This window comes from Erithacus rubecula (genome assembly GCF_903797595.1).
Source record: "Erithacus rubecula genome assembly, chromosome: 5".
Lineage (NCBI taxonomy): Eukaryota > Metazoa > Chordata > Aves > Passeriformes > Muscicapidae > Erithacus > Erithacus rubecula.
In genome coordinates, this window is record NC_136687.1 from 63,280,765 (window position 1) to 63,424,943 (window position 144,179).

At 42.8% G+C, this 144,179-nt stretch overlaps 1 protein-coding gene across 1 annotated transcript; it reads right to left on the reverse strand.

The window, feature by feature from the left end:
• Positions 1–5,800: 5,800 nt before the first annotated feature.
• Positions 5,801–121,507, reverse strand: FAT4 (FAT atypical cadherin 4). Its single transcript, XM_079305970.1, has 17 exons — positions 116,096–121,507; positions 62,845–62,976; positions 60,263–60,524; positions 58,505–58,855; positions 53,711–54,633; positions 53,270–53,444; positions 39,740–39,920; positions 36,215–36,465; positions 29,546–33,895; positions 24,506–24,610; positions 22,637–22,944; positions 18,633–18,718; positions 17,517–17,696; positions 16,403–16,527; positions 15,101–15,297; positions 10,664–10,925; positions 5,801–8,319 (listed from the first exon to the last, which is right to left on the reverse strand). Exons 1-17 carry the CDS (start codon positions 121,376–121,378, stop codon positions 6,470–6,472), a joined length of 15,021 nt encoding a protein of 5,006 aa, XP_079162096.1. The 5' UTR covers positions 121,379–121,507; the 3' UTR covers positions 5,801–6,469.
• Between the last annotated feature and the right edge of the window lie 22,672 nt (positions 121,508–144,179).

Genomic DNA, 144,179 nt, shown 5'->3' on the forward strand with positions numbered 1-144,179 from the left:
GAAAAGGGTCAAGGTGAACAGAATTTAACATAATATCCCTCATAATAAACTCCCACCTCATTGTAATTAAAAACTTCAGTCAAAAATCAAATTTCTTAACTCTTTCACATGACTAAAGCTGCAAACTACTTTGGGGAAAAAAAGAAATGGATGAAATTCCTAGATATAACAGGATTAGAAAAGCTCCAAGTGACACCCATACCTAGTGCATGATTTGCCCCAGCTGGAACAGAATTTCCTAATCAAACTAAGGCTACAAGTTTCAAGCCTCACTGGCACTTACCAGGAATGACCTCCCTCAGGAGCAGTAGAGAGCAATTGTCATCCTCAGGGACCTATTTGTTCCATCAGGATCTCTTTTCTACTTGGTGTGCCTTGAGTGATTGGATGGTGCTGTAAATCCAGCCAGGGCACTGGAGACTCTGTGGGTAATTTTAATAGAAGTGTGTTTGACATGGATAAAATAATCTGGTTCTTTGGATTTTCTGTGGCATTTCTGGGAAGCCAGAGTTTAATGCAATCCCACAAAACAATTGTTGAAGTGTTGGGGTGCTCCAGTAGATGAGATACACTGATTTTTGGCTTTCAAAGGATTGCATTCTTACACACTGTTACCTTTGAGTGCTTTCAGCCTTGATTAAAGCTCCAAAAAGCCCACTCAGTTTCAGTGTATGCTGCCTGTATATACACTCTAATTCAAAACCAGAGCAGGAGTCAGATGAAACCACACAGGGGTGATGCTGTGGATGTCCCAACCCCAGGTTGGTTTGGGCCAGGAGCAACCTGGTCTGCTGGAAAGTGTCCCTGCCCATGGCAGGGGCTGGAACTGGGTGATTTTTAGGGCCCCTCCTAGACTAAAGCTTTTGCCTGTCCTTTTTTCTGGTGACAGTAAATGGGCTCAGACTGAAATACCAATCAATTTCCCCTCACAAAAGCATTTTGTCCCTTGTAAAAGAGCGTTTAGGCAGAAATTCACAGGCAGTCAGGAATGTTGTCCTGGCAATATCAAAAGCCAGGGCTGCCTTGGGACACCAGCCTGGTGCAAGAATTCGGGGGCTGAGGGTGGGTTTTCTTTATCAGAACCCACTGTTCTTTCTCAAAACTAGCAGCTGCCTCTGGTAGCAGCTCAGGGTAACATGTCATGCTGATCACAGCCCCTCCTGCATAGCAGGGACGTGTCACCATCACAGCAAAGGCATCCCCTGCCACATATCTCTGCCTGCTCTGATGATTGTGATAAATTCTACAGCTGTAAAATAAAACCAAACCAAACCAAAACAAAAAAACCCATTATTAATTTTCCTTTTTAATATGCCTAACATTAGTTGTTTTAAGAGAGACAAACCATTCCAGCTCTGACATAGCTTTCTATGAACTGCAAGGAATTCTTGTAAAACGATGCTGTCACTTAGTTTTTCTTTGCCAAGGTTTAACAAATTGTTTTAATAAAGACTTGCATTATTGAACGAGAGTTGTATTTTAAAGGAAATTACAATGCTTATTTGTAAGGATTCTAGATTATTGCACCAAAATGTGCTTTTTGAATGATTCATCAATATCCATTTCTCATCCCCTCTGTTCTTCTACATTAATGTTTGTTTTCTGTATTAACGTTTATTTCTTATTCCCTAATTTACTGTTCTAGCTAATTGCACAAGATATGCAAGGAGAAACACTAATTACTAAATCAGACTCTGACTTTTAAAAGGCTCAGGGGAAATAAACCAACAAATGGGAAGACAGGGACCTGTTTATTTTCCCTGCTCCTTGTCTGAGGGGCTACACAAAGAGTCACAGGGATTTGAGGGAACACACAAAATCACACACAACAGCAGCTCAGGATTTTATGACTGGGGGGAGGCAGGATGCTGATCTCTTTTCCAAACCTGGAGCCCTGACAGGGAATTTGCAGTGTATTAATTGCCACGTGGAATGGATGTCCACGGGTGTGTGCCACAGAATCATCAAACTGGAAAAGACTTCCAGGGTCATGAGTCCAACCATTAACCCAGCACTGCCAAGCCCACCACTAAACCATCTCCCCAAGTGACACATCCTTTTCTGGAATGTTTCCAGGGATGATGATTCCAGCACTTCCCTGGAAAGCCTGTTCCAATGTCTGCTCCACTTTTTTCTCCTGACTGATGACACAACGTGTGAGTTATCTGAGATACCACACGTCATCCTTGGGACTCTGGAAAGACTGAAATGTTTTTAACCCCTTTGCTGTTGATTTATCCCTACTGGCACAAATTTTCTGATGTGTGGCTTCCATCCTTTTTTTCTTCCAGCTGACACTGTTTGGTTTGTCCCTGAAAATGCTTCCTGTGAGAGGACATAAATTAAAGTTAAATCCAGCCATATTGCATTGCTGGAAAAAGCTCTTGTGAGATGGCTGAATGGAAGGTGAGGTTCATGTAAAACTCAGAAAAGGTCAGTTGAGAGCAAATATCTAAACTTTAAAAAAAGACAGGTGGTGTTAAACCTAACCTAAACACAAGTCAGACATCCTGCCAGTCATCCTCATTAAGTGCTCTTCATAGAAAATCAAACTGAGCACACTGGGATGGACAAAGCACTAATTTCATAGAGCAGAGGAAAGGATGGTGGAATTAATACACAGATGGTCACGGAAAAGGATAAAATGGTCAACAGTAAAATGCTAGGAGGATAAAGCAGAGAGATCAACATTTTCACTTTCTTTCCTCAGTCCTACTTCATAAAATAGCAACTTTTTCTAGTAATTGTCCTTCCCAATTTCAAAGCATCCATAATTACAAAGTCTCTTGTAGAATTCAGTTAAGAAAATACCACTTACACATCCTAATGCTGAAGAATAATACTATCACTTGAATTCTGTGCTACAATAAAAACCACAGAGTGCTCTCAAGGAGATTCCACCACATCTCATTTACCTTATGAACACTGGCAGCTCGAGTCCTTTGGCTGCCTCCATCTCCTTTTGAAGACATCAGTGAGATCCCCCTTCCAGCCCCAAGCCCTCTCATTCCCAGACTGCAGTAATGTGGCTCCAGCTGGATTTTGCACTGCTAACTGATACTCCCTTGCACAGGTTGTGGTCTGCAGCACAGACTCACAGTCTGATCCTTGACGGGAGATGTTTTCACCAAAATGTGGGACTTTATGTTACTTTTCTATGTAACTCATTTTACTATTAATTTCCTGGTTTTAAAGTTACAAAACTGTGATGAAAAAAGACTGAAAAGTTTTCAATCAGATAAATCTAAATTTCACCCCTTTTATTCCTTTTTTCATCTACCACAAATGGCAGTATTCTTGTTTTCCTTTTCATATTTCCATTCTCTAAACAAGAGCCTGCCAAGTAAATCTGCCATTTTCTCTGTCCATTTTCATCTAATTAGTAACCTCATCAGGAGAAAACATCTCTACCTGAGCTGGCAAAGACCATTCAGCTCTCTACCAGCAGAATGACAAATTGCTGACGTGAGATGTGTTTGGAGGCTCCTGTGCACCACAGAGAGAGGTGCAGACTGCTTTTCTTTCCACATATTTATCACTTATAATGCATCCCAGATCTTGAAACAGGACTGTGTGGCTGTGATGATGAACCAGGGGAATTGTGCAGCTCACTCCCTTCACAATTGGTAACTTCAGATGATTGCTCTGCATGATTCACTTGGAACCCTTTGCTGATCCTCATCATGAAGGAATTATAAAAAAAAGGGCAGGAATGGATCGTGTGTTTAAGTGTCAGAAACATCTCCACGCTTTTCAGAAACAGGGAAACAAGGAAACCAGTAAAATATACATTTGTCTACCATAAAGTGTCAAAATTTAGAGGAACACACTACCACTTGATAAATTGTAACTGTGCTGAAGTTATGGCATGTATTTTGTGTGAGTCCACACTGCATATTATTCCCCTTCAGCAAAACTTTTTGATAATTTCAGAATGCTTAACTGGCATAACACAGCCCTCAATATGTTTGGTGTTACATTTAAAAGCTTTCATTTGTTAAAGTTTTCATGTGTTATTAAAATCATTGCTTGGATGTGGTACAGTTTGTATTAAAGGATATATTCAAACTAAACATACAGCTTTTTAACAGATGTTTAATTACAGCAGCTCCTCAAACTCTGAAATCACTTGTGGAACTCATGTTATTTCAGATGAAACTACTTACATACCAATATGGGCTACTTTGGCCCATTATCTTTTCACTTTTTTGGGGCATCATGAAGTTGGGAGCACTTTTAGCCAAAAAAGAGCTGGTTCCTAATTGCCAGTTTTGAGACAGAATAAACTCTAAACCCAGCAAGAACACACAACCCCCCCCCCCTTGAATTGTTATCCTTTTTCTAAGTTCTTTACACTTACCACTAATTCCAAGTGTAACCTCAGAACTCACCTCTTGCCTGCAGCCTTAACTTTTTCACTCTCTGCACTCTCCAAAAACTTGTCCAAGTCTGATTTATCCCTTTGTAAGCATAAAAGAATGCAGTTATTTATTGTTCAACTGCTGCTTTATGACAGAAAACTCTTGTTCTCACACTCCTCACTGCCTGTGTACTGGAAAGCTCCAGTTTGAAGCAGAGGTGGAAATTGTGGTTAACAAATGCAAAACCAGTCGCTGCTAATAAACCCCTATGGGCTAAAATATATTTTAATAGTTTTATTAGAAATATGAAAGGAGATTTGCTACTTTTTGACATCTTAGGCTCAACAACCTTATGATAGTCTTCCTCATATTCCTGAGACACATACTTGCTTCTTAAAGTCTGTTTTCTGACTTAAAGGTTTATATAGCTTAAAAATCTTATAACTTAAACCCCAAAAGTGAAGATCGAGGAATGGAAATTAGAGAGAAAAGACAAAAGGTTTCCAATAACACACACTAAAGATTTTAAATAAATATTTTAATTCTATTATTGGCATTTACAGGTAGAAAGCATACAGTATGTTACAATTTTATCAAAATGTGAAAAATATGGATGTTACATAAGTAACAAATGTAAAAAAAGTATTTTTCTTACCTTCCCTGAAAGTAAGAAAACTATTCAGCATAGGAAAATATTGATATAAAAACACAGCTTAGGTTAAAAAAAAAAATAAAAAGAAGTTTTTACACAGTACAATAGGTTCATCAGATCTGCATGAAGGTGTAAGGACTTTGTGAGATTCTATTCCACCTACAACTTTAGGGAATTGGGGGCAACTGGTAAGCTACATTAATGAATCTACAAGTAGTTTTCCCTCATATCCTCTCCAAAATGCTAGAGTGCAGTAATTTTCTATACAATAAATAATTCTTCAAAGTTTCCATCATAGAAAATCATAGAATGCAGAAAATGCCACTCCACGGTCACAGAGGCTAGGCAGTGCTTTAATAGTAATTATGATAATAATTATTATAGTGCTTTATAATGTTGAAGCACTTCAGACCAGTTAACTAATTAGCCCTCACAGCACCCCTGTGAGAAGGGAACCAAGTGTTTTTCCTACCTTTCCATGGTACAGATGGGAAAATGGAATCAGGGGGCAAGCACAGGCTGCAGCAGCAGCACAGCCAAGCTGAGAGGCCAAGAGATGTGGGAATGGACATGTTTGTCCCTTGCTGCTGTGAGCCAGGGGAATGGGCTGGGCTGACAAATTGTCATCAGGAACCACTGGGGGGGGGGGGGGGGGGGGGCAGGAAAGGACCAGGATTAAGTAAGCATCCCCAAAAATATTTCCTAGAGATTCAGAAGCTCTCACACAACTTTGTCAAAAAGAAACCCTAAACCAAACAAATGAAACAAAACAAAACAAAACAAAAACCAAAAAAAAAAAGATGGAGAAACCTGAAATGAACAAATAGACAAACCGAAAAGAAAGGAAAAAAAAACTCCTAAAGTGCTGACTGGCTTGAGCTGCTTCTAGCACCTCTTGTATGGATAAGACTTACAGCAAGCACTGTTGCCAGCAATTATTCAAGCTGATTTCATCCATAAAGTCACATATGAGCAACTGCAGGATATGGTAACTACATTTTCTGAGACACCTCACTACTGGAATTCCTTCATTCACCATCTTACTCCCATGCACTTCTTCAGGAAAATGGAATCTCAGTACTCTTGCATCGTAAAACATGTTAGTAGCTGGAGACAATATGCACATCCTTCACAATTGAAACAGAAAATTAGTTCATTTTCAGAACAAAGCATTATTAATTTAAGAATCACGAACCGAACAATGGTAAATAGGAAAACCCTTTCCAAAGGCTGCATGCCGAATATCTGGTTTGCAAATACAATGCATGCAGGAGAAATAAATTCATCCAAGCATAATTAAATTAAAAATGTCTTGTGTCTCTTTCAGCAGCATAATGGTTATTATTTTTAAAGTCTCCTCCAACCAGACTGGCCTGGGGATCAGACGCTGACCTTGGCTTTTGTACAACCATATAATGGTTCGAGCAGTCCCTGTGGCAACACCGGGAGACAAAGCCTATACGTACTGTTCTGCCTCCCCCTCCTTGCTAACAGGCTTGGCTGTACCACCTTTGCTGTCCTCACTCGCTGCTGCTGCTGCTGCTGCTGCTTTCTCAGGAAGCGATGCCAAATCCTTGAAAACATCCACGTAATGCCCGAAGCCCGGGCCCCAGTTCAAGAGGCTGTCCCAGTTGAAGGTGGCCGCCGGCGGGCCCAGCTTGCCGGGCAGGGAGCCCTCGGGCTGGCCGCCCTCGCCGCGCCGCCCCGGGTAGCGCCGCGCCTTCAGCCTGCCGCCGTAGTTGTCCTCGTCGTCCGCGTCCGACTCGTTCACCTGCGACAGCTTGGGCATCCTGGAGGTGTAGGCGGCGGGCTTGTCGCGGTCGTACTCCATCTCGGAGCAGGTGAAGGACTCGTGCGAGTCGCTGTCGGAGGAGGACTCGGGCGCGGGGATGCCGTCGGCCGGGTTCCTGGTGCGGGACAGGGGCCGCCTGCAGTCCTCCTCCGACGAGGAGCGCCCGTGGTCCGCGCTGCAGATGCTGGGGTTCCTGGGCCGGGGCGTGTTCAGTCTCTCCACCTCTTCGATGGACAGCCCCACCGGGGGCGCCGTCTCCAGCGGGATCTGCCCGATGGGCTGCTTGAGGCGGCTGCCCGGCCGGGAGCCGTGGCTGGCCACGGCCTGCGGGCTCTTGCTCCTCCTGCCCAGCCGCGTGGCGTAGTTGAAGATGCCGGGCTGGCAGACGTCGCCGTGCATCTCCAGCGGGCTGCCCTCCCTGATGGCCAGGTGCAGCTCCCGGGCCGGGCTGTGCCTGTAGAACGTCGAGGACTTGGAGAAGGGTGCGGGGCTGTGCCGAGACAGCGGGTTGGGAGTGGGGCAGGCCGAGTGGCTCAGGGAGGTTGTCCTCAGGCCCTGCCCGTAGGCGGGTTGGTAGGTCAGGCTGCTGGCGCCCAGCGGCATGGGGGACTGCCGGGCGAAGCCCAGAGGGCTGTGCCTCTGGATGGAGAACTTGGGAGCGTGGCTGCGGAACTGCTTGTAGTGCTGGATGATGTCGGCGTCGGAGGGGGCGATGCTGCTGGCGTTGTCGATGTCGTAGTGCTCGATCTCGGGCTCGGGGGAGGCCAGCGGGGCGCTGGGGATGGTCTCCGCGGCGTGCGGGATGTCCGTCTCGTCGTAGATCAGGTAAGGGTTTTCCCTCTCGATGATGTCGGGTTTCGGGTTCCCTTCGGGCTGCTTCCTCACCGTCATGTCGTCACCGTAGGGCGGGATGTTGTCGGGGTCGTCAAACGCCACGTTCTCGCTGCCTTTTTTCTTCTTCTGCTTGGTTTTCTTCTCCTCCTTGGGCGCCTTCGCCTTCCTGCCGCGGCACTGGTTGCAGAGGACGATGCCGAGCGCCAGCAGCGCCAGCGCGGTGGCGCAGCCGCCCACGATGGCGGGCACGGCCCAGAGCGGCAGCGCCAGCTCGGCGGGCGGCGGCAGCGGCAGGCACGCGTGGCCGCCCGGGCCGCCCGGCGCGCAGCGGTGCCCGGGGGCGCACAGCACGCCCAGGCACGCCGCCGCCGTCTCGCAGGTGCGGCCCGCAAAGGCCTCGGGGCAGCTGCAGGTGAAGGCGGCCCGCGGGCCCGGCTCGCAGCTGCCCCCGTTGAGGCAGGGCGCCGAGGCGCAGGCTCCCGGCGGCACGCACTGGTAGGCGAACCAGCGGTTCACGCACAGCAGCTCGGCCCGGCACGGGCTGCTGGCGCACACGTCGGGGCCGCGGCAGCCCGTCCGCACCGAGCCGTCCGTCCGCGACAGCGCGCCCAGGCTGTGCCTGCCGGAGAAGGGAAGGCTCTCCCCGCCGTACTTGAGGTAGGAGATGCACCCGTTGAAGCCTGAGAAAAAGGGGGAAAAAGGGAAAAAGATTGAGTATGCACCGTCAACAACGCAGTTCACAAAATAAGAATATGCATGGTTACCATAGGGAAACATTCTATTCTATTCTATTCTATTCTATTCTATTCTATTCTATTCTATTCTATTCTATTCTATTCTATTCTATTCTATTCTATTCTATTCTATTCTATTCTATTCTATTCCATTCCACTCCACTCCACTCCACTCCACTCCACTCCACTCCACTCCACTCCACTCCACTCCACTCCACTCCACTCCATTCTATTCTATTCCATTCCATTCCACTCTATTCTATTCTATTCTATTCTATTCTATTCTATTCTATTCTATTCTATTCTATTCTATTCTATTCTATTCTATTCTATTCTATTCCATTCCATTCCATTCCATTCCATTCCATTCCATTCCATTCCATTCCATTCCATTCCATTCCATTCCATTCTATTTTCTGTTGTATTCCATTCCATTCCATTCCATCTATTCTAACAGGACTTAATGTCTTTAAATTGAATTTGAGCAAATATGCCCTCTAATGTCTTCATTCAATACACTGAAATGCTTTTGTCTCCAGATTTTCCTGTATTTCTACAACTTCTTATCATTTCCCATGGAGAATCCTGTGACAGCTGGCTTGGCTAGCACCAAACATTATTTGAGTTTGCCTACTGTGCTTCAGCTGTCTCCTGTCCCCTAAATTCATGGCAAGGCTTTGTATCTCTGAATCTTGAGTGGCCTTTTCCCAAACTGCTCATTCCTTGGTTGCAGTGCTACCCTAAACCAAGTTTCATTGCTGTGAGAGCCCAGGGAGATGGAATTATCCCCAGGCTCTGTGCAGTGTTGAATGAGGTTACAGGAAAATCCAGTCTTTTGCCAGCCTAATAATTCTCTGTTTTTCCCCAGCTAAATCTTTTCTGGAAGGGTTTTGAGGTAGTGCAACCTTACAGTGATCTCTGCTTGGAGCTGTGGCAAAATGGTACACAGAGATGGACACCACTCTGTCATGAAACAGCAAATATACTTGAGCTGTATGAGATGATATTAAAGGTTTATAATCCTCAAGGCTGAACATTTAAGTTCAGTTGGGAGCCCAAGCAAAAGTGACAATCACCTTGCTGCATACATGGTGGTTCCTTGTACTACTGATGTGATATGATAAACAGCAATTTGTCACATTTACCTGGATTTGGAAATTTTACTGGACACAGCACCTTCACTTTGTGTGTTGTCTGCCTTTAACAGCACTGCAGATACTTTTGACTCTGAGTTCATGCAGAGTTTTATACCAGCGCCTTGTAAATCCTTGGTATGTCATACCCAGTGTAATCCAATATTAAAATAAAATCAAATCATATGAATAAGGGATTTTGGACTATGTGTGCTTAATAGAAGCCAGACATTCCTAATTTGTCTGTCACAGCACTGGGCAGTGGTAAGAGGTTAGTGTCCTCAATTTTCCTTGATCCAGCTTTCCTACAAGCCTCTGCTCTTTCCATGCACATGCTGCTGATAAAACTTACATGCAAAAAGGACAAAGGTCAGCACAGCATCCACACGATTTTGTACCACATTTCATACATATTCACAATACACAAGTGTAAAGTGTGAATTTGTTCCGCTCAAAAATACTTTGTCTGGTCACAATTCACGAAGCCAGGAAGATTTTTCAATATAGAAATATGTGAAAAACACATCTGTATTGTCTGGAGTATCTCATGTTTTGTAGCTAAAAATCACTTCCATCTTTACCTAGCACTTGGGAAATGGTATCAAAAATGTGTTATCTACTTCTTTTGCCAGGGTTTGAGACAGTTGCTTTAACTCTTAGGGGAGACTGATTTGCTCCTTAATAGCTAGACATCAGTCAGAGGGTGGTTCCTCATTGTCCTTGCTCAGAAATAAATCCTATTCTTCATTTGACAGCAGGATAAAGCAGGAGTACCTTGGAGCTGCAGAAAACATTTCAATCATATTAATAACCAGGTAAATCCTGCAGTACTTGCCAAATCCCTACAAATTTTTGCCCATATGAAAGATTTGCCTTGATTTTCCAGATTATGACTCAGGTAAAGAATACATCCTTTCTTCTCCAGTGGGATGACAAAAACATAGCAATTGATGTACAGACAAGAAACTCCTCTGTCTCAAAAAAGCCCTGCAGATGGAGTGCCTGCTTTTGAAAACAAGAAGCCTGCAGTGTGTACGAAAGGAGCAAGTTCTGTAATCCTTACTCATTCAATTTGCATTTTTTCTGGCAAAGGATGGACGTACACTAGTTACTGATAAAGACTTACATAGTACTTGGGGGAAAAAAAGGAAAAATACCTGCAACTGTGTTTTTGAAAGGCTGGCTGGATGGAATTCCTCCCAGAGAAATGGTGAGGACGTTGAGCCCCCCAAAGTCCTGCGTGGCATGGAGAATGTCCCGGCTGTGAGCCCTGTCCACTGACAGGATGGTGGCAGAGCCATTCTTCTCCAGGAGGACTGAGTGCCACTGGCCATCTGCAGCATACACCTCAGGGATGTTCCTTTCCACCTTCCCAGCAACTCCAGCATCAGATATGTAGTGCACCTTCCCACCTTTAATCTGGTAAGGAGAACACATGGCATGTCATTTTAAAATGGTGTCACACAACCCTATGCACACCAGTGGGATGCCTGCTCAGTACAGCTACAGCTTTGGTGTAATAGAAAGCTGGGGTGGGTATTTTTTCTCCCAAATAATTGCTTTGTACTAAAAAGGCATTAATTATTTAGTATGAAAAATTTGGCCAGAACTAAATGCATCACACTGTAGAAACCTCAGCAGAAAATTTGCATCTTATAGCTGCCACCTATTCAATCCCTGGCTAATCCTAGTAAGGAGCCAGTTATAGGTTATGCACATGACAACACATTTTAACCAGAGAAAAAATAACTCTTTCTCCTTCTTCAAGGCAAGCTTTGCAGAGTGAACAGATGTTGTCCTTGCCCAAGAAAACTGCATCCAGTTTTTATTATGACACAGTAGGAATGTGCAAGGCATGGCAGGGCTTGAGCAAGAGCCCCATTTCATATCTGCTTTTTCTGCTAATTGGTATTTTGCAGAAAACTTTTGTTGTATTTCAGAAAACCTTCTGAAGAGTTGCAAAGTGCATGATTTTGTGAGAATTTTCAACTAGCACTTTCTTGAGCAAACTGCTTTAAAACTTGTGAACAGCAAGGGGAAAAAAAAGGAAGAATATTTTGCCTTTTTCTCTTAAGAATGATACCCCAAAATTCTACTGAATCATGAGATGTGGGTTTTCAAACTTCTTCTTATGATCCCAAAATGAGATCAGTGCAAATTTTGACCTTAAGATGTAGGAGCTTAAAAAGAATCCCCAACATCCAACCCTGCCAGTTTCTCAAATATTGCATAAATCTGGGTATGTTGGCTGACCTCCTAAGAGTGTACAGAACTGTGTAAACTATGCAGGATGGCTCTGAAACTTGCTGCAATCTCCCTGGGTGCTCTGCATGTTTGGCCACACCTATTCCTGCATGTTTGGTCCCATATATTAAATGGAACAACTCTCCATCCTGCCTTCCCCTCTCTGGCTCAGTCACTGAGTGTGCAGGACGTGCACAGGCAGAGTCCAGGAAAGGTCACAGCCCCAGGTTTGCTGAAAGCTCTCAAAGCCTTGCATCCTTCGCTCCAGGAAAAATAAGGTTCACCTGGGAAGAACTGTGAGGTGACACACTGGCTACAAGAATGCTGCTCTCGTTTCCAGAACTGTTAAACGTCCTGGATTTGCTTCTCCAGTGATGCAAGCTGAGGACTCTGCTCAGACACTCCAGCTTTAATAAGGCTGTAAGACCATGTTCATGCCTTGGCAGCTGCCTGAATGAATGCATCTAGCACGTATTCCATTTGGATGGAGGTTAAGATGTGCATCCACTTCATTTATGAAGGTATTAATTCAGACTATTTGAAAATGTATTGTTTGACAAAGCTCTCCTCGGAGACAGCATGCTTTTGTTACTGATAAAACACAAGTGGCATGTGTCTACACTAGGAAAATCCCACATTTACAAATGCAGCCCACAGACTATTAAAACATATTAAACACCATTTCCCACAATCACTTATAAAAAGGTTGACTGAGCTGAATATGTGCATATATTTATGTCTGCAGCCTGTAATTGGTTTGTTGTGTCTTATTCTATTCTGCCCCATAAAAATACTTCCTTGTATTTTAGTCTTTATGTAAACAGAAAGGAATACACCATGCCAGACAATACTCTCCAAGCTTAAGGGAAGACTGAGCATAGAAGCAAAATTTTAATTTCACCTTAGAAAAGACCTGCAGAAATTTTTATCTGTCACAACTGATATTTCCATAGTAATTAATTATTCTTTAACCCTAATCTTTAAAATTGCATGTGACTAATGCTAACAGGCTCATAAATAACATACTAGGGGCATTTGGAAAAGAAAATTTCCAGAGACAAGACTGGTCCATGACTGCTTCAACCAGGAGAAGATATGGAATGTTCTTCTTGGTGCCTTGAAGCAGAACATGTTTCTAAATTTGAAACAAAGGCTGAAGTTGACAGTATTGAGCAACATGAATTTCTGGGTTTTATTTAAATGGCTGAGCAACTGACAAGTAGAATATAATGAAAAGAATGAACCACTAAAGCAAACATATTCCTAACTACAGGGCTGATTCAACTTCACTAATATTCCAAGTCTCATTTGCTGAACAAATTGGGTTTTGTCTTAAAATTAGCCATTGAACAGGATGTCATTTAAAAGGGTTATGTTCTGATTAATTCCTACAACTTGATACATGCATAGAACCATGGAATGGTTTGTGTTGAAGTGACCTTAAAGATCATCCTCACTCAGGAGAATGTTAGCTAATAGAGGTAAAATGTCCACATCCTCTACCTGTACAATTCAGAGATCTCAGAGCTCCATTTATTTATTTATTTTAATGCTAATTTAATCTGACTGCAGATGAGATTTCTAGATAAAGCAAGACAGGCAATTTCACCTTTAACCTGCTGTATTTATTCCATTACTCCTAACTGAATTACTTGCAATGTGCAAGTCTTACCCCAACCTCAGCCACACCAAAACCAATTAGCTGCAAGAGGTAAAATGGGAAGGCATGGAAGCAGCCACAGGGCTCATAGCTTTTCCCCAGCATGGTTCAACAAAAACACATGGCAGGTTTTCTCAATGCCAATACTTTGGATAACAGGCATATTAAAAGACCCAAAAATCAAGTTATAAAATTGTCTGTTTTGAAGACTGACAAGAATTGTAAAGACAGGTCCCTAAAGCCCAACTTCTGCACCAGGAATGGATGGAGATGATGTGGAGACTTTTTCTGGGTTGGCTTCATTGGCATCTGGGGCCACCACTGAGGGCAATACTCATGGTGATAGCTACTCTGGGAATGAGGAGCAGTGCAGAGGCCATACTGCACTAGCTACAGTTAAATTACTACAGTTTTACTAACTAGCATCACATGGGAACTGCTTGGCAACACCAGCACAGCTCTCCTTCCTCAAACTTCTGCATCTGGTACTAGCCAAACCTCTGCTCTCTTCCCTTGCACAGCTGGGGCTGGGACTTGACAGCCTCTGCTTGCTTGTATAACTTCACCAATATTAACAATAACAAGAGTGTTTGCATAAACACAGCACCAGTGCTTTTAGTCAGGGAAGGCAAAGTCTCTTTTTTTTTTTTCTCAATAGTGCTTGGAGAGCTCACCTAGCAAATTCTACCGGAGGGACAAAAAGGTTTTTCTCTCCAGAAGTCAAAATAATGAGATCTTATCTGCTAATATGAGCAAGGCAGAAACTTCCTATGAAATGATGTGGTAAAAGCATATGCCAGGGAAGTAGTGCAGACTTGCTTCTTAAATGCAGCCGGTGTGTCAGGAAAGCTTTGTAACTCTGACCAGGCAGGTGGAGGATATCCATGGGGCTGAAAAGCTTAGAAAGTGTGAATTTCTGTATGAGTATCTCTAAGTCAGGGAAGAACAAATTGGAAAGCCTTGCAGCAGTCAAGGAAACTTGGAGCTTACACCAACCCAATAAAGGGGCTTGCCAACATCACTGCTGTACTCATTTAGAGTTATGAGTAAATGGACTGAGTCATCGCCAGGAGCCAAACCATCCCTTTCTCTTGAGAAAGGTAACTTCTGCAGCAATAAGCTCTTTGAGGAAAGAAAAAACAACCAAAAACCCCAAAACACTGTGGCATTTGAAGCATTAATTCAGCTACGTTGCCAAAAGAATTTGATATTGACATTGGTCTGTGAGTAACCTCATTCAGGTTATCCCTTGCTTCCTAGTTTGATAAGCTTGAGCCATGTTGGTAGGAATTAATGAAAACTTTTTGGCAACCACTTGCTAGCTTAAGGAGGGTCTGGGTTCAAGGCTCAAAAAATCAGAAGATAAAAGGCCAATAACAAAATGATTTGCTCTGTAAAGTGTAATGATGATAATAACCATGGCAATGAGCACCGTTCTCGTCGCCTTAAAGCAGTCACTATTTGGAGTCTAGACAAAACTGATTAGATATAAAACCATCAAGATCTTCTGATACCTTGGCAAATAGGAAGGGAATTGTTGAGAAGATGAATGACACTGGAGCAGTGCCTAGTCTCGGTTAAAGACCTGATATCTTACAAAGGAAACAGAAAGAGTAATGGAAAACCACGATTTTGATCTCTGCACACGGGCAGTGCCACCAAACCCAAGGTGCATTAGCTGCAGCCCTACCTGCAGGGTGGTGAAGTTGCTGCTTTCCTGCACGTGCAGCAGAACGCCGTTCTCGCTCCTGGTCATGAACTTCACCTCCAGCCGCTCCGCGCCCCGCGCCCCCAGCCGCAGCAGGTAATCCCGCTTCTTCTTGGGGCTCACCTGGTAGTCCAGCCTGCCCTTGCCTTCCAGTGACAAGGCTGTGTCAGCAGTGACATCTGGGACAAGCACAGGGAAACACTGAGCTCATTATGGCCTCATCATTTGCCTCATCGCGACCGCCTTCCCTCGGAGCAGGGGTGGAGTTCAGAGCAGGTCAGGGGGGCAGAGGGAGTGAATGGCAAAGCAGCCCCTCTATTCTTTGGCTTCCACTAGAATGAGTGCCTGAGAGTGGGAGTGTGCGAGTAATTTACTGCTGCTATCAGTCAATAGTAAATTAAAACTCGCCAGGGAACAAGTGAGGGAGGAGGGAAAAAAATTTGGCTCACAGAACTGCAATTCCTTCCCAGGGATGTTACTGTTTCCATTACTGCAAGCAGGGTTTCATGATATATTGAACTCTAAGCTCTTCAGGGCAGAGATAATGACTTTCTATTTGTTATGGTATTAAAAAAAAAAGTGAATAAAAAAGGCAGAGCATTGACTACCAAATGCTGCTAAAATTATGGCTAAATTCTTTTGTAAACCGGCGCAATAAAAGCATATAAATCAGCTAAACAATAATGGGACATGTAAAAAAACAAAGCCCAGTCATTAGACTACAACTGCACAGAAATAAATCACTTTGCTCTCCTGGACAATCCCATATTGATTTACAGGGCTACTCCTATGAGAGTTAATCAGCCCCGAGCGTAAATGCCTTGTTTTCATTTACATTTACAATATTTTCTTGCATATAATCCACAGTCAATTTGATGAAAAGGCTTTAGTTTGGAAAAAGCTGTAAGCACATGAACTCAGTGTTTACATGAAGGGGTTTTCACTTACCCTCTTACCTCCCCCATAGCAGACAAATCCCTCCTATGGGATACCTTTATTTTAGTTACAGATTATATGTTATTGGGAAGCTGGACTTTTAAATGAGTGCAAGTTACCTGAAATGTGATATACAGACCTGAAAACACTATGTATTCAAGTTGTTGCCATTTTTAGCTCTTGAAAGGACAGCAGTCCATTGTGGACTTTTAAACCATTTAAGAGGCAACATGCTGCTTGTTTTCATTATTTTGTAAAATTCATTATCCCGTGGCCCTGAAAAGAAACTCTTAAAGGCCTTTGGTTGAGCCCCAGTTAGGTGTAAAGAGAATGAAACCTCCTCCTCACATTTTTCACAGTGCTTTCCTGTCAGTCCATCCTTGCAGACACACTGCTGCCACGACCACTGATCAACACAAGTGCCACCATGCTGGCAGGGGCTGGTTGTGCAAGCACCTTCCAGTCTGGGACACCTGAAAGAAATCAGAAAGGTAGATGCTGAAAAAAGTGCACACAAATAAGCAGAGCAAATGTGCTGGGAAGTGTTCTTTGTGTAAATGGTACTCCCTTTCTTCCCCTCAGAGATGCAAAAAGGTTCTTCTCCCCATCCCTGGAAGTGTCCAAAGCCAGGTTGGATGGGGCTCTGAGCAACCTGGTCTGGTAGAAGGTGTCCCTGCTCATGGCAGGGGGGTTGTACTGTAATTCTAAGCATCTCTGCAGACAGCTCAAGTTTCTAAGCAGATCCCAATTTTGAGCATCAATTTATAGCAGTCTTACAAAAGAGGAAGGAATTCAGAGACAGCCTAACTCCTACTATCTGTTATGCAAGAGAGAAGAAACTTTTTTATGCATTTTTTATGCTGCAGACTGCCAGAGCCTTTGTATTACAATGACCAGCACAAACATGGGGGTTTAGAGAGGAAGTGTGAACAAGGAAATCTGGATGGAAGACTGACATTATTGCTACAACTGTGACTTCAAATATGACATGGAAAAAACAATAGAATTGGATAGTTCATCATTTCTGAACGACCACTCAGAGGATATGAGGGAAATTCAGTGATACTTGAGAGGCAAAGTGAGAGAACAGACATGCTGGATTAAGAGGAAATAAAAGGGAGCAGAGGGTTAGCAAACAGTATGAGTGCAGTCAAAACCAGGTGGAATTTATAAAGAAACAAGAATAGGGGCTACTCAATTTCAGCTTGCAAAGCAACTTGAATAATCACTGACAATAGAAATGTAATGATGCTGCTCTTTTTTTTTTCTTAAGATTCTCTAAGTTTTAGTGAACAATTAATCTAAATTCACATTCTTCCTACATTTTTCACATTTTACAGTAGGTTCTACAGCTGTTTTTTTCTAACATGAAATATCTCTTGGTGTGTGAATGGAATAGCATTTATGACAGGTTCCTTTTATTGCAAATGGGGTCTCTTTATCCCACATATAGCAGACGTACTGATCTAAGATTCCTTGGGCTGCCAAAGCCTGGCTGGGCTCCAGGGGACGTCCATTGACTGCAAACTCCATGATGCAGCCCACAAAATCATGGCTTTCCACCTGTCCTCTCCTCTGAAGGATGGGCTCTATGGACCTAATGCCACCAACAGTAACTCGATTTGGTTGTACATCCAGGGTCCTGCAAAAGAGAAAAAATAACTAATCACTACCAGACATCAGGAGAGTGATGACAGCAGAGGAACTGCGCCATCAGCTACAGCCTGCAGCTAAAATTCCTCTTCCCAGATTGGTATTTTACATTTAGAAGGGGAGACAGAAAGATCAATAGCACTTGAACTAACAGTTGTAGTGGGTATCACTCTAAATTCACACTCAATTTGCATGTCAAAATTTCTATTCACTTGACTGAGCAGTGTTCTTGAGATCACAACAAATAAGGACTGTAATTGAGATTGTAGATGACACTTAAATAGCAGGAAGATGGACCCATTGTTTTACAAAGATGTAACACCTCTGCTAGCAGGGAAACCCTGCAGCAAACAAGGCTGTGATTGTTGCAAGAAATTAACCAAAGCGATTTGGATTAAAGTTACTGTTACCTCCAAAGATACAACCCAAAGGTTACTGAGTTAGTTACAGTAAACACCAGAAATAACATTTGCTTTCTTTACTGGACACTGTTTATGAACTTGAAACTGTAACAGACAACCTGAAAACAATGTCAAAGTCATTACTCTTAATATATATATATATTTAAGACTGCAGTAATCAGATGATTTTATTTCCTAAGTCTTTATGAGCAATGACAGGTGATGGTTAAATAAATACATTAGGCAATAGATCTTATCCTCATTTACACCACAGTGCAGACTACTAATGGCCATGCATTTCCTGACTCCACCAGAGCCTGGGGACAGAGATGGTGTAGAGAACTGGGATTTCTGAGCAAACTCCTTGTTATGATCCAGTTCCATGCAGAAACTCCAACTTTCTCTGGCTTTACAGAGAGATTTCTTCTTAACTTTGCTTTTAATTTACTTTAAAAAACCCCCAAAAAACAAAAAAACCCCAAATCCCACCCAAACCCCAAACTAACTCAAAAAGAAGTATTTACCAGTCAGTTGAAACAGCAACATTGCTAACAGTGCAGTAGCCTGGCTCCTGGTCCTCTGAGCAGGAATCTACTGTCAGGGATGCTGCCTGCAAAAGGCACACACACAAATATGCTGAATATTACAAGGTTTAGTCCCCAGCCACATGAACTACTTTTGCTTAAGTGTATTCTATCAAGGACTTGGCTAGAGAGGAGCACTTGTGTATCAGGATGTCACTCGGGATCGGATACAAACAGAGAGGGAGCTAATTGTCTGCTTCACACAGAGAAGCAGTTAAACACCAATTTTTCATATTTGGGCAGGGTTTCTCTCTATTTGTTTGCTTTACTCCTTGAAACTAAAGTCCTTTTGGCTCATACAATATCCTACTGCTGATATGGTTCAGATAATCTGAGCAAAAAGCCTCTGATCACAAAGGACATTCCTTCAGGGGCTTTACCATGACATTAAACATACTGAACTTGATAAAAAGCATGTTACAAAACCTGGGAGTACAAACATTGAGATTAAAATTTAAAAAAAATAAAAATTATGACCCTGGGAGTAGAAACACTGAGATTACTAGTTAAAAATAATAACCAGCTACTCAATAAAACTCAAAAATGAACATTGACTAAGAGGTCATGAGGGATCTCAACTTTGATAATGAAGAAGCATCTGGACACCTAGAGTGGGACTGAGCTGATGTTTAGAGAAATACCAGGCATTAACAGTACTTACAGCAGTCTTCCTCTTTTATTATTATTATTATTATTACTGTTTTTATCCCCAAGCCATCAAGTCCCAGACAATGAGGTTGCCTCAACCTGGTCTTGTGGAAGGGCACCAGATGCTCTTTAAGGTTCTTTTCAACCCAAACCATTCTGTGATTCTGAGACTACCCATCCAACTTATTGACACTAAAGCTACTCATGGCACTTCTGTTTGCAATCTATAAAAGTCTAACCAAAGCTGTCACTAAAATCATGAAATAACTCCTGCTGATTTAAAAAGCAGTTTTTATTTTATTCCTTATTTAGCAAAGAATTGTCCCCACAGTGATTTATTAATAACAGATGCACTGAAAAAAAAAAAGAAACCCCAACCAACCCTGAAGGTTAGTTATTCCTTAAAACAAATTTTCAGAAAAATAAACATAGTCTCCACATTGTACATCTCCTCATGTTTCAGCTAGATGTGTGGTACAGTTTTACAGCAAATTTAAATCAAACGCCACCTTTAAAAATGCCTGGCTTTATATTTTGATTTAGCCTGCTCTATGGGGGCTGAGCAAGCAGCACTGGCTATCAGTACATCATTACTCTTCAGAGGTTTTTTTCTGCTGCCTGCAAATAAGTTTGGTAACAACAGCCTGTTGAAATCCCCACAGATTGTCCATGCTAGCTCCATACACACTGCAAGCTGACACACTGTATTGACCAAATAAATTCAGAGCTCTTAGCCCTAAATCATGCCCTACAGTACGATTAAATTGTTCAATCTGCTATTTTTAATGGAAGCTTATCTTGAATTTCTTTCCATACAAATGAGCAGAGTGCTTCTCCCAAGAAATGTCAGTCTGCAGTTCCAAAGCAGATTATAGCCCTGTGTAAATGAAACAATTCGGAGAAAGAATAATAAGCTGGCTGCTCTGTATGCCACCACATGCATACATATTTTCCTTCAGAACATCAACAACAAAAACTGAAATGAGTTTTTTGTTCTTAGCTCAATCAGCATAATCTCCCTAACTTACATTGCTATGTGCTCTGCAAGCCAAGCTCCAACCCCAGCTGAAGGGCTGGATATTTGAGAATATATTTTACTTGGACCAGAGTTCATACAATTTATTTTCTAATGTTAGTCAAATGTTCCTGCTTGTTACTTAAGCATTACTCCACAGTTACCTTGCCACATTATGAGCCTTTCTATCCTGTCACTTTGCAATAGCTCAGGACTGACAACTTAATGATTTTACCAGTTTCCGATAAAATCCCACTGTGCTGTAGGAAATGACAGATTTGGAATCCTGAAGGGGGCCTATTTTATACAGTTTTGGACACCTGGGAGACATTTTTTCTGTAGCAGAAATATCCAAGACAAAGGTGATTCTCTTCACATGCTGTTTGTAAACAGCTGACATTACTGAATAGGTTTAAATATTAAAAACAAACAAACAAACAAATCACACGAAGGTATAGGTAGTTTTAAATGCTTGCTCTTAGTCTGAAGCATTCATAGCTGAAATTTCTATAAATAGCCCTTTTAATGTTCTCTTTTCTTCTATAGTTCTCTGGCACTGTGACAAGTAAAACATTTTCTTTCTCTTGGTTTTTTTTTTTTTTTTCAATGTACTTCATTTATTTGTTGCAACTTTTACTCTGTGCCCCTATACTTAGTGATTTACATCTTATTTATAGAAGTAACATTCTACTCTAGTTACTGAAATGGGAACCTGGTGCATGTCAAGATTAAAGTGCACCTCTGGGCTTTACCATTAGGAAGCTGTGATGTTAATTATTAAATTTGCAAGATGCAAATTGATATCTGATAACAAAGCACGTTAAACTAAAGTCATTGCTCAACATCACAATTATCCTTCATGTTATCTGGCTATATAAAGTCCTAAAAACACACACAAATTGGATTTGCAAATCCATCTGAAGACTGGATTTCACAGAACCATAGAAATGTCATAGAATGTCAGAACAGATCTGCACGAGTCCAACCACTAAACCAGCACTGTCAAGGCCACTACTAAACCATGTCCCCAGGTGCCACATCTACACATTTTTTAATGCCTCCAGGGATGGTGACCCAATGACTCCCTGGGCAGCCTGTTCCAGGCACTGACAACCCTTTTGGGGAAGAACTCTTCACTGATATTCAATCTAAACCTCCCCTGCTGCAACTTGAGGCCATTTTCTCTTTTTGCTTGTAACTTGGGAGGAGAGACCAACACCCAGAATAAATGGAGACATGAGGTCTTGCACTGTGAACTGAAATGGAGTTTCAGGCTCAAGACTCTGCAAGGACTAGAGTGGATGCACACTGGGTAGAACAGTTATTGCTTTAATTCCCTTCATCACTTCTAGCTTGAAATACACAAAACAAAATGGGGAACCCCACCATTACTCTGTGATTTAAATTCCAAACATTGGAAGAATATGGAATTTCATGTATGCTGGCCATTTCTGCCTGAGAAGAGAATTGTTGGGTAATAGGTCCTGATTATGGATGGCAAATAGATTTGGTTTAATTTCTAACTCAAACACTGTGGAGTCAAAAACCTTGGCTCGGATTCCAAGAGCATTTGGTTTATGTTCTGCTTTGGAAATATTATTAAAAAATGAGAGAAGAGAAATAGAAAACATTTACTGGAGAAAAAATGAAGGCAGGAGAAGGGTCAGAGTGCCAGGCATATGGCAATCAGTTGTCCTAGTTTTTGGCAGAGTTCCTCACCTCAGATGCATTCTGGGGGACAAAGCAGTAACTTCTCTCCCTCCCCTCAAAAATTCTCTTAATGTAGCACCTTTTAACTCTTTACATGTATGCTACAGAGGAAAACCAGGCTCCTAGTCTGATGAGATTGGTGAAATCTCTGGATTAGCTCAAGGAGGTCATGGATGCCTAGAATTTTAAGTTTGTCCACTTCTATTTTCCAAATGTTGAGAAAAATTATTATGAGGGCTTTTTGCAATTACTGTGGTTAATTAGCATTCCCTGATAATCATCCCTGTAATCTACACCAGCTAATTAGCCCCGTGCGTAGTCATCTATGTCATTAATTATTCCTGGCTCTCATTTTTCACACTGAGAGTATGGGGGCATTTTGCACATGTTTTTTTCATTACACTTTATCATCATCATACTGAACAAACCACCACGGGGCTTTGAGTCAGCTGGAATAATGGAGAAACCAAGGAGGTTTTTCCCAAAGTTGGAGTTTCTGCTAGCAAACCAAATGTCACTAATTTCACCTTCCTCTGAGCTCGCCTTAAAATCCTCATTTTGCATTTCTTACCATGCCAGCCCGGCGGGCAATGACGGTGTGGAAGTGCCCATCAGACACTTTCCTGGCTGTGGTGAGCTTGTAGGTGCCACTGCCCAGGTTGTAGGAGAACCTCAGCCTGCCCTCCACGATTTCCAGAGCCAGGAATTCCGCCCGCTCCCCGGTCTGGTTGTCGTAGTTGTACAGCAGCAGGGCGTGGCTCTTGATGGTGGCAAACTTGATGTAGATGTAATTGTTGTTGGGATCCATGCTGGGGAACTCCATGTAGGACAACTCTTCAAACCCATAACTGTTGAGCTCACAGTGATTGCCAAAAACACCTGAAAAATGAGGAGCCAAGTCTGGAATTAGGGAGGTTTTTCCTCACCGTGCATCCTCTCAGGAGCAAAGGAGGGATGTACTCCTGACAAGGCTGTGGAGCCCCCAATGTGCAATTAAATCACACAACCAACAGAAGAATGCTACCACCCACAGCTGGGTGCTGAGGTGCATTGTGTTTAAACTCAAAAATCGAGTTACAAAGCACTGGTGCATCTATTGAAAAGCATTTTGTCGAGCTCTGTGGCTTCCTTGGAAAACACCAACCAAGCCAGTTTGACAGCTCTGTCAAGACATGGTTGTTAGTTATCATCAGGCATCTATTATCCAGCTATGGAAATAAATGTGCAAGTTGAGTTTATTTTTCACTCTGTGGCTGTTATCTGAACTGGTTCTTACTGGGTGGTTCATTTTTTATACTTATGAAATAAGCATATATGTGATTAAAATATTATGTCTTCTCAAGTTTTTGCTGATATGAATATTTTGGTGCATTTTACATACTTCTTTTCAGACCTCTGTCACAAAATTTTCCTTGATTTTTCTTTTACTGGAGCAACAAAGGGGAAAAAACCCTGATTTAATTTATGAATATTAGTTACATTTGCAATGGGAAATTAATATACCCTGAGGAAATGTACAATAAAAGAAATAAAAGAGAATAGAGAAATTATCCCACATGTCAGTAGAAAAACTTATTCAACATGAGTTACAAATGCATATTGAAAACCATACTTTTGTGAGAGGGTTTTCAGCAACCTTAAAACACTGTAGATGATTTCTGTACATTTCTGGTTTTTTTTATTAATCTCTTACATTTAATTTCATACTTTTCCATATGAACAATGGCAATTCTGGATTAATCTGCATTCAGAATCAATCTTGCTGCAATTGTGTCATGATGCCTTAAAATATCCATGTTGTTCTATGTTTTTATTGGGTTCGTTCCACAAACCAAATCTGGGATAATTAAATTCTAAAAATTATGAAACTATTTTGGCACTACTATATGCTTCTCTGATGTAAAATACTGATGTTATTTACAGTGGTCTTATTCTTCAGCTCCATTAGAAGTGCCTGTTATTCATCAGGAGAGCTTTGTTATCATCATACCCCCTCCTCCAGACTGAACTTTGGATATTCTTGGTGGTGAAGGCACTTTAGCCCTGATCCAGCTGTGGTTGAGCTAAGTTTCTTCTTTAGGAAGTCAGTGGTCTTGATTTAAGTATTTCAAGCATCCATTCCTAGTTTTGGACAGTTATCTGTATCTATCTAATCAGATATATTCTTTCTAATTTTTAGGCACTGAGTTGTTTGGCTTGGTCTTATATTTTGTGTGACAGAGAAAGGACCTGCTGCTAGGAATGACAAATATGTATCTGTAGTGACCACATGACATTTTAATTTTCTTTTAAAGAAAAATAAGTTAATTGAACCTCTAAATAAATGCAGCTTTTACGGACCTTGAGTAATTTTCAAACAAGAAATAATTTATGCTGGTAAAGATAAATATAAATAGGAATAGAGAAAGGGGGAGATGGAGAAGAGGAGAAGGGTACTCACCAAAGGGACAGTGGCAGAAATACCCCTCCAGCCCACTCTGGCAGGACCCACCATTGAAACAGGGGTTGCACTCACAGTAGTTGACAGTGGACTCACATGTCTTCCCTGTGATGAGGGAAACAAAAGCAATTTCCAGGTCAGACTATTCAGGGAAACAGGAAAGTGTCTCATTGTGATTACAGGTACTGGTGGACTGTAGTTTCAATTGCATTGAATTTTATAATTTATTTTATTAACTGGCTCCTATAAAAGAGAGATCATGCAATTTAAGGCAATGCTGAAATAAAGAACTGTAAAAATGCATCTTTTTTTCTCCCTGTTGAGTGCAATATACTCATGAGTGCAAAGGAGATACAGACAGCCCTTGCTGGACCCTGCACAAGCAGGTCATGCTGAACAGAGGCTGCTATTGTACATTATATGATTTTTTTGTATTTTTCCTCATCAATTACAACCTCCTTCCTGACTTGGAGAGACCACAGTCCTCTGGAGCTAAAACAAGCTACCCTGGATACAGTCCTTTCCTAAGCAGACATTGTACATGTGGTAAATATTATTCCCCAGAGAACAAACTGAAATCACATAATTCATTTCAGCAAGGAAGGGAACCAAGAGAAAAAGTGAAGATTTTAGCAGACACCAAATACGGACACACGCATTCTTTGTATGAAACTAAAATTTTCTTTGTATGGAAACATTAACTACAAAAATATTGGACTTCATTTCTAAGTTTTTTCATTGCTTGGCTTTGATGAGTTTAGCAACACTTCTACTACATGCCACTCCTGGAACCTGTCTTCCTGTGGCCAGCAGTGCCAGCCTCCACTGCCTGTGCTCAACAAACACTTCATACTATTGATATGTTTGTCCTCCCTGTTTCACTGCAAAAATTCACCAAAACAGCCATGGTCTCCCAGACTTCTGAACTCCATCTCAGCCAGGCTAATGCACAAAGCAAGGGCTAAGATTGTCTTAATGCTTCTTTTTGCACTGACAATTAATTATTTTATTTCTTACACCATATGCATATGCTTAAGTTAAAAGCACAACATGAGCTTGCACAGAGGGTGTCCATTCTTGTGTGTCACACAGATTTTGTAATTTTACATCTCCCATGACAGGAATGCACAATAGGCAGTTCTTAGAGGCTGCTGGTGCTCCAAACTGTAGAAAACCAGGATTGTGCTTTATAAACTCTGCTGCTTTTTCCAGTGTTTTACAACTTGAGTCACCAAATGAAGAAAACCTCTTGTTTTCTGCCCCCTCTTCTTCTTTTCTGTTTAACCTAGAGTCTGCAAGCAGCTCTTCCATGTGAGCAGCAGCTCTCCATGTGTGACTGCAAGCAGGATGGAAATGGAGCGCTGGAGGATTCCTGCGGTTAATACGTCACTTGTAGATGCACCATAAATCCAGGAAACTTTTCCAGTGTCTGAATCTAATTATGCTTTGGGGGTATTTATTTATGTTTTATTCTCTAATGGGCATGACTGAAGGATGAGCTAACTTTTTATGTGAGATTTTGCTGTTTTCTTTGTTTTCAATTTATGGCCCGTGGTAGAGATCTTTGACTTATGGAAGGGAGCACATTGCAAGAGTGAGACAGACATGCTTAAAATAGCTCACTGATGTTGCTTAGTTTTCACAAAAATCAAGTGTAGCTAAAAAGGCTTACTCAGATTTTTGCAGCTCAATCTAACTAAATACTCTTATTTTTCTCAGTTAAAGCTGGCCCATTTGCTGAGTCAGCAAGAGAATATGGGTATTTATTTCAGCTGCACTTACTTTAACCAATGAATATCAGCATCCTCCTTATGCCTAACTATTGTTTGAAGAGTTCTTGAAACCAACAGAAATGTGTTTAGAATAACAGAATTATGGAATCATAGAACGGTTTAGGTTGGAAAGAACCTTAAAAACCATCTTGTTCCAGCCCCCTACCATGGGCAGGGACATCTTCCACAAGACCAAGCTGCTCAAAATCCCATCCAAATTGGCCTAGATGAAAATTGAAGCTAGCAGAGTTTATAGTCAGCTGAAATTCTGAAACATGCAAAGTATTCATTTCTTCATCAGAAAGATCTTTTTCTGAAGACCATGAAAATTAGGAGAATGCTGGATAATTGGTAACAGACAGCACGCAACATTTATCATTCATCACCTCCAGCTGATGCTATCACAGGCAGGGGCTTATGCAAAAATATAAGTTCCTCAGACTTTTTTTTTTTTTTAATTGAAAAATGTAACAGGAACAGATACCAGCTGAATGCTCTTGAGTTAAGATTTCAGCTGATTTGAGAGTTTTAGTTTTTGTGGTTCTCTGTGTCCATCTTTTAAAGTGGTTGTTCGCATATTCTAATCTTGCATTTGAAACAACTTCACAAACCTACATTCCTTCATCTTAATGAATCCTGGAAAACAGGAAATGAAGGGTTCAAAGGAAGGGCAGGCAACTACTGTAAATCACCAAGCATATTCCCTCCAGAAAGTGATTATTTTAAAAACAAAACCTGTTCATCATTAAGAGATATAATTATAACAGATTGTTCAAACCTTAATGACGTTGCTCTGAGGTAATCAGTCTTTATAATCTTATCCAGTCAAAAGAATGACATTACCTTTTGCAGTATGATGAAGTGAAATGCAGCTGACAAAACATAGTAAATCAAGGAAAAATAAGACTCTCAGTTTTCAGGTACACCATTATAAAAAGTCTACAGCTCATGTACTCTAATTTACAGTGAACAGAGAGTCTGTCCCAGAAAATACTAATTTCTACTTGCATGCACTACCATGTAAATGTTATCTTTTTTACCAAGCATGCAAATTCAATTATGAGACTGTATTTTCATTCCAACAGAAGCAGCACAGCTATGTATATGGGGAACTGAATTAGAAATCCACTATTTTGGATGCCACTTTTTTGTTGTTATTGAGGCACTCAAGGCTTATATTCGTGAACAAACAGTTTGAGGCTTTATTTTTACATCCACTGTGGCTATCTTTAATCACATGTGAATGCAAATTAAGAGCCCAAGCAGCTGTGTTCTCTTTCTGTTGGCAGTATAATAATGACATAATAGCCTCTATGTCAAGCATTCTCAAACAATCAGTACACTGACATTTGTTTGCAGAACTCATTGAATATTTAATTTGCAGAATTTCAAATATGCTTTTGCAGACATAAAATGTCTAAATATACTGTGTGTTAATCACGATCTTATCTAATAAGCTCTGTTGATATTAAACTCCAAAGATATTTGGTCTTTTAATTACACTGGTGCCATTTGTTTTCTGTCTTGATCAATTAAGCTCAGGACACTTTAATAACTCTTGATTCTGCAATGGCCAACTGATTAAACAACATCTGACTCCCAAATAGAAACGTCTGCCTCGGTGGCAGTCTATTTTAAGGTTATTTGTGTTGACAAGGAGTTTAAGAAAGCTCCTATCAGATGCCACATTTAATTCGTGGCATGAAAGAAATACAACACTTCAAACTCTAAGAGTCTCTCATCACATTCTCTTGGTAAAAATACTCATCTTTTTTTTTTCAACTTATCACATGCAGTGCTTGGTTTTCAGATGACATAATGGCTGAGCGTTAAGGCACAAGCTTTAATACCAGAAGGAATCAGCTGGATGCTTCATAAATGTTTCAAATTACAGTCTAGAGGCATAGACTGTAGTTTGCTGCTAGAGGTAACGAAGTGTTTTGCTTCACTGCAACAGCAAACTCACGCCCATGTACTCTGTGCTGCTAATGACACCAAGAGTTACAGGACATAGGTGCCCTAGAATTATTTTGCCATGATGCTCCTGGCAAAATAATTCGATGTGCTAACACAACATGAAATAAAATCCTAGATTGGCAACTTAATTAGAACTGCTTGTCAATTAAGAACAAATTGCTGCTGGCCTGAGGCTCAGGAGCATATTTGTGAGGTTCACGCAGAAGATCTCATCAACATTCTTGATATTTCACTGAGTATGTATCCACTGCTGCAGCTGTGATTTAAATTACAGAGCTAAACCTTTACTTTGAAATTAATTAATTTTCTCTTCCATTCTGTCCTACACAGATCTGCTTTAATTAAAAAACCCGAAGGAACAGTGGATCCCCTGATCCCTCCGTGGGTTACAGGCGAGTTATGGTGGTGGTAGCAAGTCCCACACCAGAATGGACACAGCTGTGCTGAGCTGGGGCTTCAGCAATACAGAAAAACCCCATAGAACAGGCACTGAAAGCCTTGCCTAATCTCCTCTGGTTAGATTTTTTTTTTTTTTCTGATTTCTATAAAAAGTGGTTATAAGCACTGGTTAAAATTGTTCAGACCTTCCTTAAATACCCTACTCGTGGCAGAAGCAAAGACCAGCCTGCTTTTCTAGGGTTACAATGCTGCTGTGTTTGAATGTGTAATAAATATCAGACAAAAAGCACTCAGAAGGGGTAGGAATGCTGCAGACACTTCTGCCCTTAATGAAAAAAATAAGTGACAAAGGGACAAAATACAGAACAGAGAGGTTGACCATTTTGCCTTAATTCTGATTTTTCCCATATCCTTCATCTGTTTTCTGTCCTGCAAGTAATTTGGGGCAGAGGCTGATTTTCTTGCTTGGCACACTTCTAGCAGACTTGAAATGCTCCCGCAATATTATGCATAACAATAACATGTACAGAAAAATCATACTTGAGCATTGGAAATGGTTTCCACACATTCAAACGGCTCGCGCAAAAAATCCTTCTGTTCTAATGGAAATCAGGTAAGTGAGATTTTCCTTGGGAGAGAGCTAAAATAAAATAATATCGCGGGCACCTGGTTGTTGTATTTGACTTATGTGGTTATGTAGCACTGAGAATGGTTTCTCCCTCATAGTTTAATACCTGGTCTTCTGAGCTTTCACACTGTTAATACCTCATTTTGCACGAGCTCTTCATCCACTGGGGATGCTCGTGCTCGGACAATCTTGGGCTAAGCAGGCACATCTCCACACTCTGGCCACGTTTGGTGGCCCGTAAGGTAGAGAGGAGCAAAGGCGTACCTGTGTAGCCGGTCTTACAGACGCAGTTGAAGCTCCCCGGGAAGTTCTGGCAGGCAGCCCCGTTCTTGCAGGGGTTGGACAGGCACTCGTTGACGTCCCTCTCGCAGGCCATGCCGGTGAAGCCCTCGGGGCAGCTGCAGGAGAAGCCGCCCAGCAGGTTGTGGCAGGTGCCGTGGTTGTGGCAGGGGGCGGGCAGGCACTCATCGATGTCGCTCTGGCACAGGCCGCCCTCGTAGCCCGGCGGGCAGCGGCACACGAAGGGCGGCAGCGGCTCGTTGCCCACCGCGATGACGGGCACGCTCTCGTGCGTGCGCAGCGCCGGGCCCACCGCCAGCCTCCTCAGGCAGCTGGCCCCGTTCTGGCACGGGCTCTGCAGGCACCAGTCGTGGTCCACGGCCTCCAGGCGCACCCCGCTCTGGCGGAGCAGCACCTCCCTGATGCTCTCGAAGAAGGTGGCCGCGCCGCTGGGGCTCACGTACTGGCCGCTGGCGCGCCTGATGGCCGCCAGCAGGAAGGTGTGGTTGCCGTCCTGGTGCAGCCCGTAGAGCTGCACGGCCGTGCCCAGCCCCGTCAGCTGGGAGCTGGCGACGCGCAGGAAGGGCAGGTAGTGGTTGCTCAGGAAGTCCCGCACGCCGGGCGCGCTCAGGCGCAGCAGCACGCTGCTGTCGATGGTGGCGTTGCTGAAGCCCGTGAAGAAAACGCGGACGCTGCTGGTGACGGCGCCGTGCAGCCCGTCGCTGCTGAGCACCGCCAGGTCGAAGGTGCCGTCCGTGGACCTCGCCTGCGAGTGCAGCTCGCAGCTGCCCGCGGGAATGCTGAACAGGCTGGTGACTCCTGAGGTCAGGGAGCACTGGAAGCTGTCCAGCACGTCCGGATCCTGAGGCTTTACGTTGCCCAAAATTCCACCTGGGAAGAGGTTGCCGTAATAATGAACGAAGATTTCCACCGTTCTGGGCTGAGACGGGTTGTCGTTTTGATCTATTACCTTGATCTGCACAGTTCCTGTGGAAGACATCTGAGGGACGCCAGAGTCCCTCGTAATCACTGAGAGGTAGAAATCGCTGATTTGCTCCCTGTCGATCTCCCTGGTCGTCGTCAGGACTCCAGCCGTGCTGAGGCTGAAGTAGCTGGTGGCAGGGCCAGTGCTGAGCAAGTAGTACGTGAAAGGCCCTTGGTTGGGAGGGAGATCGGGATCCGCCGACTGCAGCGTCATCACCAGAGTTCCTGCACGGCTGTTCTCCAGGACCTCTCCCTGCCTGGTGGACAGGGTGGGGCCGTTGTCGTTGATGTCCTCCAAAGTCACCAGCAGAGAGGCACTTCCTGTGGCAGAGGGTGTTCCCGAATCGATGGCCAGCACTGACAGGTTGTAGACGGGCAGCGTTTCTCTGTCCAGCTCTGTCGTCACCGTCACCTGCCCCGTCTGTGGGTTGATGGAAAAGGCGCTATTCTCGTTGCCAGACCCGATGAAATAGGAAAACCTGCTCCAGCTGGGGACAGAATCGGAGTCAAAGGCACTGACAAACGTGACGTGGGTGCCTGGAGGAACACCCTCGCTGATCCGTACGTTGTAGGTTCCCAAGGTAAAAACAGGAGGATCGTTGGCATCCAGGACTGTGATATTAACAGTCACTTCATCTATGTCTGCACCACGAATGCTCCCCAGATTTTTTGCAAGGACTTTCAAAGAGATTCGTTCTTCTTTTTCTCTGTCGAGAGGTCCTGAAACAAAGATCTGGCCACTTTTCTCATCTATCTGGAAGCCCTTCTTTCTGCTGTTGCCAAAGATGAGGTAGTGGACTTCTCCATCAATTCCCATGTCACGATCACTTGCAAAAACTTCACCTACGACAGTACCTTTGGGGGCTGCCTCTGAAACCTCAAAATAATAAAGCTTGGACACAAAACGGGGCACATATTCATTTGTCCCTTGTAAGTGGATGTTGACAGTAGCAAAGCTGCACCTCTCTTCATCTGGAACATTAAAAGCCTTCACTGTTAAATGGTAACTCTGCTTCGTTTCATAGTCTAAAAACCCCTGGGTAGTGATGGTTCCCGTGTTGGGGTCAATGACAAAGAGGTCGCTGTCTGAGGACTGGATGGCATATGCAATCACAGCGTTAGACCCAGAGTCAGCATCAGTGGCATTCAAACAAATAACAGTGGTCCCACTGGGGGCATTTTCTAACACGGTGGGAAAGTACTCCTCAGGGCTGAATGCTGGGGAGTTGTCATTGACATCAATGACATTAACAGTGACACTGCAGTAGCCTGTGTGGGACACCCATCCTCCATCCGTGGCAGTAACAACCAGCTCGTGCTTTTGCTGTAACTCAAAATCAAGCGGCTTGGCCAGCGTCAGTGTACCAGTGGTTGTATTAATAGCAAAGATTCCAGCTTCATTTCCAGAGGAAATGTTGTATCTGATCAAGCCGTTCATAGCAGCATCTCTGTCTCGCGCTGAAACCGTCCTGACCACTGTTCCAACAGAGTGGCTCTCTGGAACAGTAACACTCATGCGGCTCTGGGAAAACTCTGGCGTATGGTAATTTTCTTCTGTCACTACTATTTCAACAGCTACCTCAGATGAGAGTGGGGGATTACCCTTGTCCTTGGCTTTCACTTTAAACAGGAAGTTTTTGTTCAAATCAGCCATTAGTGAAGATGACACAGAAATCCAGCCTGTACTCCTGTCCAGCCTGAATTTATTAGTTTTGCTCTCATCAGACATGAAGTACTCCACTTCAGAATTCAAGCCAAAATCCTTGTCATCCACCGCAGTAACTTTAATTAGATTTGTGCCAACCCTGACGTTCTTAGTAACAGGAGTGAAATACTTAGGGGCGAGGAAGAGCGGCGCGTTGTCATTGCTGTCTACGACGTTTATGGTGACGGTGGTCTCACTCACTAACGGGGGACTGCCCCGGTCTGATGATGTCACGATGAAGCTGTGCCTGTTGATGTTGACATTGCTGGAGCCACTGGAGTTTTGGTACCTTAAGTACTGCTTGTTGAAAATCTCTCCCGTGGTTGCGTTAATGCGGAAGAACTCGGACTGGGATTTTATGAAGTAGAAGACTTGACCGTTGAACCCTTCATCTGGATCGGTGGCTGAAACCTGGGTGACCTTCAGCCCAATCCCAGGAAGCTCGGGACACTCCAGGTAATAGGATGGCTTTGTAAACCGTGGGGCGTTGTCATTGACATCTGTGACAAATATGGTGACGTCTGTGCTCACGGTCCACCCCGAGTCATGCGCAGACACCCTGATTCTGTAGCGGTCGGTGTCCTCCCTGTTCAGGGGCCTGCTGATGGTGATGTCCCCTGTGCTGGGGTTTATGGCAAACGGGAGACTCGTGTCCCTTATGGAGTACCTGCTGACAGCGTTCACCCCAATGTCCTCATCTGATGTGGTGACTCGTGTTACTGTAAAACCCAGAGGTGCGTTTTCTGGCACAGAAGCACTGAATATCTGTGAAAACCTCGGAGCGTTGTCATTTTCATCTAAAATATTAATGATAACTTTGACAGTTGTGCTCTGGAGCGGAGTGCCTCTGTCCGAAGCTTTTATGGTTAGTGTGTACTGAGACAGCTTCTCCCTGTCCAAGGGCCGGACACTTCTGATCTCACCAGTGGCTCGATTGATACTGAAACTGTTTTCGGTATTGCCCTCAATTATTTCATAATGTAGCTGTCCATTTAGACCACTGTCTCTGTCGACAGCAGCCACCGTCAGTATTTTCCGTGGGGACAGGTTCTCTGCTATCTCTGCAATGAAGGGATCTTGCTCAAACTCAGGCGCGTTATCATTGACGTCAAGCACGGATACTTCCAATTTCTTGTATGAGGAGAAGGGGGGGAAGCCTGTGTCTCTGGCCTCAACCCACACCACGTATTTCTGTACGGCTTCAAAATCCAAAGCCCGCCCCACAGAAAGCTGTCCTGTCACCTGGTCCACCAGGAAGGTGCTGCCCAGGTTACCGCTGGCGATGTAATAGGACAAGGAGCCTCCTCTGGCTGAAGATCCAGAGACGGTGGTGACAAGTGTCCCAACTGCTTGGTTTTCAGGGAATGTGAAGGTCTCCTGCTCCGCCTGAACACGAGGAAATTCGGCTTTGTCCACAAACCTCACGGTGACAGTGGTAGAGTCCGTTTTGGGGTACCGCCCGCCGTCCCTCACGTGAACAGAAATGGTGACTTCAGACTCTCCCGCCAGTGGTTTTGCAGCCATGATTGCCCCCCTTGCTGGATCAATGTGGAATTTCTCAGAGTTCTTCCCCACGAGGGAATAATGGAGCTCGGCGTTGGAGCCGGCATCTGCGTCGGTGACAGTGACAGCAAACACGAACGAGCCTGAAAGGGAGAACAAAGCTCGGTCAGTCCTTCCATGGATGCACTGACTGAGAAACAGGATGCCAGCCTTTCCTGGAGCACCATACTCTTCTCACACTGCCCTGAACACCAACTGCTTTTTTCACAAAAAACTGACTTCAACAAGGGGCAGGTGAGTCTGTGAGTCCACAAGACACGCACGCAGCCAAAAAATGCTGAGTTGAAAACCAGGACACTGCATGAGAGAGATGGACATACAGATCTCAGTAACTGGGAAACAGACATGCAGCCTTTTGCAGGCCTGTCATACTGCTTCTAGAACATTCACACACTAAAAACTATAAAATCAGTAAGATTGAATGCTATTTTGATTTTCAATATTACCCTTAGTCTATTTCTCCACAAAAAAAAACCCCAACATCTTGGAATTCAAGGACTATTAAGGTTCCACAAGACAACAGACAGCATCCATGAACATTTACCCTACAACACTGTCCTGTGCAATCTCTCCTCTTCTTACTCCCTAGGTGCTGCTCCTTTCTCCCCACTAGCCCCTTGCTTCTAATTTTCTAAGAGTATTCCAAGGACAGTAACTAAGAGGACTGCATTTTTAAAAGCACTCTGGTAAAACAGAGTGCACACTAGGACAATAACATGATTGCACTCAGACTTTTCAGGTCTTTTGAATTTATGTTTCACAATAAGCTTGGCTGTATGGGCACCACTTGCATTATCCTCTTTTTTTGCCCACCTGCAAGAAGAACCCAGGGTGTTCCTCACCACACTTTACAGATCTAATCCATGGCATGTCCTTCAAATTTGACACTGTCCAACCAATTTGTACAACACTGTTGATGTTTTACTGTTACTAAACTTTAGACAATACCCACTTCTGTATAAAAATCATGCTGTTCTCAACCTCTTAAGGGAAAATCATTTACAGGCAGGAATGACTTTGACAGCATCCCTTAAAACTGTACTTCATGTCACTATTTGTCATGTGCAGTGATTTGTACTCCAGGGGCAGGAGTATTTAGACAAGAACAGTATTCAAACTCCATGAGAAATGAAACAGGAAGAAACGAAGATTTTTGTGCTTCAGTCATTGAAATGATAATATTAATACTATTACTAGTTCCCCTTTTTGAACTCAATTAAAAAAATACAGAAAACCCCAAAGTTGTAAATAAGAAAAGTAGATATATCCCTAGGTTTTTGCTAAGTTAAAAACAGAGTAAACATACCTTAGGTTCCTAGTTATAAGAGATTTCATACAAAAAGATAAATAAAAGATATTGCCAGAAAACATCAGGTCAACCTATGTGTACTCCTTGAGAAAAGAATTTAAAGAAACACCCCAAAAACAACCATACAAAGGCACTAGTCAAATTACATGAAGTTTTACCAATGTAATAATAAAACAATTTCATAATGTTGTTCTGGAAATGGAGAAGAATTGTAAACAAATTCATTCTTCCATAAAAAGGAGAAGTATTTGCCATTGTTTAAGAGACAAAATCCAAGACATGGAAATACATTTTTTTTTTTCTGTTAAAAAAAAATTTGTTTTTTAAACCATTTGTCATGGAATCCTCTCTGTAGGCATCACATATCCATGTATGTGAAAACATGGAACATGAACTGAACTAGAAATTAACTCCTGTGTTGAGTGAAGTAACTTTAATTTGGGTGTGGGCTCCACAAAATGAAGATTGCTGCTTGATTACTTTTATTTTATTTTACTTCATCTCTTGGCTCAAGGAAAGGCAACCTAATTAACATCTGACATAGGCACGGCATTTTTGGAAGAGGTTATCAAAATCCTGTTTAGGAATTGCTCAGAGGAGACTTTCAGAAATAAAAACAAGCCATTGTCTTCCTAACCCTTGCAAAAGAGTAACTTTTTCTGAGTGGGTGATCATTTACAGTACATTATGTAACTATAGGAACATAATTGAATTTGGAAGGGAGGAACACAAGAGAAAACACCAGCTAAATTGTGCATGGCAAATTAAGGTTTGTTATTCCTCATTCCCATGCAGCACGAAGATAATACCAGGAAAACAGCTGCAGAGGAACATCTCAGAACCGTTTCTGGTGGCACAGCTTTGCGTTTCATTGAGATGAAAATGATTCCTTGAGCCCAGAGAAGCTGTGAATGCCCATCCCTGGAAGAGCTCAGGGCCAGGCTGAGACGGGACCTTGAGCAATCTGATTTAGGGGAAGATATCCCTGCCCACAGCAGGCAGACTGCTGCTGGATGACCTTCAAGGTCCCTTCCCACCCAAAGCATTCCACGAGTGCCCGTTTATGGAAGAGCTTCCACAGCCAGCAGGTTACCTGCCGCGGCGGGCGACGGCACGTGGGTGACGTAGGGGTGGTGCTGGAATTTGGGCGGGTTGTCGTTGATGTCAGCCACGGCCACCAGCACGCTGGTGGAGCTGGAGAGGGCCCTGGGGGAGCCCCTGTCGCTGGCCACCACCACCAGGGTGTAGTTCTGCCTGGCCTCGCGGTCCAGCAGCGCGCTGGTGATGATCTGCCCCGTGGAAGGGTTGATGGTGAACTGCGAGTGGCCGCCCGTCAGCCTGTAGCTGTTTGGGAGGAAGACCAGGGGAGAAAGATCAGAGCAGTAAACAAAAGGCAGGTAATAACCATTGTCTACACTCTTCTGACCACCACCCTGCTGATGGGCATCAATACAGATTTTCTTCTGACTCTCTCCACCTGTCTTCATGGTTTCACTTTTCCAAAGTTCAAGGCCTGTCATAAATTACATTTCTGGATTTCTAATACATGAGCTGGCTGAGCCTTTGGCTATTTGAAGATACCACTGAACATTCTCTCAAAACTGCATCCTCTAGTGCTGATTGCCCTGGGCTAATGCATTAACTGTTACTCCAAAAGGCTGATGTACCTCTTCACTGAACTTGTAGAATGTAATTAGAAAAAGTACTGTTTTTCAAAATAAAACTGTGACAGTTTTGCAAAATAAAATGAACATTTAACATCTGTATTGTTGCCTTATACTGAGTTTTGCTATTCTAGATTTCAGTGTTAATTTATATTAACTGATAGCAAATTAGCAACCACAGAGGTCTGTTAACAGAGGCTAATTGGGACCAGAGTTTGACCCTCGGTGGGTGCATGTGTGTGTGCACACATCCCTGTGTGATGTGTTGAGAACTGACTGTGTGCTCACTGCAGGCACGTTGTAGGGGTCTGGCTTCCTACCACATGAGTTTATCCCTTCTCTTGGAATGCTTATCCAGCTTGTGTTCATACAGAATGAATCTCAAAGATGTATTTTTAAAGGTACTTGGGTAATATTACCCTTTTTTAATAATTCAGATAATGGATTTTTGAGAAAACGATGGAAACAAAACCTGCCTCAAATGAACAATTCTCATATCCAATATCATAACCCAGCACAGCTGTGGTTGGCATTGCTCCTCTGCTAGAGCTCAGCTTTTCTGAGGTATCATTCTATGAAGGATTCAGAATAAAGTGGCTTTAATGAAAGAGACTAATACTCCTATCTTCACCTCTTTAAGACCAGAACAGATTCTGACAGCAGTAATAACAGCCCAGAAGCTGCACTGAGAGGGTTGAGAGCCAGCCTGTGTAATAAGCTGTGGCAACTTCTCCTGCTCAGTCATTAATCTCTGCACAACGCCACGAGCACACTTTAATTGCTTAATTATGATATAATGTGATGGCCATATGCAGTTGTTCTCCAGCCATTGCAATGTGCACCTAGAATAGAAAGAATGTGCACAAAGCCTAAAGCACCACTTAAATCTCCCTAAACAGCAGCACCAGGCACATTTCATCTGTGATTTGCAGTGATTTAACCCTGAGTGGGGTATTGCAGACACAGAAACTTTCTCTTCTGTGTTTCCACGTACATAAAGTGGCTCAAATGTTAGCCCTGGAAAGATACCATGATTTTTTTTTTTAAGGAAATAATAAAGACACATTACATTTGTCATAAGATATTCTGAGTTATATCTGCATGTAAACCAACTGGACAGTGTACAAATGTCTCAACATAACTGCAAAAAAGCCAACCTCAATTCAAAGAAAACTAAACAAAAACAAAGCCAAAACCCCCTTGAAACTCTAATGGTGGCAAGTGGTGTAAAAGGAATTTGATCCAAACACTTAAAATTTGGCCTTTTGACTCTTATTCCTGCTGTCTTTAACAGGCCTGCTCAAGTGTGCATTGCCATTTACAACCCCATCACCCTCCTTTAATGACTTCACAGGTTATCACCAGAAACAGGAGAACAAGAGTTGGCACGTATGGACAGGTGACAGTTTTGCAGAAGATTAAATACTTCTTTCAAAACACAGCACATTTTTTTACTTCATGTGAAAATGTTAGCCAAGGATTTTAAATATCCCTTTTGGAAACCCAAGGTTTAATTTTGAACAGACTCTACCAAGACTGAAAAGTTGTTTCTGAGAGCTCAGCACCTCTGACAAGATGACTGTACATGTTCTGGTCCTTCTGGCTTTCACCAGTTTTGCAATACCAGTCATATTTTAAAGTCTACTTTAAATGCTGAATCTGGATGAGTTCTGTCCAAGAAAAACAAAGTCTGCTCCTGAACCTAAAGAGTGTAAAACAAAACCTGAAAACAATGTTTTAATCACTACTTATGAAGGGGAAAAATATTTTTTATCAACTAATTCTATGATGAGGTACTGAGTGAATGACAAAGACTAATGGCAGAGATACTAAAGCAATTTAACCACACTAAAGAAATCCAAGAGCACTCTGATAATTTCTGATTATTGGACACAATCATTACAGTCATTCATGCTTTGCATGGAATTCTTTTTTTTTTTTTTATAAAGGAGCTTGCCAGAAATAGTTTCTTAGACTATGAGTGAACAGAATTAAAAGTATCACTGTTTCACAATTTAATAAATGGTAATTTTGGATGATTTTCAAATATCTGAAGATGTCTAAACATCAAGCTTCTATTTCTGGCTAGTAGCTAGTTGGAAAGAAAATATTTCAGTATTTTATAGACATTGCTTTGCCATAACATAGTTGTGTTTTATTTTATTTCATTTAAAAAAAAAAGTGACACAGTGGAATTCTTATGCTCTCCGAAGAAGGAACTGAGTTGAACTAACAAAGGTAAATAAGGAAGCTACTTTTATATCCTGCTTTGTGAGTTTGGAAATAGAGATATTTGCAGCCACAATAGTTAAACTTGGTATTAAGATTAAGATCACAAATTTGCTCTATATTCCATTCACAACGTATCTCTCCTCAGTGGATAACCTCCAACTTGTCTCTGCCATTCAGTATCTTCATTACTCTTGTCTGTGGAACTGGGAACAGTGTTCAGCCCAGTGCCCAGTTAAGTTCCATCAACTGAGCTCTACAAACCCTTTGGCACGTAGTGCAAAAATGCCAAATTCCAACTTTTTACTGGTTTTCTGAATGGCATAAGCTTAATGCCTTACCTTGAGTAATTTCCATGCTAAACTGAAGACATTAATTGACCAAAGCTTTACTCACAAAGCACATTTGCTTTCAGTGAAAATTGCTCACAACATGAAAAGCTGTGAATGCAGCAGCAAGGCAGGTAGTAGGTGCAGTTGAAAATTAAATTGGTTTGTTTTTTTTTAAAATAAAGTAACTCCACAACTCTGTTTGTCCTCAATATAACTCTAAAAGCCTATAAGCAACAAAAAGACAGATTTGCCCAAGTAATTTAGTTACACACATAAAGCTGTTCTATTTTGTCTCACAGCTTTAAGGCACACTGGTGATGCACACTGGGGGAAAGGGAAATCTTCAGGCAAGATGTGAGGCAGCATTACATGGAGCAACAGTAATCGACCTACCTAATAACAGCATTTGTGGAAGCATCAGCATCCGAGGAGTTCACGAGCAAAATATCCGTCCCCGTGGGAGCATCCTCCGGAACAGTGGCCAAATACATGTCAAAGGCAAACGTGGGGACATTGTCATTGACATCATCCACTGTGACAGCAATGGTTCCAGTGCCAGTGAGGGCAGGAGATCCTGAGGGAAAGGGGGATACAAAGTGCTAGAGGTTACAAACACCAGCATGCTGATCAGAGGTCTGCCAGCCCCGATTTAGAGCCCGGTGCTTGAGTGTGTCACAGCTCACAGAGCAAGAAAGCCAGCTCGACACAGAGGACAGGGTCAGGTTTGTTTCAAAGTCATCTTGACATAAAGTACAAGTTGTGAAAGACCAAAAAAAAAAAAAATTATTATTTTTCTTGCTCCATCTAATTCCAGAAATATTTTGTAATACAAGCTCAGTGGAAAAAGATGGTCTTGGAACAGCTCAGAAAGCCTTCCTGTAACAATTAGGACCAATTTGAAGATGTGGTTGCCTTTCCTATTCCTCTGCAAGAAGACCTTCAAAGGTGGCATGCTGACAGATGTGAAGACTCCAGCCCTCAATTTATCCATCCGCAGAACAAATAGAGTGGAAACAGTGGCAAAACCAGTTTTCCATGCGGCTTTTCCACTGCCGGTCACACCCCTGACCTGGGGAGACCTTCTAGGAGGGGTGAGAAGGTTACAGAGTCTCCAGCCCTGTCCAGACTCACTCTCTCTGCAGAAGCAACATCTATAGCAGCAAATAATGCTTGCTCCAATGGGATACTGGCTGATGGGAAATCAGACTGAACTTATTTAACCCAGGGCTTTCATCCCCCTTGTTATTCTAAACTTAACTCTGGTGAGCAGAAACAAGCATGAAACAGCATGTTTATTCATGTGCAATCTCTCAGTATTTGTCCTCTTAAGCTTTTCCTTTGACAAATCCAAAAAAAAGACAATGAAGACTTTTACAAGTTCATGTTAGTTTTGTCAGTCCATTCATTACACTTCTTTCCAGCCAAGAATCAGCAAGACATCTTCTGCTAACCAAATTCTTCCCCTGGTAAAAAAGGGATCATTCCTTTCTTTGAATACATAGGAAGGAGAAGAAAAAAAGTGATAGCAGAGCATAAAGCACTTAAGTTCTGGCCCCTTTTACTCAAAAGACAGATGATGACCATGCCTGTTTCACCCAAGATTGTATTGCTTTCCCCATCTCAGGCACAACAATTCAGCACTTGCTGGACTGGGAAAAAAAGTGAGGATAATGAAATGCTTTGGGTCAGAGACTGGTGGAGTCCTTGCATATTGCAGGGAGCTGTCACTTGATGGAACACAGGCTGCCCCGTGTGTCTGCCCCAGCCCTTCCAGCCCTGCAGATGATTGGGTCACTGCTATCATCCAAGGTCCTGGCTGGAGCCTCAGGGTGGGGAGGAGGCAGGCTCTGCTCTTGGGTCTCATCTGCTCCCAGCAAAGGGCTCTAAACACAAAGCTCTCACATAAAAGGAGAAATAACAACCTATCTCCTGCATGTTAACCCTTGAAGGCTGAGGAAGCAATGTGGGGAGAAGCTGGGAGCAGCCTCAGCACGAGAAGGAGGATTTTTCACCATGAAATGCTTTGCAGTAACATGGTTTAATGCCCAAATGGGCTGAATGACAGAGCTTCCCGTTGAGAGGTGTTATAAATCTCACAAGGCTGCATTTGGAGGCTGCTGATCAGAGGGGAAGGATCAGAACACTGAGGAAAGAACGTGCAAGCCAAGGATATAGGTTTCACATCACACAATGGAGGCCTTTCTCTGCTCCAGGCTGAGGTAATTCACCCTGCCAATTAATACGCTTTCAGCCAGGAAGGTTACATTAAGGCAATAAGTCTGACTCATTTTTTAGCCTTTTTTTTTAAACTCACAGTTTTGTCATTTAGCCAACCCCATATAGATAGAAAAGCCTGCAAAAGTGTTCTTGATTGCTGAAATATTGCCTGTGAAGTGTTTATTATTACTGCATTAAACGAGAGAGAGTCCTCAGCGGCGTTGGCTGCGTGTGTCATCGAGCTCTGGCCTTCCAAACGCATTTTATTGACATTCATCTCGCAGCTAATGAAATGGAAGGTTGAAAGTTGTAAAGTTTCGCAGCTGATTAAACAATTTATATATAATTCAGAAATTAATCTCGGCTAAGTCACAATCAAAGAGCATCAGTAATGCAATTTAGCCTGGAAAAGAAAGCTAGCTCACAGCTAAAACCTGAAACTTGCTGTTCCAATTGTATTTGCCATGACAAAGCCAAGGCCAGAAAATTCACACCGTGGGTTTAGTCACAGAAATGAACAGAGGTGGCACATCTTTAGATCCTTTGCCTCATGCCCCAATCCCTTATTCTCCAATCTCCCTTCCTCCCTGGAAGTGTCTATGAGGCACCATGCAGTGTGGTATGGGCTCATTTGTGTCAGCCCCAGGGAAGGGGCTGTGCCAGCCAAGGGCTGAGCACCACAGCAACAAAATTAGTTGGGGTGATGTTAGTAACCCAGATCTCATCAGCATTAGCTTGTGGCTGCAGAGTGCTCACAGACACATCCCAGAAGTCCCATATTAATTCAGCTGTTTGTAACATCCCAAGTCACTGCTCCTCGGTTCTAAACCCCAAAACTTTCTCATCTTACTTGGATGGAAAAACTCACGTATTTACATTGGTTTCCTGTCTGTGTAGTCATCCAGATATGGTTTTTTTTCCCCTCCAAGCAAAATATCACGTCCACAAATTCACTCCTTTATTCTATTACACCGAAAGACAAAGTTGCAATTTCACAGAGAGTCCTCAAAGCTTTTACTCGGTTGCAATTAAATGACTAGCTCACATTTCTGCAGTTACTGAGAAATATAAGAAGAGGAAATTACAAATGAAGTAATTTCATATGGAAAAGAAATAGCTCGGGGCCAAATTCTACCGTCCTCAGTGAACTTGCAGTGAAAGCTGTGCTTGCATAAGGACCACAGAATTTGGCCCTTGGTAATAAGCAGGTTTCATAAAATGTACATGTCATATTTGTGGTGAGAGAAGTAGTTCCACGGTCAGGCTGAGTTCCCAGATTTCCTAGTTTTGCTTCAATAGCAAATCTTCCCCAAGTCAGTTAATTCTTATTATGGTAGAGCATCACCCCAATTCCATTCAAACTACTCTTAATATTTTGCATAAATAAGTGCAGTAAATTTAGAGTAAGTTCTGCAATATTAGCCAAATACACAAGATGACCCCAAACCATTCTTAATAAACCAGACATGTTACAACCTATCTAAAATTGCTGTACACAGCCACACAAGCCTCTGAGTACTTTTAAAAACAGCCCTGAGGGCTAAACCCACAAAGAAATATACACTTTTCCCTTAGTGAACTTGCATTAAAAATTTCTATGATTTTTCATGATAGCCTGAACTATTTTTCAGCAGAAGCAGCATGCATTTCTTTGTCAGACACTCCTCATTTAGAGCATTTCTCTGGTGTTATACAACTAGTAGGTGTTTTTTCCAAATCCCAAAATACTACGTCTCACAAAGTCTTAGAATATCCATGCTGGAAAAAAAAGTTTTCTAGAAAGATGGAGGAATGAAGGAGCCAAATGATGACAGAACATATGTGAATTAAATAGGAGAATTGGCTGTTCCCATTCAGTGAGTATCAAATCTTTAAAATTTATAAGATGGTGCCATTCATATATTATTGTCATTATAAGTGTGAATTTCCCATCTCTGTGTGCTGAGGTCTGTTTCTGTGAACTGCACAGTTTATTTTCTAGGTGGCAGCTGTACATATACACTAAGCAGACAGTCCCACAAACATCCACACACGTCATTGTTGAAATAGAGATTAACCTGGGATAGTGTCAAAATAGTAACGCTCAGTTCAGGGGGGAAAATTGCTTCCCACGGATGTTCTTCCAAAAGTCTCAGCTTTTTTTTGCTTACATCTGAAAGTAAACATGTGTCTGGGGATGAAGAGAAGGAGCAGACCTTGGGAGCCTGCTCCTTGGAGGCTGAGTTACTGAGGGAGGTTATGAGAGGCCAGCTTGGGCTGCTCCCCTCTCTGCTTGGGACACTGGAGTCTCCTGTCCCAGCAAGATGGGACTGGCAAAGAACTAGGAGCAGGTTTTCTGCTCCATTCACCCACGCTTGCTTGAGGCTGACCACCACAAAAAATATTATGATATTTGCAATTTTTTTACCTTAAAATTTGCAACAAGCATTCTCAATTTTTCCCCTCCCTGCCCAGGAGAGGTGGGATGAAAAACATTGGCTCTGTGCAATAATTCAAGTAGAAAAAAAGGAAAAAAAATGCAGGAAGGTAATGGTGGGGAGAAATATAATTTAACCTGACAATCTCTTCTTTTCAAATGCTAGATAACCAGCAGACAGAGATTAATACACCTTTCTGGATGAACTCATCACAAGGCACACATTGCCCTGATGCTTCAAAGACACAAAGTCACCCACAAGGGATGCACCTAAAGACTGCTTTAACTTTTGCCTTGGTCTATCCACACACTGCTGGAAGAAGGGAGCACCATGTCCCTTTTTGGGGAATGAGGAAGGTGAACTGTTTGGGTTCCCTGCAATCCCACACATGGCAGTGTCTGCTCTGGTGGATATTCAGCTTTCCTCACCACATCTGGGTGACTGGGGAATGATCACAGCACCCAGTGCACTGGAGCAGCAAGAAAAAGCCATGAAAGGAAACTTGCAGAGCCATTTAGGTTCTTCAAGAAAGCTCAGGAAAAGATGATGCTATTGGAAATTATCTCGGCTGTGTGGTGCTGTTTGGCTCACAGCAAAAATTAGAAATAGGAGAATGTGTCCAGCACACCATCCACATATTGTTTGAAGTCTTAATGGTTTCTAGGTCCTGTCTGTACCAAGCTTAGCACAGCAGATAGTAAAACCATCATTTCTTTCAGAAACCAGGAACTCAGAAGTTTTTGCCAGCATTAAAATACCACAATCACGTGCTAGAAAACAAACTTAAGCAAAAACCCACAGATACATTTCACTAAAATGAAAAAAAAAAAAAAAGAAGGATTAAAATTAAATAAAATTAATCTAAATGACTAATCAAGACTCATCCTGCAGGCAGTTCACCATGTTTTGTGCTAAATTAAACACATCATTATCCTGAAAATTGGAAAGCGATTTAACAGAAATGGAATTTTTGCCTCAGTGAAATGTGTTGCTTTGCAACAAAGCGGATTTCACTTCTCCAGTCAAACACTTAGTGAATGAGTCCCAGGACTAGGAGTTGTATGTGTTATCACACAGAATTAACTTTTTCACTCAAGTAAACAAGGCCTTTCTCACAATAAAGTGGCCAATCTTCCTAAATGCATTTAAATGCAGACGGAGTGTGCTGAGCCTCACTCAACTGGCGAGTTCTAAAATAAACACAGAGCTAGATTAAGTGAAAATGCAACTAGCCTGCATTATACTTTGCATTTCTAGTGCACACAAAGCTTGATTTGGAACATGGATGACTTTAACTAATTTTCCAAGAACACAGAAGAAACTGTGTCTGTAAAATGAGAAAAAGTAGTCCTTTTTACAAGATTGCACCACAAGTATTTGTCCTGGCTGGATATGTTGACTGTGCTTTGTTTTCTTCTTACTCAATTTTTCACCACAGGCTGTCATGCTAAGCCTTAAAAAAACTGGTGAACCTAGATTATTTTGAGTCAAAAGCTGAAAGAAATGGCTAATAAAAGATATTAAAAGGTTAGAAGCAATTCTCAATCAGTTCAATGGACGACTGAAAGAGACCCTGCAGGAAACTCTGATTTTCAAAATTTCTGAGTGTGTCAAACTTGAGTTTATCTCACAGTTAGGTATGAAGTAGTAGTTGATCCCATAGCTGATTCAGCAGAACTTGAACTTCAAAGACCAAGGCAATGGATAGATCACTGGGACAGATCTGTACTTTTGCAAGGATTATCTAACAAGCAAAAAAAAACCCCAAGGAACTTTCTGTACTACATCAGATATCAGAAAAGTCAATATTATCCCCCATCTGGCAGTCTAAATAATCTGGGAGCAAATAGAATTGAATTCAAAAACATAAAAAGTGAGAACAAAATTAATCACTAGACCAGAGCTCAACCTTATCCAAGCAACATGTCCACACTTAGGCTGATGCAGTGCATGAACACAGACACTCACACCTGTTTGCAAATGAAAACTTTGTCCCAAAACAGTGATGCACAATGGGATCCCTCATCTGGTTTTAACCACATGGGTTTTAAATTTGCATACTAAAATTCCTGCCTGACTGCATCCTATGAATTCATTAAGCTTTGGAGCTTCAGGACACGGGCACCATCACATTACAACGGATTTAATATGCTGTTGAAAGAACAGGCACACAGAGAGGAAATTTTAAGGCCTCTGGTGTATATACACATTTCCCTATCCCTCCTCTCTTCCTCTGATCAGGAGCAGCTTCCTGCAGCTGTTAACCCAGAGAGGTAAAAAAAAAAAAAAAGCTGGAGCACTGTTACAGATCTACAGGAACACAGAGACAGAATGAGAACAAAACACATGCAATAAAGAAAAAGTATAATGTATGTTTAGCTTCATGATGTTCAACAATCTCTCACATACATACTGCAGGTTTCTTAGCCAGACATGCATTTACTTCCAGAGTAAGAAATTGCCTTCTACCAAATGTTTCAGAACAAGAACAATTAGGGGAAATGCTGAATGTTGATAAAAAATTGTGGCATATGACAGGTTGTAAGGGAAGAAATTGTTCCCTGTGAGGGTCCTGGCACAGGGTGTCCAGGGAAGCTGTGGCTGCCCCATCCCTGGAAGTGTCCCAGGCCAGTTTGGATGGGGCTTGGTCTAATGGAAGGTGTCCTGACTGTGACAGCAGGTTGGAATCAGATGAGATCCAAGGTCCCTCCCATCCCAAACCATTTTATGCTCTCCCAGTGCCTGCAAAAAGCAAGAGGTGCTGGAAGAGTGGGCATTGCCATGTGCCCCACCCAAGGCCTCTGGTGACAGAAGCGAGATTGGAACAAAGTGGAACTGCAGCTCAGAAGAAAGGCAGAGCCATTAAAAATGTATTTTCTTAAAACCACCAAATTACTCCTCCTTATCATAAGTTACTGCTGTAAACAGAAAAAACAGAGAAGTTGGCTCCTGCAGAGACTGCTGACTAAGGCAATTTTTGACAGCTTGTGACTCCTGAATATCCCACAGTGAAATTCCTATAAATGCAGGATTTTGAATTACACATTAAAAAACACCCTGGATGGATAGAGAAGATTAACCAGCAGGCTAAGTGTTCAGGCCATATGTGCATGTTTTACTTGTTTTATCCTTGCAATTAAGTATTTCTGAAATTGTAGCTTTGTATTGGAAGATTGAGCTAGCAGACTTACAATTTATAAGGTGTAATGTTTAATTTAAAAAATGGTTTAAGATCACCAAGGCTGGAAAAGCCTTAGTATTTCTCAAAGGCTGATAAACTGCTCAACAAGTACTCTAAGTATTCTTCTGCAAAACAGATTACATTCAGAGATCTCATTAGCAGATATGAAGTAGAATTTCCCAGGTAAGTGATGTAAGCAGAAGAACAATTTAAAATTAAGTTTCGTGTAGAAGTTCCAAACTAATCAGAGCAAGGTAATAGAAGAGGTAATAGAGGAAGTGTAATGGCTTGAAAACTAAAAAACAGATAATTCCTTCTAACTTGAAAATTTTAAAATATTAAACCTTATATTTTATCTTGTTTTCCAGTTTAAATAAATGAACCTGATTATTTTTTCTTTTAAGAGATATACCTGGGTTTTTACCCCAAAACTAGTTTGAAAATGAAGTGCTATGCATTATTTTAATCTGAGTGAAAACCTTTCATTGTTTTCACAGGTATTTCAGCTGGCCAGCCTGAGCCCTTTGCCAACCTGAATATGAGTTTCCCTTGCACCCCACCCCAGAGGAACTTCTATGTTTGGATTTAGCCCAGAGACTCTTGTTGGACTATATAGAAAATAGTGACCTAATAATGAAGTTTTAAGTCCAAAAAGAGGACTAAATGCCTCAAATGGCATTTAGGGTCTGTACTGTGCATGTCTGAGGGGATGGGCTGAAGCCCTCCTCTCCTTTGGGGAGGAAACATGTCACATCCTATAGACACTGACAAGCTCTCTTCCTTGCCAATAACTCCTCAGGGGATACTGGACTGACTCTGCCACAAACATAGCTTTTGGAGCTTTTGTCTTCCAGAGAAAAATGTCAAAGTGCTAACAGTTTCTAGGCTCTGTGATAGGGCAAACTACCTTGCTATTATATTCCCACAACCACAAAATGTCACTCTCAATTCTCTTGTCTCCTGATTTTAGATGATGGTAAGACAACATCAACACTATGAACTCACTGATGAGTGTCACCATCTCAGTTCTCCCAAGGTGCCATTTAGAAATAAATTAAAAAATCATGTGGAACTACTGCATCAATAGTTTCAGTACCAGTATTAAAAGAGCAAAAATAATAAAGCAAATGAAATAGAAAACCACTAAAACTAGACAAGAGCAGACAGCATTGACACAAGGAAGAGTTTCCATGAATACAATGGAATAAATGGAGCTGGGACAGAGCCCAATATGCATTTTGAAACAGCTGTGCCATAAAACAAGAGCACAGAAGAGAGCAATCCTTCTGTCAACTGCTAAGCACCAAGGTGAGCAGACATCAGCTTCATTTAGCTCAGCAAAGCCTCAGCAATCAGTGTATTTAGACATTGCACAGAAAACCTGGCAAACAGGACATCTCTGGCTGAAACAAGAGAGTTGCTTGTTCATTTTGACAGCACCAAAATTTAAAAATAGCTAAATTTGCTCTAAAAATAATATTTGTTCTTTCCAGGCAACATCTTTTCACACTGCAGACTCTGTTAGGTAGAAATACAGTGTCTGCTAAGGAAACAGGATGAGTACAAATGTCTTTGAGCCTGGCCACTTAAATCTCACACAATGCTGAGTCTTAAAACATTCCTAGAAAATACGGCTGTCCTTTTGTTGGGAAATATCTTGAAATGTGTTAAAAAACAACACAACTGCACTGTCATCTTTCATTTGATTTTAGGATTGAAGAGAACCAAAAACCTAGGTCAGAAGAGAATTCCTGAGAAGAATATAACCTCTCTACTTGGTTGCCCTTCTACATTCTTGAAGGAAAGAATGCACAAGTTGGGGATCAACATTTTCTAAAGAAAAAACATATGGTTGTTTTTCATCCAGGCCAGGGATGTATACAAAGAACAGCTAACTAAATATATAATAACCAGTACACTGATTCATTTCTTTCAGGACTATTTATCTTAAATCAGTAAATAGATTATTTAAGAAAATAAAAAGCCCCCCCAAAACACAGGAACACAGCTTCTAATTAGAAACATCACAATTTGATTTTGGTTTTTTGTGGCAGCGTGCTGTTCTGACCAACCCAATCAAGAGATGGTGGCTGCAGTTTATTTAAACAGTAGTCCTGGGCAGTGAGCAGGTTTCCAGATGTGCTACTCCACATCCCAGCAATCAATAAATAAAAGGAGGAGGACTGTTGGAATGCTAACATTTGTCCAGAAAATTGCTCAAAGAGTTAAAGACACAGATGATAAAAGCAGCTGCACCAGTTCTTGTCATGCTGCCAGAGTTGAATGTTTACCTAGTGCCGCATCCCCACCAGATGGGGTGAAAAAAAAAATGTAGAAAGTCTCTTTTCCCAACCATTTTGCCATGAAGAAAGGTAGAGCAAAGCAGAACAGATTTATGTGGCAGAAGCAGACCTGTGAAGACACATTCAAATAGTTGTGTGTAGGTTTCTTGGCGTTTATGTTAGCAGACATTCTGGGGCAGCATCTGCAATCTAAACACTATCCTGTTATTCCACAGTCCATCACTTTGCCTGTCGCTGTATTTATAATCCATGCACTCTGCTCTCACAGCCTGTGCTGCAAGAGAGTCTCTACCTTGGGATGGCTGAGCTTTGGGGTTGAGTTGTGTTTCATTTCTCAACCAGAGCCACAGATGCACAGCTCTGGAAGATGCTGAACGCTGCCAGTGATGGATATGTCCCCATAAATCCCCCTGCCTAGAGTGGCAGCCTAGGATCCAAGAGCCAGGCACAGCAAGAGCAGGGTGCAAGTGCAGAGGTGAGGAAAGAGTGATGACAAACCAAGGCAGGAACCAAACCCCTGGTGCAGCCTGTCTTGTGGAGATTGGGCAGGAGGCAGGCTGCAGAGACACAAATCACCCAGCCGAGCACCAGGAGCCGTTCTGTCCGTGTCTCCCTGCTCTTCACTGAGCCACCATCCACCCTGAGCACGGGAGGAGGATTAGCAGCCCAGGCCAAGGAATAGTTGGGCCAGAGCCAGGACAGTGCATATATCATGACTGCCTTCTCCTGAGGGGAGCTCTTGCTTGGGAAAGCATTTCTTCAACCACCGCCCGGATTTCCACTGCTGGCTCACGCGGTCCCACCAGCAGCCAGTCCCCTGCCTGTCCCCAGTGCCGGGAGCAGCTCAGCTCTTCATCACTCCCAAGTCTTCTCATGTGCCCAGGACTGAGATCTGGGCTCTGGCAGAGCATGCCTGTGTGCAGTGGAAGCACTGCACCACATGCAGCCCTGCTGGCTCTGCACTTTACCACATCCTAATCCTTCCCTTGCTGCTGCACTCAGCCTACCTGCTGCCAAAACATGCTGTAAATCTATGAAGGTGCATTGGATGGACACCCTGAGATTAAAATAATGAAAAACTACAAGTCATCCTTCTTCCAGCAACTTCTCTTACACAGGCTAAGGTAACACAGCAGGAATCCACAGTCACAACTTGATGAAGTGAAAATAAACAAAAGAAAAGCAAGAAATCCTTGATTATGGATAAGGAGACCAGGAAGACAGCCAAAAATAAGTTGGGAATCCATTAGTTCTTATGTCAAAGGGTGCTTCTAAGTATGTATTGTGTCTGCTTCCTGGAAAGAACAGGAAGAGTTGGCACAGACTTCTATAGGAGCAGGATATCATCTCTAAATGTTTTAAACCAGCCAGTGCAACCTATAAAAATTGAGATGCAGACCCTGAGAAAAATGGGAAGAGGGCTGGACAGACAGAATTTTGGTTTTGATGGACTTTTCCAGAGTTAACTGCATCTGGATGTGTACCATGATTTTTATCTGTAAAAAAACCCCCAAAACTTAAATCAGATGCACCATATATGGCAACAGTGTTCTTTGGGCTGCTAAAGACTACTTGAAAGACTGTTCATTACAGCTAATAAAAGCCAACCTCAAAGTGCAAAGGATAATACCTTTTCCTCAATTCATTTTCATATATAATGATGTGGACAATTTTAGACCAGCCTACTTTTTTCAACACTTGGTCAGGCACAGCTTCCCTACCTGTTTTGCATGTGCATTTGTGGATGAATGGTCTGCATGCAAAACCCTTCTTACTTAGAATTATCACACAAACACAAACTAAAAGACTCAAAATAAATGGTTATGTTAGGCAAAGAGCTGGCCATGCCTGTTAGAGTTTCTTTTATAAACATTTAGTAGCTGCTCAAGAACATAAATACTCCAAATGCTTTTATTATCTGTTTCTAGATTGTGTCATTCCCTTTTTTTTTTTTTTTCTTTTTGCTAGTATGGCAAGAAAAGTATCATTTGAAGCAAGCACTGACTAGCAGTGTGGTACACCTGGATATCTACTATGCCTGTGGTTCCCATTCCACTTGCATGACATCAAATTAAGTTTTGCCATGGATTTCTACTAAAGTAGTAGTAGTCTTATACTGAAGACTTCTAGTTTTCTGTAATGTTTTCAGATAAATCATGACTAGCATAGTTTTCAATGTACTGTTTGCTGCTATCAATTCAGAACAAGTCTTCAGTGCAAGCAGAAGATGATAGCTAATGTTATTCACCAGCCTGGTTGAAAACTATCCCGAGTCACACCAGCTGTGGATTAGTCAGGTTGTAAACTGGAGCACAGTAGAGCAGTTAGATTTAGCCTAAAGTTACTACTGAACAGCTGGTTCTGAACAGACTTGCTAGTACATTTTGACACTGGCAGGAGGGCATGGGAACTTGTAGTTAGCTTTACAAGAACATAGCAAATTTAAAAAGGAAGTTTCAAACAGTGTTTAATCAGTGTGATACCTACATGTTTAAACACAGGAACTCATAAAACATGCTGCTGTTCTTGTCAGCCACTTATGGCAAAGGTCCCATGCACACTTCATGTATTAATGTCTCCCTGGATTACCTGAAACTCAGAGATCTCCCAACACAAGTAAATATTTTCATTTGGGACTGCTGGATTTAACTGTTGGTTAAACCTCCTGGATTTTGTGGGGTTTTTAGGAACCAGAGTCCAGGTAAAGCCTGTGCTCTGGTCAAACTCTTGGCTTACACACAGTGCTAGGTGTGGGGTACAGCTGAGTTCTGCTCCCCTCCCTCTTCCAAGAAGGGCAATAATTGCTGCCTGCATCACACAGCTTTTATCAGTTCAGTCTTTGGGTGTTTTGCTCTGTACATCCCCCACTGATTTCTGCCAGCTTGGACTGAGAGACCAGAGAGACATCAAGACAAATCTGGCCTCGGCTTCTGAAGGAACATAAAAACATTCAAGCCCAAGTGAATCCAGGTCACAAGTGAGCAGTTTGAGGCTACAGACTAACAGAAAGCAAGCATAAAAACCATAAAGCACACAGTTATCTCTAGCCAAAGTACAAGACAAATGATACCTCAAGCCTTACAATTGTGTTTTCCAGCTTCAGCTGTGCTCAGACTGTGGAATACCTGAGCAGTGCTGCAATAGGAAAATGTAAGCCATAGCTGTTGTCACTGGCACGAGATACTGCACACAGCATGGCAGAAAACAAAACTGTATTCACTTGTCAACAAGTCGGCTTTGGTTCTATTTTTACTGCTAAAAAGCAGGAACAAGTTCTGCAGTAAATTAAATCCATCAAACCATGGGAGATCGAAGATCAGTCCAAAGTATGATGCAGGATGTCTTTGTTAATAGTACTCACACCAAAATCTGAAACCAAAATTTTGGGCTTGGACACCTCAAGTGAAAGTGCAATTAATCTTCATAACAAGACTTCACGTCCTGTTTTAAATGAAAGAACTTGGAATACATTTGGTATTGTGGAGCGAACACATGACTGGATGCTGAGCAAACCAGAATATCAAAATATTGAAATGCAAAATCTTATTTCTTTTCAGGGCTAAGATTTCAGTAAGACTAACTGGGTAGCCCATAGCTGGCCACTGATGCAACCTCTGCACATTTGTGATGCCAACATTATACAGGGTTTTATTGCCGTTTAACTTAGTTTTTTGTAGTCATGCATGAAGTTCTACCTAATCTCCATCCACTAAATTTTCAGACCACCAGGAGAACATATATTTTCTGCCCAGAACGTGATGTTTCCCGCAGGCCCTCAGCAGGAGGGGTGCTCTGGCTGCCTCACCTGCATCAGCAGCTGTGACCAGCAGCAGGTACTGCTCCTTGGCCTCCCGGTCCAGGCTCCGCACCAGGCGCAGCTCCCCGCTGTCCGACAGGGTGAAGGCTCCCTCCTCATTGCCAGACACCAGCACGTAGCTCAGCCTGCTGTTCAGCCCTTGGTCATCGTCCCTTGCTACGACCTGCACCAGAATGCAAACAGAACAGCTGCCAAACACTGTCAGTTGTATCGGTGTGGAGGAGGCGTGCTCTGTGATAATAACACAAATTAACAGGTTGAATTTATGCAAATGCCACAAGTCTAATATTAACTTTTGGTAAAAATACAAACAACCCAAAGACTGCAAATTCAATTAAAGCCAAGAGGCAACTTTTCACTGTTTTGCCTGTCTTTAATTTTGGAGTGTGCATTAATACCACGTAGGCATGCTACCGACTGTGCACCCACCTGAAGAATAACTTTTGGGAGCGTCTCCAGATTCTCGGGGACGTTCACAGAGTATGGGGAGAGCTCAAAGGTGGGAGTGAAGTCGTTGACGTCCCTCAGCACGATGCTGACGGTGGCGGTGTCGGTCCTGGGGCTGCTCCCGCGGTCAGATGACTGCACGGTCAGCGTGTAGGAGGCCGTCCTCTCCCTGTCCAAAGGCTTGGCCACGGTTATCACCCCCGTCACAGAATCCATCCGAAACTCGCCGCCGGCATCCCCGCCCACGATGGCGTAGCGCACCTGCCCGTTGGCCCCTTCGTCTCCGTCGGCGGCCGACACCTGCACCAAATCCGTCCCCGTCAAGGTGTCTTCCGCCACCTCCACCTGGTACAGCTTCTGGGCGAAGAGCGGGTCGTTGTCGTTGATGTCCAGGACCACCACCACCACGTCGGTGGAGGAGGACAGGGGCGGCTGCCCCTTGTCGGTGGCCACCACGGTGAGGGTGTAGTTGGGCACGGCCTCCCTGTCGAGCGGCGCGGTGAGGCGCAGCTGCCCGTCCACGCCGCCCATGCTGAAGGTGCCGGCGGGCGGGCGCAGCAGCCCGTACTCGATGTAGCTGTTGGGGCCGCTGTCGGCGTCGGCGGCCTGCGCCCTGAACACCACCGTGCCCACGGGCGTGCTCTCGGGCACGTAGGTCACCCGCGGCGAGGTGAAGCTGGGCGGGCAGTCGTTGACGTCCAGCAGGATGATGGAGACCTGGGCCGTGCTGGTGAAGCGGGCGGCGGGCAGCGCGGCCATGTCGTGGGCCTGCACCACCAGGCTGTAGAAGGACTGGCTCTCGCGGTCCAGGGGCCGGCGGGTGCTCAGCACGCCACGGCCGTCGATGCCGAACTGCCCCGCGCCGTCCCCCGAGGCGATGCTGAAGGACAGCTGCGAGTTGGGGCCTGTTGGGGACAGGAACAGAGTGACTTCATCCCTATCTATCAGCATTTCCCGCCCTGTTCCCACAGGAAAATATCCTTCATTTTGAGTGTTCAGGCTCCTCACCACCATTTTGGAATCCATCTGCCAATTTCAGCAACTTTCACAGTGGAGCAGAAGCCTTTGAAATTATTCTTTTCTGACAAGATAATACTCATGAAAGAGAGGGAGGGCATTAATTCGACTGGCAGGGTTCATCCCTGCATTTCATTCAGCACGAGCTGCACGGTGGCACCACAAGTAATTTTTCCCCATCTACAAGGGTTAGGGATAAAGGGTTTGAAGGGTTTTCCTTCAGAAACCAAGACTCAGTAGTTCTGCTGCTCATTGAACATCTGGTTTCCTCCGTTCCTCCCAGTTCAACTAAGCAACGTTATTATTAATGTAATTATTTCATGAATTTTTCCACTCAATTAGAAAAAGCCACAAGCAGAAACTCCCAAGCCTAGCTGGAGCAAGCCAAGAGTGAATACTGGGGAAAGGTATGCTTCCCATATATGGCATGGTATTCCAAAATATCAGATGAACAGCCCTCACTCATCTCATGATCAAAACACAACTAGCAATTATGGTCAGGGGAGAGATTTATCATTCTGGTAAGGGAAATGCATCTTGAACAGTCTGTGTTCCTGCTTCGATTCCACAGTTCACTCTGAACAACTAATTACTGGGAACATACAAATGTGAAAAAAATTTCTCTCCTCCATCTATCTTACACCTATTTTAATTGATTTCAAAAATAATTTTGTGTATTTAAGACTGTGCTTAAGATTAGTAAATTAACCAGCCATTGGCTACTAATTTACCCCTCAAACTAGCTTGCTCATGCAAAGAAAGATGCCCACTTCACTGACTGCTGTGCATTTTGCCATTTTTACTCAGAAGCTCTTTTCTCTCTGAGTGAATTGCTTTGGTAATAAATTATCCCTGCATTAGATTTATTAATCTCTGCTATTTATTATGCTCAGACTTGAGTAATCTAGTCTTATGTGTCTTTCCCCCAGTGGCTACTGTAATTGGCATCTTTTTCCTCCTGTAGGAGTAAATTATAAAATGAACAGAACCAAACATGAAAGACAAAAATATTTGAATGCAATTAAAGAAATTAATACATTTATCAGACAGATCTTAGTGTTTCTCTATTACTTTGATCAAGTGAAGGACAGTGAAAGTTCAATGCTTCTCTGCTTTTAGTTCAGTTGGTTTTCAAATGACTAATTATATGGATGAAAGTACAGTACTTTCTGGCAATTTAAGATTTCTAGAGATGGGTAGGATTTGAATCCTACAAAAGAAAATTGCTTTTAAAAATACTCTATTTCCTCCTTCCCCCCTCCCCCAAGTGTTTTCTATGGTGTTTATTCCTAAGAAAAAATTAAGTTTGTTATTCCTTATCTCACCTCCATGAACCTTTCATTCTTTTTCCTGCATTCTCATAGGTTCCCACATTGCTAATGCTTATACAGATTAAACTATGAAAGAGAAGAGTTGCCTAAATATCAGTGGAGCCAGGAAGGACACTTAATGAACTATTCTCTTTTCTGAACACAGCATGCCAAGCTGGCATTGTGCACCTCATCCATATCACCCTTCCAAGGTTTGGAGTTGGGTTTTTCTTAGGGAGAATGGAGGGACATCCTCTTTGCTGAACCTTAGGTTTATTTAATCTGAGGGTTCATCTGATAAAACACTGAAAGGACAGACATGGAGTCACCAATTTGGTGATAACACTTTCCTAAAGGGTTTTGTTTCTATTTTTATTTATTTACTAATAAGATTAAAAAAAAACAACCATGAAAACTACTTCCCCCTTGGCACTCCATAAGTTCCTGTAGAGTTTAGCTGAGAAATTGCACCAGCTTTGCCTGGAGGAACACCTAACCAAAATTTTAACAAACTGACAAACATGCATGTGCTTTCCTCTTGAGATTTTTCCTGCTAATTCTTTGTTGAAAAAATAAAACCTGAATTCAAAATGAATGTGCTTAAGGTAACTGAGTTCTTTAGTATATATTATTATACTACTTTATTTCTAAATATCCAAGAGCTGTGGCTGATATTTGCTATGGACCTGTATATGGAACAGTCCAAGCTGAGATAAACAGCTGCTGTTTCCCAAGGGATGTGCTGAACAAGAAAATGAAAATTGGAGCAGTTTCACTATCACCATGTTTCTGTCTTTTATCAGTGTTTATCCTAAAACAACAGCCATACCTCATTATAAAACAATGCCTTTCCAGAGGTCTTTCAAACCATAGGATCATGTAACATAAATAATCAAAGAAATTACATTTGTATTGAGTGCATTATCTGTGAGCACAGGGAGAAGAGTATAATACTAGCACTAGCTATTTCTGTGCTCTAGATAAATATAAAACAACATAAGATAACAAGTTTGGGCTTGAAACAGAAACAACAATAGATCATAACATTTGCTTAAGTTACAGTCCTGTGGGAGAACTCAACCTGGCATGCTCTTGGAATGATATTTCTGCCCCATTAATTTTAAATCCAGCCTGCTAGAAAAGCAAATGTGCCAGAAAATATAAAAGGCAAGATATCTGACTTCTCATTGTGCTGCTCCTCAAATACTCATTTGCCTCCTTGATAACTGAGCATGTGATGAATGTGAATTGATATGTCAGTGCTGTGATATAGTTCCCATCCACTGTGCACAAATGGAAATTAATGTATGAGGTGCAAGAGAAAAAGGAAAACAGACTCATAATGGCAAAGTGAACCTAACTTCCAAAAGGATTTGAAATCAAGTGCTGTAGTCCTGACAGGAAAATAAGAAATAGAAGAGGAGATAGACACAAATCCATTTATCTACAAGTTTGGAGGAACAATCCCTTCCCTGGGTATGCATGATACAAGACAAGCTCCTCCTCCAACTTATGTTCAGTTTACATAAAATAAAAACCTTAACAAGCATGGTGAAAGAGAGATTCATGCAAGAACAGCCAGTATCACAAAGTTATGACTTCTGATTTGTTGGCCTATCACTTCTCCCTTCCTCAGTTTGATCTCAAAACCAGTTACACAATTTTAACCATGGAAAGTTCCATCCATCAGTGCAAAATTTATCTCCCCACAAAAATGTTGGAGTCCAACCACTCAGCATTCCCTGAGGAGAAACTGCTTTACTGAGCAATCTTGATAGGTTCAGCCAATTTAGAGGGATTCCTCAAAGCATGTAGGTGCTTTGTCCTGGAAGCACATTTCAGTGTGAGACACTTCCAGAGACTCTGCTGAGCCCCTGTCAAGTTGAGAGGACACAAGGATGCTCAACATGTCACAAAAATAACCTTCACCTGAATAGTCCCTGGGAGTGTTATGAAGAGTTTTGCACTATGTCACACTGGGTAGAGTCTGTGGACACTTCAGAAAATGCAGTACACAATGGAGTGTTGTTTATATATTTCATAGTCATATTCTATAATTATTCTTGCTTGGGCACCAACCGTATGGCAGAACGGTTAAGCAAGCTATAAAAATTGTACCTTTTACACTCAACACATTAACACCCTCTAGATGCCATAAATAATCCCAACATTAAAGCTCATTTCAATAGGGAATTTTCCTAACATCTCTTTCAATATGTGTTTTAAACTCCTATCAACACCGTGTCGATGCCAACTGCCTTCATGTCAGACTTAAAATTTATAGCAGATTTAAGACTGATAGCACCGCAACCCTCCTTACAATTCATAATAAACTTCCAGTAAAACAACTTGGTGATCTAAATGCCACTTTAAGCCCACGAGACCAGCAACTTAAGGACATCCCTTTTCCCAGTGAGCCCTCAGTAAGGCCTTTGCTGGCTATCCCTACCGTGGTCGGCGTCGGTGGCGCTGAGGTTGAGCACGGCGGATCCGGGCGGCAGGTTCTCCACCAGGGACGCGCTGTAGGCGGCGGCGCCGAACACGGGCGCGTTGTCGTTGACGTCCAGGATGTTGAAGTAGACCCTGCCGGTCGCCGCCTGGCCGCCGCCATCCTGGGCGCGCACCGTCAGGATGTAGAACTGCTGGGCCTCGTAGTCCAGCGCCCGCGTCAGGTTGAAGACGCCGGTGACGGGGTTGAGGAAGAAGGTGCCGTCCTCGTCGTCCTCGCTGATGCTGTAGGTGATCTCCCCGTTGGCGCCCGAGTCGTCGTCGGTGGCGAGGATGGCTGCCACCAGGGAACCTGCGTGGCGCGGCGGCACCTTTATCTTTGTGCAGATTAGATACCAACACACACCTCTGTCTCTTCCTCTGACCCAAAGCACCCTCCCTTTGCTGCAGGCAATCACAAGTTCTGGAACCTTCTAGATATTTCTTCCCAAACGCAGAAACCAAATGGTGAGTACGAAACGCTCTGCTTTTTGACACAGTGCCTTTGCAGGGTAACTGTGGTTAGAAAACTAGAAACCTTATAGGGGTCTGCTCTCTGCTGCTTTCTGAAATTCAACACCCTGTGAATCTGTGCCAGTGTTTTCATTACTGCATAGCTGCCCTCACATGACTGACCTATCTGACTGCAGTTTGGAAATCAAGTGTCACTTTTTAGTATTTCGAACACTAATTATAATTAAGATCAGCTCATTTCCAAGAAATTAAATCATTAAGTTCCCTTCTCCTGGAACCAGATGAACTACGTGCAGCACAGTTAACTACTTTCAAGCCTTGTGATAGTGAAAACTGCTTATATCATCAGAACAAAGAAGGGTGCTGTAACCCCCTTTAATCCAGCTGGATATGCTGGTATCTTTCACACCCATTTGATTATCTCAAGCTTTAACATTTCTTCAACTACAAGGGGAATGGGGATTACTGTCTGGGATAGAAAGTGGAACCTTGAAGGGGAAACTTCACAGTCATTCCCCTCTGGGTGTGCCTGCCAGCTGCTCCCAGGCTGCTGAAGAGCAGAGCAGAAGATGCAGTACTTTAATACAGTCTCTTTTTTCCTTCAGCATCCATCACTGAGCTGAGTATAAAGCACTAATGTACACCCTATAAGCAAATAATGAGAGAAGTCTCATTTTAACGTGGAGGGAATTAGGCTTGCCTTTTCCAGGGTTATTCCTGCTGAAACAGACTGAGACTCAAGGCTCTGAGAGAAAGAGCATGGCTAGGAATCAGCAACCAAAGCATTCTGTGCTATACAGACATCTCAATTACTTCCAGATCAGATTCCTGTGGCACATATGATTGCGCTGCAATCCTTTGAAGCAAAACACCACCAAATTTTGGGACAGAGTGCAAAAGTTGGAGGCATGGGGCTAACCTTAGTTCTCCCAAACTGACACTCCCATGCTTATGAAAACCCTGATAAAAGCCTGAAAGCTGTCACCACCTCATTTGCATCTCCTTGGTTTATCCATGTTTTAGAATAAGCTTCTAAGATGCTACTGGCAGATACTGCTTTTATATTAACAACCTGTACAAAACCTTGGGAGAAACATTCCTTTCTCACCTGGAGACACGTTGATCTAAACACATTTCAATTTACAACCCCCCTTTTAAGCACCAAAACGCTCTCGCACACAAAACCAGCAAGGAGAGGAACACAAGCACCCGAGAGGCCAGCGGTTGGATTTTCCATGAGGCTCACCTGGAGTGGCATCCTCTGGGATGTCGAAGGAGTAGACAGGCTTGGAGAAGCATGGCACGTGGTCGTTGAGGTCGCTGACGGTGATGTTGATGCGCATGTCCGAGGACTGCAGGCCGTCGTCGGCGCGCACCAGCAGCGAGTACTTGGAGCGGCGCTCGCGGTCCAGCCGCCGCGTGGCCGTCAGCTCCCCCGACTCGGGGTCCACGTGGAAGCTGTCGTCTGCCCCGCTGATGATGGTGTATGTCACCAGGGCATTGGCTCCCTAGGGGGAAACAGGGCTGCTGCTTGCCAGGAAAAGCTCGGCATAGCTCGCAGCGAGACGAGGATCGCTCCAGTAACCGCGCTTGCAGATTGTTTTTCGGGACGGTTTCCTTGAATAAACAACTTTACTGCCCAGTCCCTCCTTCAGTCCCACAAATATACACACAGCTTTTATTTATGAGATGGGAAATAACAAGATTACCCAGATACTTGTGCTCTACTCTTCATAAAAGGATTTCATCCAATCAGTACCAAAAAAACCCCGTTACCTCTTTTAGTTTCAGACCAGCATCCCCGAGCAGGGACACATCTTAATAAGGATCAATGTTCATTCCTGTTTTATCTCTGAAGGTTAAATTAAATCCCTGCCAGTGGGATCAGCTCTGCCTTTCTTGCTCTCTGGAGATGGGATGGAGGGAGCAGGAGAGGCAGGGGGGACCTGGAGCAGCCATGTGACAGCACTTCCAGCCACAGCTCATGGTCAGGAGAAACTCATGGAGGCCGTGCTTGCAGCAGCCCCTCAAAGGTCAGTTTCTGCATGCAAATATATTCACCCATGTAAATAAAAAACCCCAAAGTGACAAATCACACATCATTAAAATCACAGTTCTGATCTCTTGGGTTGTGCTGCAAGTCAAAAGCACTTGTTTTTGGGTCAAAAAAATATATTTATACTTGGAGGGGGAGAAGAAAAAAAGCATTCATGTGGACTTTGAGCATTTTGGTTGAAAGAAAAATTAAGGAAAAATAATGTTATGTAGAATCATGGCATGTACTACTTTTTCCAAGACAGGCTTAAGGATAACTGAAGGTTTGCTAGCCTCCAATATCAGATACCTAAACTCTGTGTACTGATGGTGCCTGGATTTGACAGCTGAAACCTGCTGCTGACATGCCAGTGGCACTTCTGCAACAAACAGCAGATCAAAGAGATCTGGCAGAAAGAAATTCTATGGCTTTTTCAAATATTCCTGCCTAAAAAAGCAAATAAATAGAGATAAACACCTGCTTGTATTTGTGAGAGGGCAGACAAGCATTAGTTATGTGACCTTACCAGAGTGCATCGTGCCAAACTTTCTCTCTGGGTGTTGTTTCAAAGAGTCAGACTGAGCCAACTGATAAAGGGAAATTTAGAAATCAAACAGGCTCCTGCAGGTGCCCAGCCCTGCAGGGCTGTGTGCAGTGCTTCATCTGTGTGCTCAGGTGTGCCTGGGGGATGTCACACACTTTCCTCCAATTGTGTGGCCTGGCCATCACACCTCTGGAGAATTTTCAAATTTGACCACATTCTCCTCCCATGTTTGACCAGCCAGAGTCCTGCTAATAGAGAGCAGCTAAAACCACAGCCACATTTGATATTGGTTTATACCTTGCCCTCAGCTCCAAAGACAGGGGGGAATAAAAAGTTATCTTGACCCAAAGCTGCACATCACTAGGAAAACTTGGGCTGTTTGTAAAGAGTTTGAGTTACAAAAGTTCTGGTAGGGAAATTGAATCCATTCCTTTTGATAAAAACACTGACTGATTTCTCTCCAAGGTAACAAATCACTTCCCACTGGATGGAGTGCTTCAGAATTGGCAGTAGATTAAGAGCAGTTCAGAAATGGCTAAAAAGAGGCTGAAGCATAAGATACTGGCAGAATCTTAGATATATTTGCCATACCCCACCACAGAGTGGTAGTTCAGTATTTACTGCTTCCTAAAAGAAAGACAAGCAGCTAGAACTTTTTTGCTACAGCAGTGCACCTTTCCAAAATCCTGGGTTTTTTCTGTGTATCAGGCTACTACTGGAAAATAAAGGGAAAACCAAAATATTTACAATCAGATGTGCACCATTCCCAGGAGTGTTCCCGTGGTTCCCTCTGTAGTAGCAAGATTAAGTACACCAATTAACAATCACAGGAAGACTAACCAAGCTAACACAAAAAAGGCCAGGAACAAAATTCTCTTGAGGAGATTGAATTGCCCTATCATTTGAGAGCAAGAACTGCTTGTTGTTGTCAAGTGTAACTATGTTTTAATGGCAACACAAACTTTGTGTATAATTACACTGACTTTTGTTTTCTTTGTGGAAAGAAACAGTTCAGCAAACAAAAATAACATTATTAACGTTTTTATAACTTAAGTTTCTAAAATAAATGAATGCATCAATAACATAGTTTCTTCATAGCACCTTAGTTGCAGCATTCTCAAAGTAATGAATTTAAGAGTGCAAAAATATTTTGCAAACAGATTCATGTACAGAGCACACATTTTATTGTTATTCCTTTTCTCCTCTTTTTGGTAAAAGAAAACCTTCAAAAGTGAAATCATGCTCCTACCTCATCAGCATCCATGGCTGTCAGCTGCAGTATTTTGGATCCATCCCCTATGTTCTCCTCCACAGTCAGGTCGAGCATGTCCGTGGGGAATACTGGTGGATTGTCATTGATATCCTGAAGTGTTATTTCTACCTGTAAAAAGCAAGAATAGGAAAAAAATGAAGTGAGTATTGGACACTGATTGGACCTGAATGTTATTAATAACATAATTCTGAAAGAAATCAGGTAAATTGCTCTTAATCAGATGAATTAGCACATTCCCAAATCACACCAACAATAGGAAAAGCCCATCCGGATATTAAAATTCCACGTTGTTATAAAATACTCCTAGGAAGGCCTCTAACACAAATAAAGTTAATTTGACTTGTTGATAGCAACTGATTTTAAATGGTCCTAGTCTAGTTTATATTGGAAAAGATCCACTGATAGACTGTCATGGTAATCCTCAAAGTCGGCCCCTGGAGAGAAACTGCCAAGTGCTGGGGCAGGAGATCGTTCAACCATTAAATGCTGCCTGACATAAAGATGAGGTGGTGTAAAATTCTCTCTGAAATGTTTATATATTGGCAACTCTCTGTTCTGAGAGGGGAAAAAACAGCCTTGCACTTAATATATTTTATAACAAATAATCTGCTTTTCTCTCTCTCTCAAAACTCCCCTCTAATTGCAAACATAAACGTGACTTCAGGAGCACCCACTAGCATCTACTCTTCTTGCCTACCCAAAACTCAGCAAATATTCTTTTCACATGCCACCTTTGAATGCCTTTCTAAGTAAGAATGATAGTTCCTGAAAGGTTGTTTTGTGATCTTTGTCCCTAGTTTTTCATAAGCAAGACTGCTGCCCTGCTGATGCTAATTCAAAAAGATGCAGAGCTACGTTGTCTCTTGTTGCTGGGCTTGGAATGTAATATTCCAAAATAGAAAAAGAAGACACAGCTGTTTTATATTTATCATGGAAAAAAAATAAAAAAAAGTATGGTTTTGGACCCAAAATATGAAACAGTCACCAAGACCCACTAAGGAGAAAGTGAGTAGCTGCAAGAACCACAGAGCAGAGAAAGGTAAAAGACAAAGGTACGGATGACTTCAAGAAGATACCTGGATTGACAGGTAAAATTTATGCTACTGTATCTGCTATGCCCTTATCCACAAGGATTCTCCATGCACTCACTTGAAAATACATAGATTGGGATGCTTTGGATATAACCAACACAAACATTTCTGGTGATCCAGAATCTGTGATTTCTACTCTTTCTAGTCCCCTCTCATGACATTTTCTTCTCTGTTCTGTTTCCCTAGGGACCACCAATTGCCAAGCTGCTCTCACTTGATAACCAGCATGATCCCAAACACAGAGGAAATATTATATTAATATTAGTGCAATATTAACATAATAGCTATATGTGCTGGAACCATTATTTACTTATCCCCTATTTAATCTCTTTGGCCATTCAAAAACGGTACACAAACCAATTCACAGCCTGAGCCAGATCAACCCAGAAGGTTTTATCATTACAATTATATCCCTGAGCAGAGCATCACGAGCAGTGACTGACAACCACCTCACCAGACACAAACTTTACAGAAGGAACCAGCCTGGGTTGGTTTTCAAGGAGACTGGGTGACAATTAATCACAGAAATGGGAGGGACCTGGTGGAAATGAGAGATGAGGGATGCTGCCAGGGCTCCTTGCCCATGAGCTGGCACACAGCACACTCTTCCTGCCTTCCTCCCCAAAGTGCAGCATTTCCCCAGACAGGGTTGCAGGGTAAAGCAGCTGCACAGCCCTGCAGTTCATTTATTCCTACCACACGTGTCATTCACAGCTAATGTTTCAGCTGCAGGTGACATTTCACCAGCAGAACCCATTTTCATGATGAGAGATTGCCCTTTGTGCAAATCAGATGAAAAATGTGTGACAACTTCTGGGGGGTTTGGGAGAGGAGCTGTGCATTGCCTACAGCTTGAATAATGTAAAATAGCAAGGATCCAAGAATACACATGGCTAAGGAGTGGGGGACAAATAACTTAATTATAAAGTCAGATTCAGAAGAAGTATAAAAAAGAGGAATAAAAAAGATCAGTTCACAAGTAAACAAAGAAGCTGTATTTTATACCAAAGATGTGCTTTACATGGTGGAAAAAATAAGAAATTCTCAAATAAGGATGAGAATTTTTTAGAAAATAACAACATTTTTAAAGAGTGTTTAGACCATGATTTATCACTTATCCACAGGGCTTAGATAATGTGTATTGCTTTATAATTCACCATTGGCTAAGTCTGATTAGCATCTGTGTCTAAAACTATCTCTCTACTTCTGCTAGAATTTACTATTTCAGCTAGCAAACAGAACTGCAGACCTAGGGAGTAAGATCCTTGGATGCACTCATTTGCAGAAATTTCACTGAAGTAATCAAAGAATCACAGAATGGTGTGGGCTGTAAGGAAACTAAAAGATGATGCAGCTCCACCCTGCCAGGGACAGGGAGCCACTCACTAGATCAGGTTGCTCAGGGCCCATCCAGCCTGGTCTAAGACATCTCTGAGATGGATTTGAGAAAAAAAAAAAAAATCACATTTTTTAATCAAAGATCTAAACTAAACCTTTTCCCAACTGTTTCTATCTTTCTAATCCCAATTTACATTAAGAAATCAATGTGTGTCATTTTGGGAAATACATGGTTTGATTACTATCATATGCTGCCAATTAAAAATTCAGTGTAATTCTGGCTTGGACTTTAAGAAGTCAAGATAAGGTGGTCATGGAGGTGTCACCAGCTGTTTGCACCACAGCAGTCACACCCCAAAGGGTCTTGAAACCTCAAATACACCACAGGATGGAAAACAAAGGAGCTGAAGGGATTTATCCAAACCTTGGAAGGAAGGAACCATCACATGCAGGAAGCAACATGCTCAGGCTACTTGGAAAGTGATAATTGCCACCCCCTTCTCCAAATCTATCCAAAATGAGGAATATTCTCTCCCCTGACCTCAAACTCATCATTCAGTGCAAATCTAGGATGCAAAGGCAGGTACAAACCAGCCACCTCACAGCACTCAAGGTACTGCACTATGCAACAAAACATTCTGCAACTTTCCATCTGAAAAGTCCTAATTCCTATTTGTGTCAACAGCAGCTTTAATACAGGACCCAAAAGTTCTCACTGCCACTTAGAGGACCCAAATATAATGAATCATAGAAACAGCAGAGATAGTTAAGTGTCTTTGCACCTTTTTTATTCCCCAGCTTGCCTCTCCTCTGGTCCAGGCACTGATGGGGGCTTTGCCCCTCTGAACAGCCTTGAATTTCTGCAGAAGCCACGAGAACACAAATAGTTACAGCCTCTCCTAAATCTGCTAAGACTGTGATGGAAAACTGATTAATAGATTCATATTGTCTTGCTTTTGTTGTTCAAGGAAAATGAAAAAAAGCTTTGGTCAATCCACATGCACATAAATCTCCACAAAATCACTCTATTTCTGTACAAATTCTAGTACAGTGCTTTTCCTTCACACATTTAATACATGTAGAAAAAAAGACTGAAAATCAAAGCTTTCCCTCCGAGCTTATTCTTCAGACAAATACACATTGTTTATTCACTAACCCTTGTAAAATAAACAGTAATTTTACATATCAATTTCTATGCAAACCATCTTTGGGTGGGGTTTCAAGTAGTTTTGTTTGTGTACTTGTTTAATGTTTTACTCAAGCTAAGATGCAAAACCAGAGGCATACAACAAACCACAGAGATCAGCAATATAGAAAGCCAAACAATACCACAAATTTCCCTGTGCAGGAATCAAATTTCTCCTTCACAGGCTTAATGACATTTTCACAATAATGCCCTGCCACAGTTACAGATGGCCAGCCCATCCTCATCTGTGACAATCTGATTGCTGTGAAGCCTCTTGGCACACACATTTTCAAAGCAGAGGAAGTATTAATTGCCTTGATCTTGTTAGGATTCTTATTTGCTGCTCAAATTAGCCTCTTGTGGTTTATTTTTTTTTCCCCTAAACAAATTCAGAACAGACTGAGGCAGGGCAGCACTCACCTCAAACAGTGAGTTTACAATTTACTCTGAATATGGATGTTAGAAAAATAGTTATTTCTCCATTCAGATAAACCTCAGCTGTTAACAGACATAGGAATCATATCAAGACCTCAAGTTTAAAAGCACACAGATCTATTAAAGCACTTAGGACAGAACTGAATAGTTTAAGCTTATTCAAAATAATTTGCTGAATTAAGAAACAGCTGCTAAAAGTTTTGCTTCTTAGAGCAAAAACACCAATTCCACTTCAAAAAACACTAGTACCCCAGGTAACTATTACTGAACAGGCTAGACAAGTTCCACACTCAACATAAAAAGCTTAAAATCAGAGTTTTATTCTGGAAAAAGAAATTATTTTAGTGACTGGCTTTATGAGCTACACAGGTATGTAAAATAAAACATCACCCTGCCAGGCAATGTGCCAAATTCTAACCAATCCCAACACCTTCCATAAACCCATGGGCTCACTTGGCTGCAGTAAAACAGCCAAGGGGTCTGGCCATTAACATTCAGCTTTCTTTTATTCCAAACTCAGGAGGGTTTACAGACAGAAAAGTTCTCTGAAGTTCTTCCACCCATCAAGGACAATGAGAGGAGGAAAAAGATGGCACAGGAAACATGAATGAGCTGATGTGGCAGCAGCAAACTTCCCTGAAGAGTGATTCCTGCAGGGAGCCAGGCTTCCCATGGCACACAGTGCATCAGGGATCTGGAGCTGAGAAGGGAGGAACTCCCCAAACTCAGGGCTCCATACCCCTGAAACACTACAACTATTTGATCAAAGATCAAACAGAGTGCAGAGGCAAAGCTTTTCTTCCATTTATTTGGTGTTGAGTCATTCCTCTTCCCATTCACTGCCTCTCTCAGCAGATACCATCTAACAATCCACGAGCAGCATCATCACAAATCACCCTGGAGACTTTCTTTTGTGCCTAAGTCATTAGATGATGCTTCATCTTAAAACAAAATTTCATTAGATGATCCTTCATCTTAACACAAAATTAAGGAGTTTTTTCTTCTTTGCTGGAGACCATGGCAGCACATTATCAATTTGAACTGAATAAAAGTGAAAGGATTTTTTTTCTCCCTCCCAAAGTAAATATCCAAAATAATATCACTCATGATGATAAAAGGAAAGAACACAGCTATTAATTCACCCCATCCTTGTAATTGACTGAAGAACCTGGCCAAAACTACTAATTTTTTTTCTTTCCTTCATCACTTCAGCCTCTTCCTTCATCCAGCAACCAATCATTCCCTAATCCTGGAAAACACACATGCAGGCCTGAACTCCTTTTTTTAATTGATGTGAGTAATCAGGTTGGCCACTCACAGCAGTGAGGTTGTGGTTACACTCAGTGCTTGGGGACCAGTGTATTGGTGCTCCTTCAAACTGGAGAGGCAAGAGAATGGGGAGATAAAGGATCAGAGTACAAGGCATTTCTGGAAATACAATTCAGGAAAAAAAAAAAGAAGAAAAAGAATAAGAAAAATCATCTTTAAAAGAAATAAAATTTTACATACATATATAACATACACACACACACACACACACATATATATATTTAAACCCCATGGCCCTTCTTGAACAGTTTCCCACCTTGCCCTAAATCACTTGGAAACAGCAAGTTTGAGAGTAAAAAAATAAACACTTATACTTTGAAATTACTTGAATACTCAATAACAGCAGAGCTCAGGAAGGTGAAAAACCTAAACTACTGATCATGCACTTTTACAATTTTCACAACGAGATGGAAAGCCCATTTATAAAGAAAATATCTTGGGACAAGGCAATAGCTGAGGCTGAATGAGGCATCTGAATATCCCATTTTCCAGGAGGCAAACAACCCCAGTGCAATAGCACAATAAAAATCACATTAGTCTATTGTGCTGCAGGCCAGCAAACCTGTTAAATAGAAATGTAATGTTGTTAAGAATCCCACTGTTAACAGGGGGAAGATTGCAGCTTGGGAGAAATATGGGGGGAAAAGTGTTTAAAAGGCACTGTTTGGGAAAAAAAAAAAAATTAAAAAGCTAGGTTTACAAGACTTAATTCTGATGTCTGAGGTCAAGCTTAATGAAAGACAGGATGTGAAAGCTGTCCTGGGCCCCACCACTGCCCACTCCAGTGGTCTTAAAGCAAATAAAACATCAACCCTGTACAAGACAACAGTAATTCAGAACAGGGATTATAGAAATATTTCCTTTTACTTCACAGAATCAGGAATAGCTACTGATTACCAGCCTTGAAACTGTCAGGAAACTTAGGGCTCAGTGCACTTTGGAAATGTGCTTTGCTTTGTCCATTAAACAAACATGCATGGGTCCATATAAATGTTATTATGATTAATATGAAGTGCTGGAATTTCCCAGGTAATTCTAATCTGTGGACTCCAACTCCAGTGTTTTAACACTGCAGAACCTTCCTGGAGTTAATATCCTATCATGTGAAGTTTAGTAGGATGATTTGATGTTTTTCAACCAAGACCCTTTAACAAAGCATTGCTTTAAAATGCTGGGAGATCAAAGTGATCAAAGCCACTGTGATTTAATTGACATTATCAGAAAAATCCTGGCCTCATAGAATAATTTGGGTTAGAAAGGACCCTTGAAGACCATCTAGTCCAGGCTCTCTGCAATGAGCAGAGACATTTTCACCCTGACCAGGTTGCTCAGAGCCCCATACAGCCTGGCACTTCACTACCCTCATCGTGGCAAACTTCTTCATACCTACTCTAAATCAGGTGTAAATCTGCTCTCATCACCATTCAAAATTAAAATTCAAAAAGAAGCTACTTCCTTCTGTTGTCTCTAAGAAATATGGATCCCAGTGCTGTAAAGAAAAGGTGCCATAATTGTTCCATTTTCTCTCCCTTTTTTTTTCCCCAATCTGTTAAGGTGACCACTGGGAGTTGCACTGCCTGGAGTCTTGATTAAATGTTTCACTGCATCCAGAACACTTCATCATGCAGCATAGCCAAAATCTATTATGGCTTGCAAGTGACTCATGCTTTAGCTATGAGAAAACCATAATAAAGAGCATTTTACATGAAAATGCCCAAAAGGTTGGTAATTTAATCTTGATTCTAAGTAGTGTGCAAGGTCTCTGCATCCAGCCTGTGCAGACAATAAGGCATTGTCTGGAAATGCATTACCTACTGTGGTTACATCTGACTTCTTTTGCCAAAGTCCAGATGAAAGACAAGGAAAAGAAACAACCTTGTCCCAGCAGAAGGCCACCAGCCAGGACAGGACACTGACATTTCCAAGCCAGAAGATTAAAAAAAAAAAGTTTTCCTAAAGGTAAAGTAAGCAATGCTAAAATTCTCATTCTTTCTGAAATCAGTATTTTAAGGTCATTTAAGCACTACATCATTTTCTGCTCCTTCAAAAGACACATGGTCTCACATGCAGCAGAGGAAATTAAAACTGGATTAGGGAAAGCACTACTAAACCTTGGCTAATTTCACTAAGTAACAGCACGCTGACTTTAAAGCACAAAACATACAGAATCATAAACATGGAAACCCAGTATGATCCACCTTCACAGCAAATGAGAGATAAACATCAAATTGGCAGAAGGGATAAAACTGATAAGAAATGCCACAAGCAGTTAATTATGCCCTTCCTTTACCACCAGAATCAAAATGAAATTAAGATTATTTGGTCAGTACTGGTTCATGGGTAACAGGGATAGCTCAGTCAATGTTCATCCAGGTTTAAAACCAGATTGACTTTAGGAATGAGTTACTCTGAACTCCATTTCAGCAGGATTAATTAGCACACCAGGACCTCTCCCAGGTGTGCCCAGAATCTGAAATGCAGTGGCACCAAGGCAGAGCTGGGCTGGCACTAAGGACCATGGAAATCTTATCCACCCACCCATCCTTTCCATGGGTGCTGGATATGCACACACATGGCATTTCCCCAGTAAAGGGGTGACTTTCTCAGGAAGACATTACTCCTGCATCTAGTACTACCTCGGGTTACAAACCCAATTCCAAATACCTGCCAAACCAACACAAACACTTGGCAAACACTTGCTAGTGAGGTGGTTTTTTTTTTTTTTTTCTTTTTGGATTTTTTTTTTTTCTTAAAGCAGTATACATTTGGGAACCATTTGGTTTATAACTTTGTATTTAATTAAATGAGGTCTACTGCCATGTAATAAGAAATGGATTGAATCAGTAAGAACATTTCAGCCTGTGCCAGAAAAAAAAGAAAAAAAAAAGAAGAAAAAAAGGATAAAGTCAGAAAATTCAAGCATTAGAAGTTCAAGAATGGGAATGTCACACCTCTAAATTAAATAAATCACCTAATTAAACTTACAGGTGTGACATTTAAGACATATGCAGTCATCAGGACAATGTGATAAATCCATCCCATCACTGAAGGCTGTCCAAAGAGAAAAAGAAAAGCCCTTTACTCAGAGCCACAGCAGAAAAGCACTGCTACAGACACTAAAGAAAGCACAGATTTTTTTCTATGAGTGCAAGAGAATTAAAGATACCGGACTGAATGGTGGCTGATGCTTTGCAGTTATGAGGGTTTCATATGTGGCACCTGAGATGACTCTATAAGAATATAAATAGACTTTAGCCAATAAAACACACAAGGCCAAAGTGTTACCTTGTAGTTTCATGTTTCATTTACAGAAATGCCTAAAGGGGCTTTTTTGCCCCCACAGCATCAATAGGCTGCTAGCAGGGAACTGTCGGTGCTAGAAATTCTAAATATTTCTGCATCCTCCTACAAATTTCAGGGAAATGCCTTCCTCACCATATTCCCCTTCTGCAGACTGCAGGCTTGTGCAGCAGCTGCACATCTGGTGCCAGGGAGGGCCCCTTGCCTGTGGCCACTTGAGGCCAGAAAGGCTTTTTTTTTTCCTGTGGCCATAATTGGTGCTTTTCATGTGGCTGCCCTCAGCAAAGCCAGCTGACAGCCCTGGCTGTGGTGGCAGGGTCAGGAACTTCAGCTCACTGGGCACCCAGCCCTCCTTTATCCTGCTGCTCTCCCAGAGATCAGAATTTTAGTTTAGGCAGCTGCATCTTTACCCAGTTATCTTTTTGGTCCATCACAGCTTTAGTACAATTATTAAGAAAGTCCTACATGATAACAGTAGGCTGATGAACTATGTATTAGACCCATTCCTATACCTGGATAAAAAATTAAGTCTTATATGCCTCCAAAATTTAGTTTTTCTACCCAACTAGATTCAACATGTCTACATTATCTCTTCTTGAAAAAATTGCTGTTTCTTAGATGAGGTTTTGCAATAAAGCCTTTCTTGAAGCTTAATAAAAACCTCCATATTAGTCCTTTACCAAACCATGAGGATTCAAATTTGCATACAACTACAAACTTTCATCTCCAAAAATATCCTAAATAGCTTAATAACACATTTCTTTTGGCCCAGGAATGTGAAAGGTGGCTAAAACTCCATTTACACAATTCTTCATGCCAGCCAACAGAATTACCTTTTTAATTTTCTTTTTCAGCTGTTGGACTTTGGATTTGACACAGCCAATTTAGAAAATCAAGCATTAAAGACTGATTAAAAGATCCTTAAAAAGAGCTTCACCTTTTGAAACATATAATTTCATCATATCTGTAAATGCACACATGACCTTGTGCACTGAAGAAAAATCAAGTAAAAAACCCCAGACTTTCACAGAAATAGCTGGGATAGCTGGAACAGTGTGCTTATGTGGGATTCTTACAGTCATCTTCCTTAATAAAGAATATGGAGTGTTTTATTTGAGCATAAATTCAGAGATTTGACTTTTATTGGTTCCTAAATATCCACTCCATCTTCCCTAGATGCAGAACCTACATCCAACTATGAAGTTAAGCTCTCTGGCTGCTTCAATCAATAATGAGAACTTTTAATAGCCCAGATCCTGATATTTTCCTATATTGCACCTCTCTCCCCCAGCACTGGGACTGCACCACAGCCAATCTCTCAGTGACTTGGTTTTACTGTGGATAATCCCAAGCCCAGCCCTGATCACTGGGTCAGAAATATCACCAGCAGCTGACATTGCAACAAACCAAAGCCTCCCTCCAACCAAGAAAAAAACTCTGAGTTCTGATCATCTTAGTAAACCTTTGAAGGGGGAAAAAAAATACATTGGGACTTCTGCATATCTTAATTTCAGTGTGGCAGGAAGCAGACATGCCACAAGAGGATGGTTCCCATGGTATTTCAAACACAAGAGAAACCAAAGAACCTTTTCATGCTGGGGTCCCTGTCTGGTGTCCCCACTGAAGTGACTCAGCTATTCCTTGTATTACAGCACTTGGGTTCCTCAGTTATTATCCTGATCCTTCCAGACCTTTGATCCTTTGGAACTTCACCACCACTGGTCATTACTACAAGTCTCTGGATATTTAAAATGTATGGGAGGAATTTTAGAAGATCTGAGAATCACCAGCTTCTTTCTGAGGAACGCAGAAAAAAAACCCAAAAAAACCCAAACCAAACCAAATCAGAATAAATGTTCAAGTGTAACCATGAAAGATTCAGAAATTCTTCACAAAGTTCAAGAACTCCTAAACACACAACTAAAATATATAATTCTGTCTTTTGAAGATTGAACCTAAGCTCAATTTCTTTGTGTTTTCCCCTTGTTTTGCTTCCTTTGATTTGTGTCTTCAACAGGGTGTCTATGATGTGGCATGGGAATTTATTTTTTTAAATACATTTTTTCTAAAGATCTTGTAGGTTGCAACAGTCTCAGTTTTTCTGGTTTTAACTGAATTAAGGAGTGCTGTGTACTGAATGTACAAACTGGCCCACTATCCATGTGGAACAGATTAGAAGATGATCATTCATTGTATGCTCACAATTGAAGCATTTCAATAGTTTTATAGACAATTGAGGAAAAAAAAAAAGTATTTTGAGGACAAAATTTGAATGGCTTACAGTTAAATGTATTATATTAAAGGGCAGGGAAACAGAAACAGAGCAGGCAAAATTTAATACAAAAAAATCAAAGACAGTCTCACATTAACTCTTAGTAAAAAAAATTACAGCAACAAACCTGGGCATCGTGGAGAGGTCTAAAGAACAATGCTGAGGGATTTTGTTTCCTGGTTTTTTGTACCATTTGCATCTCCCCCCTCCAAGCTTCCTACATCTCAGCCTGGTTTGCTCTTTCCATAAGGTGTCACACACTTATTTTATTTTTCTAAGCATAACACAGAAGAATGCCAGAGCATTCTGTAAAAGAAATATTTTCTAGGTACAAATGTAATAAATCTGAAATCCCTCTGAGAAAGCCATCAAGCAGCTGAAAGAAAGAAAATAAGGCAGGCAAAGACTTCTGAATAATTAAAAAAATGGCAACAACTCAAATGCCTCCAGTAGCTCATCGTGTTAATGGTGACAACAAGATAATTACCAACATAATTTCATAATGAACAGCTGGTGATAGGGCAACAGGGACAGCATTATGCCCCAAAGACATCATGGTGTGCTTTACAGGGATTTGTTTCTCTTACAAGTAATGGCATAGGAAGTAGAGATGCTGATGTTCTGTTTAAAAATGTTCTATAGCTGAAAACACCCACACTTATCTAGAAACATACTGCTTGAAATACCAGCATTTGTGAGAAATTAATAATGGTAATTTCTGCATTTATCAACAGCTGCCTTCTACAAACTTCCAACAGACTTTCTCCAACGTGACTAAAGGCATCTTTGTAGTAATAAAATATTATGGTATCTGTCTTCCAAAGGGGAAAAATAAGTGACAGAGGTGTAAGGTGATATGATTGGTACAGTGCAGTCCACAGCAGATCTGGCTGCCAGCCCAAGCCCTCACCACTCCTTACTTCAGTCAGGATGTGACATTATCCAAAAGCTGCATGGTCACTAACAACAAAGGGAGGAATGGAGCCTCTTGCAAGAAATCTCAGCCCCCAAAAAGCAAACTGAAGTCACTCTGAGTGGCTTACAGTTAAATATATTATATAATAATACAGCAGAAGCTTTTATTCACCTTTCCTTTATGGTTTATGAACCACTGACACACTCCCTGCTGTGTGCCATTTGCTGACATGTCACATCTTGTCTCAAAAGAAGATATTGCTCAAAATTATGAACTGCTGCTGTATTTAACATATCTTCTGATGACTATTAATTGTGCATTTTTCCAAACTTATTTCTTACATAGGCATCACCAAACAACACCCAGCAGCTTTCTTACTTCTTGGCTTACATCTGTGACTTACTGAAGTGACAGATGCTCTCCAACCAGGCAATGCTCTCACATGAGCTGTTATGCAAAATGCTGCATTTGTATTTGCAACATGCTTCAGGGAGAAAGTACAGGTTACCAGTAGAGGAATCCAGGTTAAAATAACAACAGCAAAAAGAAATGAAGGGGGGATATTTGTAACAATGCTAGCTGATGGCTGGATTCACATTTTGTTTTCAGTTACCCCAAAACAAATCCCAGAGAGACTCCAGCAAGGTTAATGCCTTTCTTTGCACAGCATGGACTGAGGTACTTGGCAAAACACTGCTGAGTGAATTAAAATGAGCCTGCAATACAAGAAAGTTAGAAGGGTTAATTGAAACCTCTTTGTGAAGCAATGCAAACCCCCCAAATCTGTCAAAATTAATGAGAAAAGCCAGAGAAAACACTATGGTTCTGTCTAGACTGCCAGAACCTACAGTCTGCCTTGTATTAATAAATGCTGTAGAAAAGAAGCTCTGCTGTGAGGGTGGGGAGGCCCTGGCACAGGTTCCCCAGTGAAGCTGTGGATGCTCCATCCTTGGAAGTGTTCAAGGACAGGATGGAAGGGGCTTGGGACAACCTGGTCTAGTGGAAGATGTCCTGTCCACGATCTTTACAGTCCCTTCCAACCCAAACCATTCTGTCATTCAGTTTATATCCAGCTCTGTCATCCTGGTGTGCAGGGCAACAAAAGCACAGGGAATCTTTTATTTCTCTGGGCTTGGTATCAGTGTTATGCTTGGATGGCAGAGCAGCTCCAAATGGCCTTGTTGTGATGATGGCTGAGCTCAGAGCCTCCCCTGCTCCCCAAATCCATCCTGGCTCTGACCCACAGCTGCAGGGCCCAACTTCAGACAGCAATACAATTGAGGCTTTTGATATAATGACACCCCATGTTGGCTCTGCAGCTTCTCCCATCTTAGCCCTTGGAGAAAAACAAGTAAAGGGAAAAATAAAAAAATCTTAAAAAGAAAAAGCCTCCCAACATGGCTTTGTTAGCCCAGACCAACAGCACAGCTTGGAGGGGCACAGCCAAGCAGACTCTGAATGTGCTAGATTGACCCCAAATGCTCTGGAATTTTTTCAGTGTTTTGGGGTCTCCAGGTCCCCCGGATATTCCCATACCCAGGGCACAACAGCTAATGCTGGCACCTCTGGTAAGCCCCCACCTGCTGTCTCAAACCATTTTCTTATTTTTGATGGATATGTGCCTAATAACCAGCAGAAATGCAAAAAGGACACCCAAACCAACTTTTTAGTGACCTAAAGTAGCTTGACACTTATGAAGACATCCTTCTTCCATTTATGTTACACAAAAGTCTGTTCCCCTGGTACAACACCACAGATGTCAGAACAGCATTAAAAAGCAGCTCACAAAGTACACTATCACTCCTTTCTTTGCACAGAAAGTCATTAAAAATATGCAAATAGCTTCAAAATCATATTTACTCATTGTTTCAGCACATGCATGATGAACATTAAACTTGCAGTTCTTGGGCTTAGCATATGTTGGTTTTTTATTAACTTTGTAGGTTTAGAAAGTGTGCTGCAAACCATGATCACCAGTATTTGTGGCTCTTCAATTTAATATACAGCTACAACATTATAAATAGGTTGCTGAACTAATAAAATCACCACAAAACAACAAAGAACATCAAATTCTGCTCTAATTTTTATACTACACAGTCATTGACCTTGCCAGTACTTTCTAATCAAGCTTCCTGTACCACACTTATACCATTGCAGCTCATCAAATTTTCTAATTTATGTACAAGGACAGCTCAGCTCCTCTGGTTTTTGGTACATTCATATATGCATCTTATTAAGACTAACTCAATTAACACCACTTATTTGATAATCAGTTTGACAAATAATAGCATCAGACTACACAGAAACACAGCAGCACTTTAATTTTTTAATTTTTTTTTTTTTTAAATTCTAAACTTGAGCTTATTTCCTGGTATTGAAATCATAATTAACTTACATCAAAAATCCTGCTGCTGTGAATCCTACTGACTCCAGTAACCCTGCCAGAAAAGTGGTCCATTATGTGAGTCATCTGCTACAAAACAGAAAACAGCAACCATGCAACAGAATAATGCCAACTGAAAAGATTTATGCAGCTCTCACCACACGCCCCTCTGAGTTGTGTAACTCTGCACAATGGCTTTGATACCATCTTGTTTCTCCCAAATGTGGCTAAGGAAAGGTGACTAACCATCTCAATTGATGTGTTTTTCTTCCTGTGTGCCCAAAAATCAGCTTATTTGTACAACTCAGGCACCAGAGCAAGGAAAGTTGTGTGTCTCATTTGGCTCAGGGCCAGGTAATGCTTGCTGAGTGCCAAATGCTCCAGTAACCTAGATAACTCACACAGGAGAAAAACATCAGGTTATTACTGCATTTACTACCAGATACAGCCTTAAATGTCATTGTATACAGGGCTGTGCTTCAGAGTGAGCCATGCTCAGCAGACTTTTGGAAAATACACTTGGCACTTACAGAGTACAGCTTGAAAGAGGGAGGAAGAAATAAAAGAGGCAAGTTTAAAAACAAGAATTAATGAGTACATCTGTAATTCTGTAATTATGGCATCTGGTCTTAAGCCTTTGCATCTGCTTGTGTACAGCTGCTCAGTACTGTCAACAATAACCTTAAAGCCATGGCCAGATATCATCTCACAACTTCAGGCCAAGCAAAAAAATAAATAAATAAACAAACCAAAAAACAAAACATTAAATTCACATAGTGGATATGAACACACTGATGTGACTAAGCTAGTGATCCACTGGACAAAGCTCAGTTTTAAAAGTGTGTGTGTGTGTAGGGTTTTATGTTTTTAAGCACAAAAAGGCTTGTGTGAAACTTAAGAGCTGGCTTCCAGGAATTAGCAAAAGGAATAATCTCCATGGGAGAGGCTTCATCATAAGAATTCATTGTCTAGCAACTGTCTTACAAACAAAGAGTTTAATAAAAATGTTCTGTTAAATGTATTTTAGTAAAAATCTCCTCAAAACAAAATGGTCAGGACAAGCAAAGCACCACATTCTAAACCAAAGAGAGCTGTCAGCTTCAACTCCCCCAGATATTTTAGGAATAAGGTTTCTGAAGGTGTCACACTAATACTTAATTCAGAGGAAGCCTTGACCAGTTCCCTAGGGATGTCAGTAGGAGGGATGGAGTAATTCCAGTGAGAACTCAAAATGGGACATACCTCAAAGCTACTGAATATCCTCAAAGCCTATAGAAAGTCTCAGTAAGATGATTTCAAATACCAGGTTAAAAAGATGTCAATATTTAATAGAGACCATGTCTTTACTTTCTGCAGCTAGCACTGTGCAGAGCTGCACCCTCTGGGAATGGCTGCTCCCTCTCCCTTGTGTCCACTGAGGTTATTCCAGGCCTGGCAAACAAGGTTTTTATCTCAGTTTCAGTCTCAGTTCTGCCAAATACATGAGAAACAAGTGGAAGAGGCCTAAATATTTTCCTAGATGTGCAATTTGGTCTGTGTGTGGTTTTCTGTCCTACTGAAGCAGCAGTGACACAGGTTTGGGGGGATCTTCCATGTGCTATTATGTGCCAACAAGATCACTTTTTGGGTCTCCTGCATTATTTGTAGCTGCACAGTTATAAATGGGTTGGGTTACCATGATTATGGGTAACATGAAAGTATGAATTCAATAGGATTCATTTATGAAGAGCCTAGGATTACTTTCCTTGGCAGAATATTCACCTACTGTGAATAGGTGGATTCATCAGTGCTGCTGTGGGATTTGAAAGGTGTGACACTTCCTTAGGGACAGAAGAAGAACAGGTCACCTGAGTCATCACCCACAGTTCATCCCCTCCTGCACTAGTTTCTGGGGCAGTGGTGGTGCCACAGAAGGGACAGTTTTCCAAAATTCTGCCTATTTCCCTTCCTTAACCTTCTACTTTGATTCTCCTGCCATTGATACCTGTCCCTCTCTGCATGTAAGCAGGCAAACTAAGAAAGTGTCTGTCTTCTGACCACTGAAAAATTAACTCACTCCCCCAGGCTTTCTCACAGCTTTTATTGCTCTTGTGTGCACACTTCAATATCCTCAATATCCTCCCTGAGCAGGCAGGCAGCACTGTGGGCGAGGTGCAGTCAGTATATTCTGATGTTTTACAAGCAGCCTTCCCACCCAGGCTCCTGACAGGGGAGATGTGAGCTGTTTATTGCATCCCTTCTGGAGGGCAGCTCTGTCCCAGCTCCTGCAGGAGAGGGAGGCCAGGAGGAAGGATTACCTGCTCATTCCAAAGCCATCAGGAAAAGGCTTTGTGCATGCTTTTTTTTCCTAGAGCAGCACACCACCTAGACAGCCAAGGGAAGGGTTCACAGGAGAAAACCAGGAGATAAAAGCCAGCCAACTGTGTACAGCAGACCTGATTTCCTGCAGCAAGGGAGCAGCAACCACTGGCCACAGGGGAAGAGCCACAGATGTCACATCTCTCTGTGAGAGGGGCTCTTCCCATCTGAGCACAGGGATGTGCCCCAGATGTAGGATGGGAGAGCCACATGCCATGGCATGGACCAGGAGTGCCACACTTATGGCTTGGGAAAAAAGCCTTCTGCTCTGCTCTTCTCACAGGCTCACCTCAGCTACAGCCCCTGGATCAAATCCCAGTGCAGGAATCCAGGAACCAAGGGAAATCACCCAGAAAAGAGGAGCAATGATGACTACAGTCACTGAACATGACCCAAAACTGATACTGAAAGAGATGAGATTCAGTCTCGAAAATGAAGATGGGGAGAAATGATATCATAATAGCCTTAAAGCCCAAAAGGAAGGTAATAAACTGTCTAAAAACCAAAGGACTACACAGTAATAAAACCAGCTTAGGTTAGCACCTAGGAGGAAATGCTGCAGTGCTGGGAGGAAGGAGAGTCCAGGAAGAAGCAGAAGTCACTGCCAGGAGCACTGAAGGCACATGTGAGGTCTTGACTGTGTGGGTTCCTCCCAGCCTTCTCTCTGTCTACACCACACCAGTTCAGGAAGCAGTTCAGGTGAACAGTGACTGCCAGGGGTTGGTAAGACCTGGCAGGAACCTCAGTGGGAAAGCAGGATAACCCAAGGGAAGCTTGGGACTGCAGCCCAGCACCATCCATGACGTGCAGGACACCTCCTGCAGCCCCTCTTACAGTGCAAGCCTCTTTCCAGGGATGGGAGAGTATCAGCACCACCCTGAGCACCACCACCAATAGAATCAGCCCTTCATACAGCAACCATCTGCATTTGATTTGCTCTTCCTGCTGCTCTGCACATCACCACCACAATTACAAACAGAAGTATTTGGCTCCCCGCCTTGCCCTTTTATTGCTTTACTGTGCTTCACTGCCAATCCTTATGGCAACAGAACTTGCAAAGTCATGGACTCTTATAAAAATCTTATAATACTAAAACCCTCTACAGAGAGATTTCTCCTGCTCTTGGACACCATAGAGTTTCCAGGTATTGTTTTTGCTCTCATCTCATTTTATATTTAATATAATAGCCAGAAATATGAGTCAACAATAGTAAGTTGAAGATTTTTCTTTTTTGTTTTTTTTTTCCAATCTTAGGTATTTCCTTTCTGCTTTGCTCAGTGCACTCTGCTCTGATTTTATTTGTACTGCAAACTCCTTGGGGCAGAGGCAGTCTGTACAGTGCATTCTAAATTTGAGTTTACAGAAAGTAGAATATTGAATTGTGATCCCTGCTAGCAAATACTGAATGTTTCCTCATCATTTACCTAAGTGTTGTCCAGTAGGCTGAGTCCACTGGAATAAAATGTGCTCCTACAACCAGTCTGAAAATAAGATTACTGTATTTATCAAGATGCAACAGAGTTTGCATTAGTTCCTGTTCCTGCAATCCTTCTTTAAATCAAAGAAACAACACAGAATCAGCAAGATAGGAAATATATGAATTCAGCTTCTTCCTCTCAGGCCAACATGCCCATTATTACACTTGGTTTGGAATCTGAAAGTTAAAAGGGGCTCCACCAGGTGTGTGCATTAGCAACACAGCAAAAGTTTGAACTTGTGTAAAATTAAACAATCTGTTGTTCCACAAGGTGGAAATAATCAGGGCAGATCTACAAACTGGCCACAAGTTTACAGTGGCTGAGCACACAGGGATCAAGGGGGCCTGTGCAGCACTGGGATGCTATTTCTGGTGGCTTATGATGATGGGATCTTGGGAGAAGGAAGGAGATTCATTTTCAGTGAGCTTCCCACAAGATCACAAGTTTGGAGTGTTCCTCACAGCTTTAGACACGTCCCAGGAACTCACCTGCTCAGATTACCGAGTGCAAGGGGATGGGAATAATAATAATGATAATAATAATAATAACAACAACAGTTCAACAGATTATAAGCACATTCAGAGTGGGGGGATAGACTAGGTCAAAAGAAAAGAGCAACACAATTTGAAAATTCTCCTTAACTTTACCCAGTGCTGCAAAATGAAAAATGCTGCCTTGTGCTACATTCAAATTCTGTGCCATGCAGTGTTTACTTCCCAAAAACTGTATCTTAGTTGTTGAAAATAATAAAAAAGGGCAAATCTCAAATAGGGCAGAACAGTTTGGAGGGCACCCACAGATTTTTCACTGTGACAAACAACAAGATTCAGATGGGACCCCAACAAACAGGAATGCTGTTTCTGGGAAAGGAAAGTCACATTCCCAGTGTGCTGGCCCAGAGGGGACCCACCTGCACCCAGCACTGCCTTGTTTCAGCCCAGACAGCCAACTTTCTTTCCTGCAAGACTGCTTTTGGCAGCTCTGAGAGGCACTCATGCCATCACCTGAAGGCTCTGAAGAGGAAAGCAAGGTAGGTAAATGCTGCCACCTACACAGCTGAAGGTGGCTGTGCCAGGCTTGGAATGGGAAGTGCAGGGGAACACTGCTCTGCTGCACACACAAAGTCTGGGTTTGTGGCTGCTGTGGCTGAAAAGGCTCAGCACTGAATTATCACTTTCTTCTCCTGACCCACATGCACAGATTACACTCTGCAATATCTCAGCTGTCAATTAGGCCTTTATGTGGCACTCACAATACATTTTAAAATAACATTTCATACAGCAGCTGTGTTTACAGAAGGAAATATTTTTATAGGGCTCTTAATAACAAATGTCTCCCCTTTCTGCAAGGCTGTCCTTCATTCTAATTGCCCCTTTCACTCTCTTGATGAAATCTGTCTCTGCTAGACATATTATCATCTGTAAAGTTCAGAGAACATTAATCATCTTTTTTGGCATGCCACCTGTAAAGGACATTAGGATTTCAAGCTTCAGTTACATCATGTGACAAAACATTCACAAAAAATACAAATCATTACCTAAGACCTAAGTTATTAACCCTATTTGGGTGACAGTACATGATGGAAGAGAGCTTCTTCAACTTCTAATCAAAGAAACATCAAAATATAATTCAAAATGAATAACTTCTTAAATTTTAAAAATAATACCCTGATATTAATAATAGTAATATTTCAGGTTTGGTTGGGCTTTTTCCTTTGTGGAACTTAAATCACTTTGCTTTCTTTCCCTAATATATGTATACATACCTGAAGGTGTGTGGTTTAAAAGCAATATTGACACTACGATCTACACACTGGTCTGATATTCTGAGACCAAAAAGCCAGCAAAAGATGAAAGCTCTCCCACCTCAGACTTCACAGATTTGAAAACAAACTTCACAGTACCTAAATAAAACCCATGCCTCACTCATCCTTTACTTAATGCCAACAGCTTCTGAATGTGCATTATTTATTTATTTAACCCCACCTTGACTTTTTTGGGTGATGTATCCTCCTCCCTAGTGTTACAGTGGTACATGAATATTTTAACAGCCCTTGGTGCCTTTTACACTGAAGAAGATGCTCTGAGAAAGGCAGCCAGCTAACCAGCTTCTGCCCAGGTTTTTGAAATGATGAATTTCTGTTGTGCTTCCCACAATGCTGTAAAAATCAACCTCTTTTACCCATGCACAGATGCAGCAGCTGAAGAACCGTAAACTCAAATCAAAAGAAATATTTTTGCAAAGCTTTCATTATTAACTGAAATTACAGCCAAAAAAAAAAAAAAAAAAAAAAAAAAAAAAAAAAAAAAAAAAAAAAGAAATCAGAAATGAAACTAGGGGTGGGAAAAACACTGCCCTTCCTGAGACTGTGAAACACATCCTCTTGGCTGAAAAAGGGATGCACATCAAGGGAGCAGCAGTGGATAAGGAATGAACCTGAAACCTGAGCTCAGTATTGTTTTTGGCAGCCCTTGTTCTTGCCAGAACAATGCAATGCCCTGGGCTGCATGTGCTTTAACAGACCACCAGAATATCCCAGGTAAGTATTTGCTAGACAAGCACAAGTGGTTGGAAGCAAGCCATTCCTTCTTTTTCAATCTATTGGAAAAGAGGGGGGAAAAAACATCTTGCTTTTTTTTGTTTTAAACCCACCTAGAAGGTTTATAGGACTCACAGTTATTAATAGGGAGAAAGGTAACCCACTACAAAAAAACCTCCTGCAATTGACAGCAATTCATTTGTAAACACCTTGATTGATTTTCCAGCTTAAAACACATTTGTTCTTATTTTAGGGCACTGCAGCTTGAATTGCCATTTATTAATTGTACTATACCACAGCTTGGCCTAAAATTTGAGTATGTCTGAGTTATTCAACCCTGCTAGGATTAGCAGTCCTCAAAGCAGTGCCAAGGCCTTCTGTCCTGCATTACAAACACAAAAGAAGTAAGACTGGAAAAATCTGGAAATCAGCTAGTTGGTCCATCCCCATGCCCAAAGAGAGGATCAACTGTACCTGTGGTATCCCAGACAGGCACTTCTGTAAGCACTCTGAGAAATATATCTGCTAAGAACTGTTCTAAAAACTCCCTAGACATGTCTTTACAAAGCATCAGTAGCTCTGCCATTAAAAAATTGTCCAACTGACTAAGCAATCCCTCCCTTGATGCTCCAAGTCCAAAATAACATTTATTTTGCTGTCCAATAAAGGGATGGAGATGCAGATTTTTTCATGGCTTTTACTGCTATGCAGCAGCATGAAAATGCTCATACTTAGACCAAAGTTCACCAGCTCAAGCCTTCACTAAGCAGTAAGAAGAGCCCAACTTCAATTCCACACAGCTATGTGAAAGAACTTATGAAAAGCATGCATAGAAAAAAAAAATAAAGTACAATATATCATATTGCTGGGGTTTGGGTTTATCTGGACATGGCAGTGCTGGGTTAATGGTTGGACTCTGTGATCATGGAGGTCTCTTTCAACCAAAATGATTTTGTGATTCTGTAATTCTGAGTGAAAAGGCAAGTGTAAAACCATGGAAATACAAAAGAGCACTGGGACACACATCAGATTCAACCCACACACACTTGCCAGCTCCCAGCCCTTTTCAGCTCAAGGATTTCTTGAGCAGGATGTGGTTTCTATACATTGTCCAACGTTCCCTTGAACCCATCCTGACTTCCAGCACACACAATGCTTTTTGGCAGGGAGCTCCATCAATTGTGCACAGAACCACCTCCTTCCAGCTCTCCTGGAGACAAAATGGGCTTCTAGCTTTTTGTATCACCTTTTTTTCCTTTAAAATTACATGGTATTTGCTGTTTCAAGTACTGCTCTGATAGATCAAGCAGTCCTATGTTCATCTTGATTTCCCTCCAGACCCAGGAAAACGATTCTGGAAACAGGATCAATGCCTCAGCAGAATTTACTAACCCAACACTGGATTAGGGCAAAGTAAACTCTCCCTGGATCTAAGGAAATAGACAAATGGATCTGCCAGGTGTACAGCTGCTCAACACCAGCAGGGACACTGCCAAACACTGGCCATGGGCAGAAATAAGAAATCAGAAGTGACAAACCCAATTGTCACTGCCTCCTTATTTACAGAGGGGTCTTTCAATTGCAAAAACGTCTGTGTGAATCCAGTCCCAAAGTTAATTTTTTTTTTTTTTAACATCTGCACAGGTGGGTATGTTCATGTAATGCTTTTGGTGCTAGCACAACCTCAAAAAAATACTTTTAAGTCACAAATTACAGTGGTTTTCTGTTGCAAATGTCTGTTTTTCTCTTCCCACACAGGATATTGGTAAGACAGAAGCAAATATCAAGAGAACTACCTTCACAGCTCACTCACACAAAAAAGCCACAGATTAATCTCCAGCTTCTATATGAAACAAACAGGAAAGGTTAGAAGCAAAACCAGCCAGTGCTGGAAGTTTATAGATGATGCTAGAATTTTGCTCTTTGGGTGCTACTTCTCTCACTTCTGAGCTCTCCTGCTGGTGAAACAAGATCAGTTTTCCAATAAAAAACAGCTGGCTAAAGCTAAACCAAGTCATGACAAATCATAGTCATACAGCCAACATCATTATAAAGGAGAAAAATAAAACCTACCTCTCCAACATCAGCATCTGGAGGTTTTCCTTAAAACTACTGTGCTAAAGAGTATTATGGGTAAAGTACCAACACTGGATAAAGTCACCTTCCTACCAATGGCTGGCAACAGCAAAGGCCATGGTGATGTCAATTTGTGGCTTCCAATCTTTGATTTCCTGCCTCTGGTAACTGAGAGAGAGCCATGTAAAAACACAGACTATAGCAGGTCACCATGCCATGTGGCAGATATTCAATGCCAGAGGTCTTGCACTGGACTTCCAGTGTTTTTTTAAGTAGATTCTCCAAATGAGTCTGTAGCTAGATCTCACCTTGTTCTAACCTACTATGGGACTGCTCATAAGGAAAATAACTGATATGAATAAAACCAGACAAGGTTTTCCTACTTGTGCTGGAGGTAAATGGCCTTTTAGGAAAGACTAGATATCCCAGGGACACATTTTAAGAAGCAGAACAGCCCTGTAGCCTGTGAAAGCCAGGGACCAGGCTGGACATCAGCCTGATGCTATTGACTGACTATTCCCCTCCTCGTGGCCATGGGAGATGGGCTCCTGGGCAGCAGCAGACCACAGAAAACCCCAGATAAACTGGGGAAGAGCAGCTTACATGCTGACAGCCCACTTGATCCTGGTGGGATGGGAGAACTTTGAGATGTAACAGGGAAGCTTCCCCAAAACCTTAAAAATCAGTACTTAGGAGAATAAACAACTACTTCCAGGAGATACTTAAAAGCAGCTATCAAGGAAATTGCACATTAAAAACCTATGGAGCTGGTAATTAATTTCACAGGTAATGGATACTTTAAAGGCCACCATCTGTGCACCCAGCTTTGAGCACTGTGCAGCTGTGTGTTGGACAAGTGCTCTGGAAAACAATGGGCCTGCTCAGATAACCTGTGCACTCTCAGCACCACCTCAGAAACAAAGCAGGCTGCTGAATAAAACAAAAAGGTGCAAAGGGTGAATTTGTCCAAGCACACCACAGCTTTCATTTTATCTGCACAAAGACAATTCTCTCTCTGAGACCAGAAATGGCTCCTGCCCCCAGTGCTGCCAGGGCTTTTTGAAGTTATCACTCTGGGTCTCCAGCCATCAGTCTGTGCACATTTCAGTAACCTTTACTTCTGCTGAATAATTCAACAAAGCAAAGATTCGCTATTGGCAACTTTCTAACCTAAAGGAAAAAAACAAAAGCTTGCATTTGGTTTATTAAAGCTCCCAGAGGGGAAAAAAAATAATATATCTCTCCTCTTTGACCTTATTTGGGACTTTGCTTTGGGAACTGGCAGGAGGAAATGCAGTGCTGTCCAAAGTTTTGATAATGGGGAAAACAACCGAGAAAATTGCACGCCTAAGGGTTAAGCCAACAGTGACAAATAAGAGTTGGTGACATTGCTGATGACAATCCTCTCTGAAATTCCTGGCAAGATGGCAAGGACTGCAAGGACGAAGGGAAACCCAGGTTTGAAAGGACACAATGTACTTCAAGGAAAAGATATTTAATTTTTGTGCGTGACTGTAAGCTCAATGAAAATGGAGCTCTGCTTTAAATCCTGCCTGGAGGCCAGGCCAGGCTTCAGTGTGCTGGAAGAACCTGACCAGCTCATGGCTCTGATCTCACCCACCAAAGACAACTCAGACACTTGTTTGCCATCATCATTTTCCTCCTCAATACCTAAAATTATTAATCTGCTGCTTCAGGTCTATCAGGAGAGGCAGGATGGCACCACAGCCCTCCAAACCCACACAGCATCAATCTTCCCCTGGCTGCAGCCTGGCACAAAACTGCACTGACATCATGCAACCTGGAGCTTCACAGGGAGCATAAAATCTAAAACAGAAGCTGTAAGAGGATACATTTCCATTTGCTATCCCTCTGCATTTAATATAGGGGATATTATCCTCCTATCCTATGGCAAACTCACTAGGCTGGTGTTTTTTTTTTATTCTTGATCTTCATCCATCGAGCAAAATGCCATCAGTGATGACAGCACAGCCCTTGGTGAAGGGATGATGTGTTAGCTTGTGCTCCCTCTGCTGCTCCTGCTGCAGCACAGCAAAGCACAGCTGGATCCCAACCACACATCCCTGGGACTTCTGCCCCTTGCCTCTGTCCAGCTCACTGCTTTTCTGCATATTTTTTAAAGGGGGAGATCTTAAAGCAGAGTACTGAGGTAGCAAAGACATAGTGCTCTCTGAGATGACATATCCAGGTGGGACTCCAAGCCCCCTGGGATCCCAAAATCCTCATGGTACCTCCTCTCAGGGGGATGCAGAGCCAGCTGAAGGGTGTCAGAAGGAGCAGCACTCACAAACAAACCCTTCATCCTCCCCAGGCTGCTGCCCTGCCAGGGTGGCACACTCCTAAGTGGAATGTCAGTCACAGGCAGCCCTTGCCAAGGACATCATCCCTGCAGGGCCACTGCATCTTAGGGACAGAGAGTATGAAACTTCAGACAAAGGTAACCATAAAAACTAACTACAGCTGCCCATTAAAATATAAAGATTGGTAACAAAGTGTAGGGAGAGAACCATTTCCCTAGAATGACAGCTCACTCTACCCAGGTACAAAGACTTTGAGAAGAGGGTTTGGCCACTGATGGTTAAGCATGTCCTTGGCTTCAACACCACCAATTAAAACAAGGGGCACCAAATCACCACCAGCATCACTCAGAATCACAGGAAGACTAAGATCACTAACAGTTTTTCCCCTTGACTCATAGTATTTTATCTAGAAGCAACCAATTGTGTCAACTGTCATAAAGAAAGTAATTTTAGGAGAAACACTGAGAAGGAAACAGGAAGCATGCCCCCAAAGCAGAAAGGCTGTGCAAGCCTACATACACACATTCATTTGCTTGAAAACTTACATCCTGATTGTCCTGGCAAGTTCAACAATATAGATAGCATAATTCTAGTATTTCTATATATATATTTTTGCTTGGTGTGGGAAAAAAATTTCCCTCAGTACCTGTTTTAGAATTGCAGGTTGGATAACATGCATTTTTTCCATGTTTGCTTGTATTTTTTTAAGAAAGAACTCACAATTCTGGCTAATAACTCATAACTTCATAAGTCACAAGGTTCTGTAATGATGGAGAAGGCAGAAGACCTGTTCATGCTGCAAGGGAGTGGAGAATGACAACCAATCCTATTGCCACTGTCACCATGAGCCTCATTCAGTAGGAGCAGCCAAAAAGCCATAAAAATGGTCAAAGCTACAGAGCTAAGCCAGCCAACTGCAAGGAGCATCCACTGCAATCCATGCAAGTCAAAATAAGGAGGCAGAAACTGATATGCAAACTACCCACACTAAAATGTGAAATTCACTTTATTCATCTTCCCTTCCTGGAGAGAAACTGTGCTGACAGGAAAGGCTGGAGGTTGTGCCTGAAGTTTCCTCATCTCCCACTTTTAACTGGATGCTGAGCCCTTGCACTGACCCGGTGATGCTTCATATTTTTTTTTAAATGGAAGTGCATATAAATAATTCTGTTAGAAATCTATTTGGCAGACAAAAAGAAGGGAAGGAAGCCTATCATTTACTGACCATAACTTTAAAAAAGAGAGGGTGTGTGAATGCATGCTTCTTTGATAAATCTTCCTCCCAAGTATACACCCATATCAGCATTTCCTCCTCCTGCCGATTTCAGAACAAAAATGTGCAGTCTAAGTGAACTTCTATTTTATGCCACAAAAAAACCTATCATTCAGTGGTTAACAAAGACCACTTGGAATTTGTTTTTCTAAAAGACAGCTAACCAATCCCTGTAATTCAAAAAGACTTTTTCTCATCAAAGCACCACAGGAACACCGAGGAAACATTTCAGAGCTCAGCATCCAAGATGTGGGCATTATGTGCGACACAAAAGTGTTCTGGAAGACTCAAGGCTCTGGTATGACACTCTATGATTCAACTTCTTGGCACACTCCCCTTCCACCATCATCTGAAAACCATCTGAGATAACCTCTAAAGAAGATCTGGGCAACGCTCTCCCCTTCCCTTCCTTTCTCCCAACAGAGAACTGTAATCTGCTCTTTGATTTCTTTTATAAAACAGGACTACAAAGGAACAGCAAGGGAAAAAAAGCCTGTTTAAAAACAAGGCAGGCAGGCATGCAGCTAGAGCTTCCCATCCAAGCTGGAGGGATCTCACAGCTGGCTGCTGCCACGTCTCCCTGAGGATGGCCACTGCCTCCATCTGCTTTTGCCATCACCTCCATCCTCTGGCTTAGACAATAGCAACAGGTGCAGCAACAGCAGCACAGTCCTGGAATGTGCATGTTTTCTGCTGCAAGGGTTTAAGTGATATCACAGAGCTAAGGCTTGATGGGTATCACAGCCCAGAGCCTCCCCACACAGCAAGAACAGCTGGGGTGCAGGACCAGGCTGTTCCAGGGTGCCAAACACTGACACAACCTTCACCTCTTCTGCTTTTCCACTTCAGGGTAAACACCCACCTCTGAGTAAAATGTCACCTGTTGTCCTCACAGAAGCATCTGTGACAGAAAGACCAGACAGAACAACAGCTGGGGAGGAGCCCACAGCCTTTCACCTTTAGGCTTTCACCTGGAGACACCCAACAGGTATCAGATCACTGGAAACCACCCCCTCTGGCACGTGGAGGCAGGGGCCAGCCACAGCACACCAGTCCTTACACTCTGGGAGGCATTACAGCTCACAAGGAACTCTTTTGTACTTGGGAGAGGGGCAGAAGACAATGTGTGTTTGCATATTTTCCATAATTCAATTGGCTGGTTTCTGTAGGTCGTTTGCTGCCTCTTTCCATCATCCCTGATGTGGCCACAGCAGGAACATCTGCAATCCAGGCAGTGAGGGCTGAGACTCTAGAGAAGGGCTGGAAACACAAATATGAACTCATGCTTTGCAATTAAAAAGATAGATGATACCAGCTTCACTCCTATATGAGAAAGACTGGTTATTACTAAAACCTTTTTCCTGTCAATCTGAATTTACTACTTAATATTTACTTTTGAACTATCGTATTTCTAAAGGATATCTCGCAAAAAAACTTTGCCAAATATTTTCTGTCTTGAATTCTTGGGAGAACACATTTCTATGCTTTCCAAGCTACAGTCCCTCCTTAAAAAAAGTGGGCCAGGCAGAAGGAGCAGAAGTGCCAAAAGCACACAGTGACACAAAGAGAGGAAAGGTGGTATTGTCCTTAAAAATGAAGGCAGGTGACCCAAGGCTCTAAGGGGGAGAGGACTTGCACAACCAAAAGAGGACAGTAATTCATCATATTTTTGATAACAGAGCATAGATGGAATAAGGATGCAGGGCCCTGACCCCTCATTCCAAGCATACATCTTAACTTGGCAGGAGGAATTCATGTCCTGCTGATGGAGCTCAGCCTTACACAGGAGCTCCCTGCATTTTTGGCAGCTGCTTGCAAGCCATCCTGATTTTTCATTTCCATGAGTGTGCTGTCAGGAAACAACAACAAGCCCAAAGCCCAAGTGTCAGACTCAGTGGAGCAGTGCTGGGAAGCTGCTCTGGTCAGAGCCCCTCACCTCACTCCAGCTTCCAGGACCCACAGAGAAACTGGGAGAGACTTTTAGCAGAGCCACTGACAGGACAAGGGGTTTAAACTACAGGAGGGCAGATTTAGACAAGGCTTGAGGAGGAGGATTCTCATGATGCCACATGGTGCCTCACTGGTACAGGCTGCCCAGAGAGGTGGAAACATTCCATCCCTGTGGGAATATTCAAGGCCAGGTTGCTTGGGGCTCTGAGCAGCCTGGTGTACTGGAAGGTGTCCCTGCTCATTGCAGGGTTGGCAAGAAGAACCTTCAAAGAGCCTTTCAAACTCAAACCATTCTGTGATTTTCTATGAGCTCATTTTGTGGGAATGGCTGAACTCCACTTTAACCCCACCAGGCTTACTTTTCTTCAGAGTATCTTTAACTCTCCCAGGAATCCATTTATACTTGTTACTGACTTTATAACCCAAGCTTTGTTGTTTTTTTTTTTTTTTTCTTTTTGAAGAAGTAGCCATTCTGGCATGCCTTTAGTTGCTTTTCACTGTAGCTCTTCTCAATTATCTATTTCCAGTAAAACCACATTTGTGGCTGGGCAGAGCTCCCCAGGCATCCAGCTGTCAGCAGGGCCAGCTCACCAGGAGGGTCCTCAGTGCTGCCAGGGTGACAGGGGTTAACTCCTGAGCTGGGACCTCTTTTTGTGAACAATCACAAGACTCCTCTTCCCCACTGAGCTGCTTAAAATAACTTTTCTCAATTTATATTGGGGGGGAGCAAAGATTAAATGACTTCAAAAGAAACTAATACTGGCAGATGAAAGGGAATAATCTTATGGATATGTGAAGGAACTAGCTGTTTCTTTGATTACTGCAGGGAAGGAGGTCCCCAGCTCCATCACTTCTTTAACTTCTGAGATTTTACAGTGTCTCCAAAGCCTATTCACACCCACCCCACAACAAACTCAGTGGTAAATGACAACTCCCCCTAGGAAGGTACATGCCTTTCAAAACCCAAGATGCAAACAATGCCCACAGGATACAAACCCTCTGTCTTCTACCATTTATATTTCATTTATCGTGCTCCCAAATCCCAGCTGCAAAGCAAGAGAGAGAGATGTGGTTTCTCATTAGCAAAAGCAGTAAAACCTGCAAGAAGTAACTGTAAAATAATGTCCTACATACCTGTGTGGAAAACCCCTGGGATACCACATAAACTGGGATTGGCTGATATTTTTCATTTAGCCAAATATGAATGTGGCTTTTCCTGATCCATCTCAGTTGTACCCTTTTGTTTTACCATCCCAAATTCATTCCTGCCTCCAAATTCTTTCCCCCTGGGGAAAGGTTATAAACTTAATCCTGGAGTTTGCTTCACACATCATTTGCAGCTTGTCAATGGGCTTTTGAATGTCGATGAGTGCAGAATAACATTAGCTGGGGAAAGGGTCTAGAGAGTTTATTTTGTTAATGGAAAGAAGAATGATAGGACTAAAAACAAGGTTTGTATTTTGCTTTGATTTTTTTTTTAATCAAGTTCATAAACTTTTTGATTTTTTTTTTCCCCTGCAATATAAGTGAGTATAAAAAAATTTTTTTGGTCACTCATAGTCAATTTTTCTGTTACTACTTTCTACCTGTGGGACAGAATGAAAAGCCATTTGTTAAATTCTAGCTTTTTCTCCACTTCTAATTCAGTTACACCGTAGGTTTTTCTTCAGAACAAATTACCTCATGGCTCAGTTCAAAACTGAAACATTAGCAATTCGGTCTGCAGATACAATCTGCCATTGTAGGGGAAAAAAAACCTTCCTCAGAGCTTTAGCTCTCAGGATGTTGCCACTGGTAGCAGTTGCCTGATACCCCTGACTACAGGCAAATTACTAGCTGGAAGTACTGAGGCTTAAGAAACAAATTCTTGCCTAAATTGTTCTCCTACTTAAGTGATTTGGGGTTTTTTTGTTTTTAATTTGTCATTACTGAGAGCATTTGTGTGCCTTAACAATTTGTACTGTTAAGAAATCTCTTCAAGAGCAAACTGCTCTCCACAAACACTGAATGCTTAAAGCTCCCAACATCACACACACTTCCTATCAAACAAATGGGAATTCTTCTGGCACTCTCTCAGGAAACACCTTCCTTTAGGGGAGTTCAAAGAAAAAAATAGAAGTTATCTTAATGCCCTTGGTCGATGTAATTTAAGGACAAGCACATCACATCACACAGACCAAAAGCAGAGCCAGTGGCATTGGATAAAGCTGGAGGGGCTGGATTGCAGTGACTTGTTAAACATCAGGCTGACTCTGGGACCACAGGGAGCTGCTCAGCTTACGGGAATTCCTCACTGGGATTTGCCCAGTCGCCCCTGGGTACCAGCCTGAGGGATGCAGGGACACCACTGGTGGCCTCCCCCAAGGCTGATGGGCAGGGGGAGCAGGGCACCCTCATCCCTGAGCAGGGAAGGAGCTGTAAGCCACGCAAAGAATGTGAGTGTGATCTGAAATCCCATTAAAACAGATCCTCTAGCCATCATCCTTCCATCCCCCAAAGCTGGGGCACTGCTAAAGATTGCACATACAACTTGTCTTTTATTCCCTCAAGCAAGGCCAAATTACTCAACAATTGGTATTTTCAGTTCATTGCTGGGTAGACCAGACAGGGAATATCCAAGTTATGGAGAGCAGAGGGTATGGAAGCAGCGCTGCTGTGCGTGTTGCCACCTCACCTCCCAAATAATTCCAGGACACAGCCACTGACAAGGAGGCTTTTATCCATGTAGGGAGCACAGCAGCCAGCCAGGAGAGTGTGTGAGACCCAGGCCAGACCAGAAGCACTGCACAGGCAGCAGCCAGCTGCTCCTCTCCGGATGCCACCCAGCAATGGCAGGAAGCGGCTGTGACACAGGCAGCCCTTGGACAAAGCAGCACGACTCCTGGCCAGTTTTACACTGGTTCACCTTCCCAGGAGTAATGAGAGTTGTGCTGGGCAAGACCCAAAAGCTGCTTTGATCTGTAAGGAAAGCTGTAGTGGCCATGGCTCACAAAGCACAGCCATTGGCACTGCCATGGCCAGACCTGCAGCACCCAGCCACAACACACACCACCTCAGAATGCTCTGCACTGCTCTGTGCCTTCCCAAAGGCAGCTCACACAGCTCAGCCCTTCTGAGAAGGGAATTGGAGCAAAACATGGTTTGCTAGCTCTCCCTTGTCCACTTCTGAGAAAATGCATTTCCCATGGAACAAGTGCATGTCTGGTTGAAGACAAGCCCTGCAACCACAGCGTTAGGACCAAACACGGTATTATGCACAAGCCTGACAGGGATTCATTTCAGTCCTGCAAATGAACAGTATGCAATTAGAGCAACACTGTAGAACTATGAGGTGGCTTTTGCAGCTAGAACAGGAACTCCCCTGTCCATACTGGACCACACTCCAGCAGTCTGCAAGCACTGTCAGTAAAAGTCAGTAGGAATTTAAAATTATACAAACCTAGGGACAGCACTGGGGTGAGACTCAGAAAACTCACTTTGGTGTGCCTGTGTCTTCCTGTGCTGCTGCCCATCTTGTCTGGTGAATGGTGAGGATTTCTGGATCATAACCTGCACTCTTTGTCCAGGTGGAAAGATGTATCCCAGTGGCAAGCCAGCACTGCCAGCTTGTTTCCCAAAGATGGCAACAAAGCACAGACAGGCCGTCCCATGCTAACTAACACTGCCAGGGAGAGTTTGCCTCTTCTCCTTGAAGAGATAACACTAACAACTTAATCCAATTAACACAGCACAAAGCAAGAGTGTAATTCCAGGCTGGATGTGCTCTAATGCCTCCTATGGCTTTAGCAAAAGGAAAGTTTGCACTAGATTAAAGAAAATACTCAACATTCATTTTTGCTTATCGCCGAGCAGAGCAGCATACAGGAATGCACGAGCCAGCAGAGGCCAAAAGCAGGGATCATGTCTATCCCTTGTGCATAACATCCCTGCCTGCTCTGGAAGAATGTTATGTTTCTCAATGATATCACTAAATTACTGGCTTGTTTTCCATTTGAAAGATACTGCAGAGCTGTGGTCCTTAAGCAATCACTCTGACCAGCTGCCAAGCCACTTAATCACTTACATGCATTCGAAATAAAAGCTGTCTAACTTACAAGAGCTGCATCAGCTCAGTTGCCTACCCCAAGCTGCAAGGAGCAATGTGTGCCTTTATTCTAATAATGCACAGAGGAAAAAGGTTGAGAAACTACACAGAGAGAATCAGCTTGTTCATCACGATCGTGAAATCCTAATTGCAACCAACAGCAATGGGATTTTTACTGACTTCAGAAAAATTACAGTTCTGCAATATCCAACCACACAACCACTAAAAAAAAGGTGCCAAGAAACTTGGGAAAACTATTAGTAATAAAAGCTGAAGATAGAGAATAGATCTGCTTGAGGCCTAGCACAACACAAACAATGGAAGTGATAAATCAGAGATTCCACCAGTGTGCAAGAGGTTAGAAAAGGGCACAAGCACAAAACACCCAGGATTTCCAAAAAGTCAGAAAGCATGGGGTGGAGAAAGGCCAGCAGTGAGATCTGGAGCCTGGGGGCTGGCAGTGAAAATGCTCTCACTCTTTGTAGTGGGACAGAAATGAAGGTGTGACAAATAACTGGAAGTCATGTTAGCTAGGAATGTCTAGGAATGATTTTCCACCCTAACTGTCCTCTTGGAATAATTTCACTGAATATACACAGTGGGTTGGATCAGAAATTTTTCATTCCTCTTCAGACAAAAGGGCTACAAGTTAAGAAATACACTGGGTAACAGCCACAAAGTTATGAAACAGCTTGTTATGAAAATGGCAGTTGCCTGCAGAAATACAAAATCTTCAAGAATTAATTTTTCACTTTCTGTGCCTTCAGTTCTTTTTAGCTATTACTGTATTTTATGCAGCATCACTGCATCACAATTGTCTATCTACAGCACTGAGCACCACTATTTGTCATCTCAATACATTAGCTCTGGATTCAACGAAAGCAGATTTTCTCTCTCTTTTTTGCTTGAATGAGTAGCAATAATACACAGCTTTCTCTGAGCACTCAAACATCATCCCCTGACCTGATGTTCCTTTTTCAGTCAATTCTCCTCGTGAGTTTAGAGAGACTGAACTGCCAGAAAGGAAGGAGGCAGCTGTAGGAATGCTGCAGGCAGAGGGGGTGACCTGAGAGCAAAGGTTTGCCAGGACAGGCAGGCTGCTGGCCCACAAATCAGCTGGAAATGGATTAGCTGTCCAACGAGGTGATAAAGATTACAGATCACACCAATTACAGCTGGAAGCTGCTTCCCAGGACTAATTGATTAAGGCACCTCAGGTCTGAGCTGAGAACAGCATTTGATCTGGTAGCAGAGCCAATGGGATTCAGAGCTTTCCTCATGGGATCCAGGTTTGCTCCTGGATAGATACCCAGGAGGGAATACTCCATCAGGCAGAAAGCACTTGCTGCCAGAGTCCTGCTCCTGTGGTGCCCACACCACTTGAGCTTCCAGTGCACCAGAGCCTCCTGACACCTGATCCTTCTTCCTGTGCATCCTTTCAGCCCCACCACACCCCAGGCATGGACAGACCCCCACTCCCACCCGGACTGAGGAGCTCCCAAGGCACAACACTCACAGCTGCCACTCAGTGGAACACACCACATTCATTAAAGCCCAAACTTCTAACTCTAATGATGCCACTTATGCCTATTAAATTATCCATAAAATGCTTTAATTTAGCCAAACCAGCTCCCTACCCTCTGCTGCTTGCTTTTTTTTTTTTTTTTTAATTTGTGTTTTTCTTTTACCCACCATTAAAACAAAGACAATCTGAAATAACTGTTTTTCCCCAGCACCATCCTCAAAGCAATTATTCTGCTGCAGAGATGCAGTCAGGAAGAATAACCTCCCCGTGGTCTCTTTGGGAAGGCAGGAACTGAGCGAAGTCCTCAAAGCCAATTTTTCAGCTCCCATTCTTCCCACACACATCTCAAATCATCTACTGCATTTCTTCTGCTCATTTGACTTCTAAAGCTCAAGCAAAGCGGGGATTCAGATAAAAGACAGCGCTGGAAAAGAAAAAAGAAACAACTCAGCCACTTCCTATAGTGATCTTTGTGCAGCACTAACCCCAGGGTTTTTTGGATGCTGGGCACTGTGGGTCGGTTTGCTTTCAGTCAGCATCAAAAACCAGGGACTTTGCCTTGGATTGCTGTTCTGTGCCTTTGCAGAGAACAGCTCCAATTCAGAGCAACTCTGTAAATTAAGGGCTGCATGTCTGAAAAGAGCCCCGGCTCTCTAAAAAGGGAAATTCAGCTGATGGACTTCACAAGAGTTTAAAAGAATAAAAAAAAATATTTAAGAATGCTTTCACAAGACCAGCTGAGCAATTAATGACAAAACAAATTTAAAAAAGAAAAGGCCAAAAATGAACAGTGAGACTTGTTGCTTATTAAAGGAGGTAGCACTTCTTACAGGAACATTGCATACACATCTAAATAAAACAAACAGCTTTCATATGTTTCATAACTTGATACATATTCACAAGCCCACTACAGGAATTCAAAAGAATTAATAAAAATTTGGCTCTAAGATCAGGTTACAAAGATGTACTTAACTGTATTGTCATCTATGAAGCCATACTCAGTGAAACAGTGCTAAATTGTCTGAAAAATACAGACAAATAATAAAAAAAAACCCAAAAAACAAAAACACACAGTTATTTGATTGTGAGTCAAGAAAAAGTTACTAGCAGACAGCTCCTACCTCCTTTCCTTTCCTTTGGCCTCAGAGCCTGGAAGGAAAAACTCAGCCATCACCTCTTGTCACTCTGCTCTCTAGGAGCACACAACAAGCAGATCTTATTTCCTCACAGTTTCTTCATTATTTTTGGGTAAGGAAATTATTATTTCTCAGCTTTTTCCAGCTTCTAATCATTTTCTCAGCTCTAAATGACCCAAATTAACTGAATGAAGAAACTTCTGACCCAGTCGACAAAGCTTTTGCTGCCAAAACTTGGTTAGTGGTGAAAACAAAAAAAAAAAAAAAAAAAAAAAGAAAAAAAGAAAATTATTCTGGGATTTTAGCTGGTGGTGTTTCTATATGCAATGGTGGAAACTTCATGACTGGGTCACATAACCAGGTGGGACCCTGAGCAAGGAGAGGGGTTTGCTCAGCTGCTCCAAAGGGTATCAAGATTTTAGAGTCCAAAATAAAGCCTGGGCACCAAGGTGAAAGAGAGAGTCCTGTCTTAGGAAACATTTAAGGCCCAAACTTGTTTGCTTTGGCTCTTTCCATGCTTCCTTTACCTGCAAAACCACACACAAATTTAATTTGCCTTGAAGTTATTTTAATAGCTTATGAGATTAGGCTCTAATGAATTGCAACTTCACTTGAAGTGTGAACTTTTTAAGGAAAAAAAAAATTACTTTGAATAACAGTCTTGTATCCCACATATGATGTTCAAAAGGGACCAAAACCTCCCTGAGGAAAAAGTTGGTAAAACCACTGCAAGAGGGAAACTTGGCTGGGGATAGAGCTGCTGGCACCCAGCGAGGGTGGGAAATAATGGCAGAGGTAGAGGGAGGGATGAGAAGGACACAGGATTAATGGGATAAAAGGAGACAAATGACAACTCAAGGTCTTGAGGGCTGTGACTGTTTTGGGAATGAGAGAAGGGAGGAGGAGGGAGAAGTCTGGGACGTGCTGGCAGAGGCAGGAGGGTCACAATGAGCATTGTTCCCTCTGAGGAGAGGGGGTGGCAAGATTGGATGAATATCCATCCATGTGTCCACATCCAGGATCTGGGAAGGAGGAATAGATGGACTGGTCTATTTACCTGAGCACAGCTCAGATTATTTCTAATCACAGAATACAAGCAAAGCAGGTGTCAGACAAAAGAAATATTGAAAATAATGATTAAAAAAAAACACCTTTAGTTATTTTTGTTAGACTGCAGAGCATACTAGGAAATCTTGGCGACACACACCTGGAATCTGGGAATTTTGGCAAGAGTGAGAAGGTCAGCCAGGGCTGGCTGAGCCCCCTCCATCACACATGGAGGGACATGGCACAGCTTCTCTCTTCACAGCAGCCTGCTCCTCACTGCAGGGCAGCCCCTTCCATTGTCCTGCTATTTCTGCAGCACAGCTCAGTGAGCCCAAGCACAACACACACCCACCACCAAGGAGCCCGGGACACTGCAGCCACTGTTCCTCCCCCTCTCTGGGCTTTGTTTTCCACCTCCCCTTGTTTTTCCCCAGCAAGGCATGGAGCAATCCCTGCTCCCCCTCCCCAGCTCTCAATGCCCCTCGCTCCGCTCCTGGATCTGCGAGCGCTCCGGAGTCAATCTTCCCATGAAAATCAAGTCAATGACCTGCCCTTCCCTGTTCCTTAAAAACCAAAAAAAAAGAGAAAAAACAAAAAAAAAAAAAAAAAAAAAAAAGAAACAGACATAATTTTTCTTCCCCTCAGTTCTCACGTGTTGTTAATGTTCCCCTCGAGTTGTTAGGCAATACAAAATGCATTAATTCTTCCAAAGTGAGTTCCCCATGAAAGATTTAATTGTTGCTGATTAGGCATAGTATTCTCCTTCACCACCCCCCCTTTTTTGGGGGTTGGTGGAAAAAGAAGAGCAGAATGCAAAGATATTTTGCACTCAAAGACCACGTTACCCTTATTATCTAATCAAGTGGAAAGGCCTTCGTCTGTCCTGGCCCTGCCAAAAAAACAAGTGAGGCAATAAAAACCTTTAAGATTTTTCTCTATCCTTTGTTATCCCAAAAGACCCAAGTTTAGTCAATTGCTGTCACATCACTAGAAAGAAAGAGAGGAGGAAAACAGAAAAGAAAGAGAAAAGACACTGCTGTAGCTGTTTTAAAAATAGGGGGGCTTTCTGTAACCCATGAAGAAACCTGGTGCACAAAATTGCACAGTAACTTTGAAAAGATTTGCATTTAAAAGATTGAATACAGGTCGCTTCCCTGTGACCATAGAAACATTAGAAAAGGTGGAAAATTCAGTCTACTGAACTCCAAATGACTTTATTAAAGTGTCACTAATCAGAACCCAAGGACACAAGGTTTTAGTGTTTGGGCTAACAACGTGAATAACCCTCAAAAGTCAAACGACCTTCTAAGAGCATTACACTTAAAAAAACCACTTGTCAACAGCAAGTTAAGTTAGAAAAACTTGACTGCCTCTAAGAAATGAGTAATCCCTTGCAGCTCACAAGAACACAACTGAAGTATGTCTCTAAAAGCAGGCTCATATAAGACAAAAATGTCCAAAGCTTTTAGAAATTGTACTGTGTGGACGACCAATCCTTTGCTTTCATTGGGACAGTTTAACTCGAATTTTGAATGGAATATATAAAATATTAATTTGAAGTTGATATCCACATGCAATGAAACAGGGATAAGGACAAATTTCAAATAAGCTTCATTAGGAGATGGAGTTTATCCATATCAGCAGTGCCAAAGTACAGGCAGACACTTAAAAAATACTGAAAATAAGTTACATCCACATGACATCTGTCATTATCAGAAGGCTACCTGAATCAAAGCTCAGTTAACATATTTATCCACCTGAGGCACCATCACTTCTACCTGACAGGCATCAGGTCCAATTTGGTTCTGTCTCCAGAGTCACACCAGGTGTTCTAAAACTTCTTTTTCCTCCCAGTACAACCCCCTTCAGCTCTGGGCAGCTCTCCTGGTTCATGCAGCCAGGATTCCTCTCATAGGCATCATCCTTTTGAATCTCAACTCCTACATCTTCATTCCTTTTTGCTTATTCAAGTATTTGCTGTATCTTTTATACCAGTTTGAAAATCCTTTGGGTGTAGGAGCCACCCCCTAGAAACAATCACCAGTAATAGGAAAGAGTCCTGTTATATGGCTTGAGCAGCTTTACAAGTTAACATTATGCTTCAGAGCCAAGCAGGTAGCTTTCAGAACTGAGTAAGATCATCTAGAAGGCAGAAAAAATCTAGTTTGCTTATTCTAGTGCCTTCATTATGCTTCAAAACAGTGCAATAGAAACGCTATCCACATAGTTCTTTTTCAGTAGTGAGGTTATATTCTTATTAGGTGGGTCTTTAACTACACCAAGCAGCAAATCTGCACAGTGTTTACCTGGATGAGTCCCAACCTTTAGCAATCCCTTAGTTAACAGCCATATTTCAAAGTCAAATGGATAGAAAGCTTCCTTTAGACATGGCAGCAGGCATGGGGCTCTCTGATCCCCAGTGCCCATGCCCAGCAAACAGGGCAGAACCAGGGGTTCCAATGCTGCTATGGATAATTCCCCCACAGGCTGTGCTTCCAGCTGACTTACCTCCCAAAAACTAGAGGGGAAAAGCTGGCAGCACCTACTCCAAACCTGCCAGACACACATGTGCAAAGCTGATTAATGGCAACTAACAGGTGACAAATATTTCCGACACATTTTGGGCGAGCTGTCGCGGCACAGAGCCAGTAATCCCCTTAGCGTGACAGAGCCCGGGCTGGGACTCTGCCCAGCCCTGGGGACCTGCACCACAGCTTCATCCTTCCTGCTCTGGCCTTCCTCTGCTTCCTCCTCATTTTCCTGGGCTAGGACACAAGGCTGTGAGGAGCACAGCGTAAGGAACATCCATACGTTATCCCTAGGAAGATACACCAGGGGCACAGCAGCAACACAAACTGCAGTGGCAGCCATAAAAATATTAAAAAGTGATGAAATAATGATGATACCCACTCCTACAATTAATAGGAAGACAATTCCATGCACTCTGTCTTGCATTACACTTGAGTGGCTGGATTCAGTGTCTGCCCAGGTCTCACAGAGCTCCCCTACCCTGCAGGCAAAACTTGGTAGGTGCACAAACTTTTAATAAGAATAAGAGAATTGATGTGGTTTTATTATTACTAATAATTGGCATAACAATTTTTTTTAAGTTTCATTGTCAGTAATCTTTTACCCTAGCAATTAAGGAAGTATTAAATATCAAATTAGCTATCATACATTAACTTCTTCAGAATTAATCCTCTGTATTACAGACAAAACAACTGGTAGTTAAACAATTGTTAAATAGCTACAACATAATAAGCAACTCCAAGCTACTCATTTCTTAAATGTCAGTGAACAAAGATGAATGTTTTCCAACTGACTCGTGCAAGTAATCTCACTGGAGATGAAAGCTCTTTTACCATCATCTTTTTATTAAATCACTTCTTTCATGGGTTTACTTGATGAACATCCTTAATTTTGAAGTATTTGGTAATTAGCCTGGTCAAGGACAGTGCTGTATTCATGAGTACCCCTTACTCAACAAGAGCTATTTTTAGTACAAAAAACACAGATTAAAATCGATCAATCAATATTTGCTCTGAATGGGTAGTGTTTATCCCATAAAGTCTCAAAGTAGAAAAAATAGATACTACTACAGTGTAATGCTACAAGTGCTAATCTAAATTCAGATCAAAGTAGGATGTCAGTTATGGGATTACATTACAAAGGAACAAAACAATACAAACACAGCATTATCACAGGAAAAACAATGTATTTGTTACTGCAACTCCAATGTGTCTTTGAGAATCTCCACAGCTCCAAACCCTTGATTTGTAAGATTTACAGTGTAGGAACAAACCCTTATTTGTGCCACTGAAAGACCAGGCAGAACTTCCAGGAGCAACAACTTGTTTCCCTGCTCGCAGCAGAAGCCAGGTGTGACACCAAATGTGGGAAATGTCTGCCTGACACCAGCAAAGGTACAAGGAAAAAATAAATGCTGAACTGATTTGGATTTGGCCAGGCTGAATGGGGCACCCTGTGTCCTTGTTGGAACTGGAGGGTCCCTTGTGACCCATCCCATGGTTTGAACCCTTCGGTCCATTCCTCATCTTTGCACAGCCAAACACTGGTTCTGTTTTTCTCTGTTGCCCTGTCCCAGGACAGTGCCACAGGGTCCCTGTGAGCAGCACAGCTGTGAGTGCAGCACACAAAGGGCCAGCAGCTCTGCAGAGTCCCAGGGTGCAGGGACAGCCCCCAAGGACCCTTTCTGCTCTGCTGTAAGGAGCTGCAGGGATGCCCTGCACTGCCTGCCTGCCAAACACCAGCCAGGCTTGTCTCAGAAAAGAACCCTGCTTCTCAAAAAACTGCACTGCTTCAGCAGGGAACTCACAATGCAAAGAGAATTCTCATTTGCATCAGCTTTAAACATCCGTGTTCTGGCCCTACAAAGCCTATGGCTGATAAAGTACTCTTTCTCCTCGGCAATAATTGTAGTGAGAATGCAAAGATCTGGCAAGGTATTTGCTGCTGAAATACTTCTCTATTGCCATGGAGAATTTGGAATATCCACCACTGCACTGGAACAAAGTGAAGATAAAGGAGTTTGAATGCAACTATTATTGTTAGGATTTTCTTTCTTCTGTTTTTAAAAGCTCTGTGGATTTCAAAGGGGCAAGAATTAATCACAGAAATAAATCAAATACTGCTGCCAGTAACAGAGCAGGAAGAAGTGTTAAACAAAACCAATAAATACAAATGATTACTCACTCAAACACACTCACATAGATAATTACCATTTGTTAATTAACAGTGGAATGTAAGTTCCAAAGGTGCCACCAATGACAGAGAAAACTAGAATACAATTTCAATAAAAAAGAATAGTAATTGTCTTCTACAGTAAAGGTACTTAAATGGATCAGAGGCTGCACCTCTTTCCCTGGAGAAGGTGACACATCCCATTTTCTTGCCCTGACCTGGTCTCCCCAGCTTCTCTTCACCCTGTAAGAGGATGTGGGTGTTTCTCTGCTCTGCTGCCAGGAGCCCTCCCTGCCTGGGGAAAATCCTTCTGCAATCAGCCAAGTGCTCATCCTCAGTGACCACTGTGGCTGTGTGACTTGTCCTGGAGCCCTGGGATGATACATTCCTTCATTCCACTCATTCCTGGAATGCATTATCCACCAGGCAGGTCTGTAATGAGGGAGCTGTTCCACCACTAGCTAAATTTTCAGGTAACTTTTTTTGGTTTTTTGGCAGGTTTGTTGCAAGGCACAGGTAAAACCCAACCACTGCAACATTTCTGGCTTCAAAAGAACTGCTACTGAATAGAGAAGTCATGTTGTTAAAATTAAAAGTATGAGCTGCTGATTAAAGAAAAATGATAAGTTTAAACAGGAAAAAAAAAGATATAAGGACAGATAACATAATTTTATAGACAAAAAAAAGAACAGATGAAGGCTCAGTATAGAGAAAATTCTAAAGAAAATGGGTTATTCTGTGGCTCCAGTTATGCCAAGGATACAGTATGGTGACCTTTCCCATTGAGAGCAAGGTCCAGCCTTACAGAGGCATCCCTTCCCAGGAACCAAGAGGAGACTGTCCAGATGTTTGCTGAAAGCTTTCATACCAATGTCCAGTGCAGCCCATTTTCAGAAAATAGAGCCCCTGTCATCATAAAAATTAATGCAGACCAGCCTGGAGTAGAATTTACATTCCTCAAAAGACAGTAAATCCTCAAGAGGAGGGACCACCAGACCATCCCATCAGCATGTCACCATCCCACCAATGTTTTCAAAATCCAGGGGAGCCAGACAAAACCTATCAGCCTGTAACACAAACAATCCCTCTGAAGTGTGTGTTAGGCTCAGACTTGAAGCCATAAATCTTTCTGATGAGATATTCACACACTGTAAGAGACCTAATTCCATCCTCTGTCGTGATAAAACTGGATTTCAAATGCTTAGTGTGCACAGGCTGGCAACTGGGAAACTATCACTGGCTGAGCTTAATATCTTAGAGGGAAAATGATTTTTAGGGGACTCATTAGATGAGAACATTGAGCTGGAAGCTACTGACAGGCATTGACTGTGTAAACCTACAATGGCATATTTATAAAGCAGTTCAACATAGGATATATCTTTCAAAACATCCAAATTAAAGTCATCCCACTGAAGGTAGCCTGGTGTAACTTTCACCTTAAATCTATACACAACATCTGTTACATGGATTCAAGACTGCCACTACATTATATAAACTCTTGTACTTGTAAAGCTGTGCTGAATCACACAGCTGTATCCTACTATTCCCCTTCACATCACTGGGGGGAAAGAAAGAAATTAAAAATTAAAAAAAAAAAAAAAATCACAGCAATTCACAAAATGCTGTCAGCTAACATAAGGACAACTCTTCCCCAAAGGGGCAAAGATTCCCAAAAATAACTTATCTTGAGACCTCTGGTTTAAGAGCAGAGAATTGCAACTGATGTTACTGAACAGGAGCAAAAACTGTGGTGTCCCACACACCTCAGCATCCCCAAAACCCTGGGTGCTGTGTAGGATTCATTCAGGAGGCACATAATTACACTTTGCAGCAAGATGCAATCATTGCTGGTGGTAACCAACAACGTGGAATTACAAGTGGAATATGATAACCATTGTCAACTGCTTTGGACAGGGTTATAATTCCCTTACTTACAGGACAAAGTCCTCATCTTCCCACATGACAAAAAAAAAATCTCACATCTTGAGCCTTTCCACCAAGCACTTAGAAATGTCAAGCCAGAGCAATGGAATGTGGCTTAGGATTGGGAAAAACTTATCAAATCCCTGGTTTGCCATTCCAGCAGAGCAAAACACAAAAAGAAGTGTTGGTAAATCATTCAAAGTAGGTGTTACTTAACCTAAAAGCCACAGATTGTGACAGCTTTTCTCTCCCAAAACCATCAAATGACCTGGAGCACACATGATTATATTAAGCTCTTGATAGCTATCACATGGAAATTAATGTTTCTGGCTACATTTAGTATATTGTGAAATATTTGCCTGTGTTTTTATTGTGCACAACAACAACAACTCCAACTGTGCCTCTTCTACATTCTTTTATAACCATTTTATATGCTCAGTGGGGGGACAGAAAAAGAATTTAGTTAATCATTAAGCTTTTTCTTTCTAAAAGCAAGCCATGCTGACTGTCCCAATTAATCAATGTCTCTGGAAGTTGCAGAGGAAATTTAATGCACTGTTTCTGTTTCAGAATCCTTTATTCTAAGCACCAGCCTTCTGGTTTTCAAATGAAAAAATACACATACAGCCAGATATTTGCTATAATCATAATAAAATTGATTTTGGGGTGGTGGTGAAAATTATATTTCAGCCTACTAAAAGCAATCCCTTCATTACAACACAACTTTTTGAAATGAAAACTAAAAAAACTATGAGTAAACTGAATTTCTTATCAGGAGATTGTCACATCAAGTACCTACCCCAACTGAAGTCAGACAAAACAGCCACTTTTTGTCTTTATAAAAGTATTCCACAACAGAAAGCCTCTAAATTAATACTCAATTATTTTAACTATATGAGCAGTGAGAAGTGTTTTACTTACAAATTATATTCTAGAATTTGACTTCTCCACCCAGACTCCCACAACACATCCCTAGTTCTCTTCATTGGAATATTGTGCTGACACCATTGTCTTTTATTCCTTTCTACAGAGCCTCAGCCATGTGAAGTGCCTAATTATAGACTCCAGAATGTCTTGATTTCCTTATTTCCTTGGCAAGGGCCAAGCTTTTTGTTAGATGTTTAGTGTTTACCCCGTGTCACTTTCAATATAGATTTTAATTTACACAAGTAGAAGGTCTCCTCATGTACTCAGGCCCTTATTTTCTGCTTGGTTATACCAATGAAAATTAAGAGCAATTTAGCTAAACAAAATAGAGTTGTACTGAAGGAAAATTAGCATAACTCAAAGGAGAGCCAGTCCACTGTTTAGTAATAATTTCTTCCATATATTCTAGATTCTCATGCTTTAGAGAGTCAAAGCTGTAATAACAATGTTATGTTTTCACAGGGAAAAAAAAAAAAGGAGCATTTTCTTACTCACACAAAAGGGCTTTTTTTCTTTTTCTAAGAAAAGGGAACGTAGCTGGGCTGCATTTATTTTTCTATTTGTATAGTGGTAGCCACAATTAATAATCATAATATTATGGTGTATTTTTAGAAGAGACTGTTCTCTACATGTGAGACCTCATGGCATCAGAAAAGCAGATTCAATTTTATGGCACTGAACTTCAGAATGAAAAAACATCTCCCTCCATCAGTTTTGGGCAGCTTTGCTGTTGTAAATTGTATTTCCATGGGTGTTTTAAAAACAGATACATGTGGAATGATCAAGGAAGGACAGAAAGAGTATCTAGATGACAACAGCCCAAAACAGCCCTGATTTGGATGAAGTTTAGTTACACCATTAGGAGTATGACTTTTCCATCAGATTTTTTCAACTTAATGACTGCAAATTGAAAAAATACCTTCAAAATTAAATTTATTTGCCCTAGTGTGAAGTCTCATGTGCCATTTTTCTCCCATGCTCACCAGGGAGAACATCTTGCAGATTTCCAGCTACCATACCATCATTTACAAGACAAGCGCCCTTGAAAGAAATTGCCTCTAAGATTTTGCTTTAGATAGAGGGAGGGAAAAAAGGTTTTGTTTCTCCTCCCTTCTCCCCAGCCTTGCCCTGATGGATGGTGCTGCTCATGGGTGGAACAGCTCTGACAGGCTTGGAACAGCCACCACATTATTTCTGCAAGCAGCTTTAAAGTTCAGACATGACATCTCCAGATAGCAGTGACCAGCTCATTTCTAGAACAATAAATAACAAATGCCAAGAAGAACTGGGCTGGGCTTTGCCCAGATTAAGAGTGTAGGACTTGCTCTTCCTTCACACAGTGGCCTGGATTCCTCCTGGGCACCACCTGGGAGGGCAGGGCAGTATTTGGGCATGAGTGTCCATGTGTTTACATCTGATGTTTACAGACAGGTATCAGAGCATGGCCATAAATAAATAACTGTGGTGATAAATCACCTGTGTGAGAGGAGAGGCAGCCACGTGCTTCCAAGGCTTCCCAGATTTTAGGAGCTACTCCAGCAGGGGATGGGGATTTTTCTATTAGCAGATAAGAACTGAAGGCTGGACAGCATGACATAAATCCCTGAAGATCCATTATTGTTCATTTGTTAGAGAGACCTAAAAGGAGGGCTTAGCTCCAGCCCCTGGCGTCCTACCGAGAAGGAATATTGAATTTACACAACTCCTTTCCTACCCTGTAAAATGTATCAAAATAAACACATTACACAATGCAGTTGTCTTCCTCCCCTCTCAGCCATCCCTCACACACAAACTCAAAACAGCACTGAGGAGAAAGAAAGAAAAACACGAGCCCAACACAATAAGAGACACCTTTATCAGCCTCAGCCATCTGTGTTCCTCCAGCCTGATCCAAGCATTTTGGCAGGCATGTGTGCAGCCTGCTCCTACCCCATATCATCCTGCCCTGCTAGGAAAAGTCCCCTCCCTCTTCCTCCCCTCTCTGCTGGCAGTGCTCTGAGTCTGTTAATTCCAGCACTTGAAATAACAAGGTATTGGTGTGCATATGTTGAATTAATCACATCTCAACATAATCACTTAACCTCGTTCTGAGGAACTGCAACCCCACTTGGTAGCTTGGCCCAAAAAACAACCAGATGTCAAAAAAACCCCACACAACTTTCAGTGCTGACCAAAGGACTTATCTGGAGTTTAGAAATGTATAGGTAAAAAAAAAATAAAACAGGCTAATTCCTCAAAAGTTTGAAGTGCATGAGTTAATGGCACTGCTAAAGAAAGAAAACAGTGGTAAGGAAATCACCACCACCATAAATTAGTTCCCAGACAATCTGACATGATCCTACCAGGGTTAAAAATCTGGATTTTCATTAATTTGCTCACTGAAATCATAAAGGTTCAAATTCTTTCCTCAAAGCAAGAAGGCACAAAAACTTTATAAGGCAACTTTCAAATCATGCTCAAGAAAAAAAGTTATTTAAATAGAAATTCAGAAATGCAGGTCTCAGAAGAGTAAGAGTACAATAAACTAGTGAGTTCACCTTCTGTTTCTAAACAGCCATGTAACAGCAGCATATCTTCAATATTTCAGGAAGCATGACATTTTGATAGATTAAAAAGAAATGCTGTATTGAAAAGAAAAAGAATGGAAATGGGGAAAACACCAGGAACCCTGAAGTGTAATATTATAGAAGAAAACCCCTATGGAAAAGTCAGGCTTTAAACACATATATTACAGATGTGCAGCTCTGGCATCTTATTTATTCCTCTGAACTATTTCAGGAGAATTCTCTTAATTCATCAAAAATGATCCAGAAAGGAGTTGACATGAAAAGCATTCAGCTCAGCTCTCTCTCCAGCTCTCCAAGGAACAATTTATCTCCTAGTACACTGCAGGGAAACAGAATCACCAATTTCCCCATACACTGTGCCCATGGCAAACACCCCTCCAGCTTAAAGCTGAGTTCTTTCTGTCTTAATATACATAATGCCCTGTGAGGTGAATTTGGTTTTTTCTCCTCTCCCCAGATGCTTCAGGATGCTGCACATCAAGTTCTTGTTTTGAAAGCAAATTAATATGGCATGGTTTAATTCAGTGCTATCCAGTGTTGGATGCTGCTTAAATTAATCTGGTACAAGTAGGGTAGAAATTCTGTTCATAGCTCAGAAAGAGGACTACACATCTGGGTAGGTGAAATGTATATACATGTACTTAGAACTAACAGACTTCTGGATTATACTGCAGCTACCAAAAATGAAATGTTTGCCTTAAAACCCAAAGAGGACTAGGTATGAAGCACTTGTTTAAAACCTTAAATTAATGTTATTCTCATTTATATTTTAGACAAATTCAAACAATCTCCAAAGAAATCCTTGAGGAAAAAAACTTTAAATGGTTTTATAACCAAAACTAACACTCATTAGCATAACTCACTGGGTTGAAAGTTGTCTTCTGTTACTTTTTGCTTCAATAGTAGATGACAAACTTGCATCAGCATCAGAGCAGAGTTGTGACCCAGCTCCACAAGCAGAAAGCTCCCAAAGGCAGGACATGCACAGGGGGCTGCTGGCCCAGCTCTGCTCTCCAGGAGAGCACAGCAATGAGACATGATGCTCCACCTGGGGATGGAGACCTCCAAAAGCAGCCTGTCCTAACCCAGCTCATAAATCCCCTCTTCATTCCCATCAGGGACAGTCAAGCTCCATACTCTTAAGATGCCCCATAAAAGAGAGATCCAACTTACAGCCTGGAAAGGAGTCAAAAGTAACTTGTAAAACACAAAGTCTCCAGCTCATCAGTTTTATCAGTGCTACTCACACAGAATTTAATAAGGAGTAGATGACATGAGGGCTGGAGACCTCTTCTGTCAAGACAGGCTGGCAGAGCTGGGGCTGTTCAGCCTGGAGAAGAGTCCAGGGAGATTTTAGAGCACCTTCCAGTGTCTGAAGGGATATGGGAGAGCTGGAGAGGGACTGTTCACAAGGGTCAATATATAGCACTGCACAAGCCTATTCTCATTCATTTCACCAAAAGATCTGTGAGAAAAACCCTGTCTTCATGTTCCAGCTCTATTAGAGAATCCAAACCAGCTTCACAGGGCTCTTAGCAGCCATATTCCCTTACCTGGCCACTGCAGGGAACCCAAACTTGGCCATGGGAGGACAGAGAGTAGCAGGTGAGAACATGAACCACAAGAAGATGCTCTTCTCCAAAAGGAGCCCCCAAAAGCTCCTTCCACCTGTCTGAGCCTCAGAGCTGCTAAATGCCCTTCTGTCTGTAGGTCTGGATGGCTGCATGAATTGCAGCAGAACCCTTACACACTTATTTAAGATCAAGATCCCTTATTAAGACTGTGTCAATACAAGCCACAGCCTACCTACCATCAGCATGCATGATGACTGCAGGACACAAAACTCTTGTTTCCTTTACTTTTTGTATAGCTGTTGGCACATAAATTACCACTTCATAACAGGCCCTCTGAAATTCTTTTGCATTAACTAACAGAGCTCGATGTATTTTTACAGCATGATCAGGGCTATCAGTTTCCATCTGCTCTACTGTCCTTTTGGAATGTTTTTGCTGTGAGGAAGTAAACAAAAATAGATCACTGTAAAAACAAACCTGCCTGACAGTCTAGACTGAGGGTCTAATTAAAAATAAGATTTATTAGAATAGAGAGAAACGTGGCAGCAAAACAAAGACACAGTTTCTCTAACATATCTGGTATTATTCTTGGCAAAGCCCAGTCAGGCTATAAACTCACTGAAACAGATCAGTGTGGCACTGATGCACCATTCTGATCTAGCATCACTTCTCCAGACTGGGGGAATGTGTGAAGATAACTCCTTGTCTCACTTCAATCTCAGTCACCATAAATTCCTTTTTTAATTGGAGCTCAAGTGTGCTAGGGCTTGCCTCCACACAAGGTCTTGCAAAAAAAGGTCTTAACCAAAGTGAGTTAACAGTAATGCTAGTCTAGACACAGTTAAAACAAACTGTGCCAGCAGAGCTATGTCATGCCAAGGGCTTGCTTTGATATAAATTAGATGGACACCTTGCTCCTGGAGGGGTGGGAAGTGGCAATTCAGACTTGGAAAGACTCAGAACATGGAAACTTGTGCCAGTGGAAAGGGAATGAGCATCCTTTGGGGTGCAGGCTCAGAGAAACAGCAGCAAAGATCTCAGACAGCACCCCCAGCACACCAGCAAAGATCCAGGAGAGGGCTGGGGACACCAAGAGGGCAAGCAGGCTTTGCTGACCAATTTCTGGAGCAGATGAGCAGCCACTGACTGCTCCCCTAACACATGGAAAGAACCCTGTGCTCCCCCAGCCCTGGGGGTATCATTTTACACAGAATAAGGACTCACTAACATCCACAGGGCCCAAGAACCATTTGGAGATTTGGATGAAAAATTTAACACTTAGCAAAAATAAGCACATGAAAATTTTGCCCTGTTTTTTTGGCTATTATTTCTAGTGTTTGCACTAGAGAGGCATGAAAAATAATATTTTCCGTAATAAAGAATGTTGTTTTTAGAAGTCTAGTGATTTTTACCATAAAAATTACAAAGTGACCTCACATGCAAAAATGCCCAAAGGCTGCTCAAATAGCAAAGAAATGAGAAATTCTAGATATTAAGAACATGTAGCAAGCAGAATCATTAAAGAAATTAGAGAGGATGAAAAAAGGGCCAACTTTGAACCAAAACATACAAATTGGTTTTGAATAGTTTTCCACATAAGGAACATTCATCTCCCCACTCCAGTTCAAGGACAGCTTAGAGATCCTTTCTCAGATTGTGCAAATGACAGCAGTAACTTGAATAATTACACATTTCTTAGAATCAGCAATATCAGCTTTAGAAAGAAAAGAAAAAAAGTGTGTTTGGAGCTGGGACAAGGCAGCAGATTTGCATTGTTTACTCCAAGGTTTCATAAGCAGTTTCCTTTGTCAGGCAACAATTGGTGTGCCATGTATCATTAAAGAATCGATTTATAAATAGCATGAATACAAGGAGAACCCCATTGTTCTTATTTGTGCTGGTAAATAAGAGACGTGCCAAGATAAGATTTCTCTGAAGTGAAACTTCCCTAGCTAAATGTAAAGCCTTCCATCAGCCAGCTTGGCTGGACAAGTGTCACCTTCAGTGGCCCCAGCAGGCCACCCCTTTTCCTCTGTGCAGATCTTCACTAAGCATTGCCTGAAATCCCCACATCTTGCCTGGATAAAGAACAAAACCTTCCCTGGCTTGAAAGTGCAAGATTCCCAACAGTGCCAATCATGAAGTACTCACAGGATGAAGCCACAAATGTACAAGTGCAGAAGAAAAATCCAGTGTCTCATTTCTCCCTGTCTCCCTCTTTTGAGAGGATATTACCATTCCCAGGTAAACAGCACTAACAGGACCACTGACCTGCCTCTCCAAGTATTTCCATTTTTAAATCAATAAACCTCTCAAGCAAGCCCACAGCTCCCTCCAAGGAAGCCACCCACTGAAGGGTTAAACATGCAAACTGGAGATCTGTCTAATTCCTCTTAATCCCTGGTAACACAGCACAGAAGATGAGGTATTGTCCCTGGGTTGTTATTATTGCTGCCAGACACAAACCAGGGGACAACACACAAATACATCCACCTAAAATATCCTGCAGCATGGTCCTTGCTGGGGGAGCCAGGGCTGAGGGGAGCCATGGGGTGTGCAAGTGATGCCAGCAGGCATCAATCATTCTATATTAAATATAACATCATAAATATAAAATAAATATTAAAACTCTCAGCCCTGCCCAAAAGGTTGAAAGAGAATTTATGACGGAATGCCAAAAGAAAGGAGTTTAGCAATTGCTAAGGGGATTTTCCTAGCAGAAACATTAGCAAACTGAAGGACCCCTTTAGGACAGCTACATTATTTTTTTTTTACATGAGATCAACAGTGAAGATTCTCTTAACACTGGAAGAAGCACTTGCATCTTCTTTACAAATCTCAAATATTTGGTATTTGAAGAAAACTTTACCTCACCACTTGCACTTTCCTGATACACACCCCACCACTTTTCTCTCCATATGGTAACAACAAACACAAACACACACAAGGTAACAACAAGTGCTAAAAAAAAGCAACAATTTGTAAACAGACCTGTCTGTTTCCTAAACTTTTGTTGTTACTTTACTGAAAGTAACAGAAACCTTCAGTTTCAAGGCATGTCAGCTTGTTGGGTTCAGCACAAGGGATTCCTGCCACTGCAAAGCTCTGCCCTTGGACACTTCACAAAGCACCTACACACCACCCTGGGAGCTGTGCAGTCAGTGGGTCTTTACCTGATCCCACAGGGAAAAACCCAGGAGTGGATGAGAAACATTGAAAAGATACTTTTTTTCATCAGTTAGGACACTAAGTGGATCTTTTCCATATATTTGATACTATTTTTAAAAATAAATAAAATAAATTAGTGACAAAATTTAGGGGGGAAAAAGGATACAAAAACCACACCACTTCTCAAGGACAAGGATTAATTATTAATTCAAGTGGTTGCACTCTTCTTTTCTCCTGCCTGCTGGCAAGACAAAGCCGTGTCTCTGTTTGGAAACTGTAAATGTCTCTATTTCACACCAGGTATCTGTCACCCCAGCCCACTGCTGCAGTCTGTATCACACAAAAGAACTATTAACTTCTTTACCCTCTCTGCCCTGCTGGCCAATCTCAGACAGCACTTTAGCACTGGGCAGCTCCCCGTGCTCAGAGGTTCTCCCACATGGTGCAATTAAGATAATTTCTGCCATCAGGGCAGAGAGTGTGCCAGACAATGAAGAATAATTATGTAGACATTGTTAAGAACATCCTATTACCATTCTTCCCTTTCTCTTCAACCATACCGAGACAAAACCCAACACAGTCTTCATAAAACAAGAAATAAAATACACAATATTCATGTTTTCTCCCCACCAAGAAAAAAAAAATTCAAACCAAAACCAACAAACAAAATTAAATAGAAAAAAAAATATTTATAAATACGTGGGAAAAAAAGCTGTGTTGCTTATTCAGCACCCACTGACAGTCAGCTTGCACAAAGAATGTCACTGAAGTAGTTCTTGTGTTGGACAGCACAAGCCTTCCAGACAAATCCCATCAGTTAAGAGGAAGACTGCATATGGTTATGTTTTTGCAAGTAGAAAGCTGATTATAATTTATAATACATTTATAAAGAAGCACAGTAAGCTAATTACATTTGGGAGAAGGCACATTTTAGAGGCTATAAAGATACAACCAGTAATGGGAAATTCTTACTCCCAATTATGCCTGTCAAAGTTCTTTACAGAATAAAACATTTGCTTGTGATTTCAGAAGTGGTTTGCATTCAACAGTGTAAAAGTTGTTCAAGGTTTCAATGGTTGCTCTCTTCCCTGCTCAGCAAACACTCATGTTAAATGCTTTTACAACATGTAAGAACATTGCAGCCACAGGGTTGGGTCTCTTGTGAGTCCTCTAATCAAGAAACTCTTTGCTCAAATTCAGAGCTGAAGGGTCATGATCCAAATGCCCAGTGACAAAGGCCTGACTCTCAAAACAACCCTCCATCAAGACAAAATGTGACATAATAGTAAGGAAAAAATTATCAAAGTGTAGCTTTTACAAACTGCTGCACAACATGGATATTCTCATAAAAGCAGCATGCACTATTTAAATCAGGTCATTTTTCAACATGCTGCTGTTGGACAAATCATGACCATCAGCACCACACTGCATGCACACTGGGATGGGATCACATCCAAGATGGAACAGTGCTGAAATTCCCTGACAATCATTTCACAGAGGATGTGTCACTGCCAGTATAGGAGAGCAAGGTTACACACCTACACAGATCATATTTAACCTGCAGAAGAAACAACACAGCAGCTATGAAGAGAAAAAATCCACAGCTGACAAGTAAGGATTGGAAATGCCACTTTTGCTAAAATCAAACAAAAAAACCCCAAACCTGCAAGCTACCACAGTGCCAAAAGTAAGACTTAACTCCCAGGAGGAAGCATGGCTGGGGATCTGTAGGGGTGTGCAGTACTGGGGGAGTATGTTCAGCCAGAGAGGGAAATGGTTGGAGCAGCACACTCTACCAGCATCCTCTGCTGGCTGACTCCCTCAGCAGGGCAGCCCCAAACCCCCAGGAATGGCTGGTCAGAGGCTGGTGCTGAAGTGCAGAAGGCAGTTCCAGGAGATGCTGCAGCTTGAAGCAAACACAAGACTCCTTTTCACACCTGGCTTCTCAGTATTACTGAGAAGAGGACATGAATGGTGTGAATGATCAGCTCTGTGACTGAAGACAGAGCAAGTACTACACCTGTACTTCACAGATCACTTTCCACACCTGGTTTGCACCCTTTGCTTTTCAAGCTAGTCAGGCAGAAGACCTTTAAAGACCCTTCAGTCAAGGCAAACGGCTTTGTGCTAAGGGAAGCTGCCAACTAAAATGTTACACTTTTACCACCAAGAACAGAAACACAACCACTTCCATACTCATCAGCGAGCTAGGTGAGAGAGACAACCTAAATTGGAGGGCGGGATGGCCAGAACTTCCATGACTGGAGACACCGCACTGCTCAGAGCCAGCTCCCAGGCAGAAGCACAGTAGTGACAGAGTAAGGCTTTACCTGTGCTCGCTGTGTGCGGGGCAGCAGCGCCGATTTCTCGATGGCGTAGACATCCACCAGGTAGAGGCGCGCGCCCTGCTCGCGGTCCAGCACGGCGGCGGTCTGCAGCAGGCCCGAGCGGCGCCCCACGGTGAAGAGGCGGCCCAGGCTGCGCTGCCCGCCGCGCACCGACACGATGTAGTACTCCACCTGCGCCGCCGCGCCCCGCGGGCTGGCCGCCTGCACGGACACCACGCTGGTGCCGACGGGCTCGCCCTCCTTCAGCACCGTCACGTACTTGGGCTGAGTGAACACCGGCCCGTCCGCGCCCCGCAGGATCACGGTCAGCTCGGTGGTGGATCTCCTCCTCTCGGCGCCCAGGTCGGTGGCGGACACGATGAGGTTGTAGACGAGCTGGGAAGGCACCAAGGCCGAGGCCACCCTCAAGTCGCCGCTGTAGCGATCCACGATGAAGGTCTCGGTGTCGCCGTTGACGATCTCGTACTCCACCTCCCCGTTGGCACCCTCGTCGGGATCCGCGGCCACGATGGTGGTGAGCACGGAGCCGATCACCACCGAGGGGTCGGCGGCCAGCGCGTTCTGCGACACGAACACGGGCACGTTGTCGTTCTGGTCCGTCACCAGCACGGTGACGTTCTTGAGAGCGAACCGCCGGGACTCCACGGGAACGGCCTGGTCCGTGGCCTTGACCGTCAGCTCAAAGAGATTGGCGAACTCCCGGTCGATCTCGGCGTTGGTGAATATGGTGCCCCTCGCCCCGTCGATGCGGAAATGGCTCCCCCTTGGCGTCTGCTGGATGATGGCGTACACCAGCTGCCCGTTGATATCCGCGTCCGGATCGTGGGCGCTCACGGAAACCACCGAGGTGCCCACGGGAACGTTCTCAACGATGGATTTAAAGATGTCCCCAGGAGGGAAGTGAGGGGCGTTATCGTTGAAATCCCTCACGTGTATCACCACCGACATGGTGGAGGAGCGCGGGGGCCTGCCTTGGTCCTTCGCCGTAATGTTGAGCTTATACAGAGATTGCGTCTCAAAGTCCAGTTTCTTGGCGAGGAAAATACTCCCGGTGTTGGGACTGATGCTAAAGGTCCCGTGATTGTTTGTCCCCGTGATGCTGTAGTGGAGGTCAGCGTTGTCACCTGAGTCAGAATCGGTGGCAGTGACAGATGACACAAGCTCGCCCACCCGCATATTTTCCAAGACATCCACTAACAAGGTGGATTGAGGGAAGGAAGGGTTGTTGTCATTTTCATCCAATACATCGATGCTCAACATGCAGGTTGAGCTTAGGGACACGGCTCCAGAGTCTACTGCTTGGATGACAAGGGAATACGATGCAGTAGCCTCATGATCCAGTCTGCCCACCAAGGTCACTTGGCCTGTGCTGCTGTCTATTGCAAACTGATTTTCCTCATTTCCCTTGATTACAGAGTAGTGAATCAACCCATTAACCCCTTCATCAACATCTGAGGCAGAAACCCTCAGCACCTGTGTCAGATTTGCTGCCAGTTCTGATATAGTAGCTTGGTAAAGATCTTTCAAAAATTTTGGGGCGTTATCATTGACGTCCTTCATGTAGATCTGCACAGTTGCCTGATCCTTTAGAGGCTTTGGCAACCCCTGATCTGTTGCTATTACCGTAAGACTAAATACTGCAGCTCCCCTCTGCCTCATGAGGGCTTCTCTGTCAAACTGGTGAGTGCTTCTGATTTCCCCAGTTACTGTGTTCAGCTCGAAATCTGGCTGCATATGCTCAAATGAATACCTGACCTCACCATTCGGCCCAAAGTCTTTATCTACAGCATTTATTTTACCCACATACGACCCCCCTCTCTGTTCCTCTTCAAAATAAAACACATAGTTGGTACTGTTGAACAGGGGCCTGTTATCATTTACATCCTCCAGAATCACAGTAACGTTCACAGTAGCATTGAGGGGTTCTACTGCTCTGTCAGAGGCAACCACCAGTAAAACATATCTTTCCTGAAGCTCACGGTCCAGTTCACTTTTTATATACAGCTGACCATCTGGGAATATGCCAAAGGCATCCCCAGCATTTCCTTCAATTATACTGTAAGCTATTTCACCGTTCACTCCCGAGTCTTTGTCAGAAGCCTGCACCTTAAAGAACCTGGAATTCACAGGCTCTGACTCCAAAATAGTAACTTCATAGGAAAGCTGGTCAAACACAGGAGGGTTATCATTCACATCATGGACAGAGACAGTCAGGATAAAGTTGGAGGACAGCTGGGGCACCCCCATATCCGAGGCCAGGATTTCAACCTGGTAAGACCCAGCGTTTATGTCAAGCGGCCCCGTTAGGCTTATAGCACCAGTTTGTTCATTGATTGAGAACAAGCCCTTTGGGTTTTGCTTAAGGCTGTAAAGGACCATGCCATTAACACCTTCATCAGGATCAAGAGCTTTGGCCTGGAATATGGTATGCCCAGCTTTCCAGTTCTCAACAACATTTACACTTTCCACCACTTGAACGAAGTGTGGGGAGTTGTCATTTAAATCTTTGACAGTTATATTGACCACAGCATCGCCAGTTATCGCCCCACCCCTAGCAACCACCTTCAGCTGGTAAAATGCTTGCTCCTCCCTGTCAATAATGCTGGCTGTGGTGATCTGCCCTGTCACCCTGTTGATGGCAAACGCGCCCCTCTGGTCACCCGTGGTGATGAGGTAACTGATGTTGGTGTTGAGGTCCATGGTGGAAGCAAAAACAGTGCCCACATGGTAACCCAGGGCAACATTTTCAAAGACAACAAAACTGTACGTGCCCTGGCTGAAGACAGGGGGGTTGTCCTGTGTGTCCAGGACAGTGATGGTGACGATGGCTTGGTTCTGCGACTGAAGATGGCCACCGTCAGTGGCCACGATCTGCAACTGGTAAGCAGTTTTCTCCTCCCTGTCAAGGGCTATTTTTGTAGTGATGACCCCCGTCTGCCCATGGACCTGAAACCTGGAGGTATCTCCAGCTGAGATGCTGTACTTGACTGTGCCATTGGGTCCCAGGTCAGGGTCTGTGGCAGACACGGTGGTCACATAGGTGCCGGCTGGCTCATTCTCTTGGATATGGGCAAAATACTGGACGGGGTAAAACACAGGGCTATTGTCATTCACATCCAGGATGGTCACGTTAACTCGGGCTATGGAGGAGAGGGGAGGAGAGCCCAAATCAGTGGCCAGCACCTGCAAGGAGAAGTGAGACTGCTCCTCCCTGTCCAGTTGCGAGACGGTGCTGAGCTTGCCCGAAACCGGGTCCAAGCGGAACGTGAGGCGAGGGGTGACAGAGGAGGGGCCAGCTGCTGCCAGCGCCGGCTCGGCCTCCTGCAGGGAGAAGCGGACAGTGCCATTGTCCCCCAGGTCCCCGTCACTGGCACTCAGGACAAGCAGCTCAGTCCCTGGGGGCGAGTTTTCCGCCAGGGACACGCGGTAACCCTCGGGCTGACCGAAGCGAGGCTTGTTGTCATTGACATCCAGGACGGTCACCACCAGCTGGGCGTAGGAGAACTTGGGCTGCACGCCCTGGTCGCGGGCGCTGATGTTGAGCACCACCTGAGAGGCAGTCTCCCGGTCCAGCCCGCTGGAGCTGGCGCTGCCTGCGGCGTGCCCCGCCTCGGGGACAGCCGTGGTGACCAGCCCGCTGTGCTCGCTGATGCGGAACCAGCCCAGCTCGTTGCCCGAGACGATGCTGTACTTGAGGTTGGCGTTGAGCCCCGAGTCGCGGTCCGTGGCGCTCAGGCCCCGCACGTAGCTGCCCAGGGGCACGTCCTCGCTGATGTTCACCCTGTACACCGCCTGCCCGAACACGGGCGGGTGGTCGTTGATGTCGTTCACGAAGATCACCAGGCTGGCCACCGAGGAGCGGCTGACGGGAGCCGCCACGGCTCCCTCGGGGGTGAAGACGGAAGGCGGAGAGCCCGGAGGGGGCGGCGGGGCCCCGTAGTTATCCGCCACCGCCACGGTAAGGTTGTAAGCCGGGATGCGCTCCCGGTCCAGCGCGGCCGCCACCTTGATGAGGCTGAGGTTGGGCACCTTGCTGCTGTGCACCTCGAAGTGCCGCTGCTCGTTCCCCGCCAGGATGGACACGGAGATGTTCCCGTTGGCCGCGGGAGAATCGGCATCGCTCACCGTCAGCAGGGCCACCACCGTGCCGGGGGCCGCGTTCTCATCCACGGAGGCGAAGCGGGAGGTGGCGGGGAAGTAGCGGAACTTGACGCGGGGCTCGTTGTCGTTGACGTCGAGCAGGCGGATGAGCGCCTCGGCCCGGCCGCTGAGCGCCGGCACGCCGCGGTCCGTGGCCTGCACGGTCAGCGAGTACTGCTGCCGCGCCTCGTAGTCCAGGCGCTCCCGGATGCGGATCACCCCGCTCTCGGGGTCCACCTCGAAGGGCAGGCTGCCAGCCCCGTCCCCGGCGCCGCTGCCGTCGCCTCCCTCCAGGCGGTAGCGGATGTCAGCGTTGGTGCCCTCGTCGGCGTCGGCCGCGGCCACCTGCAGGACGCTGGCCCCGACGGGCGCGTCCTCGGGCACCCGAGCCTGGTACAGCGCCTGGCTGAAGATGGGCGGGTTGTCATTGATATCCTGCACGGTGACGTTCACCTGGAGGTACCCTCGCCGGCGGGGCTCGCCCTTGTCCTCCACCTGCACCAGCAGCTGGTAGGTGGGGGTGGCCTCCCGGTCCAGCCCTCCGCGGGAAACCAGGTGCAGGAACGCTCCCTCCCCGCTGGGGTTGAGGGTGATGTTGAGGCGGAACCGGCCCTCCTCGTTGCCGGCCACGATCCGGTAGGAGCCGTGGTCCACGCCGTTGGTGCCGCTGTCGGCGTCCGTGGCCGTGTCCAGGATGAGCTGGCGCCCGCTGCCCGTGTCCTCCTTGAAAGTCACCACGATGGAGGGGTCGGGGAAGACGGGCGCGTTGTCGTTGAGGTCGAGCACCAGGACGCGCACCTCGCTGGGGTAGGTGGGCTGGCTGGACAGCACCACCAGGTCCACCACGTCGCTGGCCAGGCTCTCGCGGTCGATGGTGGCGCGGGTGTGCAGCGCGCCCGAGGTGGCGTTGATGGCGAACAGCTCGTGGTGCTCGCTGAGGCGGTAGGTGAAGCCGGGCCGGGTGGCGATGGTGCCCACCCAGGTGCCGGCCGGCTGCTCCTCCAGCACCCGGAACACCTGGCGCGGCTCCGCGGCGGCGGCGCTCCCCAGCGGCGGCAGCAGCGGCAGCAGCAGCGACAGCAGCAGCGGCGGCCCGCGGCCCGCGGCGACCCGCGGCCGGCCCATGGCGACCAGAGGGAGCAGCGCCCCGAGGGGGCGGCCCGGCAGCGCCGCTCGCCCCGCTCCCGCTGCCTCTGCCGGCACCGCGGACGCTGCGCTCCGGACGCGGACGGCAGCGCACCCGGCGCTCACGGGACGCTCCGGCTCTGCCTCAGCCGCTCCTCCCGCCGCCGCTCCGGGGCTGGGGGGCGGCCGGGGGCGCCGCGCCGCATCGCCGCTCAGCAGCCGCCGCCGCTCCCGCCGCCTGCCCGCCGCCCCGCCGGCATGGCCCCGCCGCTCCGCGATCCGCGCCCGCCCGGACCCAACTTTGCCCGGCGCTCATGGGTCCCGGCCCTCTTGACGCCCGGGCCGGCTCCCCCCACGGCCGCCCATTGGCCGCCGCTCCGCCCGCCCCGCCCCGGGCCCGCCCCGCACCGAGGGGCCGCCCCGGCGGCGGCGGGACGGGCGGGCAGCGGGCAGCGGGGAGATCCCGCCTGCAGCGGGGAGCGAGGGGAAACCGAGCGGGGCGGAGCGGGCCCGGCTGCCCCGAGCGCCGGGGGTGGACGCCGCTGGTTCGGAGGCAGTTGTGGAGGAATTCGCGGGACCCGTTATCCCGGGAAGATGCGGCGCCGGTCCCGCGGGCGGCAGCGCCCTCTGCCGCCGCCCGGCGCCGCGGGCATCCCCGGGAACCGGCGGTCCGACCCAAACCCCCTCCGTCTTCCATCCCAAAAAGCCTGCAAAAACCAGAAAAAGCTCCTTTTCCTTGCCCTGGCAGTTTTAATTTTGCACGAGTTCATCTTTAAGTACAAGTAGGGGTCGTGAACACAAATCTATAGATAGCAATTAAAGTGGCGATGTAAATCTAGCAATTCAAGTGATAAAGTAAATCTAGCAATTAGAGCGACGAGGTAAATCCACCCTAATCGCATAACAGATCAGCAAGTTACACAGAGTTTATTTATCCCTGTGAGGGAGTTGGCGAACCTGGTAGTGTGTTTTCCTGCATGGAAAAGTCAGGAAAGCGAGAAAAGAAGTGGAAAATAAAGTAAAGGAGTGTAGAAGGATGAGGTGTCAAAGGCGATTTGTTCCCCGCTGGTATCCTGGATATGATAAAAGAAAGGGAATCAAATTAACATTAGCAGCAATCCGGACTGGAATCAGTAAGGAAGAAGAGGTGGTTCTGTTCCGAACTGTGACCTAACAAAGGGATGCCTCAGGCCAGTAATTCCTGCAAATCCCTGTTTCTATCCCTCTAGGGCTGGATGCTCACACCCGTGGCCACAGCAGGCTGGAAGCACCCCTCCCTGCACGGCAGTGATGCTTTTCTCTGGCACACCGCTGCCCTCAGCCTGTTTAGTTTTTCATTTCTCAGCGCCTGCTACCGACCTGGAGAAGCGCTTTTGTGCCTCGACTCTCTCTGCTTTTCCTAGAAAAGTTTTTCAGTAGGAGATAAATCATCCACAAGCTATTCTTGGTGCAAACACCTCCTCCTCCTCTCCTCTATGCGAGGAGATAAATCGGTGGGACAGCCGGGAGCGGATCATCCGCGCTGTCCTGCCCGGATCCAGCGCTGTACCAGTTCTTTGATATTTAACTCCATCTACAGGCGAGCATCGAGCCCTGCCTGCAGCTGGGTGCTCTCGAAAAGAGCTTTCTTTACTTCTATTACAATTTATTTTTTTTCAATAAAAAGTGTATTTATAAAATACACTATTCACGAAGAAATAAGATTATATAGGCTGGAGGGGAAGGATTACCAACAGAAGTTAACATCAGCTTTCACTAGAGCTGCTCTTTGAGCATTCACCACATCTTAATCACTGGAATTCTTTCCCCAGTACATGGGATTTTTTCATCATCAAAATTTGACCTCCCAGTCCAAAGCACGGAGTAACATTCTGACCCTGAAAGGGACTTTGCTTCTTTCCCTAATTAATAGAATGAATCACTAACCAACTATTTTTCATGTGGGACAGGCACGATCTTGTTCTGACATTGTTCAAGCTCTTCTGGGTTCTTCTCTCAAATGTCAAAATAAGAAATGCTGCTGCAAAAATATGAAAATTCAAATACACAAAAGCAATACATCAGCTTTTTAAATATTGCACATCATAGGTAAGCAAAATGGCTAAAATTCTGGGCAAGAAAGAAAATCCCCAAACCAGGAGAATATCTAGACAATAGGTTTTAAAGCACTATTTTTTGCTACTCTAGAAACACAAAAGTAGTGTCTGTCAGTATTAGATCCCAGAATTATCATATCTGTCCTTTGCATTATATTAAATGAAAGAGATACATTGCAATGTTTTGCTCCTCATGAGAGTGAATCAAACAAAATCTATTTGCCAGTTTACAGGCTGTGTAATTTAATATTTGCAATTGCATCAATGAACTGATGTGATAAATGTAAATATCGCAGAAATTCTTAAAAAACATAATTTGCTTAAGCCTTTTTTACCTGTGGATGTAAAAATGTTGTTCTAGATGAATAATTCACAAAAGAAAAAAAGAACATCCTTTAAATGCTTAAAGTGTTTCAATATATCAAAATTCCATTTCGTAGGATTCAGGAAGTAGCTTTTTTAAATCCAAATGTTTATAAAAAGTCTTACAAAACTTTACAGAAAATAATTATAGGCAATTTTTAAAAAATAATTTTCTCATTGCAACTGGTTTTTTGGGTTTTTTTACTGTGAGCTGTTTCAAATGTAGCCAAACTTAGGAGATGTTTGAAAAGCAACTGCACTTTTCCAAAAGTTATTTTAATAGCTAATAAAAAGCCTATTGGAAATTAAGCAGCTTTGGATTAAGCAATACCTTTATAATAAAGTCTGCGCATGTCAGTGGGATTACTCTGGTGGTTCATCAGCATAAGTGTGAGTTGAGTTTTGACCCCTTTTAGATTAACACAAACACATTTAGGCAGAGTTAAGACTGTGCTAAGCAGCACTCCACCACTTACAATTGCAGGAATGGAAACGTGGAATGGGCCATTTTTGCAGGTTTTGTCTTGCCTCCAGCTCTGTTGATAACACCTCCCAACACTTCATCAGGCTTTCACCTCCAGATATGGAAGCAGCAGTCGAATCCCAGCACTGTCCAGCTCCCATCCACTGCAAAGTCTCAATAAGGACCTCAGTGTCCCTTGTCAACAGATCAACACATCTGGCTGTCACGTTTAATGTGCTTCCAACGCTGCTTTTCCTGGAGTGGCCACGATGCTGCTGAAATGTTGTGCTGGAAGGCACAGACAGCACAGAAGCAGAGGGCTGATGAATGAAGTGGAAAGCTTTGTAGGGAAGAAAAAAATGTCTAAGCAAATTTTTTTTTTCCTTGGGTAAGTCTAATGAAAATTGAATGCATACCTATTATATCACACAGCCCTCGGAGGTCTCAGGGTTGCAATTGGATATCACAACAGGGAGAGAATTTATTCTGCAGCCAGAACAGGAACTGGTTATGAATTCAGCAGATCTGGCAGGTAGGTTTCTGTGTTTTATATTTGATGAGCTGGAGGTAAGAGCACAAGAGCTCTGCTTGATGCACTGTTCTCCTGAGTGATGCAAGACTTGGCACTGGGCATTCTCATTATTCCTTGAAGGCAGCTGGAATCCTGCCCACACTTGCATCATTACAGTTTACTCAATGATCTTAAAGGTCTTTTCCAACCTAAATGGTTCTCTGATCATCTACAGGCCCCAACTTCATTGAAGTCTTCATTGATGTGAGACATTTCTTTCTTAAGAGAGTACAGCTTGTGTTTGATGAATGAGCAAAGCTATTTTTCTTCGGTTCTCCTACTGAATTTTTTTCTCTGTTGGTCCCTTTTACTAACTGCATTTGAATTTTTAACACCACTCTATATCTCAGTTAGAGACAGATAGAGTGAAAAACACCTTTGCTCCACCACTCTCTCCTTTGATGCTGCAGGAATAAAATATTACTGTAGCATTTTTCTCAGGATGCAGTTTAGCAGTCAGAATGGTGCTGATTTAAATCAATAGGTGTTGAACCCTACCTTTGCCTTATTAGATAGATAATACACCATGATCCTGCTGCTGTTATGAGAACTGTAACATCATTCAAGTTCCACTTGCTCTGACACTAAACAATTCAGATGGGGGCAGTCCTAATGTGCCACTGAGAATCACATCCTCCCAGACAGGGGCAGCAGCATCTCACTTTCAGAGCCTGATTCAATTTTCAGTTCCCATCCCAGTCACACTAATGAGAGCTGAATTGGCTTTTTGATATTTATTACTTAATAGACTCGCTCTGCTTGGAAAAAGAATATTAAAGTGTTTTTCCAGCCATGTTTTATAGCCTAGAAATACACTGGTCTGAACTCAGTAGTTTAATTTTTCCACACCTGCTCTGCAACACCATGTTTTCTTTTTCCTTTAACAGCTAGAGCACCCCACAGTGTTCTTAACTGTATATTGTGGCTGTGGCTTTTTTTTTTCTTAATTAAGATTTGGGATTTTTTTTTTAATAGCTCATGGCTTGGTTGCTGGCAAAACCCTGCTGAAGTCAGCAGCTGCCACATTTTTAAAAGTTTTGAAAAATCCTCTCAACAATTCAAGTGTTAAATTCAGCATTATTCCACTCAAATTTTCATCAAATGAACAGGTGAATCCCATCTCTCCTGAACAGAAAAAGAAAGTAAAAAGTTCCAGTGAAAAATCTCTACCACAAAAAAAGTGGAAATCCTGCTGTTCAAATCCAAAAAATGTACTGATCTCTGGCACTTAAGGATAACTTAAATGATCAGGAAAAAGAAAGAGAGTCCCAAAGCTAGTAGTTATTTTTGTTTCACTTTTTTTTAAAGTCCTCTGATTTCTTTGCCACAAGATGCAAAAGCTTAAATTGCAACAAAGGACTTGTATAATTCTCTTTTCTATTGTCACAATTAAACTTCCACAGATCAAATAGGGAGTTTGTAAAGTAACTGGGAAATATTGAAATATGTGGAATGCATACATGTTATTATGGTTTGGAAAGCCATAAATTGAAAGAGTAAATTTAAAATTAAAAAAAAAAATAAAAAACCACCAAGCTTTAATAGTATTTTTTCCATAATATGCTACTTAGTCATAAAAAAATAAAAACCAAAAGCATTGCTGTCAGCTATTTTAAGTGGACATTCTGATGATTTTAAAGCTGAAACTGTAATTTCCTGGGAACCCACAAGATGGTAGAGTTCAGCTGAGGAGAGAAACTAGGCTGAATATTTTTGCCTGGACCATGAGCACACAGTTACTAACTAGTTAAAAGTGCTAATTTTGCTGTGTTCCAGAAACTCAAACAATTTTGACCTTTTTTATTCCATAATCTGTTTAAACATTTGGAGAGCTTTTCTTTTCTGGCTTAGTCTTTGTTTTCTGTTTGAAGGAATGCACCCATTACTCCTTCAAGCATCTGTATTCCATACTCTTGATGGAGTTTAGTAATGGGATGCAATTATTGACAGCAAAACACTGGGAAAATAAACTATTTGTCTGGAATCCAGAAAATCTGAAACACATCATCGTGCAACTGTGAGGCTGCTGGGCACTCACTCAGCCTTCATTAAACAAAGCAACCTAAAAATCTCTAAAACCTAAATCTCTTAAAGTCTCTAAATCAGAAATGCCATCTATTATCCAGTGGAACAGCTCAGCAAATCTACAGATCTGGAAGTTAAATTTGTTCTGTGGAGCCCAACAGCTTTCCTGGCAGTCCCCCTGATGCTTTAGTGACTCTGTTGTCGTGATGCCAGTTGCTCAAGGAAGGGAAATAAAGCACCTATAACATCTCAAGTGCACTTTTTGAAGAAGTAAGGCCATGAATGTCCAAATCACTTGGCACTCAGAAGAATAAAATGTTGGTATTAGCTTGGTTACAATGGCAGCTTACTTCAGCGTGGATAGATTAGAGGATAAAGCAAGAAAAGCTAGGGAAAAGTGTATTTAGAAAGGATTTAAGTAAGAGGCAGCATCTGTATAATATTCAGAAATGTGTACTCTCTGTAGAGGAAAAAAACCCAACAAGCTCCCTCAAGATATTTTAAAAAAAGGAAGAAAAATTAAGAACATTCAAGGGCAAACAGAACACAGGCTCTGCACTGAGTAGTGTGAGATGTAAGTAGCCTTATACTACATTATCCTAAAATAAATTGTTATATTTCATGCTTGATAAAAAAAATAAAGATCTCATATTTAAAACAATCTCAGAATAACACAGAACAAGTGTATTATGTCTTTACCTTTAGTAGCATACAGTGATTTATTAGGAAGACTTTTTGATACACTAAGGAAAAACCTTGGAGCCTTTAGGCTGTGCAGAAGGTGAAATACATCATGCTTGATGTTAATTAAACATTTAGTTTTTCACTGATTAAGGAACTAAGGTAGAACTTTATTTTACAGAAATTACCATTAATGTTAAAATTCCAACACATTGTCAAGGGACCCTAAGGGTGTCATAGTCACTTTATATCACTATTTAATGGCATCCTGAAAAGCACTTTCATTACTCTAAGGTGAAATACAGCACAGTAAGTGCTGAATGGGAATTGTCAGTGAAAGCTGGGACTCACATCAGGTGACAACAAATGAGGAATGATTATTTGTGGCTGGAGAAGCAGCTGTAATGTCCCATGCAGGGGAGGCTAAGTCCTGAGAAAAGGAATTTGAAAATACCAAAATGACAGGTTAACCCAGACCTGGGCCAAATAAGAGCTTTCTCTTAAAATTTATTCCAAATGTTCATCATGGTTAGAGGGTCAAACACAGCAAGAGTGAAACCCTCCCCTGAACAGAGAGCAAAGTCCCTCCAAAGCTCTTTGATATCCCAAGTTTCAGGTTGTTAGAAATTTTAATAATAAATCTCTTTGTTATGCATAATTTCACAGAGATATTTATGTGTGTGTGTCTGCCTGGGAATGAAATAGCAACAGGAACAGAGAAATAAAAGGGAGAATGAGCCCAGGAGGTGTTTCTTTTACACCTCTTCAATATTTGAAATGGTCTTTGGCTGGAAATCACTGAAATTTCTGCCATAATTTTTCTTAGGGAATGCCTCATTTGCAGTGTATGTCTGCATTATTTCAGAATAGAATAGAATAGAATAGAATAGAATAGAATAGAATAGAATAGAATAGAATAGAATAGAATAGAATAGAATAGAATAGAATAGAATAGAATAGAATAGAATAGAATAGAATAGAATAGAATGCTGAGTTGGAAGGGTCCTTCAGGATCATTTGAGCCAAAATACTCTGTCTGGAAGTTTTTGCTGTAGTACACAATCAGTTATATCAGCAAGGGGTAGGTGGATATTTATTTATCTTTATGTAAGCTTCATTTGAGGCTAAGCTGCTTCATTTTTTTGAGGAGTCACCATCCATATGGAGAAGACACTGTCCATCCCATTTGACCCACTCCAGGGCATGGAAGGAAAGAAGCACAACAGGTTTCAGCCCCTTGATGAAAACAAACATAACCAATGTAACAATAGAAAGAAACATAACTAATTCCTTCCCACATAATGCACTGAATGCAGAGGATCCCAGAGCAGGGAGAGCACCTGCTTGGCCATGGGGAGGCACTGCAGGTTTCTAAAACTGACTATTTCTGCCTTGGCAGGAGTGTTCTTTCACCTTGAGAGCATTTATTCAATGAACTCTCACAATCACCTGTTCTATAAATCCTGTTATGAAGTTAATCCACTGTGCAACCTTAACTAAACCATTATAAGCTCTTAAAATGCTTGTCTTTATAATCCAAGCCACGTTTTGAAACAAATATTTAAAGACACACTAAATATTAGGAAGCCTTGTATTTTCACACTGGAATAAACATTTCCATCACTCCAGTTTTGGTGCCTCCTGAAACCATCACGTTTATATCACAGTGTTATTGTGATATATATGGTTTGAAGGTATATGTTTAAATAAGAAGAATAATCATGCTTTCAGAAAGGCACAGGGTTATCTGTGTGTTTATAACCAAACCTTCCTTCCTGCCTGGACTTCTGTTCTGCTGTGGGTGCCCCTGCCAGCCTGGAAACCTGAAAGTGTTGGTGGGCATTTTCCAGAGGGAAAAAAAATAAATAAAGAAGTGATTTAATAAATGTAAGGACTTCTATTTCTGTGGAATGATGTGTGCACTAAGAAGCACATACAGCAATTAGCACTAAGAGCTGTTAATACACAGCCCTGGGTCAGAATAATTTCAACAGAAAGATTTTTAGGTTTTTTTTAAGCAGAAAGTTCTTGTAAAAAGGTGTTTGCAATTGAATCTTTTTAATTGTTCTTCCTTTTTCTGTCCTCTCTCATTACTTACCTTGTTCATTGAGATTTTAAGCCACAAAGAACAGGGACTGAACTCACTCTGCATTTGATCAACCATACCACAGTGGCATCCCTCCTTTTTGGAAGTCCTTTTCTTAAGTACAATCCCTTAATCCAATCCAATTCTTCAGTACAATCAGATTTAAAAACCCCCCAAACTTTATTTAGTGAAAATACAAACTTTAATTAGTGCAAAATTATTCTGCCCCACTTGCCCAACTCTAGCTAAACTACAGAAAAAACAGAAGAAACCAGAATGCTGTGTAATGAGCTCTTGGGGTCATCTCATTGTGAATCAAGTTTTATAAATAATTTCCTGTGAAATCTGAAGAATAAAACCCAAGAACTTATTCAACTTCTGATTCTGTTGTCTTAGATCTGGCTTCCTACCAAAAGAGGCTTACAACAAAGATGTCAGTGCTGTATTTCAGATCCAAGTGCCAATATCACTATTTTTCAGAACATAAAACTTCATTGTTAACCAAATTTATTTAAAAACAAATCAGTGGGACCTCTTTGTAATTATGTATGTGCCTAGCTATTTGCAAAATCTTTTCTTTATCTGTAATCCTTCAGAGGATGTAGTAGAAAAGGGCCAGTTCCTCTGAGTTTCCCCCCTGCTCAGAGCCTAAAAGGGTTTAATTGTCTGCACAGATGTTGGTCTCAGCAGGGTACAGTAGCTCTCTGTTATTTTTTAAAAGGGGGAAGGAAAAAAAGTTAAAGATTTCGTGAAAACTAATACTCTAAGTATTTTCTTGGAGCATCTATGTATATCCCTTTGTGTCTGTCTCTGGGCATATGCAAAGATGGGCTGTATTTCCAAGCAGCTCTGGACACAGAGGCAGCTCTCTGTGCCCCAGTCCCAGCCTCAGCCCTGCCCAGACACCTTGGGATGCTTTCCCTGTGTGCAGGTGTAGCCTCCCTCCTCTGGCAGGGGCTGCATTTGGCTGGTTTCCATGATGTTTGCATGTCTTTCCCAGAGAAGCTGTGGATGCTCCATCCCTGGAAGTGTTCAAGGCCAGGCTGGATGGGGCTCTGAGCAGCCTGGGATAGTGGAAGGTATCCCTGCCCAAGGTTTTTGGAGCTGGAAGGTCTTTTAAGTCCCTTTCAAACCAAACTTAAATGACTCTGATCATTTTAGAAAGTGCAAATTGTACTTTTAAGTATCTTAGCCTTGAACAAAGTGAGAATGACCACCTCTCAAATGAGCAAGAAAGAAAACTGCTAATGAAATTATTCTCCAAATTTGTCCTACCTAACACATTTTTTAATTCCATTTTCCACATTTTATAAACGTAATTTTGCATTCATCCTTTCCCTCTAATTTAATAGAATAGAAGTCATCTACTATCATGTTTTGATAACACTGTTGTTAGTTCTACCACAGTTATCTGAACCTCATTTACCACAATCTCCTTGTTTTTCAAAATAATTGCATCCCCAGAAAGCTATTAATTGCATTTAAAAGCACTACAAGGCCTTAATTATGCAAACATATTCAGTGTCCCCATGATGCCTGGATAATCAAGGTGGCACTGTCTAAACAGCAGCCCTCTGCTTAGGTCTTTCTGCCCTTGGCTGAATAATCTTCCCTGCACCTGTTGTGCACCACGAAAATAATGGGATGTCTTATGAAATAATAAAAAACCTCTAAATGACGACTCTGACTCCAGTTCACTCCCTGAAATAATATTCAGTTTTTTTGCATCAGTGAAGGACATGATCCAAGATATCCATCGATTATTAGCAGGCTTTTTAACAGCAGAATTTTGAAAGATGAAAGCTCTCCTTGCCTAGCCTGTTTTCTTTCAAATGCCTGTTTATAGATCAATTATCAAAAAAAAAAAAAAAAAAAAAAGAAAAAAGGAAAAGGTTCTCCGGTTATATGGATCAATATCCAACAAATCATTGACAGAAGGGAATCCCCATAAGGCACAATTAAATTCTGCAGCAGGCAAATTCCATGCACACCAGCTTCCTGACCACTGTCAAACGGGATATTCTGGAGGATATGCTGACTAAATGTAGAAAAATAATAATTCATACCTGCTAGAACAATAGCAACAATCCTTCATTAGGATTGTCCCATTACCTTTGGATTATAGAGTTTTGCTGTAGAGCAAACGAGGGATTTCAGGAGGAATTGTTGCCTTATTCCACACGCACTGCTTCATCCCCAAATAAATTGGTGGCACAAACATGAAATGCTGCAAATGGAGCTATTTTGCTCTGGGGTAGTTGCTGCAGGTGTGTCCGTGTGCATGAGGTGGACAGGGCACCCCTGCCCATATTTTTGGGAATGCTGCTGGGGCTGTCCCTGCCCTGCTCTCAGGAGGTCCCGCTGGGAGCCCAGGCTGCCTGCCTGCCCTGCAGCGCTTTGTTCCTGAACAAAGGATGCTCGAGGTGAAAGCAGCACAGATCCTGCCCTGCTATCAGCACTGATTACAGCATCTGGGCTACTGAGCCAATGCTCTGTGAATTGCTTTCGCTGGGGTGCCTCTGTTTATCGTCCCCCTGCTATCCCCTCATTTCCTAGGGCGTTTGTAAAGGCTCTGCTCAGTACCCTCAATGCATCTTGATTTCTTTCCGCTTCCCGGGCTGCTGTGTTTCCTTGCTGATGCCACCGATAAGCCTGCTCTTTTTAAAAGCCAGACATCAGTGATCACTGCGTGCCGTGGACTGTGTGTTGGATCTGTGGAGCAGCGCCCTGCTCGTGTGCCCCGTCCTTCCCTGCAGTGCAGCCACACTTGGATTCCTTTACAGAGCTCTCCTCTCTGTTTCTGCTAACTGGAACATCAGTGCATTGCTTTCCCATCCAAGGTTAACCCCACTGAGCCAAATTTCACCCTGGATTCTGTTGCTCTGTGGAATTCTGCCCCACAGAAATTAAACACCCCATTACACTCACTGCTAGCCCAGTGTTGCCCAGTATTTCAGAGCAGAGATTTGTCATCCTTTCTCCTAGAGCCTAAAATGATGTCTGAAAACTTGGTCCAGACAACACTTTGCTCATCATAACCAGAAGAGCATCTCTCTATCCTTGTTCAGTGGATACCTGGCAAAATTTTCTTTCTATCTTCTAAAGAACATAATTTACCTTCCTATTACCAAATGTGAGAATCAGAAAGGTCTCACCATTGTTTATACTGAGAATGTTTTCCCCCTCCTTGGGCAAACCTGATTTTTCTAATCAACAAGATGTCATCAGTTCTGCCTGGAAACATGGGAACCTGTGAAATATTTTATAAAATTGGCTTTTACACACTTAAGAATACCAAGTGCTTTTCAAGATAATAGTGTCTGCTACCAGAACTTGGAACACAAATTATACTTGGTAATAGATGAGGTAAGGATAAAATAAAATCAATGCCTGTACTGTGAACAAAGAGGAATCAGAGTGCTCCATTTTTTTAAATTTAGTAGAATCCCAGAGATTATTTGAACATGAATTTCACTGGCATATTTACTATCACTTTTAAGGTGGAGAAAATCTGATCTTATGCAAATTCATCTGTTTCCAAACACTTCCATGTATCCAGTTATTGCAAATTAGAAAAAAATATATAGATAAAATTAATCCAGCCAGGAGCTTATCATAAAATGCTATATATATTAATATGTGAAATATACATGCAAGAATTTCAAAATACTGAAACATGCCTATGGAGATAAAATATTCATCTCACTTCTACTGGATCAAAGTCAACTTGGCTTGATTTGAATTATTGGAAAAATTCCCAGGATTTCACCTTGTAAGTGTGTCCACTAGGTTCTTTTAATGGCCAAAATATATTTGTAAGCCAATAAATCAGCTAGCATTAAATTTCCATGCTAATTAATCAGCAAGAAGGATGCTTTACCCTATTTCATACAGACACTGGAAGAAATTTGCAGTTGTTTAGTTGATATGCCATAGGTAGAAATGGGAGGTAGCCTGGAGTGTGTCTTGCTGCACCTTCTCAGCAGGGGCACTGAAGGACAGAACTATCTTTGGATAGGACCAAGCACTTGTAATCAGAGCTGCCCTGATCCTTTGAGCTGTCCCTATCATCTGAAACCTTCAGTGATGTTCATTCTGTGATGATTTTCACACTGTCCATGATGGGTTAATGAGAGATAATGATAAAATTAAGCCAGTTTTATCAGTCTTGCAGAGATTGATGCATTACATTTATTTATGGCCAGTGAAGACAGGCAAAAGCCTGTCATTAAAGATCACAGAATCATAGAATTATTAAAATTGGGAAAGACCCCTGATATCTTTGAGTTCAGCCATTAGCCCAGCACCACTAAATCATGTCCCAAGTGCCACAGCCACACTCCTTCTGAGCAATTCCAGGGATGGTGATTCCACCTCCTCCCTGGGCAGCCTGTTCCAATGCCTGACCACCCTTTCAGGGAGGAAATTGCTCCTATTATCTAATCTAAACCTCTCCTGTCACAACTGGAGGCCATTTGGGGAACCCTCAGCCTGACAAAAGCCTCTCATCAGTGTTCAGGGTGCATTCTGTGTGAACACAGCAGCCATGGGGAAGGCACATTTTGGAGCTGGAGGAGGAAATGAAAGGAGCTGGCTGCTGCCAGAGCCATTTCAGCTGGGTAATGTCTCTCCTAGAGCCAGAGACTGCAGCAGCATGTGTTTACCCAGAGAGCTCTTCAATAATGTATGGTCAGCTGAAGAGCCATCATAATTCTGTCAGGATGGGGAGAGCAGCAGAGAGGGGCTGCTTTAACATCCAAATTGGCTCAGGAACCTCTGCTGCAAGGGCTTCCCAGTGTGGCACTGCTGTCACAGCAATCCTTCCATTTTGTATCCATTAACACTCCCCAAGAAGGAATAAAAGATGATAAAAGCTGAATTTTCATTAAAAAAAGGAGCACAATTTGTCTGCAGCAGTCCATAAAACTCTATAATAATAGAATGGAAGCTGCAAGAATGAAAAAACAAATGTGTTTTTTCCAGCCAAAGCTGTAGCTATCCCTGGCTGCAGTTTGGCCCCTGCCTGGCAAGGCAGGGACACAGAGTGTGCTCTGTCACAGCAGAGGAAATTGTCCACCCTGGTCAGCACAGGCAGTGCCACTCACCAGCCAGGAACTGAAAAGTTCCACCTCAGGTACAAATTTCTTCTCTAAATAATGTATTCTGTGTCCCAGGGATTGGATTAAAAGTAAAGGATGTGATTAAAGGATTTCTCTCTTTTTGTTGTTTCTCAATGCAGAAAATGCCATTGAAAAAAATCCCTTAGGGACAGAGAGGAAAGAAATGTATAAATGTTATAATACCTGTTCTCCTTGACTTATTTTTTTGGTCATAAAACCATAGCAGCATATAACTCTCTTCTATCTCTCTGTTTGTCAAGTGTCAAGTGTACTGGAGCTAAGGTGCAACTGGTGGCTAGCAAGGATTTTTTTTTTTTTTTTCCCAGCTAGATATTCATTAATTTATTCATTTATGACAAGGAAACATATGCATGCCTGCAAATTTTATAATTTTAAAACTGAAAATGCTGTTGGCTCCACAGAGGCAATGAACTGTGGATTCATTCTGCAATTTGAAACTTGAAGAAACTTCCTGTGACTTTCACTTTATCTTCTTGGTTTTGGCCATGTATGTCCATGAGTGCATGTTACAGACTGAGGGATTTAGGGAGATGGCTCTTGATGGGAGGGGAGAGAAAGGGGGGGAAAAGGACTTAGAACAAATATAGACATAACACTGGATATTAGGCAAGTGCAGGATGTGGCCCAAAGAACATGGGCATGGTCTCCCCTGTAGCGCTTAATAATTATTGTTAAAACTGAAGGATATTAATTATTTTAGCTTGGCTTGTAGGTCTTTCAGACTCTGCTTTTAAGATTCAAAATAAAGAGCTCTAGGGTAGAGACTGACTATCTGTGTGTCTGTATATTGGAGGCACTTGTCTGTACAACACTTTTTAAAATTCAATTGTAGGTTGTTTGTTTTTTTTAACGGCTTTATTTTGTGTTTGTAAATTTTAAAGAACTTGAGAGGCATAGGGTGATTAGGAGATTTCAAATGAATGTTTGCATTTAAACCTAAATCTAAATATTTCAGAGTGAAAGTGCACCACAGTATTCTGCATGACAGTCCTAGCTGAAAAATATTCCTACAGCTCTGCTCCCATGAGTGCTGATGTTTGCCAAGATAGCCTGATGACACATCCACCAGAGGAGAGGAGATACCTCAAAGGCAATCTCTGGCACTCCTATTATCACCTCCAGAAACAACACCCTGTTCTACCAGTATCTCTTGACTCCTTTTGGAGCAGAAGGATAACAGATTCCTGATTTGCTGGTTGTTTGTTTTGTTTCCCTTGGACTGTAACAGTGAATTAAATAGATTTTTGTTTGCAGATGCCAGTGACTGCTGTACAGTACTCTTGAAAGGTGAGTTTCCAGCTCTAAACTGCTCTTGGCAAAGATGGTTCTTTGGGGTCTTTAAGGTTCTTCCAACCCCAGAACATCCTGTGATGCTGTGGCCAAGGTCCCTTCACCAAGCCTTGTTGGCTGCCATCCTGTATCCATGCAACTCTACAAATATCACTCTGCTGAATACCATGCTGAAAGTATATTTTTTGCATTTCCCCAGAATATTTTCTCATCAGTGAGAAACACAGGTTAAAGCTCCTGGTTTTTTTTTTTTTTTCATTTTGTGAAATAATGTTGCAAAATTCTATTTGTTCGGTCCCCTTTCTTTTAAATTTTTACTTAAAGGGATTTAGAGTATAATTCCCTTTAAATATAGCATAAAATTACATTTCAAAATGAAAAGTGACTTTGAAAGAGAATTTCAGAATCATCTGGAGCCACCTGAAAAAAAAAATACTTGTAACATCTTGAAAAGAAGGTATTTCTATGTTTTTATTCTAAATATAGGACTGTTGTAGCTAATAGTTTCAAGTAGGAAAAAACCTTGACTCTGAATGACATCAAGGTATCCTCTGTTCCTGACAGAGGACTGAAATATTTATTCCTCACTGCCTTTAGGTGCATGAATTTACATACATCATATGCTGTACTAGGCTGGGTTTATAAGGCTGATAAAAATGATGCATGAGGGTCACGTTACATTTTGAAAAGGCTGCCTGTGGAAAAAAAAAAGAAAGCACACAGAAGGAGAAGGAGACAAAGAGGAAGTCATTATCTGTGAATACAGGCCCAGATTTGGCAAACAAAGCTCAGCCCAGAAAAAACATGTACTGCTGCCTATACAGAAGCATGTGGCTTAATGGGGCTCATGTGGGCATTAGGCTGGCTTGGCAAGGAGCACTGCCAGAAGAGTGAAACTGGAGCAAAACAGGAGGCAGATATAAATCAACTTCAAAAGTGGAGTTGAAAGAAATAGTAAAGAAAGAAGTGTTTGTTATATGCAGAATTAAAACCTAGCACCGGGGAAGTGGTGGCCTTTTATCGCTGCTACATGTCACTCTACACTCACAAGTGTTCCAGGGGGTTCCAAAATCCCCAGAATCACACAGAAAACTCAAATATTCCATCCCAAGTGAGGAAGAAAAACGTGATGAATTTACTTGGTGTGCTACCAGACATTCATCCACTTATTACAAAGGTTTTCCTGATGATAGCTGCTGGGCTGGGATGTGCCAGCGGTAGCTGAACATCCAGAGGGGATGTCTGTCCATTCCCACCCCTCTGAGTGGCCTCCACCAGGACCTTGAGGGACAGTCTGGAGTCAGTCAGTGGTTCTTTGGGAGCCCTGCAGTCAGTCAGTGGTTTTTGGGAGCTCTCTCAGCATGGCCCTGGACTGAGTGCTTGCATCTGCTGCTGTGTGGGTGTGAGAGGGAACAGGCGGCGTTCCCCATGCCGTGGGGTAGGATGCTGTGCAGCCCTCCCCTGACAATTCCTGGGCTGGAACAATGGTGCTCTGTGTGTGCAGGGGCTGATACAGGACATGGGGAGAGGCAGCCAGGAGGAGAGCAGCTGCAGCTCCTGCTGTCCAGCCCAATTCCAGCCTCTCTGCTCTGCTAGCCACCCCTGGAGCTGGGTGGGCTTTGCTTGTGCTCCTCACCAAGAGCATCTGAAAGGACAGGCTGCTGTGCTCCATGTGCTGGCATTCCCATGTTATCCTGGCACCTCGTGCTGTTGGATGGCAGCAGAGGGGAGTGATTTGTGAGCACAGGAGACTCCTGCAGTGTTTTAGCACTGTGCTCTCCTGCCTCTGCTTTGCTGGCTATCACTGCATTGAAATGTAAATCAATCAGGAGTTTCTTTAAGATAGTCACAGCTGGCAGTTTTTTCTCTCTAGGCTTTTTCTGGCATAAAAAGAAAGTGTCACTACCTGAGAACTAATAAGTGCCTGCAGTCCCCTCTTTCCAGGAGGAAGAGGACAAGCTGAAGGGACACATCCCAGCAAAACCCTCTTGAAGGTCTCATTTTCCTTCCAGACACAACTCCAGTGGAAACTCACGCCAAACATGAAGATTCAGCTTCTCTTGTTCTTTCACATAATTTGTGTGTTTTGGCTGCTGTGAAAACCTTGGGAGCTGCAATCAAAGGTGTTGCAAAATCTGTCTGTGCCTCCCTGCCTCCATGGAAGGGTGCAAGAAGGAACACGACCGCCTGCCCCATGGCTGCGGCGCTGCCTGGCAGGTGCAGGCTTGTGGGATCACCTCCACCTCTCTTCTGTGGCTCAGGCCCCAGACTCTGAGAGGTGTAACAGCTACCACAGGAGCTGGGGAAAGCAGCCCGTGTGGAAAGATGCTGATGACTCATTTTTTGGGAGTGTTATCTAGCTAGCCTGCCTTTCACAGCCCTGAGCATCTCTGAAATTGGCTCCTTCTTTCCCAAAGGTCCCTCTGAGGCTGCTGTGGATGGACTCTGAGCTGGGGCATGGCTGAACCTGTACGAGGTACAGGAAACACAGCAAGCTCAGGCATAGATGGCAGAGAATAAATAAACAGGGAGGTGTGAAATCTGTCTCAGCCTGGAAAAAATCCCAAAGAGCAGAACTCATAAATGTGGTGGCAAACCCACATTTACTCAGATGTCACTTAACTGTCACCATTTCACTCCTTCTTACACAAAATCCTTCTTCTTTCTTTCTCTCTCCTAGGTCTATGCAGCATATCAGCAGCTCTCAGCTGCAATTCCCTGGAGTTGGTGTGGGCTGCCGGGGGCAGGTCTGGGGATGGAGGGAATTGAGCACCACTGATTCAATTAGCCTCCTGTGACTCATGGCTCACACAAGTGCCAGGAATTGATGGGCTTGGGAAAGGACTTGCTTTTTTTATAATCAGGAAGGAGCAAATCCCAGGAAGTCCAGCAGAGCATATGAACATCAAAGAATCCAAGAGAGCCAGGCCAGCCAAATCCCAGTGCTGTGGAGGAGAGCCCAAGCTGCCTAGCAGGACACTAGAACCAGGAAAACCTCATGCTATTTTCAACATCTGCATAATCCTGTAAAACAATAAATTATTTGTCACCTAGTTGCAGAGACATGATTTGAAGGTTGAAGCTGGCAGGCTTACAGCTTTCCAATTTGTTTTTATTTTTAAGGATGTGGCTTCTAATATTGAAGGAGCATGTGAAAAACAAAAGCATCTGAATAAATACATCTTTATTTTTCTTATTTTAATACAACTGTTCTATTTTAGACAAAGCATCAATTATTTGCCTGTTGTCAGTGTAATGTTTATTTGAATTGCAGTAGATTTTATTATTTCCAGGCTAAGGATATTCTTTTCTTTGTCTATCAACAAACACCTCTCCAATTGCAACAAAAGCTATGGGTCTTGTATTCATGCTGCAGCAGACAAGATAATGAAGAAGTCATTATCAGAAATTATAATTTCTGCAGCTACAGCTATTCTCTCATAATTGGGTTCACCACTTTCTGCAGTTCCCTCAGAGAAGCAAAACCAACTCTTGTAAGCCTGAGAAAGAAGGAAGGGAAAAAAGTCACAGTAAGACTGATTTATAAAGATGAGAAGCATGGAAAAATAAATACTGCCAGTGTATATTACATAACCAGAAGTTTTGATGTGGTGGTGATTATGAATTTATTTCTTCCTAAGTGTTTTAGCTGAGGTCAAAGGTAGGAGAGAAGATATTAAGCAAACACAAAAAAAAGTGATCTCCCAAGCAGTTTGCCCACTCTTTGGCTTCATTGTGTGCATCAGCAGGTTTAGAAGGTGACAGATGGAAAGAAGTCAAAATCTACAACTATAGTAATAGTCAAAATAGTAAAGACACCACCAGCAATTTCCCCAGCAGCACTGTCATTTCAAGCATTCATTTTCCCCAGGTACCCTGACAACTTGTTTTGAGATCATTAAGAGGCAAAGCTGAGGTTATCTGTGGTAATGAATGAATCTGAGAAAAAAGTAAATACAATAAACCCAACAGACTGGAACAGCAGAGCTGTCTCACTGAGAAAGAGGGCAGCAGCTGTGAAGGTAAAAAGTGTTCATTTCCCCCTGGTTTAAATTGATTTTTTTCCTGTTAAGAAGTAGAATACAATCCTGTTTTTTCTGTTTCCTCATAAAGATTCTAGAATAATTCTCCTGTGAAAAGGAGACCTGACAATCTGTGATAATTTCTGTTTCAAATAACTACAGTATGAAATAGATGAGCATAAAAAACAATGACAGTCACCCAGAATGGAGGTGAGAGCAATTCTGTTCAGCTTAGTGCTCTTCAGTAGCACTGGTGTAAAAATGAGCCATGCAGCATCCTCCTCATCTTCCCCTTCCATCAGATCCAGAAACATCCACCTGCATTCCTGCTCTTACTACTGCTATTTCCCCAATAGACACACTCCTATCCCTGTTGCTGACAGACCTCACTTGTGGGTATTTTCATTTACATCAAGGCTAACATAGGTCAAATATTTGTCAAATATTAGCTTTAAAGTTGATTTTTGTTGAGGCAGTTGCATATACTCAATTATTCTTATGCACTTCCCAAAGATTAGCAGTACATCTCAGTGTCTGCAGCTGCATTTCTAGCTGTTGTGAGGACCAGGGGGTTTATGAATGGAAAGCATTAATAAAACAGGTTGGGTTGACCTCATTCAGAAGCCAGAATGGGCCCTTGCTGTCTCTGCTGCTTGATTTGTTGCACACCCAGTCACGAGCTGCAGTCTGAGTCCTTGGATGACTCTGGACAAATGTGGATAAATCAAATGTGACACGGGTAAATGAGAGAGTGAGACAGCTACAGCTGCATGGGTGGAGGGAGGGATGGAGGGAGGGATGGAGGGATGGAAAGCTGTGGTGGGCACAGCAGGGATCAGCACACAGTGGGTTTTGCACCACGTGCTCTCCAGCCACACCACAGAAGGGACTCACAGCTTTGATGGGCTGCCAGCAGCTGAGTGGGGCATTCTCTGCCCTGCAGACATGAGAGCTGGTATCCCACATCCCTGGTGCCATAGCAGGTCCTGGCTACAGCCTGCTACTGCTCACCCTACTGTTTATTATGTGGGACAGACAGAAGCCAGGAGTGTAAATCGAGAGAGTGACGTAAGGACGAGACATGAGTGGGAGTAAATATTCTTCAAAAGGCCCTTAGACATTGCTAGATTTATTAACTTACTGCTTAAGTTTTCCTGCCAGAATAATATTTGGCTAAAAAAGGATTGTCCTTTAAGTTACTGAATGAATGCAGCATGGCAGTGTCAGTTTTGAAAGGACTTTTGAAGAGCAGCCCTCTACTTTTTCACTTTTTCAGCTGCCATGGCTTTCTTGTTTATTTTCTGCTGCCAGGCTGCACTTGATCTGTTTGGTTTGGGCCATTTCACTTTTTTTGCTGTAATAGTATTGCTTGCTAACAAAACACATTATTAGGAGGAAATGAGATCAAAAGGATGGCATGGAATTAGCAGCCTGGGGAGCAGCATCATCTTCCTTGCAGGGACAACAGCAGAGCCTGATCACATCCCCTCTATTGACCATTGTGCCCACATCTGATTTTTCTGCTTAACTTTCACAGAAGACACCTCAGAGAAAATGAGCAATGCCTGAAATGGGCCCCAGCTCCAGCTGGAATTTTCTGAGTGTCTCTGCACTTAATGCAAGCCCCAGAACATCCTTGTCCCTATTTTAAATATGGACAGCAGAGTCACAGCTCAGAAGTCACACAAAGGCAGGACTAAAAGTTCTGAAGTACAAAGAATAATAAATTAAATTATATGACTGCTTGGCCCAGAAGCTGTTAATTAAGACAAGGCTATGCAGGCTGTTTAGCAAATTTAGGTATGTGGGAAATAAATCAAATGGAACAAGATGATTAAGGCTGAGGGAGCTCAGCAATCCAGAAGAATAGAGGAAATAATCAGTCCTGTACTGAAGCTATGTGCTCTTGAAGGCAAAAGGAAATAACAAAAAGGCTCTTCTGGTGATCCTTAAAGAATGCTTTTAAGATTTAAATTAAATAAGCTAAAAAAAGGAAACAAAAAAAAAAAAAAACCAAAAAACAAAAAAAAAAAAAAAAGAAGAAGCCACAAACAACAAGAAAAGCCATTGTAACCTTAAAAAAATGAGGAAAGCCCATAGAATTGCTGGAATTCGAGTTAAAGTGCAGTGACAAGAGCCTTAAATTCTCTAGAAACCACTAAAATTCTTTCAGTATGATCTAGGAAGGAGAAAATTTCCTTTACAAGTGGAACAAAGATTCATTTCCTGAAGGAAGGAGACCTTATAACACGCAAGGAGAATTAGGGTGGCTTCAAGGAAGAGAAATCATGCATTTCTGCTTGTGATAACAAAGTTGAGCAGAATACTGAGTGGCAGCCAATGCTTTTCATGAGGTTAAAACATTTTTGCAATGTCATTCTGTCTCAGAAGTAATTAGGAAGCAACACATTATTTGTACTGTTGTTCAATGTTTTGAAGTATTATTAAATTTGTGAAAAAAGTAATGTGTTGGATAGATATAGATATAGATATAGATATAGATATAGATATAGAAATAGTGGTGGCTGTAGGTCTCCCCCCTCCAGGCTGCTCCTCCAGACCCTGTGTGGGCTGTGGTCAGTGGGAGCCTCACACCTGGCAGTGCACCATGGGCTTCTGTGATTTCATGATGGGAATATATGAATGAAAATATGGATTTTTCAGCCTTTGCTCAGATGCCATCATCTCATTTTGGCTTTAAGGAAAGAGCTTAATAGCACAAATGTAATGCTTCAATTTGTTTTTTTTCTAAAAAATAATACATAATTAGGTGGTGTCCCCCCATTTTCCTTTCAATCTCCTTTTGGACACATGTAACTCCTATTTTTCCATCCACTGACCAGTTCAATAGGAATTCAATGTGATAGGAGTTGGCAGATTTCTGACTGACGTTTTCCAACTGCATTGAGCCTTTCACAGCAGGAGGAGTGTTGGTACTTTTGGAACAGGCAGAGGACAGCAGGTAAGGTGCAGGGACTGCCAGCACAAGGGTTTTCTGCCAGACAGAGCAGAGAACAGGAGGAAAAATGAAGAGAATAGTGTTTGCTAGCAATGATCCTTCTATTTCCAACAGTGGATAAACTGGGCCACTGTCTTCAAACCTTTACAGGGTCAGTGTCAGGGTCAGCAGGGTGGCCAAGAGGCTGATCTCCTTCACCCTCATCCCACCCAGCACTTCCTCAGCATCTCCAACCAGTGAATCATTAAGGTCTGAAAAGCCTCTGAAACCATCCCAGATGTTGTTTGCACACAATTCCTGCAGCAGCAGAGCACAGGCAGAGAATCCAAGAGCCTGGAGCTCTCTCTGTTTGCTACAGTGAGTATCCAGGGATGGCATGGATTAGTTTTTATATTCCTTGGGTATAATACAATAAGAGATTATTCACTTTGTAGGTATCATCTGGGGCTACAGTAAAATTTGTCACTTGTTCTAGATTCACATGCTTGCAAGGTGACTTCCCTCCTGGAGATGCTGCTTCATCCAAGGTCACTGCAGCTCCCTCAAAACATCTCTGCCTACTCAATTATACCATTTTTACCCTCTTTTCAGAAAGGAGATGCTTCATTGTGGCTCTTTGGCTTCACAGGGAAATGACAGTTCGATAATGGATGAGTCCCAAGATAAAAAGCATGGAGAGTTTTTATTTCTCACCAGAAATTCAGGCAGATAGGCAAATCTCAACTCAGAAGAACATTTAGCATTTTTCCATGGTTCTGGCAGAAGAATTCCTCAGATGCAAAAACCTACCTAGCAGCAATAACTTTTTGTTATGACTTTCCTTAAAGGAAAGCTGTAGCTTTTCTATTCTATAAGGGCTATTCTAACCCCTACACATCTGTATCTATTTATTTAGAGCTTAAATCTAAACAGAAGAGAAGCTGCAAATCAGGAACAAAATTCATATGATACTCACCCATACATACACTACTCAACTGAATGAAAACAAATATTTAATTTGAAAAAATGAACTGGTGGATAGAAATTCCAACACACTGCCTTTGCTGCCCAGAATTCAGGTTGGGTAATGAGCACCAAAGTGTCTTCAATGACAGACTTCCTGAA

What these genes read in the sequence shown, in the direction of transcription:
- FAT4 (XM_079305970.1), bottom strand. Translation starts at nt 121,378, where the DNA reads ATGGGCCGGCCGCGGGTCGCCGCGGGCCGCGGGCCGCCGCTGCTGCTG. An exon ending in TCCCAAAAGTTATTCTTCAG is followed by an intron (nt 53,445 to 53,710) that starts GTGGGTGCACAG and finishes ATTCTGGTGCAG; the next exon opens with GTCGTAGCAAGGGACGATGA. An exon ending in TTTCAAAAACACAGTTGCAG is followed by an intron (nt 8,320 to 10,663) that starts GTATTTTTCCTT and finishes CCTTTTTCTCAG; the next exon opens with GCTTCAACGGGTGCATCTCC.